The sequence below is a fragment of the Hemiscyllium ocellatum genome, chromosome 46, assembly GCF_020745735.1.
Source record: "Hemiscyllium ocellatum isolate sHemOce1 chromosome 46, sHemOce1.pat.X.cur, whole genome shotgun sequence".
NCBI lineage: Eukaryota > Metazoa > Chordata > Chondrichthyes > Orectolobiformes > Hemiscylliidae > Hemiscyllium > Hemiscyllium ocellatum.
In genome coordinates, this window is record NC_083446.1 from 5,993,064 (window position 1) to 6,137,242 (window position 144,179).

Here is a 144,179-nt window from a genome sequence, read left to right on the forward strand (position 1 = left end):
CTGTGTGTGGCACTTTCGAGCAGTCTTTAAAGATGACATGGTGCTTAGGAGGGTGGCTGGGGAACAGGTTGAGGAGTGTCTTACTGATGGCTAACGAGGCGGCCAGCTCTAGCTCAAGGGATGACGCTCACATCCAGACAGCCAAGTTCTGGAAGAGTCCTGAAGAGTTTGGCCAGCTCAAGGTGTACCCTACATCTCTTGCAATCCAACCACTGAGTGGATCGAATGGCCTCGTGCCCAAGATGTGTTGAGCCCAGCAAGGTTCGAGGTGGAACAGCCTGAGTTAGGTCAAGGTGGGCATTCTATGTTTCCTTCCTTTATTTCACCTTTTTTATTAAAGAAGAGACCTTTTAAACTGTCCCTCCCTCCCTCCCTCCCTGGGATTGTCAGTCAGTTAGCACACTCACAGCAGGCCATGGGTCCCATACAGCTGGGCTGCGGTGTGTGGCAATGTGGGGCAGTAGCTGTTTTAATGCCAGCTGTGACGGTCTAACTCGCTCTCTGGTGGTCTCCTGCACTATCTTCTTCCACCTGAAGGCTGACAGAACCTCCTCGAAGCTATAACACCGTGTGAGGTGACCGGCTGCAAGTCTCTGGGACAGTTCTTACCAACCCTTCAGACTAAGCACAATTCTATAGACACTAGCTCTCTTACTATTGCGAATCCACTTGGACCAGAAGCTTTGTAGAAAACTTGCAGGAGACCTTTATCCCTCAGACAGTGTGGAACTGGAGTCGAGGATTGGTCATTCTTTGTGCCACAGATTAAAATCTAACCAGGTCCCTTCATGTTTCCTTTCTCTCTCTAGCAGCTTGTTGGCATGGCCAAGGTGGCTGGCCTTTAATGTTAGCGGATGTGTCACCATATTGGTGCGTCCTGGTGGGGGGGTGGTCTGAGCTCCATGCAAAGGAGAGGCCAGAGTCCGCCCCATTTCTGGGGAGGGGAAAACGGTTAGTCCATGACCGATTGAAAGCTCCTTGTCAATGATTCTGGTTTGTTGGCACTGTGGAGGGTCAAACCCAGAGGTGGGGAATGGAGGTGTGGTCCCAGGGTTTTGGCCCCTATCTCTCATGCTGCGTGGGTGAATGTCTCCTGTGGTTAGTGATCTCTTGGAGTAGCAAGCACACTGTTGCTGAGTTTATAAGGGTCTGCCAGGCACTCTGTTGGCTTCTTACTTTGGTGCCAGTTTTGTTAGTGTGAGTGAATGATATATGCCTGTGCCCTCGCACATCACAATTGTGCCCATGACTACCCCTGCCTGTAACTGTAGCCTAGGTGAGGAGAGCAAGGGCACTGAATCCAAGTCCCTCCAGATGATCAAGAGTAGACCAGACTTCTCAAATATTTACCCATTTTGAATCTTAAAAAATTGTCCTGACCCCTTCCAGAAAACTAAGAAGCCTGGGGGATGGGAGTGGGGGCAGGCGGCCGGGGGAGTGGAGCAGGTGACCTGTGGTGGAGGCTAGCTGCTGGGGGAGTGAGGGGGGAGTGGAGCAGCTGACTTGTGAGTGTGGGGGTAGGCGGCCGGGCAAGTGAGGGGGTAGTGGAGTAGGTGACCTGTGAGAGTGGGGACAGGCGGCCAGGGGGGTGAGGGGGGAGTGGAGCAGGTAACCTGTGAGAGTGGGGACAGGCGGCCAGGGGGGGTGAGGGGGGAGTGGAGCAGGTGACCTGTGAGAGTGGGGGCAGGCGGCCAGGGGGGTGAGGGGGGAGTGGAGCAGGTGACCTGTGAGAGTGGGGACAGGCGGCTGGGGGGGTGAGGGGGGAGTGGAGCAGGTAACCTGTGAGAGTGGGGACAGGCGGCCGGGGGGGTGAGGGGGTAGTGGAGTAGGTGACCTGTGAGAGTGGGGACAGGCGGCCAGGGGGGTGAGGGGGGAGTGGAGCAGGTGACCTGTGAGAGTGGGGACAGGCGGCTGGGGGATGGTGACGGGAGAGTGGAGCAGGTGACCTGTGAGAGTGGGGGCAGGCGGCCGGGGTGGGGGCAGGCGGCCAGGGGTGTGAGGGGGGAGTGGAGCAGGTGACCCGTGAGAGTGGGGGAAGGCGGCCAGGGGTTGGTGAGGGGGGAGTGGAGCAGGTGACCTGTGAGAGTGGGGGAAGGCGGCCAGGGGAGTGAGGGGGGAGTGGAGCAGGTAACCTGTGAGAGTGGGGGAAGGCGGCCAGGGGAGTGAGGGGGGAGTGGAGCAGGTGACCTGTGAGAGTGGGGGAAGGCGGCCAGGGGAGTGAGGGGGGAGTGGAGCAGGTGACCTGTGAGAGTGGGGGAAGGCGGCCAGGGGAGTGAGGGGGGAGTGGAGCAGGTGACCTGTGAGAGTGGAGCAAGTGGCCGGGGGAGTGAGGGGGGAGTGGAGTGGGTGACCTGTGAGAGTGGGGGAAGGCGGCCAGGGGAGTGAGGGGGGAGTGGAGCAGGTGACCTGTGAGAGTGGAGCAAGTGGCCGGGGGAGTGAGGGGGGAGTGGAGTGGGTGACCTGTGAGAGTGGGGGAAGGCGGCCAGGGGAGTGAGGGGGGAGTGGAGTGGGTGACCTGTGAGAGTGGGGGCAGGTGGCCGGGGGGTGGTGACGGGATAGTGGAACAGGTGACCTGTGAGAGTGGGGGCAGGCAGTCTGGGTGGGTGGTCCTGAGCCCGTTGCCCCTCCGACCAAACTCTGGAAAGCCTATGAAATTAAACCTGTAACCACCTTCATCAAGCCTGGGGACCTACCTGATCGTTTGTAGATCCAACCTCTCCCTCTTGTTGGATCTGTGATGTTCTGCATCTTCTCCTATCGGTCCAATGGTGTTTAGGATACCTGGCATGACTGAAGAGGCCAGCATTGGCTGCTGGTCCCGAGGTGACGGGAATGGGTTTTGTCTAAAGGGACTTGCTGCCCAGTTGTGTCTCAGAAGTGTTGGTTCACAGCTCGTGTGCAGTGTTGAGAGGGGGGTGTGGAAGGAGCCCAGAGAGAGCCTGCTGTTTAAAGGCCACCACCTACCACTTACCAACCACATGTGACAGTCTCGCTTACTGTGAATCTTGCACCTTAGCCAACGTTTTAGTTGGGGACTTACGATGGGCATTTGATTGAGTATTTTGTTTTAAAGATTGCTTTCTTATCAAGCGCAACTTCAGCAGAAGGGGGTTTGGGTTTTTTTTTGAGTTTTACAAAAAAAAGACGTTAATTTCTGAAAGCATTTGGTTTATGATGACATTGGAATTGTCGTTGACTGTTGTTAGTGATCGGCCTTTGTGCTGGCGTCTGAGTCCAGGTCAGTGGCTCCCTTGTAGTGAAAACCTCAGTAAATTGGAGGTTTGCTCACTGTGGAAGGGTGGTGACGGGATGGGGGTTTTGGGTGTTTCATTGTTTTAAAAGATTTGACTTTGTATGTATTTTATTGGGGATCCCAGCTAAGTGTACCTTGTACAGTAGGCAGCTTTCATTCTTGAAGGTTGACAAATTGGAATCGTAAAAGGGAATGCAAGTCCCGCAGGGGAGTTCTGTACGCTTTATACCTTTTCTCTTCCACATTAACTAGCTGAATAAAAAGTTCTTGTGCAGGGCTGTGCATTCCTGTCCACACCTCCTGGGTCATTTCTTTTTTATGATTTGGAGATGTCGGTGTTGGACTGGGGTGTACAAAGTTAAAAATCACACAACACCAGGTTATAGTCCAACAGGTTTAATTGGAAGCACTAGCTTTCGGAGCGACGCTCCTTCATCAGATGGTTGTCCAGGTGTTGTCCATCTGATGAAGGAGCGGCGCTCCGAAAGCTAATGCTTCCAATTAAATCTGTTGGACTATAACCTGGTGTTGTGTGATTTTTAACGTTATCCACCCCAGTCCAACACTGGCCTCTCCAAATCATTTTTCTTGTCAGCTGTAACAGTGTAGTTCTGGGTGTTAGCCACAAAGTGGCTCTGCAGAGTAAATTTCCGAAGGCTCTCCCACAGCCCTGTATCCAGCCGGTGTGTACAGAAACATTTACTTCTGAGTGCCCCGTGACCATTTATCAGTGTTTTGAAAACACAGGCACAGTTGAAAGCAACTTCAGCATCACAATTCGAAAGATTCTCCCAAACCCTGTGTTCGTGGATGGTCTCACTGCCAAGCTCCTCAGTGATGGGATCAGTCAAAACTATCCTTGAAATCCAACTGATCCTTAAGCATTTTAGCAACCGGGAAGATGAAGAGCAGATTGCATCTGCCTCTTTTTATGTTTGATTTCTCTTTCTTCCTGTCTGCTTATCTAACAGTGACATGGAATAATGTGGTATCCATTGAGCCACTGTACTACTGCTTTTCACAAAAGCTAGAGAGTTGATCACGCTCTCTGCTATTCCTTATAGCCCTGCTAATTTCCTCCCGGAAACTGAACTCTGTGTGCAGAGCTCTCCAGAGTTAATTTCCACCCTCATGCAGAATCCCAACCAGAAGGAGCTGTCGGGGAATATGCAGTCAGGTCGTCTTCCCCTAAAGGGTGAGCAGCTGGCCAGGACTTGTCTTTCCTACATTGCAGTTGATCTGCCCCACTCATGGCCTGTTTGTCGATGGCAGTTCCATTCTGACGTAGGTCCCCCTGCAGCAACATGTCCTTCCATTTGGGAGAGATGTAGGTATTTTTCAGGGTGCGCCCCTCCCCACCACTCAGGACAAGATGCAGCATGGGAGCTTCTGGGACCTGGTCACGTACATCCATTGAGAAACCTCAAGAGGCCCTTCGAGCACTCTGCAGGCCAGAAAGGATAAATCACTTAGTAATGCCACCTCCTTATCAGCAGACAGCTGCTTTCTAGGGCAGGACTTCGTGCTGGAAATGGCAGCCATGCTTTTATCAGGCGAGTGCACAGGGCTTCTGAGGTCATCACTGGTGACCTTGCCCTTCTCTCTGACCTTCCCTGGCAACTATTTCCCAGCAAAAGCACCCACTGCTTTAAACAATACCCTCGGGGCACTGTCGCTAGATAGTAGTGGGTGTGGGGGCGTGGGTGGCACTTGGCCCCAGGTGCAACTGATCATTCACTCCTTCACTTGGAGCTGCCCAGAGAGGGGCTGTTCTTGTCATCCATCCTTGTCCTTGCAGGAGGGGAACGCTCGAGTCCGTGGGGCTGGGGAGGGAAGCCTGCTGTTAGGCGTCTCAATGTCTTGGGGCAGGTATTCCATTCAGATCCAGACAATCTTTTTTTTTCCCACAATCTATGTATACGCTATGGGGCTGGGTTTGACCCCTCTGCCTGATCTTGATGCAGAATTCTGCTTTATTTATGTTTCTATTCTGAGGTGAAGAATTTGTTCTGCCTCCTTTTCTGTTGATTTGTAGAAAATGAAGTTTGACAATTTTCTGTACATATCTTTGAAAGAAAAAAATATTGTCCTGTAAACTTTGAAATGACAACTTGTTTTATACGGTATCGTAAAGAGAGCTTGTACAATATGAAGCATTGTTCACAGTACTGTAATAAAAGTTGATTTATAAATTTTAAAAATGTTCTCCACTACTCTTGTACTTCAAGCTTTGAGGATCCATAGGCTCTTTTTCAAACTCATGAGCACTGTCCCCATCAAACACTCTCAGCACTGAGGCAGCACAGGGTTCGATACAGAGCAGATACTGACGAGGAAGCCCCTGTGTCTGAGAGACTAGAACTTGTGGGCTTTGTGGGTCAACCCACAGCACATGGACTGCAGCGGTTCAAGAAGGCAGCTCACCACCACTTTCCCAAGGGGGTTACTAGGAGAGGACAATAAATGCTGTCAGCTAGTGACACCCACTTTCCACAAGTGAATAAAAGAAAAGTCGGTTAAAAGCAAGGAATTCTCCAATTTAACACTTTTTAAAAAAATGATACAGGAGCAAATTACTGCAGATACTGGAATCTATTGAAAACAACAAAAAAAATGCTGGTGATCACAGTAGGTCAGGCAATATCCATGGAGAGAGAGCAAGCTAACACTTTGACTCTTCAGAACGGCCGTGGAGGGGGCAGCATTATGCAGTAGGTGGGGGGGAGTGGGAAACAAAAGGTGCAGATGAAGTGACTGGAATATGAGAATGGCAGAACGGCAGTGTGTCTTACTGCCAGACTGGAAAGAACAGAGAGTCCCACTGGGGTGGGGGGAGGGGAGAGTTTTTAAAAAAATGTTGGTTGTTAGTCTGTCGAATTCTCTTTGCTAAAGAGCATTAGAGACAGGATCATTAAATAAGGAGATTGTTGATTGGCATGGGGTTAAAAGGACAATTGGGGTGGATAGGAAAGTGAAATTGAAGCCACAATCCTACTGAATGAGGAGCTAAATGGCCTCCACCTGCTACTGTATTCCTACATGGAGTAAATCTCCATCAACACTACAGTAATGCTAGTCTCTGGTAATTACACCCATCCTTGCTGTCTGCATTCACCATTCTGTGGGTCGAGAGTGAACTGTCCACTCGTATTAACAGACACTTGGAGGCCATTCATGCTATGGGCCCTACTCTGACACTAGATGACGGCTGATCTGTGACTTCACTCCAGAACTTTGGCACCACGCTATACAAACCTCTTCCCAAACAAATGCTGGTTTCCAGGTAATTTTTACTCGCTGAGGCTTCAGGTCACAGAGGTCCTTATGAAGTGTCGAACCTTGGGGAGCCTATAATGGCATTTTCTATCCTACTTGGGCCTGTATTGCTGATTGTCTCCACCGCTAATCAAGTTTCTGAGCGGGTTAAGCCAAGGAATGAGGGATATTTGTAACGTGGGAAGTTGCAGGTGCACACTCGGGTAGCTGGGTGTGAGCATCTGCCCTCTCCACAATCACGTGAGCATTTTTCAATTTCTCAACCTTTTATCCTCTTCCCTTAGATTTTTGGCTGCAGTTCAGTAGGTAGCAGTCAGTCAGATGATGATAGATTAGGGCCCCAGCCAAAATGATGGATATCACCTACACTGATCTTTCCAGTTGGCAGTACAGAGATTGCACAGCACCAGCAGAGTTAGCCTTTTTGAAATGCCAAATGGAAGGCCTGACTTCCCTCTCTTGGTTGTAAATAATCCAGGGGCCATGCCTGAAAGGAGGCCAGACTTTCTCTCGCCAGTGCTTGAGGGCAAATGTTTGTCCCTGCAAACACATGATCTGGGTTTCTTATCCCACTGCGACCTGTCAACCACTTCCTTTGCACTGATCCTCTGACAGGACACTTCACAGGAATATGGACTTACAACACTGAGCCACGATTTTTTTTAAAAACTCCAGGTCAAAGAGGTACGTTTTAATCAGTATCTTAAAGGAGAAGGGTGAGGTGAAGGGAGGGAACTCTAGATACTGGGATCAAGGCAACTGGAACAGAGCTGAGAGCCAGAGCGGAGCGGGAACGCTTGTTGCTCTGGAGTCCATTGCAGGCACTCACCAGCTTGAGAGTCCAGTCAGACCACACGCGGAAGCCCCTGCACTGATCTGCAATGTACTGTCTATCCATTTATCTGGCTGTAACGTACATTCTTTTAACTAGGAGAAAGTGTGGACTGTAGATGCTGGAGATCAGATCAGTGGCGCTGGAAAAGCACAGCAGGTCAGGCAGCATCCGAGGAGCAGGAGTGTCAACATTTCGGGCAAAAGCCCTTCGGGCCCATTCCTGAAACATTGACTCTCCTGCTCCTCGGATGTTGTCTGACTTGCTGTGCTTTTCCAGCGCCACACTTTTTAATCCTTTTAACTATGTTGTATTTCTAACTTATAATATGCATCAAGATGGTAATGCAACTTTTTATTCTTTTTGTATCCAAGATTTGTACTTTGTACCTAAGTTGATGCCATGCGAGGTGACATTGAACACCTTTCACTGCCTTTCTGTACTTGAGTACATGTGACAATAAAACACAACTCTAATGTTAGAACAGTCAGAATTGGGAAGGCACAAGCAGCCAGAATTAGAACACAGAGATCTTGAAGGGCTGAGAGACTGGAGGTTAAGAGTGTGTATCTGTGGTGCTTGTCTGCATTTGGGTGGGTGCAGATTGTCTGTATATGTTTGCATGCACATGTGTGTGTGGATGCAACCAGCACTCGCTGTCCTAGGATGTGCGGCATGGTTTGAGCCGGAGTGGATTTGGACACATTTCGTAGACTCCACTGAGACCAATTCACTTCAATAAGATTAATGTTTAAAATTGCAAATTAAATGCTTTGAACGGGAGCCACAATCATTTGCAGCATCTCTGAGTCTTTTTGCTTAGGCTTGAAAATCAGTTCCTTCAAGAAACGGCTGTATATGGCTTCCTTCCCTTAGACTGGTCTCTTTCACGTAACCGATGTAGCAGCAGCTTGCAGAGAATGGTTTTCAAACAGAAGCAGCTCAGATGCCTCTCGTTTTGCTGCTGCTGCTACTGCTGCTGGTTAAATTAGCTGGGTCTGAAGACCTGACACACACTGGAGACCTGAGCACAGGAACAGCCAGGTTAGCACTTGCACAGCTGTTCTGTTGGAATGCTGCACTATCACAGGAGAGCTCGGATGGTTGAGAAAAGGAAAATAAAGGCACCTTCTACTCTTTGCGGTGGATAGGATAGAGCTGGTATTCTGAAAAGGTGCAGGGGAGACACACAAACATGACACGTCACATGCTCTGACACATACAACCAACAGCATCTGTATTTGACTTTAACTCATTTGGAACACAAATTGTTTTTTTGAATAAATTGGCACCGCCTCAATGTTCCTGATGAAGGGCTTATGCCTGAAATGTCGTCTCTCCTGCACCTCGGATGCTGCCTGACCTGCTGTGCTTTTCCAGCACCGCACTTTTTGACTCTGATCTCCAATATCTGCAGTCCTCACCTTCTCGCTGTCTCAATGTTGTACACCCTGGTAACTGACAAGTTCCAAAGTGGTAAGACCTGGTGATAAGCAGGTCTGAGGTTCTGATTCACATTGCCCCAGAAACTAGAGAGAAACTACAGTAAGATACTCCACCTACACTTCAACAGGAGATTATTGGCTGAATATCGTTTAAATGGAGAAAGATTGCAGAAAGCTGCGACACAGAGAGATTTGGGGCTCCTCGTTCACTAATTAGAAAAGGCTAGCATCCAAGTTCAGTAGTATTATGGACCAGAACTAATCTCCTCCAAATATAATATGAAGACAGTCTAGATGCTAACTTCTGCTTATGTTAAAGGTAAATGTGAGGCATTGTGTCCCAGATGCAATTTGATTGGTCAAACTATCAAGCAAAATACACTTTATTTTAAAATACAAAAAAAAATTGGCTTACATGTAATTCCATCGAAACACTTGACAAAGCAATATATATATATAAACTACTACTATATATAACATCCCATAAACACACTTGGCAAATTCAGTAAAATCGATTATCTCAGGCAATTCTAGCAGCAAGGAGAGAACTTCAGCTTTCAGCTGTAACAGAGAGAGCAATAAGAGCTTCCACATCCAGCTTCAAGATCCCAGCAACTGCTGAAAGCTAAAACTCGGTTAGAGACGAAACAAAACTGCAGATGCTGGAATCTGAAATACACAGGCAGGCGGCTGGAAGAACACAGCCAGCCAGGCAGCATCAGGAGGTGGAGATGTTAACCCTTCTTCAGGGTTGGGGATGGGTGTGGGAGGGGCTGCAGATAAAGGGGGTGGCAGGGGCAGGGTGGGGAAGTGGGGATAGGTGAGGATGGGTAGAGGGTACGACCTGGTTGGTCAATACGAGGAATGAATCTGGTTGGTGGCAGGGAGCAGTGGAAGGCACGGGGAGGGGCTGGGAAGGGAGTCGGGTGATGGGATGGGAGTTTATTTGAAATTGGAGAACTCAATGTTGAGTCCTCCAGGCTAAAGGCTGCCCAGGTGGAAAATGAGGTGCTATTCCTCCAATTTGCCCTGTGGTTCATTTTGGCATTGGAGGAGGCCAAGGATAATTTGTTGGGGCTGACTGGACCTCCCAGTCACCACCCATTTTAATTCCCCTTCCCACTCCCTTTCCGACATGACCATTCATAGCCTCCTGCATTGCCACAATGAACCACAGCACAAATTGGAGGAACAATAACTCATCTTCAGCCGAGGTAGCCTACAGCCTGGCGGACTCAACGCTGAGTTCTCCAATTTCAAATACCCTCCCTCCCCATCCCCCAACTCCCTTCCCAGACCCTCCTCATCCCTTCTACTGCTCCCTGCCACCAACCAGATTCATTCCTCCCATTGACTAACCAGGTCATACCCTCTACCTGTCTTCACCTATCCCCACTAGCCCACTCTGCAACCCTGCCATCCCCTTTATCTGCAGCTACCCCTACACCCGCCCCCAGTCCTGAAGAAGGGTTATACCTGAAACGTTGACTTCTCCACCTCCTAATGCTGCCTGGAAAGCTAAAACTAAACATCCTGGTTCTGTGGGAGCCTGGCCCCACCCATTCAGGCTGCTGCTTTTGTTTCAACATTTTAAAAAGAAACCCAAGGGCTCACAAGCTGTTTACTGGTTTTGAGCAGACTGCTCAGTACCTCTATCTCAATTTCTCTTAATTTTAAAGAAAAGGACAAAATACACCACTTCAAGTCATAGTATCATCACAAGTTGGTAACAGGGAAAGCAAATGAACTGTTGGCCTTTGTGTCAAGTGGAAACGGGATATAAAAATAGGGAGGTTTTGCTTACAAGGTGCCAGTTCCACCATGGCTGGAATACAGTGAGCTGTTTTGCTGTGCTTACTTGAGGAAAGATATATTGGCACTAGATGTGGTCCAGAAAAGTTTCCCAAGGTTAATTCTGATAAGAGATTGGACAGGTTGGACTGACACTCATTGGTGTTTAAAAGAATGAGGAGTAATCTTATTGAAAAGGTGAAAGCATTAGGGGCTTGACGGGGAAGATGCAGGAAGATTGCTCCCCCTTGTGCGAGAGTCTTGTACTGGAGAGAAATGTTTCAGTGTAAGTGAGGGGTGGGGTCACCCATTTAAGGCAGATCAGGAATTTCTTCTCTCTTGAGGTTAGTGAATCCATTGAATTCTTTTGCACTAAGATTTGTCGAACTTCGATATTCAGGACTGAGATATAGAAGTTTCTGTCTACCAGGGGTCTTGAGGGAATTAAGGGAAATAGGAAAGTGTTGAGGATTATCAGATGAGCCATAATGATCTCATTGAATAGCAGAGAGACATGATGGGCTGAATGGCCTATTTATGCTTCTATGTCTGGGAAGCACTTTGAGAGCTCTGGGTATAATTGAGGTGGCTCTATATAACTGAAGAAAGATGACACTGAGTGAAAGGAGAAGTGAAGAGCTGGGATTCCAGGAGGGTCTCAAGGCTGAGAAGGCTTGAAGCTGAACGGTTTATGTGTTTACACACACTGCATACAAATGTTTTTGTATGCTGAAGGATGTGAGAGACTGTGTACACAAGTTCGTTTGTGTGGGTGTTAATTATGTTGTACAGACTGCTGTTTATACAGAAATAATTCAACATTGTTTTATTTGCATCGATCATGTAAATACTTGACTAGATTTTCACAGCCTGTGTCACAAATAACCATCTGAAGACAATACTGTACCTCTGTGCTGGCTAATTGTTTAGGTGGGAGATATTCTGTGTCTCTTTTTAGACAATTCTGCTGAGGTGATTTTGTCTTTGAGTCGGAGGCTGCAGATGTTCTGGTTCCTGTTTCAAAAAAGTGAGAATGTATCTCTTGTCACTTGATGGACCCAAATGGATTGAACTGTTACTTAAAGCAGCTTACTTAGCTTTTTAACTCATGCTGTTTTGTCAGGGTTACTTATGCACAAACTGAGTAGATGGTTCAGTGGTAATGTCACGGGACTCATAATCCAGAGCCTCAGCTAAGGGCCTGATACATAGGTTCACATACATAGGATGCTGATTAAAATTTAGATCCTACGAACAAATTTGGAATATAAGGCTTGTTTTCACAATGGTTACCAGGACAAGTATTGTTGATTGTTGCAAATAATATGTCTGGTTCACTAATGCTCTTTAGGGATGGAAAATAGATTAGATTAGATTACTTACAGTGTGGAAACAGGCCCTTCGGTCCAACAAGTCCACACCGACCCGCCAAAGCACAACCCACCCCTACATTTACCCCTTATCTAACACTACGGGCAATTTAGCATGGCCAATTCACTTGACCTGCACATCTTTGGGCAGTGGGAGGAAACCAGAGCACCCGGAGGAAACCCACGCAGACACGGGGAAAATGTGCAAACTCCACACAGTCAGTCGCCTGAGTCGGGAATTGAACCCGGGTCTCTGGCGCTGTGAGGCAGCAGTGCTAACCACTGTGCCACCGTGCCGCCCACTAATCTGCCATTTTAACCTGATCCAGCCTACATGTGATTCCAAACCCATGGAAATGTAGTTGCAGATAGACAGGATAGTGACAAAGGTGTTTGGCACATTTGCCTTTATTGGTCAGTGCAGTGAGTTGGGAGGTCATGTTGCAGCTGTACAGGACATTGATTGGGCCACTTTTGAAATACTGCGTTCAATTCTGGTCTCCCTACTATAGGAAAGATGTTGTGAAACCTGAAAGAGTTCAGAAAAGATTTATGAGAATGTTGCCAGGGTTGGTGGGTTTGAATTATAGGGAGCGGCTGGAAAGGCTAGGGCTGTTTTCCTTGGAGCCTCAGAGGCTGAGGGGTAACCTTATAAAGATTTATAAAATCATGAGGGGCATGGATAGGGTGAATAGTCCAGGTCTTTTCACCAGGGTATGGGAGTCCAAAACTAGAGGGCATAGGTTTAAGGTGAGAAGGGAAAAACATGAAAGAACCTAAGGGACAACTTTTTCACACAGAGGGTGGTATGTGTATGGAATGAGCTGCCAGAGGAAGTGGTGGAGGCTGGTACAATTACAACATTTAAAAGGCATTTGGATTGTTCCATGAATAAGATGGGTTTGGAAGGATATGGACCAAATGCTGGCAAATGGGACCAAATTGATTTAGGATATCTGCTGGACATGGACAAGTTGGACCAAAGGGTCTGTTTCCATGCTGTATACCTGCATGACTCTGTGACTCAACTGCCATCTGATATTGCCAATTGAGGCAATTAGTTCAGGACGATTAGGGACAGGTGACAAATTGAAGGTCTTGCCAGTGATACGCACATTACCACGCAGGAAGAAAAATAAAGACTGCCCTATTTCCTGATATTTAGTCATTCAACTCCCTTCAAAACCTCAGAGATTAGAGGAACTCGATATTCTCACTGTTCATGCTGCGTCGGTGAGGTATGGCAAGGCTGCCCTGTTTAAAATAGGGTAATGTGAAAATCTAAGCCTCATACACTGAAACAAGGTTCTAAAAACCAGCTGATTTCATTTGGAAACCACTTTGCTTCCTCTTCCCAGTCTCCCCAGAGACCCATGCTGAAGGACTGCATGCCTATGTGTCCAAGGTATCCTGTGTGAGACTAGATTGCAACCTCCTGTCACCACCACTTCTGCTCCACTTGCCCATAACTGTGCTCTGTCACCAACAAAGACATCCAGTTCAGCCTTGGGTTTAAAATTCTTACCCGTGTTTTCAAATCCCTTCAGGACCTCCAATCCTCCCAATCTTTGGAACCCCATTCCTGTCCCTGTAACGTTCCTGATCTCTGCTAACTCAGCTAACCCCTGAAATCCACTTTGTCTCGGTAATATTCTTAAACCCCTACACTCTTATCATCTCCATAACTCTATTTATGTTTCGTAATGCTTTTGTGAAGGCCACTGGGATTTTAAAAATTTTTTAACTCTATGTAAATGTGAATAGCTATTGCAAGAGATACATGGCAGAATGGGGTAAATGGAATGCAACACCAGATGGCGCTGCTGAGCCCAGTACCAATGACAGTGAAGGGCAGTATTGTGATGGGTGTCTGTTATGTTTTTGTAATCTGGGATTGTTTTTTTCAAGAGATTAATGGTATTTCTTGCATTTGAGCATACTTGTGTATGTCCACCGTGGTCCAGTAGTTACAACTTTTATTTCTGAGTCAAAGGTTTATCACTGAGCCTGATTTGAACCTAAAATGCAGGCTAACACTCCCAGTAAAGTGCCATACTTGCAGCAGAACATGCTTGTAATGTGAATCTGAGGCAATCACCTACCTTCTCAGAGGTATAAAAGATTCCACAGACATGATATATTAAAGAGTAATGAATGTCACCCCAGTAATTTGAGCAGGACCTTTCCCCTGACTAAGATCACAAACATCAGGTAATGTACCCATTCAAAGTTTGCAGCTTGTGGGAACTTCCTGCCTCAAAAGTTAACTCCTGTGATTCCAACATTACAACAGCGACAACACTATAAAAAGAATTCTCTGGCTGTAATTGGCTCTGGGATGACCCGAGGTTATGAAAAATGCTGGAGAAATGGAGGCTATTTGGGTGTTTACAAACTGGAATAAAATATCACAGTGGAAAGTACTGTATTGTCCTCTAGCTGGAAGCTTTACTCTGTATCTAACCCCGTGCTGCCCCTGTCCGTGGGAGTGTTTGATGGGGACAGTGTAGAGGGAGCTTTATTCTGTATCTAACCCTGTGCTGCCCCTGTCCGTGGGAGTGTTTGATGGGGACAGTGTAGAGGGAGCTTTACTCTGTATCTAACCCTGTGCTGCCCCTGTCCGTGGGAGTGTTTGATGGGGACAGTGTAGAGAGAGCTTTACTCTATATCTAACCCCGTGCTGCCCCTGTCCGTGGGAGTGTTTGATGGGGACAGTGTAGAGAGAGTTTTACTCTGTATCTAACCCCATGCTGTCCCTGTCTGTGGGATTGTTTGATGGGGGACAGTGTAGAGAGAGCTTTACTCTGTATCTAATCCCGTGCTGCCCCTGTCCTGGGAGTGTTTGATGAAGGAACAGTGTAGAGTGAGCTTTACTCTGAATCTAACCCCATGCGGTCCCTGTCCTGAGAATGTTTGATGGGGGACAGTGTAGAGGGAGATTTATTCTGTATCAAACCCCGCGCTGTCCCTGTCCTGGGAGTGTTTGATGGAGACTGTGTTGAGGGAGAAAGTGAGGACTGCAGATGCTGGAGATCAGAGTTGAAAATGTGTTGCTGGAAAAGCGCAGCAGGTCAGGCAGCATCCAAGGAGCAGGAGAGTCGACGTTTTGGGCATGAGCCCTTCTTCAGGAATGAGGAAAGTGTGCCAAGCAGGCTAAGATAAAAGGTAGGGAGGAGGGACTTGGGGGAGGGGTGTTGGAAATGCGATAGGTGGAAGGAGGTTAAGGTGAGGGTGATAGGCTGGAGTGGAGGTGGGGGCGGAGAGGTCAGGAAGAAGATTGCAGGTTAGCTGCGGAAGATGGACTGTTCCACATATCTGAAGAGGCAGGCATAGCTGGGGCCCATGTGGATGCCCACGGCTACTCCTTTGGTTTGGAGGAAGTGGGAGGATTGGAAAGAGAAGTTGTTCAGTGTGAGGACCAGTTCAGTCAGTCAAAGGAGGGTGTCAGTGGAAGGGTACTGGTTGGTATGCTAGGAAAGGAAGAAGCGGAGGGCTCTGAGTCCTTCGTGATGGGGGATGGAGGTGTACAGGGACTGGATGTCCATGGTGAAGATAAGGCATTGGGGACCGGGGAAGCGAAAATCATGAAGGAGGTTGAGGGCGTGAGTGGTGTCCCAAACGTAGGTGGGGAGTTCTTGACTAAGGGGGACAGGACCGTGTCTGGTGTAGACTTGATGGTCGCAATGGCCTGCTTCCACACTGCAGGGATTCTATGATTCTAGGTAAAAACAAGGACTACAGATGCTGGAAACCAGAGTCTAGATTAGAGTGGTGCTGGAAAAGCACAGCAGGTCAGACAGCACCAGAGGAGCAGGAAAATCAACGTTTCGGGCAAAAGCCCTTCATCAGGAATAGAGAATTCTATGATTCTATATGATCCAAGCTGTTTGTTGGAGATTAGTGAGGACTGCAGATGCTGGAAAGTCAGACTCAATAAAGTGTGGAGCTGGACACAGCCACAGCAAGTCATGCAGCATCAGAGGAGCAGGGGAGTTAATGGGATGAAAGATCCCAACCTAAAATATTGACATCCACCCACCCCCAACCCCCCTCACTCCTGTGATGCTGCTTGATCTGCTGTGCTTTTTCCAGCTCCACACTTTATTGACTCTGGTCTGTATGTGGATTGTGCCCCTGAATGATGGTACCAGGACTACCCTCTGACAGACAGACCCCCTTCCACCTCTGACTAGACTGAGGATTAGCTCCCACTCACTTTCAGACATGGCCATTTGGTTGAATGCATGCACATTGCGTCTGAGGTGTAGCCACCTGGCACATGTTGCAGATGGTAACTGATGTCTTGGTGATGTGCCTTTCACCAAGATGATCCCCCCATGCCATTGACTGATTCCTACTGATAAACATGACAAGTAGCCCTGTCTGTTTGTATGAAAGAGCATGTTAGTATGGCATGATTCCCAGCCTTTGGATCTAACAGAAGTGCCAACGTGCTAACTGACAAGACAGGGCAGGGCTAGTGTTAGCATGCAGGAAGTGAGTGCCACCTGCAGCTTTGAGGTGCAGCTTGCTTAGGGTCACACTGCAACCTTTCAATGGTAGCTCTTAAGCCTCTCCATGCAAGTCTTTGCTTCCTAAATTTGATTTATTATTGTCGCATGGACCTAAGTCCAGTGAAAAGTTTTGTTTTGTATGCAGTACAGGCAGATCACACCATACAAAGATCACAGGGTGACAGAACAGAGCGAGGAATGCACAGTTACAGCTGCAAAGAACGTGCACGAAAAACGAGATCAGCATTAGATTTGAAGTTTCCTGGGAATGAAATATTCTGGAAGTGGATGAAAGATTGTCGGGAATAGGTAGGCAGAGATGAAGTTAAAATCAGATCAGCTGGGATCTTGTTGAATGACAGAGAAAGCTCAAACCACCTCCTATGGTCCCTTGTTTGTATGGATCAGACAGATGTCCATAACGGCTGGCAAATGCCAGACACCAATGTCCATGGGCGAGGGGCTGGTGCTGTGAGTTGTGCCCTGAGATGCTATTTGGTCGTACACAATGTGGAGGTCCTCTTCCCTGTTGTCACCAGGTACCAGCTCCAGTTCCCACGTCGACATCTCTAGCTTGTTTGGTGAACGGATTTGGGGGGGAAGGTGGAAATTCTGTTCAGTTCCTGGCTTGTCCAGTAGTTTGTATTTCCAAATCTGCTGCAGGGGATGATGAGAAAGTGCAATGGGAACAAGAAAGGTGAAGAGAGACAGAGTGGACAAGAGGAAAGGAGAGAGGCAGAAAGGATGAGGGGGGGGATAGGAAAGAGAAAATGATGGAGATAGGTGGACAGAGACAGTGAAAGAGAAGGGCACACAGAAACTGACAGGGAAGAGAGAGAGAGGCACCACTGCAGAGGTTGAGATAGATTGGAAGGTAAAAGATTTTGCTCAGACCATCACGTTGGCATGTCGTGTTGAGATCATGCAGGACATTAGTGATGCCTCTTCTGGAGTACTGTGTATTGGTCTCCATACTATAGGGAGATCTTATTAAATTGAAGAGGGTTCAGAAAAGATTTACCAGAATGTTGCCAGGAATGGAGGGTTTGAGCTATAAAAGCAGGATGGATAGGCTGGAATTTTTATCATTAGAGCATAAGAGGTTGAGGGGTTACCTGATGGAAGTTTATAAAATCATGAGGGACATGGATAAGGTGATTCCCTACAGATTCCCTACAGTGCAGAAGCAGGCCATTTGCCCAACAAGTCCACCTTGAATCTGTGAAGAGCATCCAGCCAGACCCACCCCCCACTCCCTATAACCCTAAATTTCCCATGGCTAACCCACCTCACCTGCACATTTCTGTACCCTATGGAGCATGGCCAAACCACTCTAACCTGCACATCCTTGTACACTACGGGGTAATTTAGCATGGCCAATCCACCCTAACCTGCACGTCACTGTATACTATGGGGTAATTTAGCACGACCAATCCACTCTAACCTGCACATCCCTGTACACTATGGGATAATTCAGCATGGCCAATCCACCCTAACCTGCACATGCATGTACACTATGGGGTAATTCAGCATGGCCAATCCACCTAACTGCACACCTTTGGACTGTGGGAGGAAACTCCACACAAATACAGGGAGAATGTGCAATCTCCATACAGACAGTCACCCGAGGTTGGAATCAAACTTGGGTTCCTGGGACTGTGAAGCAGCAATGTTAGCCACTGAACCACTCCAGGGTCTTTTCCCCGGTGGGGGAGTTCAGAATTAGGGAGCATAATTTTTAAGGTGAGAGGAAACAGGCATGAGAGGCTTTTTTTAAATATAGGATGTGGTTCGTGTGTGGAATTCTACCCTACTGTTGTTAGAATACTGAATGGACTCACGAACTCTGAACATTCACCTGTACCTGTACCTTTGTTTTTGCTGCTGTTTACCTCTAATTTACTATCGATGTTAATTACCTCTGTGATCTGCCTGTATTGCTCACAAGACAAAGTTTTTCACTGTGCCTCGGTACACGTGACAATAAATTCAATTCAATTTAATGAGCTGCCAGAGGAATTGTTGGGTGTGGGCACAGTTACAACATTTAAATGACATTTGAATAAGTACATGAACAGGAAAGGTTTGGAGGGATATGGGCCAAATGCAGATGAGTGCAGCATGGTGGCTCAGTGGTTAGCATTGCTGCCTCACAATGCCAGGGAACCAGGTTCAATTCCCGCCTTGGGTAACTGCCTGTGAGGAGTTTGCACGTTCTGCCCGTGTCTGCGTGGGTTTCCTCCGATTTCCTCCCACAGATCAAAGGTGTTCAGGTTAGGTCAATTGGTCCATGCTAAATTGCCCATAGTGTTAGGTATGTTAGTCAGAGGGGAATAGGTCAGCGTGGGTTGCTCCTCTTCGGAGGTCAGTGTGGACTTGTTGGGCCAAAGGGCATGTTTCCAAACTGTAGGGAATCTAAGTGTGACTAGTTTAGTTTGGAAACATGGACTAGTTGGACCAAAGGGTCTGTTTCTGTGCTGCATGATTGTATGACTCTGAACAAATAAACAAAGAGGAAGGGACACAGTTGGAGATAGGAACAGTGAGAGAGGCAGGATAAGAGAGGGGGATGGGGGACAGATGAGAATGACATATAGTTGGAGACAAAGCTAGATAGGGGACGATAGAAAGAGAGAGGGGAAGAGCCAAAGCCAGACAGTTGGAGAAAGAAACAATGAGACGGACAAGTGAGACACAGCGACTGAGAGAGAAAGACAGATGGTGGGAAGAAACAGATGGAAGAGAAAGACAGAGTAAAAGAGAAATTGAGAAGCAGGGAGGGAGACAGTCAGTAGGAGGGAGAGGGAGTGACAGAGGGTCAGATAGGAAACGAGGTGCATTCAAATAAAGAGTTAACGCTGGAAATTCTCAGCAGGTGCAGCAGCATCTGTGGAAGGAGTTTCAAGTCGGTGACCTCTCCTCGGTTAAGAGAGAGTGTGTGTATCTGAGAGGAAAGTCAAACCCCAGATCACAATGTTGGGAGCGTGGACGCAGTAGCTTTAATTGAGGCGAAGTGTCACATGGCCTGTGTATGGGCCCTGGAGCAGAAGCAGGCAGTGTGTATGAGAGAGAGAGAGAGAACATACACACAGACAGAACAGCATCTGGTAACATCTGAAACCGGGCTGCATGAAACAGTAGGTAAGGAAGAGGACTAACATGTCCCTCTGAGGAGAGGGAGAGGAGGAGGAAGACGAGACGGCGGGGAATGAAATGTAACCATGTGTTGGAAATGTATCGCTTTTAATCTGGGTCATTTTGTTTCTGGCTATGTTGTGTTGTCTGTGCGCGTTCAATGTGTCACTGCCTGACTTATCAGGACCCTCCACCCCCCCAGAATATAGCTCCTCTGTCTTCGGCAACCACCAAATATTTGCTTTTGAGACAAAGTTATTTTGGGGTTGGGATTTTCCTTGGGTGGATCGCAGGTTTTTAAATGGGGGACCGTGCAGAGGGATTTAATTCTTTTGTCACCTGGGAATTTGAGTGTGTGTGTGTGGATTTTAATCAATAATTGTGTAACGCGATCTGCCTTTTTATATATATTTTGTGAAGGGTTTCACAATATGAAACTGACATGACATCTGGGGGATGTCAGTTTCTGGGGTTTTACTGCGAGATTTCCGCTCGCTTCATGAAACAGAATTTGCCTTCGAAACCCAGAGGGTAAAATCCAGTCCAACCATCTTCTGTTGGTGCCTTGTCCCTCTCGCTCCAATCTCTCTGTCCACCCTTGTCTAATTACCGCGGAATCGGTGGCGATTTGATGGTGTTTGTTTTCCTCCACTTCCACACCCCCCCACCCCCCACAACCTCCTCACTCGCCCCGAAGCTAAAACGATACTGCAGCTCTTAAAGGCGCCGACTGCAGCCAAAGTGTAGCTGGGATTAATATTTCTTTGCCGACGAAAAATTGCAAAGTTTACAGCTGTCCTGATCTCTCAAAGTGCCAACCAGAAGCAGTCAGTCCGACTTTTTAATAACAAATGTTATAAGGATGATTTGAATCTGTTTAGAAAAGGATGTTTAAGATCCCCTGTTTGTGAGTCTCACAGGGGTTATGTCTATAAGCTGTGCAGAGTTATTACTGTGCAGAAGGGGGCTGTTTGGCATCCTGTGGGCTATTCTCTATGTATTGTCACATAGCTTGTGTTTGTGATTGGATAAGGTGCGCTCTCTCCCTCTCTCTCATTCTCTGTGATGCCGACAATGTTGTATGTTCAAGTGCTGCTCCCACTGTGGTCATGTTCCAAGCTGACCATCCCAGCTGGTACTACTGAGGGACCACTGCACTGTGAGGGAGCACCGCACTGTCGGAAGCTCAGTGCTGAGGGAGCGTCACACTATTGGAGGGTGAGTGCCGCACCGTTGGAGGGTGAACACTCAGGGAGCACCGCATTGTTGGAGAGTCAGCGCTGAGGGAGTGCCACACTGTCGGAGGTTCACTGTGCAGTGTCGGAGGGTCAGTGCTGAGGGAGCACCGCATTGTCAGAGGGCGAGTATCACACTGTCAGAGGGTGAGTGTTGAGGGAGGGCACACCATCACAGAATCAGCGCTGAGGGAGTGCCGCACCATCGAAGAGTCAGTGCTGAGGCGAGCCACACAGCCGGAGAGTCAAAGCTGAGGGAGTGTCACACTGTCGGAGGGTCACTGTGCACTGTCGGAGGGTCAGCTCTGAGGGAGCACCACACTGTTGGAGGGTCAGTGCTAAGGGAGTGCCACACCGTCAGATGGTCAGTGCTGAGGGCATGCCAAGGCAGCGCGACATTGTCGGAAGATCAATGCTGAGGAAGCGCAACACTACTGGAGGGTCAGTACTGGGGGAGTGCCACATTGTTGGAGGGTCACTGTGCACTATTGGAGGGTCAGTACTGAGGGAATGCTGCATTGTTGGAGGGTCACTGTGCACTATTGGAGGGTCAGTACTGAGGGAACGTCGTATTGTCGGAGGGTCACTGTGCACTGTTGGAGGGTCAGCGCTGAGGGACCACCGTGGGAGCGCCGCACTGTTGGAGGGTCACTGTGCACTGTCAGCAGATCAATGCTGAGTGATCGCTGTGGGAGTGCCACACTATCGGAGGGTCAGCGCTGAGGGAACATCACACTGTCGGAGGGTAACTATGCACTGTCGGAGGGTCAACGCTGAGGGAGCGTCACACTGTCAGAGGGTCACTATGCACTGTCGGAGGGTCAACGCTGAGGGAGTGTCTCACTGTCAGAGGGTCACTATGCACTGTTGAAGGGTCAGCGCTGAGGGAGCGTCACACTGTCGGAGGGTCACTATGCACTGTTGAAGGGTCAGCGCTGAGGGAGCGTCACACTGTCAGAGGGTCACTATGCACTGTTGAAGGGTCAGCGCTGAGGGAGCGTCACACTGTCAGAGGGTCACTATGCACTGTTGAAGGGTCAGCGCTGAGGGAGCGTCACACTGTCGGAGGGTCACTATGCACTGTCGGATGATCAGCGCTGAGGGAGTGCCACACTGTTGGAGGGTCAGCGCTGAGGGAGCACCGCACTGTTGGAAGGTCAGCGCTGAGAGACTGATGGATAGTCAAAGTGTCAGTGCTGGGAGAATGCAGCACTGTTGGATGGTCAGCGCTGAGAGAGTGCCACTCTGTCGGAGGGTCAGCGCTGATGGAGTGCTGCACTGTGGGAGGGTCAGCGCTGAGGGAGTGCCGCACTGTGGGAGGGTCAGCGCCGAGGGAGTGCCGCACTATCAAAGATGCGCTATTTGGGATGAGATATTAAACTGAGATCCCTATCTGTCCTCCCATGTCAAAGAAGCCAGTATTTTGAGGTAAGTTGAAGGGGCTAGAGTGGTTGTTCATGCCAGAGTCCTTGGTCTGATATTTATGCTTCAGCCAGCATCACTGGAAGATCTGTGTCATTATCACTTTGCTGTTTGTGGGAGCTTGCTATGTACAAAATGACTGCTGAGTTTCCAACATGAGGATAGGAGCAACATTTCAATAAGTGGTTCTTGGCAGCAAAGTGCTCTGGGATGTTATGAAGCTGCTTTACACAATAATGTTGAGATAAGGCATTTCACAGGGGGGCAGCTCAGAAATTTTAGTTAAGTGGGGCTTCAAGAGGACCTGGTTTTTCCCTACAAGCACTCCACGTCAGGAAAAGAAACAAATTAAAACAGTGAGTACACTGTTAAGTACATTGAAAATGAAAGATTTTTTTTCTATTTGTTCTCCCCTTACAATGGCCTGACCTTGTACAGCAAAAGACATTGCAAAATGTAGGGAGTTGGCTCTTAAAATCACAATCATCTTTTTCTATTTACATACCAGGCTGTCTTTAGACAAATGCAGGACAATCTGAAATGTCAGTATAGTCAGATAAGTTGTCCACGCTTTTGTGAGATTTTGGAACCTCTCCATGGCTTCAGCTGGGGATGCAGGCGGGTGAGCAGGGATGCATTTGTAGGATGCTCCTCAGCCTTATTTGCAGGTCCTCCAAGACTGATCATGAAGCCCAATGATGGGCTGCCCGGTCACTGGTACAATACTCTTGATGAATTCTTCTCCCATCAGTTGGCATGGTGATACAACAAGCTGATGTGGCTCTGGCCTATCCATAGTTACCAAATTGCAGATATCACAGGGATCCTTCTGTGGCATTTCGTATTCTGCCGCCAGGAATGGCCCTCAACTTCAATACCATCGGAGTTTGGGGTTTTCCAATTCTTGACATGTCACCATCTTTGTTCTCCACAACAAGGCTATCAGAACCAGACATGAACTCACCAGGTTTGACTCTTCGGCCCCTGTCATGGTCCATCAAAGCCCTTTATGGTTACTGCTTATCTCATCCGAAGTTTGGCCTTGTGACCAATCTGTGCTGGATGAGAGTCAGCCTGAAGTTTGGGCAGTTTGTTGCTGCTCCTAATGTGATACACTTCACTCAGCTCATTCCACCTTGTTTCCTAGTTCCCAGCCTGCAGCATGTCTTGCTCAGCCTCTTCCATTTGTGCCTCCTGATCTACCTTAGTTCTCATTCCAGAAACATCTTCATTGTTCCTACCTCCAGTATCAAGTACTTTGGCCCTCACCTTCTACCTACCTCCATAACCTCCTCTGATCCCTACATCCCTCCCTATCTTTGTAACCTCCTCCAGCCCCTACACCCCCTCCCAATCTCTGTCACTTCCTCCAGCCCCAAGACCTGTCCAGCCCCTACACCCCTTCAGCCTCCACAACTCACCCTACTCTGTAATGTCATCTGGCCTCTGCATTTTCTGAGATCTGTGTGCTCCTTAGCTTCCAAACTTTTGCTCATTTCTGATTCCCATCGCTCTCCCATCTGCCTCCATCCAAGCAAACCACTCTGTGTCTGTCAAACCCTGCTGCATAGAGCCTTGGGGGCAGTTTACTGAGGTGGAGATGCATGATCAGAATGCATGTTGTTGTGGTATTTGCCAATTTCCTCAAATCTGTGTCCTCTGCCTTAGTCAGCATTTATTTATTTCCTTTTATCATTTCCTCCTTATTAATTTTGGACACTTTCTTCTGGTGGATGTGTTTGTCACTGGTTGGGCCAGCAATTATTACCCATCCCTCATTGCCCTTGGGAAGGTGAGCCGCCCCCTTGAACTGCTGCAGTCCATTTGGTGTCGGTAATCCATGCTGTTAAGGAGGGAATTCCTGGATTTTGACCCAGCGGCACTGAAGCAACAGCAATATATTTCCACGTCAGGATGGTGTGGCAAGGAACTCTGCAGGGGGTGGTGTTCCCATGTATCTGTTGCCTTTGTTCTTCTAGATGGAAGTGCTTTTGGGTTTGGAAGGTGCTGTCTGAGTAGCCTTGACAAGTTGCTGGAGTGCATTTGTAGATGGCACCCACTGCTGCTGGTGGAGAGGGAAGACTTTTGTGCATGTGGTGCCAATTAAGCGGTCAGCATTAGTCTGGATGGTGTTGAGCTTCCCAAGCATTGGTGGGGCTGCACGATTTCAGGCAAGTTAGGAGTATTCCATGACACACCTGACTTGTGCCCAACTTCACCTGACGAAGGGGCTGTGCTCCAAAAGCTTGTGATTTCAAATGATCGTTTAGGACGATAGCCTGGTGTCGTGTGACTTCTGACCTTTGTAGGTGGTGGGATAGACTCTGGGGAGTAGGGAGGTGAGTTATTCACTGTAGGATTCTTAGCTTCTGGCTTTTTTTTTGTGTAGCCACAGCATCTATATGGCTAGGAGAAAATGAGGACTGCAGATGCTGGAGATCAGAGCTGAAAATGTGTTGCTGGAAAAGCGCAGCAGGTCAGGCAGCACCCAAGGAGCAGCAGAGTCGACGTTTCGGGCATTTATATGGCTAGTCTGGTTGTACTAAATCTGCTCTGAAATAAGAACAATTCTGGATTCGCTCATCTCTCTATGTAATTGTTTATAGGTTGATGTCTGAGCAGATTAATAATTTATTATCCAGCTGAATGATTGAGCAGTTTAATTTGGAAAAGAACACACACAGAAATAAAAATGAATGCTTCCGATTAACTCCTCAAGCATATAATTCCAAAAAGCACTCCGTCTCCTTCCCCCTCCTTTATTATGATTATAATTCGCGGAGGGACTTGACCATCCCATAATCCTCTGCACAATGTGGTCCCCAGGCTAATCTATGAGAACACAGCCAGTGAAATGACTTTGTCACTAGGAGGAGGGAGGGAGGGGGCAGAGGACAAGCATCTGTCCTTGAGATCTCTCAGCACTGTTTCCTGTCTGACGTAGTGTGTGAATTGGACAAATGGACAGGTTGACATAGAGAGGGAGGGATAGAGAGGGGGGTAGGGAGAGAGAAATGGGAGAGGAGCAGTCAGGAAACAAGACTGCAATCTTCTTTCATCCTCTGGTTGGCTGGACACTGAACATCTTGTACAATAGGAAAGATAAACAGACTAGGGAGCAATTTCTATGGCTCTTCTTAACTCCCATCAGTTTGCCCCTTGCTCACTCCCCTGTCAGATAGTTCTTTCACTCAATTGTGCAGTCAGTCTCTCCCTCTCTTTGTGCCTCTCACTCTTGCCCTGTCTGCCTTCCATTCTCGCTCTAACTGCTCTACTGTCTCCGTCTCCCTCATTGTTTCTCAAACCCCCTCATGCTCTGTTCCCCTCTTTCTCTGTCTCCCCATTTTCTCGCTCTCCCTTTATCTCTCTCTTTCTCCATGTGCTCCCACCTTCCCCCTTTGTGATCCCCCCATCTCTCTGTCTACCTCTCTATACTTCTCTTTTTCTCTGCATCTCTCTCTCTCTGCCCTGTCTGTCTCACATTATTTCCTGCTCTTTATATCCCTCACTCTCTCTCTTACTGCATCTCGCACTCTGTCTGTTTCATGCTTTCCATATCTCTTTTTCCTCATATGTCTTTCCATGCTTTTCCCTTTGTTTTTCTCTCTTTCTCATCTCTCTTTCTCATTTTCATCCGTCTCTCTCTGTCTCCCCCCCTTTCTCCCAACTCTCCCTCTCTCTCACCAGTGTCTCTATCTCTCTCTCTCTCCCCATCTCTCTCTCTCCCCATCTCTCTCTCTCTCTCTCTCCCTATCTCTCTCTCCCTCCCTCTTCTCACACTCTATTTCTCCCATCTCACTTTCTATCTCCCCCGTCTCACTCTCTCTCTCTCTCTCCCCCCCCGTCTCACTCTCTCTCTCCCCCGTCTCTCTCTCTCTCCCCCCGCCTCACTCTCTCTCTCTCTCCCCCCGCCTCACTCTCTCTCTCTCGCCCCCCGTCTCACTCTTTCTCTCTCGCCCCCCGTCTCACTCTCTCTCTCTCTCTCTCTCGCCCCATCTCACACTCTCACTCTCTCGCCCCGTCTCACACTCTCACTCTCTCTCTCTCGCCCCCGTCTCACACTCTCTCTCTCTCTCGCCCCGTCTCACTCTCTCTCTCTCTCTCGCCCCGTCTCACTCTTTCTCTCTCTCTCTCGCCCCGTCTCACTCTCTCTCTCTCTCTCTAGCCCCGTCTTTTACTCTCTCTCTCTAGCCCCGTCTCTTACTCTCTCTCTCTCGCCCCGTCTCTCTCTCTCTTGCCCCGTCTCTCTCTCGCCCCGTCTCTCGCCCTGTCTCTCTCTCTCTCACCCCATCTCTTACACACTCTCTCTCTCTCTCTCCCTGTCTCTTACACTCTCTCTCTCTCTCTCTCGCCCTGTCTCTCTCTCTCGCCCCGTCCCTTACTCTCTCTTACTCTCTCTCTTTCTCCCTTTCTCTCCCCGTCTCTCTCTCTTCCCTCCCTCTCTTCCTCCGTTTCTCTCTCTCTAACCCCCCCGTCTCTCTCTCTCTTCCCGTTTCTTTCTCTCTCTCTCTCTCACACCCCCGACTCTCTCTCTCTCTCTTTCTCTACCCTGTCTCTCTCTCTCTCTCTCTCTCTCGTCTCTTTCTCTCTCGTCGCCCCCCCCCCGTGTCTCTCTCTCACTCTCACACACACCCACTCTCCCCATCATGTCTCTATCTATCCCTCTCACCCCTGTCTTTCTCCCTCCCCATTTCTCTCTCTCATATCCTCATTTTTTTCTCTCTCTCCCTCTCTCCCCAGTCTCTCTCTCTCTCTCTCCCCAGTCTCTCTCTCTCTCCCCAGTCTCTCTCTCTCTCCCCAGTCTCTCTCTCTCTCCCCAGTCTCTCTCTCTCTCCCCAGTCTCTCTCTCTCTCTCTCCCCAGTCTCTCTCTCTCTCCCCAGTCTCTCTCTCTCTCCCCAGTCTCTCTCTCTCCCTAGTCTCTCTCTCTCTCCCCAGTCTCTCTCTCTCTCTCTCCCCAGTCTCTCTCTCTCTTCCCATCTCTCTCTCTCTCTTCCCCTCTCTCCCCGTCTCCCTCTCTCTCTTTCTCTTCCCCTCTCCCCATCTCTCTCTCTGTCTTGCTGTCTATCCATCTCTCTCTCGCTTTCTCCTGTCTCTCTTCCAATTTATTACACCCCCTCTCTCTCTCCCCACCACCCCTTCTTTCCCCACTGTATCTCTCTCTCTCCTCCTCCTGCCATCCCATCTCTGTCTGTTTGTCTCTCTCCTTCCCCATCTCTCCCCTCCCCTTCTCTCCCCCTCCCCACCACTCCCTCTCTCCCCCTCCCCACCACTCCCTCTTTCCCCCTCCCCGCCTCTCCCTCTTCCCTCTTCCCCCTCCCCGCGTCTCCCCCTCCCCATCTCTCCCACTCCTCCTCCCCCCCCATCCCTCATTTCCCTGTCTACCTCTTTCTTCCCCAGCTCTCTCTCTCATTGAGTTATCTCTCCTTCCTGTCTCTCTTTCTCTCTCCACCCCAACTATCTCTCTCGCTCTCTCTCCTGTCTGCCTTGATCTCGTCCCTGTCTGTATATGTCTCTCCATCTGTCTCTCTCTTATCTATCGCCAACCCAAAACTATGCCTCTGTCTGTCTGTTTCTCATTTGCTATTGCTCCCTTCTCCTTGCCTTTCTGTAACTTCTCCTTCTCTCTCGTGCAGGCTGAAAGAGGTGGGTGAACGAGGAACCTGTTGTTACTCAGTACGATAATGATATTATTTGCCAAAATAGAGGCTGCCTTAACACGACTGACTTCGACAAATTCATTGAATTGATCATCTGAAAGTTTTGGACAGGAGATCACCACATGCACATTACCTAGCCTTCATTACACATGGTCAATACAAGTTCTAGTGGGGCAGATGGGACCCAGTGAATCAAGAATGTTATTAATGCCGACTTTCATAGTCTGGTGAATAGAGATTTGTTTGGTGCAGATAGTTATTGAGCGCAATGGGCTTGGGGATTAATTGAGATGGGTGGTCACAAGGCTCGGTTTTTCATAGCTCAGTTCAACCTGGCTGTCACTGGGCGTGGTTATTCAGGGCTTGATTGAGGCAGGCTGTCGCCGGGCGGTGTGAATCAAGGCTCGATTGAGGCTGGCTGTCGCCGGGCGGTGTGAATCGAGGCTCGATTGAGGCAGGGCTGTCGCTGGGCAGTATGAATCGAGGCTCGATTGAGGCAGGCTGTCGCTGGGCGTTATGAATCGGGGCTCGATTGAGGCAGACTGTCACTGGGCGGTGTGAATCAAGGCTCGATTGAGGCTGGTTGTCGCCGGGCGGTGTGAATCGAGGCTCGATTGAGGCTGGCTGTCGCTGGGGGGGTGTGAATCGAGGTTTGATTGAGGTTGGCTGTTGCCATGCTGTGTGAATCATGGCTCGATTGAGGCAGGCTGTCACTGGGCGGTGTGAATCGAGGCTCGATTGAGGCAGGCTGTCGCTGGGCGGTGTGAATCGAGGCTCGATTGAGGCAGGCTGTCACTGGGCGGTGTGAATCGAGGCTCGATTGAGGCAGGCTGTTGCCATGCGTTGCTAATCGAGGCTGGATTGAGGCATCCTATCGCCAGGCGGTGTGAATCGAGGCTCGATTGAGGCTGGCTGTTGCCATGTGTTGCTAATCGAGGCTGGATTGAGGCAACTTGTCGCTGGGCGGTGTGAATCGAGGCTCGATTGAGGCTGGCTGTTGCCATGCGTCGCTAATCAAGGCTCGATTGAGGCAGGCTGTCGCCAGGCGGTGTGAATCGAGGCTCGATTGAGGCAGGCTGTCGCCGGGCGGTGTGAATCGAGGCTCGATTGAGGCAGGCTGTCGCTGGGGGGGTGTGAATCGAGGTTTGATTGAGGCAGGCTGTCGCTGGGCGGTGTGAATCGAGGCTCGATTGAGGCAGGCTGTCACTGGGCGGTGTGAATCGAGGCTCGATTGAGGCAGGCTGTTGCCATGCGTTGCTAATCGAGGCTGGATTGAGGCATCCTATCGCCAGGCGGTGTGAATCGAGGCTCGATTGAGGCTGGCTGTTGCCATGTGTTGCTAATCGAGGCTGGATTGAGGCATCTTGTCGCTGGGCGGTGTGAATCGAGGCTCGATTGAGGCTGGCTGTTGCCATGCGTCGCTAATCAAGGCTCGATTGAGGCAGGCTGTCACTGGGCGGTGTGAATCGAGGCTCGATTGAGGCATCTTGTCACCGGGCGGTGTGAATCGAGGCTCGATTGAGGCAGGCTGTTGCCGGGCGGTGCGAATCGAGGTTTGATTGAGGCTGGCTGTCGCCATTTGGTGCAAATCGAGGTTTGATTGAGGCAGGCTGTCGCCGGGCGGTGCGAATCGAGGCTCGATTTGAGGCAGGCTGTTGCCATGTGTTGCTAATCGAGGCTGGATTGAGGCATCTTGTCACCGGGCGGTGTGAATCGAGGCTCGATTGAGGCAGGCTGTTGCCGGGCGGTGCGAATCGAGGTTTGATTGAGGCTGGCTGTCGCCATTTGGTGCAAATCGAGGTTTGATTGAGGCAGGCTGTTGCCGGGCGGTGCGAATCGAGGTTTGATTGAGGCTGGATGTCGCCATTTGGTGTGAATCATTGTTCGATTGAGGCAGGCTGTTGCCGGGCGGTGCGAATCGAGGTTTGATTGAGGCTGGATGTCGCCATTTGGTGTGAATCATTGTTCGATTGAGGCAGGCTGTCTCTGGCTGTGCTCGATTGAGGCAGGCTGTTGCCGGGTGGTGTGAATCGAGGCTCGATTTGAGGCAGGCTGTTGCCATGTGTTGCTAATCGAGGCTCGATTGAGGCATCTTGTCACCGGGCGGTGCGAATCGAGGTTTGATTGAGGCTGGCTGTCGCCATTTGGTGCAAATCGAGGTTTGATTGAGGCAGGCTGTTGCCGGGCGGTGCGAATCGAGGTTTGATTGAGGCTGGATGTCGCCATTTGGTGTGAATCATTGTTCGATTGAGGCAGGCTGTTGCCGGGCGGTGCGAATCGAGGTTTGATTGAGGCTGGATGTCGCCATTTGGTGTGAATCATTGTTCGATTGAGGCAGGCTGTCTCTGGCTGTGCTCGATTGAGGCAGGCTGTTGCCGGGTGGTGTGAATCGAGGCTCGATTGAGGCTGGCTGTCGCCATTTGGTGCAAATCGAGGTTTGATTGAGGCAGGCTGTCGCCGGGCGGTGCGAATCGAGGCTCGATTTGAGGCAGGCTGTCGCCGGGCGGTGTGAATCGAAGCTCAATTGAGGCCGGCTATTGCTGGCTGGGCTCAATCGAGACTCGATTGAGGCAAACTGTCGATATGTGATGCAAATCAAGGCTCGATTGAGGCAGGCTGTCGCCGGGCAGTGCGAATCGAGGCCCGATTGAGGCAGGCTGTCGCCATTTGGTGTGAATTGAGGTTTGATTGAGGCAGGCTGTCGCTGGGCGGTGTGAATCGAGGCTCGATTGAGGCAGGCTGTTGCCATGCGGTGCTAATCCAGGCTGGATTGAGGCTGACTGTTGCCGGGCGGTGTGAATCGAGGCTCGATTGAGGCAGGCTGTCGCTGGGCGATGCGAATCGAGGCTCGATTGAGGCAGGCTGTTGCCGGGCGGTGTGAATCGAGGCTCGATTGAGGCAGGCTGTCGCTGGGCGGTGCGAATCGAGGCTCGATTGAGGCAGGCTGTTGCCGGGCGGTGCAAATCGAGGCTCGATTTAGGCTGACTGTTGCCGGGCGGTGCGAATCGAGGCTGGATTTAGGCTGACTGTTGCCGGGCGGTGCGAATCGAGGCTCGATTTAGGCTGACTGTTGCCGGGCGGTGCGAATCGAGGCTCGATTTAGGCTGACTGTTGCCGGGCGGTGTGATTTGAAGAAAGGCTGCCGGCAAATGCCAGGGAACTACAGACTGGTCTGCCTAACATCAGTGCTGAGTAAGGTGTGAGAGGTAATTCTGAGAGACAGGATCTACAGGCATTTGGAGAAGCAAGGACTCGTTTAGGATAGTCAGCATGGCTTTGTGAGTGGGAGATCGTGCCTCACAAATATGATTGAATGTTTTGAAGTGATGACCAAGAAGGTAGATGAAAGCAATGCGTTCGATGTTGTCTACATGGATTTTGACGAGGTACTGCATGGTGGGTTGGGGAGTCAGGTTAAATTTCACAGGATCCAGGGAGAGGCAGCTAATTGGATACAAAATTGGTTTATAGAGTCATAGAGGTACAATACAGAGGATGGTGGTGTAGGGTTGTTTTTCAAACTGGAGGTCTGTGACCAGTGATGTGTCACAGAGATCAGTGCCGGGTCCACTGTTATTCATGATTTATACAAATGATTTGGTTGAGAACTTAGGAAGTACGGTTAGTAAGTTTGCAGCTGGCATCAAGACTGGTGTGTAGTGAAGGAGATTATCTCGGAATGCAGCAAGATCTTAATCAATGAGGCCAGTGGGCTGAGGAATGCCAGCCAAATGGAGCTTGATTCAGATAAATGTGAGGTGTTCCATTTTGGTAAGGCAAATCAGGGCTATGCTTAATGGTAAGGCCCTAGACAGTGTTACAGAGCAAAGCGATCTAGTGGTACAGGTTCATTGCTCCTTGGAAGTGGAGTCACAGGTAGACAGGGCAGGGAAGAAGGCTAGGTTTCATCAGTCAGAGCATCGAGTACAGTCGGTTCTGCTATAACGCGGTAGTTTTGTTCTTGTGCGACCCTGTGTTATAAGAAAGTTGTGTAATAGAAGCACTGTTTAAACTAATGGGGCTGGAATTGTTATAACACATACACGGCTTAAAAATTTGCTTTAGAAACAGTATCCCCAATTCATCAATCACGTTACAGCAAATTCACATTATAGCAGAACGACCTGGATGGGATTTGAAATGTTTTGTTGCAGCTGTACAAGATGTTGGTGAGGTTACATTTGGAGTACTGTGAGCGGTTCTGGTCGCCCGACTATAGAAAGAATATTATTAAACTAGAAAGAGTGCAGAAAAGGTTTACGAGGAAGCTACCTGAACTGGAAGGTTGAGTTATAAGGAAAGATTGGATAGACCAGGATTTCTTTCCCTGGAGCGTAGGAGACGAGGGGTGACCTTACAGAAAAAATCAGGAAAGGCATAGATAAAGTAGATTGCCAACGGCTGTTCCCCATGGTAGGGGTGTCCTGAACCAGAGCGCATAGGTGTAAGGTGAGAGGGGAGAGATACGAAAAGGTCCAGAGATAGGGGTGGGAGTGAGTACAATTTAGCATGGCCAGCCTAACCTGCACATCTTGGATTGTGGGAGGAAATCGGAGCATCCAGAGGAAATCCACACAGACATGGGGAGAACGTGTAGAATCCACACAATATTCACCCGAGGGTGGAATTGAACCCAGATCCCTGGCGCTGTGAGGCAGTAGTGCTAACGATTGAGTTACCATGCCATCCAACTCCCATCTGCTGGGTAGAGATCTTCTACACGGGTCTTGTTAAGCCATGGTTAGTGATAGTGGTTGAGTATGGCGGCCAGGTTAGGGACTTGGTGAAGGAAAATGAGCTTTAAGCGTGATGGCTTAGGGGGCCATGTTGCTGATGGAAACTGACGATCATGAACTGAAACAATCTGCTATTCAATTGCAATGGGATTTGCAGCCAGCTTTGCCGATGTCCCTGTCAATGCCTGGCCATCTAGTAGCACCTGCCAAAGGCAACTAGAGCAACCTCTCGCTCCTCCAAATCTCTCAGCAAAGCTTTCAAGAATGACATGTTTACATTTCAAAACTGAAACTGACAGATTTATGTTGGGCAAAGACTTCAGAAGCGAGGTGGTTAGGGTAATATCTGGATCAGCCAAGATCTAATAGGAACATGCTGGAGAGCCTTCTTACATTCCTCCGTTAACAACAGTTAGCATTTATAAAGGGGTAAACCAAAGCATAAGTGAAAGAAAGGGCAAGGTTGAAGTGTATAATCCCCAGAAATTTGGAAAGGGTTTGGGGAGCCTTCAGAAAAAGTACACGAAGAAGAAAGGAAATGACAAGGATATAGGGAAAGAGTGAAACTAAATGGATTGTGCTTCGAAAGAATTGACACTGATTTGATGGGCTGAATGGCCACCTCCTGTGCTGTAGTGTCCTGTGATTGTCTGAACATTTTGCAACCATGCAGTGACAACTCACAGGTAGACCATATCTTTCCATATAAGCTTCTGGTCTGAAAGTGCAGTTATTTTTCAGGGCTCAGCACTCTAATATTGATGCTGCCTCTTGTGCTACAGCGGACAGCAGGTGTGCAGCCAATGTGAGGGCTTTCACAGTTGAATAGATATATGCATTCATCATTGTTGCTGTCTTCCAATCCCCCATCCTAACAATCTCTCTTAACCTTTCGCAATCTGCATTGCGCTTTGAATGTACTGTCTCTGCTTCAAGTAACTAATGTTGACATCAGACCTGACAGAGTGAGAGGAGTTCAGGTGGGAGGAGATTTCTGTGGTCTATAAATCCAAACGTTCACTGGTTAGGTCACACAGTCTGTTCTTTGGTTGTAAGTTCAATGTGCAAATTTAGTGTAATTTGTGGGGAAGGTACAGCATGGAATTGGGTACAGAGCAAAGCTTTCTACACTAACCCCATCAAACATACTCAGGTCAGGTACAGAATGTGGTTAGAAACAGAATAAAACTTTCTTTACTCTTTTAAACTGCAATGAAAGCTTCCTCAACACTGACCCCACCAAACACTGCCAGGACAGGTGCAGCATGGTATTGAGTAAAGCTCTCTCTACTCTTCTAAAGTGAATGTAAAGCTAGATTTCCACTATCCCCTCAAACACACTCCAGGACAGGCACAGCAGAGGGGTAGACACAGAATAAAGCTCTCTCTACTCTTTTTTTTTAAATAAACTAAAATTTGAGCTTCATTCACCCTTTGAAATGTAAAGTAAATCTTCCCTATTTTTGTCCCCATCAAACATTCCCATGACATGTACAACATGTGATTAGATACAGAGTAGAATTCTCTCTACTCATTCACTGTTATTTTAAACTAAAAATTAAGCTACCTCCACATTGCCCCATCAAATACTCTCAGGACAGGTGCAGCACAGTGTTACATACAGAGAAAAGCTCTCTCTACACTGTCTCCATTACACACTCTTGGGACAGGGACAACAACACAGAGTTATACAGTAAATCTCTCTCCACTGTATTAAACTGAACGCAAAGCTCTCTTGACACTATCCTCATTGAATGCTCCCAGGGTAGGTACAACATAGTATTAATACAGAATGAAGCTCTCTCTACATCATCCGGAACAAATGCTCCAAGGACAGGTAGAGAATGGGGTTAGATACACAGTAAAGATCCATCTTCACTGTCTCCATCAAACACTCCCAGGACAGGTAGAGCATGGGGCTACAGACTAAAACACCTCTGCCTATGTTCTAATCTGAAAGTAAACTGTAAGTGAAGCTCTCTTTACACTGTCCCATCAAATACTCCCAGGACAGGGACTGCACGGGTTAGATACAGAGTAAAGATCCTTCTCTTTTAAACTGAAAGGAAATAGCTCTTCATTTTTTAAACTGAAAGTAAAGCTCTCCCTACACTGTCTCTATCACACACTCAGGACAAGCACAGCACAGTTAGATACAAAGTAAAGATCCCTCTACACTGTTCCTATCAAACACTCTCTGGATAAAGTTAAAAATCACACAACGCCAGGTTATAGTCCAACAGGTTTAATTGGAAGCACACTAGCTTTCGGAGCGTTGCTCCTTCATCAGTTGGTAGAAGGAGCGATGCTTCGAAAGCTAGTGTGCTTCCAATTAAACCTGTTGGACTATAACCTGGCGTTGTGTGATTTTTAACTTTATCCACCTCAGTCCAATACCGGCATCTCCAAATCACTCTCTGGATAGACATAGGACAGGGTTAGATACAGTTAAATTGTACCAAGTTAAGCAGGAACCTGCCAGGAGGGAGGAAGGAGATCTGGTGGCCTGTTGACGTGGAAAGGAAGTGGTTAATGAGGAAACTCTTCTGCAACAACACAGGAGCTAAGAAAGAGGAAGCTTCTCTTCCCCTACTCACTCCCCAACCTGTTTAGAGCTCTCCAATAGTTAGTCTCATCACATAGCTTGTGGCCACATCCCTCCCTCTCCCATATTGTTATTCTAGCACAACAGACCTCTGAAATCTCTGCCTTCCTCCACATCTGGCCTCTTTTATTTCTACGGTTTTAATTACTTCACTATTGGTGGCCATGCCTCTAGCTGCCTGGAGCCTTGTGCTCTGGAGCTCCCTTCCTTAACCTCTCAACTTCTGTCTCTCCTGAGTTAAAAAATGAGGTTTTGGTCAAGCTTTTTGGATACCTAACCTACAAGCTCCTCATGATCATACACATAACAAACAAATTAGGAGCAGGAGTAGGCTATTCATCCCCTCGAACCTGCTCCTCATTTCAATAAGATCTGATCTGATTACTTCACATTCCTGCCTACCCTGATAACCTTCAACTTTTACATACCAAATATCTACCTCTGGCTTAGAAATACCCAATATTCTCTTTCCAATACTTTGACAATGAGAATTCCAAAGAGTACAACCCTCAGAGGAAGAAAAGGTTCTCCTTAACTCTGTCTCAAATGGAAAATCCTTATTTGTGAAAATGGACACTTAGTTCTAGGTTTTCCACAAGAGATAACATCCTCTCCATATACTTTAAACCTTAAGTATTTTTTTTTAGAATCTCTACAGTGTGGAAACAGGCCCTTCAGCCCGACAAGTCCACACCGACCCTCTGAAGAGATTCCCACCCAAACCCATGCCCCATTATTCTACTTTTACCCCTAACCTACACATCCCTGAACACTGGGCAATTTAGCATGGCCAATTCACCTATCCTGCACACCTTTGGATTGTGGGAGGAAACCCACGCAGACACAGGGAGAATGTGCAAACTCCACACAGACAGTTGCCCGAGGCTGGAATTGAACCTGAATCCCTGGTGCTGTGAGGCAGCAGTGCTAACCACTGAGTCACTATGCCGCCCCCTTTCAATTAATTTGCCTGTTGCTCTTCTACAAGCCGAGCCTGTTTAATTTTTCCACATAAGGCAACCTACCTTTTAGTGCTGTCATGCTTCTCTGAATTGTTTCTAACACTGTTATATCCTGCATTAAATGAGAATACCAGTACAGTACACGGTAATCTAGATGGGGGTGTCACCAACACCATGTACAACTGAAGCATGATGTGGGGATCCTGGTGTTGGACTGGGGTGGGCAAGTCACATGACACCAGGTTATAGTCCAACAGGTTTATTTAAAATCACAACGCTCCTCCTTCATCAGGTGAAGTGAAGCCTGAGCTCCTTATATTGATACTCACTTCCCATTGCAATAATTTCTCTAATTACTTGCTGTATCTGCAAACTAACCAAGGTTCCTCTGCATCTCAGCTTTATAGTTTCTCAATATTTAGATAATGTGCCTCATTTTCATTCTGTCAGTCAAAATGAAACATTTCACACTTTCCCACCTTATACCTCAATTTGCCAAGATCTTTTCCCACTCATTTAACCGATTCGAATTCCTTGGTGGCCTCCTTCCATCTTCTTCACAACTTACTTTCCTATATCTTTGTGTCATTAGCAAATTTAGCAATCACGTATTCACCTTATTCATTTGTATAAATTATGAACAGGGTTGATGTCCCAATATAGTGGGCGGCACGGTGGCACAGTGGTTAGCACTGCTGCCTCACAGCGCCTGAGACCCGGGTTCAATTCCCGACTCAGGCGACTGACTGTGTGGAGTTTGCACGTTCTCCCCGTGTCTGCGTGGGTTTCCTCCGGGTGCTCCGGTTTCCTCCCACAGTCCAAAGATGTACGGGTCAGGTGAATTGGCCGTGCTAAATTGCCCTAGTGTTAGGTAAGGGGTAAATGTAGGGGTACGGGTGGGTTGCGCTTCGGCGGGTCGGTGTGGACTTGTTGGGCCGAAGGGCCTGTTTCCACACTGTAAGTAATCTAATCTAATCTAAAAAAATAGACTGTTATGGTACAGCACTCATTTGTCAACTTGAAAACAAGCATTTTATGCCTATTTTCTGTTTTTAATTATCCACACAATCTTCCATTCATGCCAAGATTACCCTTATACCATAGGCTTTTTTTTCTCTTTGATGTGGCTTTCTGGAAATCTGCATATATGTCCACCATAGGTTCTCATTTATGTTGTTCTCTCAACAAACTCCCAATAAATGAATTAAACATGAATTCCCTTTCGAAGGGGAGGTGATGGCCTGGTGGTATTATCGCTAGACTCTTAATGTAGAAATGTAACTAATGGAGACCCAGGGAGAATTTGAATTCACTTTTTAAAAACAAACTCTGGAATTATGAATCTACTGATGACCATGAAAACGCTGTCGACAGTCGATTGTCGGACAAATCCATCTGGCTCACTAATATCCTTTCGGGAAGGAAATCTGCCATCCTCACCTGGTCTGTCCTGCATGTGACTCCAGAGCCACAGCAATGTGGGTGATTCTCAACTGCCCTCTGAAATGGCCTAGCAAGCCACACAGTTGTATCGATCATATGATTTCTCAGCAATGAAATAAAATGGGACAGACCACCTGGCGTCAACCTAGGCAACAGAAAAGACAGCGGCTGAAACAGCCCAATCAAAAGTCTTCTTTACTAACATCTGGGACGAATGCAAAAATTAGCACTCCAGACAATTTCCCAGTCACCACCATAACTATCCCTGGATATGTCCTGTCCCAAAAGTGGGAGAAACCCAGCAGAGGTGGCAACACTGTGGTATATAATCCAGAGACAGAGAATTCCCCAGGAGTCCTCAACATTGACATCAGACCTGGTGAAGTCTTTTGGCTTAAGGTCAAACACTGGCAGGGAAACCTCCTGCTGATTAGTATGTACATCCTCCCTTGGCTCATAGAATCAATACCATAATAAACAACAATTGGAGAAAGCACTGAGGGTGGTAAGGGCACAAAATATGCTCTAGGTGGGGATTTCAATGTCCACCACCAACAGCAGCTTGACAGCAGCACTACTGATCGAGCTGCTAGAATGGGTCTGTGTCACTTGGTGACGGAACCAACAAGAGATAAAAAAAACATACTTGACCTTATCTTTATCAATCTACTGACTGCAGATACATCTGCCAATGATGGTATCAGACAGAGTGACTACTACTGTCCTGTTGGAGACATTGATAATACCCGCCATTGTGTTGTGGCACTATCATGTGCTAAATGGGGCATACTTCAAACAAGTCTAGCAACCCAAGACTGGGGGCGGGGGGGGAGGGAAGTGGTGAGAAGCTATGGGCCATCAACATCAGCAGAATTGTACTCCACTACAATCTGCAACCTCATGGCTTGACATAACCCTCACTTAAACATTACCATCAAGCTAGGAGATTGACTCTAGTTTAATGGAGTGTGCAGGAGGGCATGGAAGGAGCAGCATCAGACATACCTAAAAATGAGGTGCCAACCTGACGAATCTACTAAACAGGACTACTTGCATGCCAAACAGCATTGACAAGTGATAGATGGAGCTAAGCTATTTCACAACCAACGGATCAGATCTAAACTCTCCAATTCTGCCACATTTAGTCATGAATGTGGTGGACAATTAAACAACTCACTGGAGGAGAAGGCTCCACAAATATCCTCATCTTCAATGATGGAAAAGCCCAATACATCATTAAAGATAAAGCTGAAGAATTCGCAGCAATATTCAGCCTAGGCACCAAGTGGATGATCCATCTCAGACCCTCCAGTGGCACCCAGTATCATAGATACCAGTCTTCAGCCAATTTCATTCACTCCATGGGATATCATGAAAGGTTGGAGACATTAGATACTGCAAAAGCTTTGTGTCCTCTCAACATTCCAGCAATAGTACTGAAGACTTGTGCTCCAGAACTTGCTGCTCCCCTAGTCAAGCTCTTCCAATACAGTTACAACACTGACATTTGGAAACAATATGGAAAATTGTCAGGTATGCCCTGTACACAAAAGAAAAAGATCAGGACAAATAAAAACTGGCTAATTACACCCCCATATACCTATTCCCGATCATAAATAAGGTGACGGAAGCTTGATAGTAAGGCTATCAAGCTGTGCCTGCTCAGTGACACCCAGTCCAGTTTCCCCCAGGGGCAGTCAGCTCTTGACCTTAGTATAGCCTTGGTTTAAACCTGGAAAAACAAACTGAATTCCAGAGGAGAGGTGAGAGTGACAGCCCTTAAAATCAAGATCTCACAAACAGCGCTGTAGTACTGACAAGACAAGTTGTTTGTGGTGATGATCGTTGAGGGATAAATGTTGGCCCCAAGAAACCTGGGAGAACATTCTTACCATTCATCCAATAGTGACACTGGGCCTTTTCCATGTCTACTTTAGAGGACCATAGTTTAACATCCAGTCCCAAACATGGCACCCCTACAGGGCAGTGCTCCCTCAGCATCGAAACTGTGAGGAGTATCAGCTAAGATTGTAAGGTCAAGTCTGTAAAGTGGGAACTGAAATCTGTAACCTTTCGGCGTATACGTAATCCATACCTCTGGCATGTTGTGACCATCTTTCTTTGGAGAATTGATTCTGCTTATGCTTCCCTGGGTCAGGGGGAGGGGAGAATCAGCCAGAACTCCTTGAGTTCCTAGTTTTGCAATATTTGTCTGCAAATGTGAGAGGAAGTGAGGGAGAGAGAGAAAGAACATTGTTGAGAGCAAGATCAAGCTATGTGTGATGCTCCCAGCAGTAGAATATTTACACAGGGTGACTGGATATGAAGCCTGTTGGACAGGTTGACACCACAGACTTGGCTCTTTGCTGTTTGGGTGGAAAATGGAACCTATCTTCCTGAACGGATTCTTAGAATTATAAAGAACTTAGAGTAGAAATAGAATTGTGGCGGTTTTGCTCCGTACAAGCCTCCTCCATCCCTAAAAGCATACTATTTCTTCCTTTTGTGTTCAATTGGCTTCCTCTTTAGCTTCCCTGTGCTATTAACCTCAGTCATGCCTTGTGGGGAGTGAGTTCTACACTTTTGTCATCCTTTTGTGTGAAAGAGATTTCTCCTAAATTTCCTAATTGAATTTATGGATGACTAATAACAAGTTTGATAGAATTGTTTGAAAATGTGATCAAGCGTGTAGATGAGGGAAGTTCAGCTGATGTAGTAAATATGGACTTTAGCAAAGCTCTTGACAAGGTCCCATGTGGGAGACTGAGAAGGTTAAGGCACGTGGAATTGAGGGAAACTTGGTGAGATGTATCAGAAACTGGCTTAGTAATAGGACACAAAAGGTAGCGGTAGAAGGTCATTTGTGTGACTGGAGGCTGGTGTCCAGCGGTGAACGACATGGATCAGTACTGGGACCCTGTGGGAATAGGTGAAGCAAATTTGCAGACTACACCAAGATTGATTAGATTAGATTACTTACAGTGTAAGAAACAGGCCATTCGGCCCAACAAGTCCACACCGACCCGCCAAAGCGAAACCCACCCATACCCCTACATTTGCCCCTTACCTAGCACTACGGGCAATTTAGCATGGCCAATTAACCTGACCTGCACATCTTTCGACTGGGGGAGGAAACCGGAGCACCCGGAGGAAACCCACGCAGACACGGGGAGAACATGCAAACTCCACACAGTCAGTCGCCTGAGGCAGGAGTTGAACCCGGGTCTCTGGCGCTGTGAGGCAGCAGTGCTAGCCACTGTGCCACTGTGTCACTCCCCACAAGGCATGACTGAGGTTAATAGCACAGGGAAGCTAAAGAGGAAGCCAATTGAACACAAAAGGGAGAAATAGTATGCTTTTAGGGATGGAGGAGGCTTGTACGGAGCTATTGGTATAGTGGTTAATAGCAAAGAGGATGGTTGTAGGTTACAGGAAGATATAAATGGGTTGGTCAGATCAGTGGCAGATGATATTTAACCCTGATAAGGGCAAGGTGATGCACTTTGGAAGAACAACAAGATGGGGGAGTACTTAATGAATGGCAGGATATTGGGTAGCTTAGAAGAACAGAAGGATCTTGGGATAATTATTCACAGATACCTGAAGTCAGCAGAACACGTGAATAGGAATAGTTAAGGAGGTATGTGCTTTCACCAGTTGTGGCACAGAGGAGGGACTAAATAGGCTTGGATTGTTTTCTTTAGAGTAGAAACAACTGAGGGGAGGGACATGATAGAGGTGAATAAGGTTAAGAGAGGTATGGACAGGGTGTATAGAGAACTGCTGTTCCCCTTGGTTGATGGGTCAATCATGAGGAGGCATAGTTTTAGGGTGAGGTGCAGGCAATTCCGAGGGGATTTGGGGGAAAAACCTTTTTCACCCAGTGGGTGGTGGGAATCTGGAATGCCCTATCTGGGAACTTAGTGCAGGCTGAAAACCTTACAACCTTTAAAATAGTACTTCACATATTAGAACATTCAAGGATATGGGAGAAGTGCAGGAAATTGGGATTAGCATAGTTATGTCGGTGCAGAATCGATGGGCCAAAGGCCCTTTTCTGCGCTTTGTGAACCTATGAATCTATGCTAGTTCTAAACTCCCGTACACCTATCACCATCATTTCCTACATTATCAAACCCTTTCATCACTTTAAACACAGCTCTCACCACTTCTCCTTTCTAGAATCTGATTTGTCTTTCCTGATAAATTACAACTTCTGCCTTCTGGTATTACTCTGTCAAACCCATTTTATGTTTTGCACCCCCTCCAGTCACTTGGCAGCATTTTGTTTTGTAATAGGTGGGTCAGAATTATGTGTCCAATATTTTCCAAGTATGGTCTGGCTAGTTGGTGCGTATTTGACATAACATCTCCTGGCGTATGTGTCTAAACATCCTGACAAAGAGGACCAAACCAATTGTACTTGGGCACATTAACAATCTACTCCTACCTGAGATTCAAGAATCACTACGTTTGAGATTCAACAGCCTCATCCTGCACATATGGACTTGATCTCTCTCTGAATCTTGATCTCCATTTACACTCCCAAGATCGCATCCTTTCATCTGTTTTTCTTTTCCACCATACTCTCTTTTTGTGGTGGCTAACATGGCTCAACTTGAACAGCTTCCTATGTCCATAGGTTGGCTAAATAAGCTCAACTGCAGCAGACTTAACAATTACCCGATAGCCATTTACACAATTTGGAAACATGTCCAGATATACAGATCTGAGAGTGTTGAAGTGTGAGGTATCTCAGTGTGTTACTGTGAGTGGTGAGAGGTATTTCAGAATGTTACAGTAAAGGGTATGGGGTAAGATGAGAGAGTATAACAGAGAGGTGTTTGGGGTATATCAGAGAGTGTTACAGTGAGGAATGTGGGGTATATCAGAGAGTGTTACAGTGAGGGGTGTGGGGTATATCAGAGTGTTACAGTGAGGGGTGTGGGGTATATCGGAGAGTGTTACAGTGAGGTGTTTGGGGTATATCAGAGAGTGTTACAGTGAGGAATGTGGGGTATATCAGAGAGTGTTACAGTGAGGGGTGTGGGGTGTATCAGAGCGTGTTACAGTGAGGGGTGTGGGGTATACCAGAGAGTGTTACAGTGAGGAGTGTGGGGTGTATCAGAGTGTGTTAGTGTGGGGTGCATCAGGGAGTGTTACAGTGAGGGGTGTGGGGTGTATCAGAGAGTGTTACAGTGAGGGGTGTGGGGTATACCAGAAAGTGTTACAGTGAGGAATGTAGGGTATATCTGGGAGTGTTACAGTGAGGGGTGTGGGGTATACCGGAGAGTGTTACAGTGAGGGGTGTGGGGTGTATCAGAGAGTGTTACAGTGAGCGGTGTGGGGTATACCGGAGAGTGTTACAGTGAGGGGTGTGGGGTATATCAGAGAGTGTTACAGTGAGGAATGTGGAATGTATCGCAGAGTATATAGATAAGTTGCAAAGCTGGGCAGAAAGGTGGCAAATGGAATTCAATGTAGCTAAGTGTGAAGTCATTCACTTTGGTAGGAGTAACAAGAAGATGGATTACTGGGCTAATGGTAGGCTACTTGGTAGTGTGGATGAGCAGAGGGATCTTGGTGTCCATGTACACAGATCTCTGAAAGTTGCCACCCAGGTAAATAGTGCTGTGAGGAAGGCATATGGTGTACTGGGCTTTATTGGCAGAGGAATTGAGTTCCGGAGTCCTGAGGTCATGTTGCAGTTGTATAAGACTCTGGTGCGGCCTCATCTGGAGTATTGTGTGCAGTTTTGGTCGCCATACTATAGGAAGGATGTGGAGGCATTGGAACGAGTGCAGAGGAGGTTTACCAGGATGTTGCCTGGTATGTTAGGAAAATCGTATGAGGAAAGACTGAGGCACTTGGGGCTGTTCTCATTGGAGAAAAGAAGGTTTAGGGGAGATTTGATAGAGGTGTACAAGATGATGAGGGGTTTAGATAGGGTAGACACTGAGAACCTTTTACCGCTAATGGAGTCAGCTGTCACAAGGGGACACAGCTTTAAATTAAGGGGTGGAAGGTATAGGACAGATGTTAGGGGTAGATTCTTTACACAGCGGGTTGTGAGTTCATGGAATGCCCTGCCAGTAGCAGTGGTGAACTCTCCCTCTTTATGGTCATTTAAGCGGGCATTGGATAGGCATTTGGAAGTTATTGGGCTAGTGTAGGTTAGGTAGGATTCGGTCGGCACAACATTGAGGGCCGAAGGGCCTGTACTGCGCTGTATTTTTCTATGTTCTATGTTCTATGTATATGAGTATCACTACTTTAAAACTAGTTTGAATCTGGTGTGAAATGAGAAGTGGTCAGACATAAGGTTTGGAGCTGCACTCAGTGAAGGAGAATGTGGATGGATGCCAAGATAACAGAGCGTTATGAATCCCACATTCCCTAATCCCCTGTGCCTGCTGTAAGGCATGCATGTGTGCACACATGGATATGTGTATGCTGTTCGAGGTAGCATGTACTTTTGGCGACCATTTTGTTTGAGTGCAGCATTTGTGACTTGCTGAGATTGCTGCATTATGTTGACTCCATTACCTTGGTATAGTGATCACACTCTGATAAAATACAACTGACTATAAGTCGCTGTGGGATTTCCTAAGGTCTGACGAAGCAGAAAAGCAAAGTCTGTGAGTTTGAATCCCACCAAGAACCAGTCGCAGCAATCAAAAACGTTTTTGCACAGTCTGCAGGAATCTCTCAGTCAGATATTAAAGGTCACATGAACAGCAAGACTCTGGTCTCCTCCCCAACTCACTGTGCCACAGCCCGGCAGTGATCAGTCACATCTCTATCTTTAGCGAGCTGGGAAATGTAGCCACCGGTTCCTGAGGATGTCTGACCACCACTGACCTCTGAAATGACTTGTAGGAGTTGGCAACACTTGACGGGAACAAATTCTCACTCATTCTTCCTGAAAGTCCCTGATGATTGGTCATTATGATGGTCTTTCAGAGCACAAAAACAATGTAATACAGAATATTTCTCAACAGTGCAGAAAATATCGCTTCGTATCATCTCCATGATGCACCTGTCCCGAGTCAGTTTAATGGGAGACAGGGCAGAAGGAGCTTTACTCTGTACCTAACCCCACGCTGTCCGTGTCCTGGGATTGTTGGATAGGGACAGTACAGAGGAAACTTTACTCTATATCGAACCCCAGACTGTCCCTGTCCCTGTCCCTCGGAGTGTTTGATGGGGGACAGTGTGGAGAGAGCTTTACTCTGTATCTAACCCTGTGCTGTCCCTGTCCTGGGAGTACTTGATGGGGGACCTTGTAGAGGGGGTTTCATTCTGCACCTAACCCTGTGCTGTACCTGTCCAGGTAGGGTTTGATACGGATGATGTAGAGAGAGCTTTATGCTGTATCTAACCCTGTGCTGTAGCTGTCCTGGGTGTTTTCCGTGGGGACAGAGGGAACCTTAGTTTCAGTTTAAAAGACTAGAAAGAGCTTTCCTCTGCATCTCATCCAGTCTGTACTTGTCCTGGGAGTATTTGATGTGGACAATGTAGAAGAAGCTTTATTCTGCTTTTAATCCTGTGCTAGCCTTGTCCTGACAGTGTTTGACGTGGACAATGTGGAAGGAGGTTTACTTTCAGTTTAAAAGAGTAGAGAGAGCTTTATTTTCAGCTTAAAAGAGCAATGGGAGCTTTATTGTGAATCTAACTCCATGTTGTCCCTGCTTTGAGAATGTTTGATTGAGGCAGCGTAGAGAGAGCTTTACCTTCAGTTTAAAAGAGCAGAGGAAACTTTACCTTCAGTTTAAGAAGCATTATTCTGTATATAACCCCAATGCTATACATGTCCTGTGAATGCTTGGTGGGGACACTGTAGAGATAGCTTTACTTTCAGTTTAAAATATTAGAGGGAGCTTTACTCTTAATCTAAATCGGAATTAAATCTAGCCTTTGTCCTTCCTGATTGCCATCCCTCTTCCCTTTAAACAATTCAGAGTGCTACATTCTCCCCACTCTCTTGATAAAGAAATTTCTCTTGAATTCTATTTCATTTATTATGATTGTGCATTAAATTGATTGACCCCCTAGTCTGATCTCCACAGGGTTCCCCACATGTGGCAACATCTTCTCTACCTCGAACCTATCGAGTGTCTTTGGAATGTTTAAAGTCCTCCTCCAGATCACCCCTCCACCTCAGAATTGCAGCCTGTTCAATGTCTTGATACACACATCCTCTCAGTTCTGGTATCCCGCTGGAAAATCCTTGTTTTAAATTTTACATATTGTCCAGTGCCTCTTGGAGGTTGGACCTTGCTCTGCGAGGTCCAGTCAAGTTTTGACCTAATCTCAAGAAGACTCAATGGGGCTCAGTCTGGGGCCTTGCCTAAAACTGTGGCTGTAGTACACGACAGGTGTCACATTCCCAATCTGGCTCCTGCTGAAGTTAAAGCAAGATACCCTTCCACCACAGAGTGTAAACTCTGCCTGGAAGTTCCTTTTAGACTGATGCTTCAGAGGGCGGGGATGTCGTTGCTATGGCAAAGCAGCTGTACAAGGCCTTGATGTTGTACTCTGTTGGTGCAGGCCCCTAATGTGCAAGGAAGTTATCAAGGGCATTGCACTTCCAGCTTGTTTGTTCTGTGTGAGGTGGGGAGTATTGTAGGGGAGGGCAGGGAGGAGGTAGTGGTATTGAGTTTGTTGGCTTGGGACAGGCAAGTGGCAGGATGTCCTCTCTCCGTCAGTTTACAACCTACATTACGCAGCAGCTAGCAGTTGTGTGTATGTGTGTAATGGTATTGTTCACTAGGTTTGCTGGGTCATAGGTCACCAGGTCCCTCAGGCCAGCTGCCAATAGTCTCTTCCTGCCTCTGGAGCGTCCTGCGCTCATGGACTGACTGCCAAAACATAAAGGCATTTAGATTTACAATGTGGGAGAGTCATTTCTCTTAAAGGATCCAGGCTGTATAGGCAGCAAGTGGAGGTTGTACAGTAAGGCAACAAGGCTGCAGAAACAGCAACAAGGATTTTTAAGGAGGAATGTTGACCAAGGGATCAAATTGTCAGATAATGCTCCTCTTGTGAAGTACCTTTGTTAAATACAGACTTCTGGTCATAGATCTTTCAAATCCATCTGAAAGGCCAAGAAATCTCAACTGAGGGTCAACACTTCTGACAATCCGGCATTTCCTCCATACTATATTGAGTCTGGACTGACACTGACATCCACCACCTGATTCTGAGGACATTGAGAAAATCAGGCTGGGATACAATAAAAATGAGAGAAGTGCTTATAAATTTAATTTTGAATTGTGTACTGATCCAAAACCACAAGGGTTAAGAGAAACTTCCCTTTGTTCCTCTCGCGCTCTCTGCGTAAACCCAGAGGGCCAGAGAAAAAAGGAAATAAAACATCTTCCTTCACTGGCTTTGGGGAGCAAATTGGGACATCAATCCTGAGGTTGTGAAAAGTGCTAGATAAGTCCCTCCTCCCATCCTTTGACTGCTCTCTGTTCTGCCTGTGTGTCTTGTGCCTGTCCTCCTTGATGCTTTCTTTCTCCCTCTCCCTATTCCCCATGCCCCTCAACCAACATGCTTCTTTCTGATTATTTGAAAACATCCCCCGCCCTTCTGTATTGTCCCTATCTCTTTGTTTCCTGTTGATCTTTCTCTCTCCCCCTCTGTTCCATCCCCATCTCCTTCTCTCTATTCCCCTCTTATACACACTGTATTCCCTTCCTCATTTTCTTAGCACAGTGTCTCCCTCCTCTCTCCCAATCTGCTCCATTTTAAGGAAAATTCATTAAATTTGCAAATGTCATACAATGGTCCATCCCATCTTGTGTATTTCCAAATAGAGCTCTGGTATGTTCATTTCTAAGTATGATTTTTTAAAACTTCTTTTCCCCCTCTGACTGTTGTAAATTTCTATCCCTCATTTCTTTGTAAAGAGTATTCTCCTTATAGCCCTGAGGTAATTGGTGACCTGCTTATTCATTCACCGTAGTTTCAGCTCGATCACCAGTTGTCTCAGAGTGATGTGCTTTTTATTTAATTCAATAAAAGGAAACCAAAAAGCAAATCTCATTTTTCCTTCATTTTGTTTGTTTCCTCTTTGTCACCCTCCTCAATTACTGCTCTGTTCAGACTCCAGAATCACTCTTCCTCATTCAACTAAAGCACTACATCAGCATCCTCTATATCTGCGTCAGGTGAAGGCTTTGTCTACAGTGCTGTCTGTGCTAAATGTCCTGATCAACACCCAGACTTGGAAGAGGGAGGGAATGTTGACCATTTGTTTAATAATGACCACCCTACGAAAGTACCTTGGAATGTCTCAATGTGGAAAAAGAAGTAAATGCAAGACTAACTATCTGTGCAGTGCATCTGTCTTCCTACTGCGTGGTCTTAGGATGCTGCTGTAATAATGTGAGCAGCAGACAGGGATGGTTATCCCCCTAGGCATTCAGAAGGGAGAAAGAGAAAGCGAGTGGCGATTCAGTGGAGTGTATGGAACAAGGTTCTTGACCATTCTTTAATGCTTCTGGCCCTCTCTGGCCTCCTCATTAATAATCTGGCCTGACAGCAGAGACTGCTATGTTCCAAATGGAGACTTTTTAAAAAGAAATTAAATTCTTCCTTGGCACACTGGAGGATACATAGAAGAATGCGATTAACAGAAGACTTAGACTACAGGAAAGATGCACTTTGATATGCTGAATGGCCTTGCCTTTCCCTTGACTGTCTTATGTCCTTTCAGGTCACTTTTGTTAATCTTTCCTTGGACAGAATCTGTGCTGGAATTGGGGATATTGTGCCAGTCATGTAGAACCACCTGTCTAATCTCCCTGTGTCCTAACCCACTTGCCAATTAAAAACACTGATTTAAGCAGCAAGTTGTTTAGGAGCAGGGTGACCTATTTACAGCATTTCTTTTCCCAACTCCCATGTCAACGAACTGTTAAATCTTTGGAGTCCAAGAAATGTGAGTGAGTGAGTGTGACGTTCCATTTCAATGGCATGGGGCCAGAAAGTGAGGGAGGCCATTTGACTCATGTAGCTGATCCTGCCTTCCATCAGCCCAATTGCTCAACTCTCTTGTGAGTTTCTCAAAGGTTTGCCCCTATCTCTTGGCCTTCTGCTCCCAGCTATCTGTTTGTCAGGAAATGTACCCCTCTTCTCTCCCATCTGACCATAAGGTATAGGAGCAGTATTGAGAACCATTTGGCCAATCTGCTCCATTGTTTGATCATGGCTGATGGTTTTCAACCCCATTCTCCTGCCTTCTCTCCATAACCATTGATTCCCTTATTAACCAAAGAACCCATCCATCTCTGTCTGGCCCACACTGACTGGGCAATGAGCCAGAAAAAAAGGGCATTCAATGTGTTGAATAAGAATCTGGTTGCCTGTCTTCATGTCCTGCTTGACCATGTGAAATCCTTGTCTGAAAACATTCCTGTCCAGTGGCGTGGAATGTTTCACTGCATTAATGATGCTATTTAAATGCAGGTTGTTGTTATAAAACAATGCCTTTGACAACCTCAAAATGTCCAAGAGCTATAAAAGATACTCAGGCAAGAATTCCCCTGCTCTTCAAAACAATTACCTGTGAAACCATTTTCGTCCACCTCAAAGGGCAGGTGGGGTCTTAGTTAAATGTTTCACCCGAAATATAACATCTCAGACAGTACAGCACTCCCTCAATATTGTATGAGGACTGACTGTCTAGACTTTGTGCTCAAGTCTCTGGCTTGGGATTTGTATCATAATCTTCTGTCTGAGATGCCAGTGCTGCTGCCAACTAAACCACAGCTGACGCTTTTAAATTTTAAAAAAATTGGTCATAAAAAATAAGAAGCATTTAAGATGTAAGTAAGGATTAAATCATGGGATATGTGGCTTTGGAAAAAATTTCTTCATGAACGGATAATGGGTATTTTTAATTAACCATCAAGGCATTAGAGAGGATACGGAGGAGGTTTACCAGAGTGCTTCCAGAAATGAATGATTTCAGCTACATAGACAGACTAATTCTGGGATGGATTCTCATTAGAGCAGGAAAGGCTTAAAGTGTGATTTAGAAGTGGGGTTCAAAATCATGTGATCAAGTTTAGAAGAGGCAGTGGTGCAGTGGTATTGTCACTAGACTAGTCAACTTGATCCAGGCTGAGGGTGTATGGGTTTGAATCCCAATACAGCAGATGGTGAAATCTGAAATTCAGTTAAGAAATCTGAAATTAAACCAATTGCTATAAAACCCAGTCCAGTTCACTAATGTCCTTACCTGGTCTGGCCTACATGTGACTCTAGATCTGCAGCAACGTGGTTGAAGTTTAAATGACTCAACAAGCCATTTGCTACGCTGCATACTACACTCAGTTATGTCTAACTGCTATAATGTCTGTTAAAAGGAATGAATCGGCCAGTTTCAATGATACTTTACTGATCTTGCAAAGTTAGCCATCGTTAAAAAAAAAATCTGGGGCTAGTGCCTAAATTGAAAGAGCTGTTTCACAGACTCCTCAAGCAACAGCCTGATGGAGTCATTCTCACATAATCATACTGACACACACCGTCTCATACGACACCATCAATAACATAGGGTGGCAGCACAGAATATAGACTCAGAAGAAAGTTGCTCTGGAAGTCCCCTGTATGAATTCTGGATCGATGAAGTCTCATGGCATCAGGGCAGACATAAGTAAGGAAAATACATACTGATTACCAGCTATGTCATCCCCAGCCCCGCTGATGGATTAGTTTTCCTTCAAGGTACACAACACTTGGAAGACTCACTGAAGGTGGCAAAGGATGGGGATGGGCTGGTTGCATTCTAAAGGCCATAGCTGCTGATCTGACTTGTGGCAAGTGGTGAGAGAGCCAACAAGATGAGAAAATGTACTTGACCTCATCTTGACCAACCTATTTGTAGCAGATACAACTGCCCATAGAATGGGTAGGGGTGATCATTGCACATTGCTTGTGGAGACAAAGTCCTGCCTTCATGATGAGATGCTCTCAGGACTACCCACAGTGCTGAATGGAATAGATTTCAAGCAGATCTAGCAACTCAAGACTAGGTGTGTAGAAGGCATCTTGGGCTATTCGAGGCAGCAGACATCTGTAGCCTTGTGGCTGATATGACCCTACTCCAGCATTACCACCAAGTCAGGGGATGGACCCTTGTACAATGGAGAGTGCAGAAAGACATGCCAGGCGCAGCACCAGGCGTACCTAAAAATAACATGTTAATCTGATGAAGCCATTGGACAGGATTATTTGCTTGTTAAGCAGCATGCGATAAACAGGGCTAAGTGACCTACAATCAACTGATCAGATCTAAGCTCTCCAATCCTGCCACATCAAGTCAAGAATGGTAGTGAATGACTAACTCATTCGAGGAGGAATCTCCACAAATGTCTGCATCTTTAGTGATGGGTGAGCCCAGCATCTCAGTATTTACACCCATCCATTACAAGTACCTACAGCCAGACAAGATGTGTGGGACCCAGTGTCACAGGTACCAGTCTTTAGCCAATTTGCTTCATTCTGCATGATTAAAGAAACAGCTGGAGTTACTGAACACTGCAAAGGATAGGGGTCCTGCCAATATTCTGGCGTAGTGTCAAAGACTTGTGCTCCAGAACTAGCCATGGCCCTCACCAAGCTGTTCCTGCAGAGATACAGCACTGCCATCACTGACATCTACCAAGCATGTAAAATGCACTGGTACATCCTGTACACAAAAAAGGACAAATCTGACCATCAGTCTACTCTCAATCAATTAGCAAAGTGATGGTGTTGGGCTGGTAACTAACAGGTAACATTTGTGCCGCACAAGTTCCCTGACACGATCACCAACAAGAGAGAACTCAATCATCAACCTTTCTCATTCAATGGCATTACATCACGGAATCCTCTACAATCAATATCCTAGGGGATTACCATTGACCAAAAACTGAATGGACCAGTCATATAGATACAAGAGCAGGACAGAGACTGGGAATTCTACAATGTGAAACCATTCTCCCCTCTCCCCAGAGCCTGCCCATCATCTGTCAGGCACAAGTCAGGCACGTGATGGACTACCCTCCATTTGCCCTGGATGGGTTAAGCTCCAACAATACTCAAGAAGCTCGACTCCATCAAAGATAAAGCAGCCCATTTGTCTATCACCATATATAACACCTTCAGCATTCACTTCCTCTATCATCGAACCACAGTGGCAGCAGTGTGTACCTTTTACAACTCATGAAGACTCCTGCAACAGGATTTCCAAATCCAGTACGTCTACTACTGAGAAGAACAAGGGGAAGCAGATCTATGGAAATTTCCCTGCCATGCTCCACTGTGGTGTGGACCTACGTCACTGTACTTTCACTGTCACTAGGTCAAAATCCTGGAGTTCCCTCCCTAACAGTATTGTGGGTGTCCCTACACCACACAGAATGCAACAAGTCCGGAAGGCAGTTCGCCACTATCCCCTTCTCGATGGGCAATTAGGGATGGACAATAAATGTTTGTTTAGCCAGTGATGCATACATCCTGTGAATGAATAAAAATGATGAAAATGTTGATAGACTAAATAAGCAGAAGCTGCTTCCACTGGCAGGACGGTGGTAACCATAAAAAGACAGATTTATGACAACTGATAACCAGAGGGGAAGATAAGAAGGAACAGTGTAACGTTGTGATCTGATAGGGGCTGCCTAAAAGAATGTTGAAGTTCAACAGGAAATTTGAACAGGGAATTGGATAAAAACAGAGGAACAGGAGAAGGCCCGTTTAGCTCATCAAGCCCCCCCCCCCCCCCCCCCCCCCATTAATATAATCATGGCTGATCGAATACTTCAGTATCTTTTACTCAACACATCCCCACAACTCTGTACATCACTGGTAATCAGAAAGTTATCAATCAGTACCTTAAATATGCTCAAAGACTGAGTTTACACAGCTCTCTGTGGTAGAGAATTCCAAAGGTTCACCAGCTCAGAGTAAAATAATTTACCCACATCTCAGATCTAAGTAACATTCCCCCATCCCAATCTTTCAATGGTGCCCATAGACTCTCTAAACTAGACTCTCCAAATTGACTTAGACTCTCCAACCGTGGAAGTTTATCGACCTGCATCTATCCTTTCTATCCTTTTAAATATTTTGTGAGTTTCAATGGGACCATCTGTCATTTTTCAAAGCTCTAGGGAATACAGGGCTGATTTTCCCACAGTCTCACCATCCCAGGAATAAGTCTGGTGCACCTTTGTTCCACTCCCTGTAAGGCAATAATAACTTTGCAGGTGTGATCTAACTGAACTCCTATCCAGACAGGAAAAAGTTGCAAGGCCTCAGTGAAAGAGTGAGTTGAATGGGACTGTCCGGACTGTTTATTCAAAGTGCTGTCATAGGTGCTATGGGTAAAATGGCCTTGTTCTGTGCTGTATCGCTCTTTTTGGTTCTGTGCATCAAGTTGGTTGAGAGGGAGGGAGCAAGACAGAGAAAGGAATTGGTCTGACAACGCAAGCAGCTTGCTGAGAGAGGAAGTGGTTTAATGAAAAAAAACGACAACTTCTTCAGCTACGCAAAACTGCTTTTAAAAAAAAATTTCCAGCCACCTCGGAGACTTCCGCGCAGAAGGCGCTTCGTTTCGGTCAGGCCTTTTTACCGTGGGAACTAACGTGAGTATCTGCAGAGCTCAAGGTAGGATGGAACCCGGTCATCCCGTAACTAAATCAAACTAAACTGTCTTTGCTCTCAGTTAAAATAAATTAAACTCACATCAGGATTAAAATTACGGGTCTTTCTTCATTGTGTTGCCATAGGTAATCCAGGTGATCAAGGCCTACATGCAGGTCAAAGCCAAGCATATGGGCTTTTTGAAGACCTGTGAAAGGAGGGTGCTTGCATGGGGTGGGGGAATAATGAGCGAGAAGTCCCGAAGTTTCCTTTGACCACCCGACAGAACAGATTCAGTTTGCAATCTGACACAGTGAGGATGTGGGGATGAGGAGTATGGGATGGAGAGTGCCCTTGGAGGGTGGATGAGATTAAGCATTTAACAAGGTATAGAGAGAGAGATTCAGAGCAGATGGAGGTAAATACCACAAGAGGAGAGGACTAAATTTTCTGATTGGGCAGTATTCCCCCTGAACGGGTGGATGAATATAATTAAAATCTGTACAAGGGAATGAGAGGAAGTGAAGGTAAGATAGTTAGGTATCAATTTATATTTGCGATTTGCATTAGCCGTAACCCTCCATTACCACAATTATATTTCATAGGGAACTTTAAATGTAATAAAATGTACATGGGAGCATTATCAAATAAAGTGCAATCTGAAGCCACCAAAAGAGAGCTGACAATAGGTGATCAGTAGCTTGGTCAGGGAAGCAGGGGAATTTAAGAGGCATGTGAAAAGAGAGTGAAAAAAGATTCAGGAAATGTACGATTTAATGGCTTATAAACCTTGTTTGGTGTATATATAACAACAGCAAAAATAAAACTCCCCCAGTTTCTATTGCAGGTGCAAAAATACTATTTGGTATCTGTTGTTAAATATGTCTTCCATTTCAGTTTGACTGCCTGTTTTGAATTCAGGTCAGGCTCGATTTTGTTACCCCTACACACCGTTTTATTAGAACTGTCTGGTGGCGGATTCTCTATCTCCAGGTATTCCCAACTGGTCTTCCTCTTCACTCTGCCATTTTCATTTTTGTTTTCCAGCCATCTTATCTGCTAGCTTATCATTGTCCACGCCTTATTCATCTACCCCTTTCCAACGGGTTCTAGCAAATTGGTCCCATTTTCATGCCTGAGCCCAGATAGCAAGTGTCAGTGGGATATTTGACCTTGGGCATCATTGCAACACTTTTATCCCCCATATTGCATGTTGCCACTTACTGGCATATATCTGGAAGAAGAATGGGGCACACTATAACAGACTTTTGTTTTATTTCAGTACAAAGATATGGAAAACAGTTGTAGCAAACCTCCTCCCCCTTCCCAAATTGGTTTGGACAATTCAATAATATTCACCAGTAGCAAAGATCATTGGAACAGGAGAAAGCCATTCTGTCCCTTGAGCCTGTTATATTATTCAAAGTGATAATGCCTGATCCATATCTCAACTCTGCCTGACCATCCTTGGCTCCATATCCCTGACTATACTTGGCTGGCAAAAAAAAATTATCGATCTCAGGTTTAAAATGATTAATTGGGCTGGCAACTACTGCTTGTGGAGCAGAGTTCTGCATTTCTAACTGTAGTCTGTGAGAAAGAGTGTTTTTATTTTTTAATGGGATGTGGGTATAACTGGCAAGGCTGATATCTCTAATTGCCTTAGAATTAAATGATAGGAGCAGTTGAGAGTCTGGCACATGGCTGTGGGTCTGCATAGCTGTCCCTCTGAGTTTCTTATTGGCTGTGCAGGTCTCCAAGTCCTGTATGTGGCAACGACTTCCAGGACAGGAGGTCAATGCTGCGATCAGAATGCCGGGGCCAATCACCAAGCATGGAACCTTGGAGTGGTAGCCTAGAGGGAATGTTGTTCTGGAGTTACATGTAATTGACACTGGGCAATCGCTTTCTTCCCTAAGGGCTTTCGTGACTAGATTGGTTTTTGCAATAATCAATCTTAAGTTCCTGGTCACCATTACTGAGACTACTTTTACATCTCTGATTTATTGAGTTAAATTTAAATTCCATCAGCTACCATGGTGAAATTTGAACATGTGTCCCTGGAGCACTTGCCCTGGACCTGTGCGTTATGGTTCCAGTGACATTACCATTACACCACCATCTCCCTGCTTCCCAACCTCTCTGCTGGCTCTGGTTTTAAGGTTATGTTCTCTGATCTAACCTTTTCCCAACAACTGAAATAATTTATCTCTATTCAGCCTGTTAATTTCTGTTAAAGTTTCAAAGTTATAAATTGAAATATCCCTTGAGTTTTTGTTACTCCAGGGCATATAAATTTTGTTTACATAATTGCTCCTCATAACTTGACTCTTGGAGTCCTGGTAACATACTGGTGACTCTGTCTTCATTTTTGCTACGGTCAATAACTCTCTGCTGAGGTATAGTGCCCAGAACTCTCCAGTTACTCCAGGCATATTCAACCAGGCTGTAACTCAGTAAAACCAGCAAGAAATAACTGTCTCTATTCAGCAGTTTTAATGTTTTTGTAAATTCATTGATGGGATGTGGGCAATGCTGGCTGGACCAGCATTTATTGGCTGTTTCTCAGGGTTCTTGAAAAGGTGATGGTGAGATATCCCCTTGAGTGATGCAAGGAAACTCACAATATTGTTAAGGAGGAAGTTTCAGGTTTTCAATCAGCGACACTGAAGAAAAAATGATATATTTCCAAATCAGGATGTGGAGTTGTTTGGTGGGGAACTTGCTAATGGTGGTGTTCCCATGTATTTGCTGTCCTTGTCCTTCTAGATGAATAGTGGTTATGGTTTTGGAAGGTGCTGCCTGAGGAGCCTTGGTGAATTTCTGCAGTGCCTCTTGTAGATGGTACACATTGCAACTACTGAACGTTGATGATGGAGGGTACGAATGTTTGTGGATGTGGTGCCAATCAAATGGGTTGCTTTATCTTGGGTAGTGTCAAGCTTCTTGGGTGTTGTTGGAGCTGCACTCATCCAGGCAGGTGGGGATTGTGCATTGTAGATGGTGAGTGGGCTTTGGGGAGTCAGGAGGTGAGATAATTGCTGCAGGATTTCTAGCTTTTGACCTGCTCTTGTCGCCACAGTATTTATATGGCTAGTCCAATTCAATTGCTGGTCAACATCCTTATAACTGAAGTAAAGCCTCCTCCCATTTATAATCCAGCTCTCCAGTTAGAGACCAATATTTTATTTGCATTTTGATTATTTATTGTACCTGACTTACTACATTTTTGTGAGCTGTGTATATGTACCTCAAAATATCTTTGGAGCACCACTACTCCTAGCTTTAAACCTTTTAAAAATACATGCAGTTGTCCTTTTTTGGCTTAAAAGGCAAGTGATCAGGGTTTGGATCATCTGTGTATGTTAGAGAATAACATACCACAGCAGACCCAATACACATCATAGACAATTGCAGATTCTGTGTATGCTAATTGAGACTGGTAGACCCTGTGTATATTACTGAGAATGGCAAATCCTCTGTGAGTTGTTGAGAATGCCAGTTTCTGTGTATTTTATAGAGAATGGCAAACTCTATGTATGCCACAGAGAGTGGTAGCCTGTGTACATTACAAAAAAAAACGGGCAACTCCTGTGCATATTATAGGGGATGGTGACTCCTGTGTATATTGTGAGGAACAGCAGCTTCCATGTATACTGTGGGGAATGGAGGCTCCCTTATACTGTAGGGAATAGCATCTACCATGTATATTGTGGGGAATGATAGCTCCCGTGTCTACCTTGGGGAATAGTTTTTCCTGTGTACATTATAGAGAACAGCTAATAGCGTGATTAAGCAGGCCAATATTTCAAAATATAAAGTCTAGTTGCTGTGAATCCTGAGGTCAAATTGGGGTTAATTTACTGCACGGTTGATTGGCAGGTCCTTGTGAATACCAGTGAAAAACAGCAGGAAGTAACTATCTCCTACCAGCTTCTTTTTCTAATATCCTTCTGAAGCTTTGAAGTGTGGTGATGCTTTCAGAACTCACGGATAGATAAAGCGATGATCAAAGCAGATATTTGTCAATGGATTGTCACATTAATCCAAATGTAAACTTTGCTTGCCAGGATTTACAGAGAAGGGTTCCTGTGTCTTGTGCAGAGAACAGCAATCCCTATCTATATTGCAGAGAAAAGCAGTCCATTGTATACTACAGGGTGACCCCTGTGTCCGCGGAATCATTTTCTGTGATTTCAGTTATCTGTGGTTTACCACAGCCCAAACCTGTTATAGGGAATCTTCTGGAACCAGGGACCAGGACACTGCTGGGAAGGTATTTGTCCATTTAAAGGAATGGGCTCGCTCCTATGCATGGTTTCGGGCTTCCATGGCAGGTCTTGGAACATATCCCCCGCAGGTACGGGGGGGCAACTGTATGTAGAACAGATGACTTGGTGAATATTACATAGAACAGTGATCAAAAATTATGCTCTAACATCAGGGCCATCTCCTTTCTCCCCCCCCCCGAACAATCCAATAATTCTGTATTATGCAATATTATTTTATTAGCAATTAATATTTAAAGATGAAGGGAGGACTTACATTTCTATAGTATCTTTTATGACCTGAAGGTGTTCCAAAATGCTTTACAGTCAGCAAAGTATTCTTGTTACGTTGAAAATGCAGTTCCCATTTTGCTCACAGCAAGCTCCCACAAACAGCAGTGCGATAATGAACAGATCATCTGTTTTTCAATAATGTTAATGAAGGCTAAATATTGCTCCAGGGCACTGGAGAGATTTACTCTGTGCTCCGAAACATGTCGCTCTTGTGAAGGCATATGAGTCTGTGGGTTTAAAGTCTTGTCCTAAATTTGATATGCTCCCTCAGTCCTGGGATGAACCTAGTTTGTGCTGAGGTCTCTGAGGGTCTCTCAAGCCCCTGCCTTGCTGATTTAGTTAATGGCGACCTGGCGAGAGAGACATTATCATCTACTGAGCCATGATCTCTGTGCATTTTGTCCTACCCCTTTTTAACAAGGTGCCTCATCCTATTTTTAAAAAAATGATAGCACTTCTCTTTTACACCAAGTGATTAAGATGAGAGCATGATCTTGGTTGGCTCTTATTTTATATAGGGACAATTACTATGACTGTAGGCATTACTTAATCAGAGGTTAAAACCGACTGCCTGCTCCTTGCCTGAAGTAATTAGAACGAGGTCAGTCAGGTGGACCTCCTAGATTATGAGACAAAAATAGAAATTGATGGAAAAGCTCAGCAGGTCTGGCAGCATCTGTGGAGAGAAATCAAACTTAATGTTCAGGTCGAATGACCCTTCCTCAGAACTGGACCTGAAACATTAACTCTGATTTCTTGCCACAGATGCTGTCAGACTTGCTGCACTTTTCTAGCAATTTCTGTTTTTGTCTCTGATTTACAGCATCCCCAGTTCTTTTGGCTTAATTCTCATAGTGTATGAGTTCCCTGATTGGGGTTCTTAAACTGGTCCAATCAGGGAGTCCTGTCTGATGGATGTAAACAGGAGTGTCAGGGTTCTGTGCACTCTAGAAGCTGGCTCTGAGCAAGTTGGGCCAGTGTCATGACTATGTAAATAAAGGGGGGACTTGGTGACGGGATGCCAGCCTTCATGGAGTTATTTCAGTGGTAATAAGAAAAACACACCCCAAAAGAGATTCGCTCGCAACAATCTTCTTTGCATTGGAGTAAGCGTTTCTGGCAGCATGTCACTATTTGGGAAGTTACTCAGCAGTTACAGAACCAGGGGAATCCATGTTGGGATTTTTTAATGAGGTTACGATGACTGGCAGAGGCATGTGATTTTGATTTAATCGTAAGTGAGATAAGGAGAGACTGGTATGTGGGATTAATGATGTGACCGTGCAAAAGTGCCCATTAGCTGAAGCCCAACTGGACTTGAAATAGGCACTACAACTAGCTCTGAAAGGAGAAAGTGTGGCAAGTGGAGCATATGAGTTACATAGTATTCCAACAGAAGTGGACACCCTTGACAGGCTGACTGAGCTTGGGGAACACCACTTGAGTGAAGGCAAGTGTGCAGCCTCACTCAGGACATATCTTGAATAGAGGGACCCTAGGCAACAGCAAAATGCCAAAACAAAGCCTAGCCTTGGCTGAACGGTTAAAATTTTCTTGAGGATCCAGGTTGGCAGGCCATTGCAGTTGCTGCCAGCATGAAGACTTGAGGCAGCTAAAGCGCTCCATTGGGCATGAATTGAGTGAAAGAATTCATATGCTGGTATCCAGAAGAGTGCACACCCTAAAAAGACTACCTGCAGCTGATTTGGAACAGTTAAATTGCATAGCAACGTCCTGATCATAATCAATCAACATAAACATTTGGTTAAGTGGTCAGCCAATTCTAACGGAGGTTGATACTGGTGCAGCTGTATCAGTGATTACCAAAATTCATTCTGGACTCCAATCCTTAAGTTTGTGTTAGTCCTCAGCTAGGATGAGAACCTATTCCGAGCAACCGCTACAGATTAAGGGTACAACTTCGGTTCCAGTATGATTGTAGTGAAAAGCTTGGGTCCAAGCTTGAGGGAGTGAAATTTGTTGAGAAAGATTCAACTTGATTAGCTCAATATCTTTTGACTAGAAAATGGCTGCCTAAGGGAAGTCCTAATTAAATACCCTGAAATTTTTCAGGAAGGTCTAGGGGCTATCAAAGGGGCCAAGGCCACCTTGCAAGTTGACCAAGAAGCAATTCCATGATTCTGCAAGGCCTGCCCAGTGCTATTTGCTCTATGTACAAAAGTAAATGCAGAAATCGGGAATCATCCAACAGTACAGTTTGTGGAATGGGCAGCAACGGTCGTACCAATAATGAAGCCTGACGGCTCAGTTCACCTTTGTGGGGATTTTAAGCAAATAGTAAACCACTTTTTTGCAGCTGCATAGATACCCAATCCCTACATGGAGAGTTGCATGCAAAACTGGCTGTCCTTCACGAAGCTGGACATAAGCTATGTAAAGCTACAACTGCGATTAGATGAGGATTCCCAGAAGTATGCTACAATTAATACCCATAAGAATTTGTACCAATATACAAGACTGCCTTTTGGTTATTATCAACTTGTTACAACATTCCAGCAGACCATGGAGAACAGGTCACCATTTATCTGGATGACGTGCTAATAACTGGGAAGGCTAATAAAGAGCATTTAGAGGACTTGGGCATAGTGTTTAAACATTTCTCCAAAGCGGGGCATACTTTTGAAGGGAAAAATGTGTGTTCCAAGCACCCCAAATGACTCACTTGGGCTGCAGAGTCAACAAAACTGGGTTACACCCATTGGAAGATAAAGTGAGGGCAATCAAAGGTGCCCCAGCTCCCATGTCTGGATCAAAGCATTGGTCTTTCCTTGATGAATTATGGAAAATTCATTCATAACTTGACCTCCATCCTGGCACCCTTACATCTGCTCTTGAAAAAGTCTTGGAAATGGTCTCGTAGCCAAGAAGTGAAGAAGCAGCTTTTGTTGTCTAAGGTTTTGGGCACACCACAATCCCACACAAGATGACATGCTGACACATGATGCCTCTCCATATGGTATCTGGGGTAGTGTTGGCTCACTGTTGGCCCAGTGGAGAGAAATGCCTGATGGTGTATGCTTCCCAGACTTTGGCTGAGATTGAATGGAAATAGCTAAAAATGTGTTGCTGGAAAAGCGCAGCAGGTCAGGCAGCATCCAAGGAACAGGAGATTCGACGTTTCAGGCATAATCCCTTCTTCAGGAATCCTGAAGAAGGGCTTATGCCCGAAACGTCGAATCTCCTGTTCCTTGGATGCTGCCTGACCTGCTGCGCTTTTCCAGCAACACATTTTCAGCTCTGATCTCCAGCATCTGCAGACCTCACTTTCTCCATTGAATGGAAATACACCCAGGTAGAGAAGGAAGGTTTGGCAGTCAACTTTGTTGTGAGAAAATTCCACCAATACCTTTTATGGATGTAAATTTGTGATAGTAACAGACCAGAAACCCCCAAGGCAACTTAAAGAGGACAAGGTCATGCTGCCCATGGTTTCAGGTCAAATTCAGCAGTGGGTTCTTATTCGGAGTGTGTACAATTACAAGTTGGAACACCATCTGGGAGGCCATGTGGCAAATGCAGATGCATTGAGCTGCCTCCCATTAGTGGACACCCCACCAATGGTGCCATCACCATTTTTTCAGGACACCCCTCTGGCCATTGCTGACAATATCAGACTGTTGACACAAAAAGATCCCGTCCTGGCAAATTTAAAATAGCTGCTGGTGGTGAGTTTTGAGAAGATTTGTAGCCTAGGTTGAGGTTCTGGATGTAGCTTTGTCCGCTGAGCTGGAAGGTTCATTTCCAGACCTCACCACAGGAAATGACATCATCAACACAAAGAAACCCATACATATAAATGGAAAGCAGGAATCATGTACACTGCTTCACCTGGAGGCCCACTGAAGATGTTACCTAGAAAGGTGATGAAATGTCTGGAAATGAACCTTGCAGCTCAACGAGCAAACCTACATCCATAGCTGGTGGTAATGGGAGAAACAAAAGGGCCATCACAACCAGAACTGAAACCTTTCTGTATCTGGTGAGATCAGATCACAGTAGAGGATGGTATATTATTACAGGGAGCCAGAGTGATTGTTCCGAGCAAAGATTGCTGTCAGAACTCCATCAGGGTCATCCAAGGTTTCCAATATGAACATGTTGGCGAGAAGTTATGTCTGGCAGTCAGGATTGGATGCTGACACAACTACGTTGGTGGGGCAATATCCAGAATGCCAACAAGGACAAAAATTACTGCCAGCAGCACCCCACATTTGTGGGGATGGCCGGGTAAACTCTGGACTGAGTTAAAGGCAACTATACAGGTCCTTTCATGGGCTCAATGTTCTTAGTCATTGTAGATACCCATGCAAAGTGGAGGAATGCACAGAGTTCATTTGAAAAAGCACAGGGATGATTGAAAATCTGCGAGCAAAATCTGAATTTGCAATACACGGACTCCCAGAGGTGTCAGTCACAGACAGTGGGCTAGTGTTCACCAGCAGGAAATTCGGAATTTCCTAAAGTTGAATGGCATGAAGCATGTAAGGACAGCTCCATACCATTCATCATCCAATGGTCAGGCAGAAAGAGCAGTCCAAACTTTGAAGGCAGGCTTAAAGAAACAGCCTACATTCGATAGCCAACTGTCCTGGTTCTGTGTGATTATAGAACCACCCCTTACAAAACCACAGGGACAGCTCCAGCAGAGTTCCTAATAGGGAGAAGACTGTGCACCAGGTTAAACCTGATCATCCCTGACCTGACAGGAGGGAGTGAAACTACATCAGGAACGCCAATGCTGGACGTAATGCTCCTCTAAACAAGATAGACAGTTTACTTCAGGGGATGAAGTTTGGTGTCAAAATCAGGGGAACATCCCTGCATGGGTAAGAGGCACGGTCAAAACGAGGTCACATCCCATGGTGTACAAAGTTTGAAGCGATGAGGTGGTCTTGAACAAGCACATGGATCGCATGACATCCACAATCTCACAAATGTGGCAGGACCAAAACATCGCCAGTCCCTCAGAACATCCAGCAAGGATGTCAGAACCCATGAGTTCTCCCCCTCTGCCTAGCGTCGAAGAAACCTCCCAGGACAAGATGGAAAGGGCAGATGCTGCAGTCTTGATGCCATCACCACCTGAAGAAGAAGGTGAATTTCTTCCAAGACACTCCGGGCGCAAGAGGTGGACTATGGTCCGACACACGCCAGCAGAGTCGGAGCAACTGGACCTTATTGAAAACTCCCCAGGAGAAACTACAGGAAAAAGAACAGGTCTATGACCCAGGACTTAAAGAGGGAGAGGTGTGATTGGAATGAGGTCAGCCAGCCATTGAATGAGTTCCTTGCTTGGGGCTGTTAAGCTGGTCCAATCAGGGAGCCCTGGCTGACAGATATAAACAGGACTGTGAATAAAGATTCATGCACCTTGTGTGTCTCACAAAAAAAGATAAACTGGGGATCTGGGTACCGCAAAAAAAAAATTAATAAACAGGAGTGTCAGGGAGCCAGTTCTGAGCAAGCTGAGCCAGTGTCATGTATTATGCACATGTAAATAGAGGATGACTTGGTGATGGGACACCGGCCTTTGTGAAACTGTTTCATCATCCACAGTTATGTCCATGCCTGGGTGTCCTTAGAGATGGAGTAAATCATGCCCACTAATATCCTTGATGTCTTTAGAGAGAGAGAGGTGGGCACCACAGGGGATGCAGTGCTTTATTTCCTCATCCTGGTTTAATCTATTCTCGCTCTCCCGACCTCTCCCTCACCTTCTAATGATTTGCATTGACAATAATAGGCTTTGCATGTAAACATTCAGCTGGCCAGATGATTTACTGGTGGTAATTAGTAATTAAAAACAAAAAGTAAAATCACAGCGGTTTGGTGATAGGGACAAAACTGTTTGATTGTGTGTAATTGTGTAATGTATAAAAAAACAAAAGCTAGGCCCATCTGTCTCTGTTGGGAAATGAGAGACTTCAATGATGTTATGCCTAGTTTGCAGAATGGATCTTGTCCCATGAGGGGGACTGAATGATCAATCACAGCCATTAGGCCTTTGATAGATAGTTGTGGGTGTGAGTAGGAGAATGGGGGTCACCTGGGGGTGATAGTGAAATTGCTAGGAAGCGTATGATAACTCATCTACAAAGCTTTGGAGCCAATTCCCTCATCTCGCAGGAAGGTGTGGGCTTTCAATCACTTCTGCATAAGTGGTTGCAATCAGAATTGGCAGGCTACTTCACATCATCAAACATACAGCTCGGAGGAAGGCCATTTGGCCCATTGTGCCAATTCTTTGAAAGAGCGATCAAATCAGAGCCCCCCTCTGTCCCCACTATCCTACAATTATTTTCCTTTCAAGAATCTATCCACTTTCCTCTTATTATTGAGTCCGGTCCCATTGTCCTTTCAAGAAGCACATTCTAAGTCATCATAACTTGCTTACTTTAAAAAAAGACTTTTTTTTTTGTTCTTTTGCTAATTATCTTAAATCGGTGTTGAATTGTTTCCAATAACAGGAGGTAAATAGTTTTGTCTCGTCTACACTTTTTTTAAAACCCTTCTGAATTGTGTACGCCTGAAAGACCTTGTGTACCCCGAAGTGACGTCTTTTTGGATCCCCTCTCGCTGTGCCCTTACACATGGTGCAGCCCTAAAGCTGCCTACGTTTTGGGTGAGATGCTGTTAAGCTGGGGGATGGTCGGGGGGCGGGGGGAGAAGCTGGGGAGTGATTCAGCAAGCAGGATCCATCAGTCAAGAGTTCTGATCTGATTAAATATTGAGTGCCCAGGGACCCCGGGTTACTGGAAAACGTGAGCTTAATTAATGCTAATGAATGTTTCTAATCACACTGTCGTTCTATTCAATTAATTATTTAACTCTTCAAGTGGTGCCATCTGGTGCAGAGTGAAGGGGAAAGGATTCTGCCTATTTGGTGCAGTATGGAGAGGACAAGGGCACCTTAACGATCTGGCTTCTACTCACTCTCTGTTTGCGGCTCCTTTCGGTCTTTGTGCAGAGATCTGACTGAACAGTCCATGGCAAAACAAAAGCACACTGCTGTTGTCAGTTCTGTGAAGACCATGTGCAGAGCTTTTCATCTTTTACTCATCCTCCAACTTTTCTTCTCGTTGCAATCCCCCCTGACGTTTCATTACTTTCTTTCAATTTCCACATCCAATTCCAGCCTTTAATTAGATTACTTACAATGTGGAAACAGGCCCTTCGGCCCAACAAGTCCACACCGACCCACCGAAGCGAAACCCACCCATACATTTGCCCCTTACCTAACACTACAGACAATTTAGCATAGCCAATTCACCTGACCCGCACATCTTTGGACTGTGGGAGGAAACCAGAGCACCCGGAGGAAACCCACGCAGACACGGGGAGAACGTGCAAACTCCACACAGTCAGTCGCCTGAGTCGGGAATTGAACCCGGGTCTCTGGCGCTGTGAGGCAGCAGTGCTAATCACTGTGCCACCGTGCCGCAGTAATACCGCTGACTTTAATACTGCTGACCCTATGTATTGGAACACCTTCCCTATAACTCCCTAATTCTCTCCTCCTTTATGATGGTCTTTAAAGCTGACTGTTTTGGCCAAGCTTTTGGTAACTAATATGGTTAAATGTGTGTCAAGTTGTTTCTGGGATTAAAGGACTTTAGGGACATTTTACTATGTTAAAATTGCTGTATTAAAAGCAAATTTTCCTGTATAGTTGCTTCCTCCTTATTTTCATCCACAAAGTTTTGTCCCCCTTGACCTGTGACCTGTGGGTTTCAAAATGGCCACCCTTGCTTAAGAAGCCTGTTCAGTCCTGTGGACTTTGTTAGGGATGGTGGTCGTAACCAGGTGGTTGTGGAGCGTGAGTGGGCAGACTGGGTCTCCGTTTAAATTGGGAGTTGGAAGTGGGAAGTTGAGGGACAGCAAGGGGGATTGGAGAAGCCATGGCACATTGGAAGCTAAGCATCAGTCTATTACAGTAACAACAGTTTACCTTCAGTGGAGACAGCTCCCTCCATGTGTATTAGGCCCAGCCAAACTATTGTCATGACCCTTGTACTGTTGACCATCTGTAGGTGGATCATCACTTGTGGGTAAGATCAAACATAAGACATTGGTTTAATTCCAGAAGCCTTTCAATTATTCAAAGCCTCTGATTTTATTTTTGCTCCCCATCCACTCACAAGGCCTTCTAGTGGTGTTTTTAAGCATTGTTTTCTTTTAAGAATTGCTTTATAGGATTTTGTTATGGTCCTAGTTTCTTCTGCCCCATTACCCCTTCAGCACTTCTCTAAAACATTCCACACAGCATCTCAGTCATTGGCCGCTATTGTCATGACTGAGATCCCCACCTTGCTCCGGTCTCCTATTCAACAAGCCATTTCACTGAGGTCAGAAGGCAGTTACAGCAGCCACACTCAATTTGCTGACTATTCCCATCTCATCCTGTCTCATCTAGACTTTCAATACAGTTCAGTTCAGTTCAGCTCAGCTCAGCTCATGTCAGAAAGATTGGCAATAGGACCAGTCTCCTTTCCTATCAGGCCATTCTCATCAGTAAAACTCTGGCAAAAGCAAAAGGTATATATTTGTGTAACAAAGCCTTCAATGTAACTAATTAAAGGGTGTTTTTATGGGACAGGGTTGTAGTACATGCTCTGATTCTAACCCCATGCTCCTCTGTCCCGGGAGTGTTCACTGGGGACTGTGTAAAGAGATCTTTACTCTGTATCTAACCCTGTCATATACCTATCCTGGGAATTATTCTGTATCAAACCGTCCATCGCAGGAATGTTTGATGTTGCTGATGTAGAGGAAGCCTTACTCTGCATCTAACCCTGTGTTGTAGATTTGATGGGGACAGTATCGAGGGAGCTTTACTTTTGAAAGTTTAAAAGAGTGGAGGGGAATTTGATTTTTATTTAATCCTGTACTTGCCCTATAAATTTTGTTTTGGACAGTATGGAGAGAGCTTTACCCTTTATTTAAGTCTTGCCTTTTCCTTGTTTTCTCCAGGTCATGTTGATTTTGACCATGCAAAAATTCATACTCAACAGCCAGAAATGAAGGAAACCAGCACGAGATTTGATCTGCAAGGCTGAAGATATTCGATGTAGGTCTGTGATTGAAAGCACCATTATGCTCCCTTAATTATTGAACTGTTGACCTTCACAATTGCCTCACTGTTCTATGTCACTTCTCCTGTCCCCTGTAATGGCCTCCGCCTCTTCAGTGATTCGGTGCTGTTTGGGACGAAGGGAGCAGTTGTTCTGAGGATGTAAGGTACCTATGCGGAGTCCTCCAATTGAGTTTCCATGCAAGGGGAAGAGATGTTCTTTCCCCAACCAACCAAGGCTCGTGCCCGGCAATCTCGGGCACTCTCAAGCCAGTAACTCACTCCCCCAACACGTGGGTGCCGTTGTCCTGTGCGTGAGGAACTGCAAGGGAGGGAGGATCCCACTTTAAGGGGTACAGGACATGCAGTCGGACGATTTTTTCTACAGGAAGTTCAAGAGGAACAACCACCGGCCTTTGCTGTCGGCAGTGAACTTTGAAACCAAGGCAACTAGGTCAACTCCTGAGCCTGTCGGGACGACAGTGCGGGCCAGGATTTCAGAATGGCCACCCCGGCGGGAGTCGCTGGAGGATGGGGCTGCGAGGAATCATGGCAGTGAAGATAAAGGGCCCTGTCGACCCCTTGACGAGGCTACTGGCACCAAGGGCAACATGAAGGAGGAGACGCAGGAGTGTGAGACTGTGCAGCTGGTGGCCAAGATGACAGCACAGGGACGCAACCCGGTGATCCAGCGCAGCAACAGTGAGGTGACCATCACGGATAGCAGCTGCAGCCAGGACTCAGACCAGCGGGCTGCTCACCCTTCCCCTGGGGCAGCCCTCCACCGGGACTACGGTAGTGCCTCCTCTATTGAGCGTCAGCAGTCGCGGGATGGAGAAGGTGAAGCCAATCGGTCAGGGTCAGAGGTCACCAGTGCCGCTCGATTCCAAGACCCCTACTTGCTGCTGGGCCTGACAGAGAGCCCTGGTGCCGAGGAGAAAGCAGCAAAGTGGAGGCCAAAGCTTGCGGTGGAGCCACCCGCTGAGGCCTCAGTGTTCCGAAAGCTCAAGACCCAGAAAAGTGACCCAGAGAGCCCAAGGTCACCACCCCCAGCATCAGCACTGGTGCCGAGCCAGAACGACACTTGCCAACCCTGGGCCAGTGCCAGGAACGTGGTCCACTATGACGTGCAGAGCATCCTGTTTGACCTGCACCGCGCTGTCTCCAACCGTGACAGCACTGGGCGGCGCAAGAACATCATCACCGGCGCCTCTGCCGCTTCCCAGCTGCCCGCACAGCCTACCTCGCCCAGCAACAGCGGCAGCACCGAGGAGCTCCACCAGTTGTTGGCCAAAGGGGTCGTGCCAACAGCGGCCGGTGGTAGCACCGGAGGAGACCAGGGTGATGGCAAGGACACCCAGCTGGTCCTAAGCTGCCCACATTTCCGCAATGAGGTGGGTGGCGAGGTGGAGCCACAGAATGCCAGCCAGTGCCCCAATGCTGCTGTGTCTGTGCTGGAGGAACCCCGGGAGAGCTATCTGGCTCGGCAAGGGACGGCTGCTTACTTCATCGAGCATGCAGACCTGGGCGCCAACTATTACCGAAAGTATTTCAGCGGCAAAGGTAATAGTTTAAGAATTAAAACTGCATTCAGGTTATAACTACAGCTACTCGCTAATTACAGAAGCTTTACTTCGTGTTTGCTTCCAGGTGCAGAGTAATGCTCCCTCAGCACTGACCCTATCAAACACTCCCCAGGTCAGGGACAGCATGGGGTTAGATACAGAGATAAAGTTCTGTCTACACTGTCCCCATCGAATGCTCCCAGGACAGGGACAGCTTGGGGTTAGATACAGAGATAAAGCTCCGTCTACACTGTCCCCATCGAATGCTCCCAGGACAGGGACAGCTTGGGGGTTAGATACAGAGTAAATCTACCTCCACAATATTCCCACCAAACACTCCCCAGGACAGGGACAGCACAAGGTTAGGTACAGAGTAAAGTTGCCTCTACACTGTCTCCGTCAAACACTCCCAGGACTGGGACAGCACGGAGTTAGATACAGAGTAAAGCTCGCTCTGCACTGTCCCCATCAAACACCCCCCAGGACAGGGACAGCACGGGGTTAGATACAGAGTAAAGATCCCTCTACACTGACCACCAATCAAACATTCCCAGGACAGGGACAGCACGGGGTTAGATACAGAGTAAAGCTCTCTCGACATTGTCCACCATCAAACACTCCCAGGACAGGGACAGCACGGGGTTAGATACAGAGTAAAGCTCTGACTATACTGTCCCCCCATCAAACACTCCCAGGACAGGGGCAGCACAAGCTTAGGTACAGAGTAAAGTTCCCTCTACACTGTCCTCATCAAACACTCCCTGAGTTGTTACAGCGTGTACAGAAAAAAACTCCTAAATAGAACCTGTCTGAACCTTGTTTACATCGCACTTAATAATGCAGAACACCTCTGGAAGATGCAAATACAATTGAGCAGAACTGGGAGGTTATACGTGTCAGGAATAGTTGAACAAGTTGGAGCTATTTTCCTTTCTTCTCACAATGACCTGACAAAGGTCTTTAAATGAAAGGATTTTGATAATGTGAATGTTGAGAATGTATTTCCACTTGTTGGAGAGACCAGAACTAAAGGCTAAAAACTTAAATATAAGCATGACAATAATGAATCCAAAAAGGATGTCAGGAGAACTTCTTATTCCAGATTTGTGGTTACCATAGGGTATGGTTGAAGTGATCAGTATATCTGCACTTCAGGAGGAGCCTGATAACCATATGAGGGGGAAAGGAATGAAAGAATATGTTGAACTAGTGAGATGAAGAGGATTAGGAGGAGACTCGAGTGGTACGTGAACATACCGCTCTGTTGGGTCAAATAGCTTATTTCGGTGTTGTAAGTTTTCTATGTTAACAGCAGGTATTTGCAGCACAACTGAGTCTGTTGCTGTAATCCACCCCACGCCAGCTCTCTCCAGCATGAGCAATTGATGAGGAGTATAAGACTTGGCTTTATTTCCCCATGGCTGTCACCTATTAAAAGAGTATTTTGCATTGGCCTGTGATATTGAGCTTGTCCACTCATATTGAATGAGAGGAAACCCTCAAGGTTTTGACAGGAAAAGCAAGCTGCTGAGAGAGATATGACAATCAAAACCTCGTAAGGTGTCATTGTAGACCTGGGCTTGGAAGAATCTTGCTGTTCAGCTTCAATTGTTTTATCTTTCCTGTACTCAGTCTCATTGTAGAGGGTTGCATTTTACCTCTGTTTTTAAGCTGTCAGCACCTTGGAGACCTGTGCTGTTTATTTCCCCATGTGGTTATATGTCTTGAAACATTTCCTGTCAGTGCTGCAAGCAGTTCTTTCTCTTACAACGTTTTGTTGAGGCCATCGACCAGTGTCCCCAAATTGCATGAGCTGACAAGAGGATATTGTGGTCAGGCTGTAGCAAGCGCCTAGGCAGTCAAAAGCCCCTGTTCTGGAGCCAGCCATCTTGAGTGACAAGCGAACATAAACAATTGCTAGGGAAGGAAGTGTTGGTTGCTTTGCTCCTGGCTGTCCCTTCCTGATAGTTACCCTTGCAAGTGTGCCACAGCTGTCTCGTGTCTGGCATGGCAGCCGTCTTTTGACAAGGACAAATTTGGGCTATTTGGAAAGGGAGAATGTTGGGTGTTGAAAATTGGACCTGAATGTGTCGCAATCCAAAGATGTAACAAAAAGTGTACGCTCATAGAACAAGCCGCCCACTCTGCAGTTCTTAAAATGGCCCCAGTTTCCATCCTGAAAGGAAAAACATTTACCTTGTCTTGTATACTTCAAAATGGAGCTTCTGTATAATCAACATACTCATTTCCAAATATTATTGTTTTGTTTCAACCTGTTTTATTGATAAACCTCTCCAACAATCTTGTGATACTGTCTTTCCCACTGTACATGAATATTAGCTGTGCACTCTGCTTTCTATTCTCACTGAGTTAGTAGAATTCGATCTCCATTCTGTTGGTATTTGTCACCACTGACCTCAAAAGTGATCATTCTGCTTTGATTTCTACAGAACATCAGAACTTCTTTGGAACAGACGAGACCCTTGGGCCAGTAGCAGTGAGCCTCAGGCGAGAGGACAAAGACAAGGATGCAGGGAGCAGCTCGCAGTATTACTACAGGATCATTGTCAGGACCACAGAGGTGAATGCACTTAGATGGTTAGGGAATGAGGAATGGAGGGATTGACTGGAGTGGGGAGCAAACTGTCGGTCAGATGTGATGTACTTCATCCGTAGGTTTGTGGTATTTCTCTAACCTTCTCCTGCCCTTTAATCCAGGAAGATTGTCTCCTCCAATTCCAGCTTCTTGTGCAGCCCTAATTTTCATCACTGCCCCATTCCCAGATGGAACTTTAGCTACCCAGACCTTCTGCTTTTCAATTCTCTCCCTAAATGTTTCTAGCATTCTCCCATTTTAAGATGCTTTTTAAAACTGACCAATTTGTTTTGATCACGTGTCTCAATATTATCTACAGTGTCTTGCTTTCATAATCTCAGATGTTCCAAAACACTTCCCAGCCAATTAAATACTTATTTGTTCACAGGATTCTGTTGTACCATGTCTCCCAGGTTGTAACCGAATTAATGTGTTTATTCCTGTTTTGAGGCTCTGTTCCAACTTATTTGCATATTGCCAAACACAAACTCTGCTGTGTACCATTAGAATGTAACAACAGATAGAGGATTGGCCATTTGGCCCTTCAAATTTGCCTTGCCATTTGACAAGATGATGAGCTTTTAAAATTCGATTTTAAAAAACCCCAAATCACTGAAAAATATATCTCGATACACGTAAGAATGATGACTTGCTGAAGTTTGATTAATACAGCTGAAAATGATCTTATCACAAAACCAAGTATTTCAAGTGCCACCTGATGTCAAACAACTGAAATTAATCATTTATTATAGAAACCCTACAGGTGGGAAAGAGGCCATTCAGGCCATCGAGTTACACTGACCCTCCAAACAGCATCCCACCCGAACCTAACCTCGTAACGCTGCATTCCCCATGGCTAACCTGCCTAGCCTGCACATCCCTGGACACTATGAATGATTTAGTGTGGCCACTCATCCTAATCTGCAATCTTTGGATTGTGGGAGGAAACCCACTCAGGCAGGGGAGAACATACAAACTCCACACAGACAGTCGCCCAAGACTACAATTGAACCTGGGTCCCTGGTGCTGTGAGGCAGCAATGCTAGCCACTTATAGAGTCATAGAGATGTACAGCACGGAAACAGAACCTTTGGTCCAACTCGTCCATGCCGACCAGATATCCCAACCCAATCTAGTCCCACCTGCCAGCACCCAGCCCATATCCCTCCAAACCCTTCCTATTCGTATATCCATCCAGATGCCTTTTAAATGTTGCAATTGTACTCGCCTCCACTACTTCCTCTGGCAGCTCATTCCACACGTGCATCACCCTCTGCGTGAAAAAGTTGTCCCTCAGGTCTCTTTTATATCTTTCCCCTCTCACCCTAAACCTATGCCCTCTAGTTCTGGACTCCCTAACCCAGGGAAAAGACCTTGTCTATTTATCTTATCCACGCTCTGCTTGATTTTATAAACCTCTGTAAGGTCAGCCCTCAGCCTCTGACGCTCCAGGGAAAACAGACCCAGCCTATTCAACCTTTCCCAATAGCTCAAATCCTCCAACCCTGACAACATTCTTGTAAATCTTTTCTGAACCCTTTTAAATTTCACAACATCCTTCCGATAGGAAGGAGACCAGAATTGCATGCAGTATTCTAAAAGTGGCCTAACCAAAGTCCGGTACAGCTGCAACATGACCTCCCAACTCCTGTACTTGATGCTCTGACCAATAAAGAAAAGTGTACCAAACGCTTCTTCACTATCCTATCTACCTGCAACTCGACTTTCAAGGAGCTATGACCCTGCACTCCAAGGTCTCTTTGTTCAACAACACTTCCTAGGACCTTACCATTAAGTGTATAAGTACTGCTAAGATTTGCCTTCCCAAAATGCAGCTCCTCGCAGTTATCTAAATTAAACACCATCTGTCATTGGCTCATCTGATCAAGATCCCATTGTAGTCTGAGATAACCCTCTTCGCTGTCCACTACACCTCTAATTTTGGTGTCCTCTGCAAACTTACTAACTATACTTCTTAAGTTTGCATCCAAATCATTTATATAAATGATGAAAAGTAGTGGACCCAGCACCGATCCTTTAAAAAGATACAATTCTGTAATCTAGTTAAATTGGGAAACACTAACTAGTTCCTTTGCACTGTTTTTAAAAGACTTAGGTTAAAACCCCCCCAAAACATTGGTTTTGCACCCAAACGATTGTTTAGTTTTTTGCATACCCATAAGGCCTGTGAGTGAATACAATCATAGGAAACTTACCATAGTGCCTAATTTATCCTGATTCAATGACCTGCTGGGGGTCTCATTTGCCTGGATGAGTACAGCTCCAATAACGCTCAAGAAATTCAGCTCCATCAAGGGCAAAGCAGTTCACTTGAGCAACACCTCATCCACCACCTTTAAAGTTTATTCTCTCCAGCAAAGACACACAGTGGCAGCAATGTGTACCATCTCCAATACACATTGCAGCAATTCAGCAAAATTCCTTCTGAACACACCACCTCTTACCATCTTGAGGGACAAGGGCAGCAGATGAACCATGCAAGTTCCCTTACAAGTCGCTAAGCATTCTAATTTGGAACTATATCGTTCATTCAGTGCTGCTGGGTCAGAATCCTGGAACTCCCTCTCTAACAGCACTGTAGTGCACCTATACCACGTGGCCTGCAGTCATTTAGGAAGGAGATAGGTCATTACCTTCTCAAGGGTGATTAGGACAAGCATTAAATGATACAAGCCTATGATGCCCACATCCCATGCAAGAATAAATCTTTAAAAAAATAATTGTGGTCCGAGTTGAGCCTGCAGCATGAAGTTAGATATCGAGTAATGATCCCTCTACCCTTAAAGTGAAATTAATACTTCCTCCAAACTACCACCTCAAACACTCACATGACAGGTACAAGATTGGGTTAGATACAGAGTAAGTCTCCCTCTATTAGAGTCATAGAGATGTACACTGCAACACAGAAATAAAGAGCAGAATTTGGCCATTCAAATTGATCATGGCTGAAATCTAACTCTATATCTTTAAACAGAAAGTAGATTTTCTTAAACGCTGTCCCCATCAATCACTCCCAGGACAGGGACAGCAAGGGGTTAGACACAGACTACACTGTGTGCAACAAACACTTTCAGGACATGAACATGACAGAGTTAGGTGTACAGAGTAAAGATCCCTCTACTCTTTTGAACTGAAAGGAAAACTACCTTCAGTTTGTCCCCAACCAACACTCCAGGACAGGGACAGCATGGGGTTATATACAGAGTAAAGCTCCCTCTACATTGTCCCCATTAAACACTCCCAGGGCAGGGATAGCACAGGGTTAGACATTGAGGAAAGCAAACTCTTCTCTCTTAAGCTGGAAAGTAAAGCTCCCCAGACGCTGTCTCAATCAAACATTCCCAGGAATTGTACAGTCATGGGTTCATACCAAGTAAAGCTACCTCTATATTTATCATCATCAAACATGGACAGGACTGGTGAAACACAAGATGTGATAAAGTGAAGCTCCTCTTGAACTGAAAGTTAAAAATCACACAACACCAGGTTATAGTCCAACAGATTTAATTAGAAGCACACTAGCTTTCAGAGTGTCCCTCCTTCATCAGATGGTTGTCAACCACCTGATGAAGGAGCGTCGCTCCAAAAGCTAGTGTGCTTTTAATTAAACCTGTTGGACTATAACCTGGTGTTGTGTGATTTTTAACTTTGTACACCCCAGTCCAACACTAGCATCTCCAAATCATTTGAACTGAAAGTAATGCTTCTTTCACACTATCTATCAGACACTCCCAGGACATGTACAGCACTGGGTTCAATACAGATTAAAAGCCCCTCTACACTGTCAGTATCAAATAACCCAGGGCAGGTACAGCATGAAGTTAGATATCGAGTAATGATCCCTCTACCCTTAAAGTGAAATTAATACTTCCTCCAAACTACCACCTCAAACACTCACATGACAGGTACAGGATTGGGTTAGATACAGAGTAAGTCTCCCTCTATTAGAGTCATAGAGATGTACAGCATGGAAACAGACCCTTCGGTCCAACCCGTCAATGCCGACCAGATATCCCAACCCAATCTAGTCCCACCTGCTAGCACACGGCCCATATCCATCCAAACCCTTCCTATTCGTATACCCATCCAAAAGCCTCTTAAATGTTGCAATTGTACCAGCCTCCACCACTTCCTCTGGCAGCTTATTCCATACACATACCACCCTCTGTGTGAAAATGTTGCCCCTTAGGTGTCTTTTATATCTTTCCCCTCTCACCCTAAACCTATGCTCTCTAGTTCTGGACTCCCCAGGGAAAAGACTTTGTCTGTTTACCCTATCCATGCCCCTCATAATTTTGTAAGCCTCTGTAAGGTCACCCCTCAGCCTCTGATGCTCCAGAGAAAAAAGCCCCAGCCTGTTCAGCCTCTCCCTATAGCTCAAATCCTCCAACTCTAGCAACATCCTTGTAAATCTTTTCTGAACCCTTTTCAAGTTTCACAACAACTTTCCAATAGCGTACCAAACGCCTTCTTCACTATCCTACCTACCTGCAACTCCACTTTCAAGGAGCTATGAACCTGCACTCCAAGGTCTCTTTGTTCAGCAACACTCCCTAGGACTTTATCATTAAGTGTATAAGTCCTGCTCAACAGTTTTTCCATCAGGCATCCTGAAGAGGCACAGCACATGGTGAGATACCAAGTGAAGTTCCTTCTACTCCTTCAAACCGAAAGTAAAGTTTTCTCTACTTTTTAAAACTGAAAGTAAGGCATGCTTGAAACTGTCACCAGGATAGGAACAGCACAGATGAAATACAGAGTACATCTGTCTCTACTGTTTTAAACTGAAAGTTGAGCTGTCTCGACTCTATTAAACTGAAAGTAAAGCTCCCTCCACAATGTCCCCATCAACCACTCCTAGGAAATGTACAGTAATGGGTTGGTACAGAGTATTGAAAGTGTGGTGCTGGAAAAGCACAGCAGGTCAGGCAGCATCCGAGGAGCAGAAGAATTGAGCAAGAGAATGAAAGGGTCTTGCTCAAAATGTTGACTCTCCAACTCCTCGGATGCTGCCTGCCCTGCTGCGCTTTTCCAGTATCATACTCTCAACTCTAATCTCCAGCATCTGCAGTCCTCACTTTCTCCTGGTACAGACTATTGCTCCCTCTACTCATTTAAATTGAAAGTAAAGGGTAACACGGTGGCTCAGTGCCAGAGACCCCGATTTGATTCCACCCTCGGGCGACTGTCTGTGTGGAGTTTGCACTTTCTCCCCGTGTCTGTGTGGGTTTCCTCCGGGTGCTCTGGTTTCCTCCCATAGTCCAAAAACATGCAGGTTAAGTGGATGGACCACGCTAAATTGCCTTCTAGTGTCCAAGAATGTGTAAGCTAGATGGGTTAGCTACGGGAAAAAGTCCATGCGGTGTTATGAGGATGGGATGTTGTTCAGATGGTCAGTGCAGACTCTATGGGCCAAATGGCTTCTTTCTGTGCTGTAGGGATACTGTGATTTTAAAGCTGTCTCTACACTGTCTCCAGCAAACACTCCTAGGACAGGGACATCATCCAACTCTTGCTGCATCCTCATACCCTTTGTTCCCTTTAGCCGTTTGAACTATATCTAGCTCTTTGAAAAATAAACTGGTGTAAAAAATTGCAGAAACAATAGATTGTCTAGCAGGTCATTTGTGCTAGCATCAGAGGGAATTGTGCCCCAATTGAACGGTAACTCCAGGCCCACAATGTATGGAATGGAAAAAAATGAGCTTTAAAACTCATGCTTTGTGTCCACAGCTGCGGACTCTCCGTGCGTCAATCCTGGAGGAGTCATTTCCCTCATCCGTCCGTCATGGCACGCAGAGGGGGATTTCGCCAAAGAAACTTCTGGAATATGTGGTACCAGGGCTGAACGTCCAGTGTCTCCGTTTGGCATCCAGTTCTCCCAAAGTGCCGGAAATGCTGCTGAAGTTAGACGAACAAGGGGTAGGCCTCGGGAGATTCCTTGACGCAGCTCTGCACCACTTGCTCCACGCTCACCTGTACAGGGTTGTAGACCAGTGCAAACTCCTTCAGGAGTCTGTCTTCGACCAGCTTCTGTAGGTGTGCTGCACCCAGCCGCTAAAAGCGATGAATTCTCTCATGCCATTACAATACAGAAGATGTGCCCGCTATATAAGTGGGGAAATGGTGGGTAGTTTGCAGGAGGCACTGCAGTAATTGGACAATCACCAAAGCTCAGACCAGCTGCCTTTGCACGGGGCAGGTTGCTGAACCTGTCACCTCACTCAGCTGTCTGCTTCAGTTACCGAGTGGCTAAACGTGTGGAGCCATTTCCTGGCAAGCTCTTTGGCAACACAGCCACAAAACTGGCAGACTGTCCTAAGTGCAGAGCGCCGGTGTGACCAGCCTATGTGCTGTCTGACCGTAATGACACTCAAGTGTCACCAAGATGACAGAATAAAGAAAACATCATCAAAAATTGATGGGGCATGGATGGAAACAAAACTGTTGTTCATTATTAATATGATATTTCAATGGCTGAGTGTGTGAATGTGACCGGTGGCCATGCTACTGAGGCTTGTTGACAGAGAGCGCCTTGGAGTTTCATGTCCTGCATTTGCAGGGATTGGAGGGAGGGAAGATCTATCAGAGCTCAGTAACAGTATATGAGTGTGACTGTGCATGAATTGAGAGTGATTCAATACATATAAATTGTGTGCCTTTGCCCATGTGTATATCTGTGATAGAGGGAGAATGTGAATCTACTCAAAAAAAAATTCAGCAAAATCATCAGTGCTCATTACCTGACAAATATCATAATTACGCCATCCTTCTCTTATTATGCTGACCCTTTTTTTTGCTCTCCCCCTTCTTCATTTCTTTGACTCCCTGTCTCGTTTGCGCTTTCCTTCCCTCTCTATCTTTGATCCCTTCTTGCCTCATGTCTCATTCCTGTCACTCTCTCTATCCTTTGCAATAAGGAGAGGAGGCTGAAGCATCCAGCAATTCTGCTTGTTGAATTATTTGATTGGAAAATGACTGATGAAGATTTTTAACATGCCATCTGAGTCAAATCACTAACTGAAGTATCCAATTAATTATTCAGAACAAGGATACCAACATGTCATAGTTTTAGAGAGACTCAAGTCTGGGTTGTACAGGTTCTGCTCAGAAATGAGGCTTCTTTCTTAAAACAAAACAATGGTCTATATTCCTCCTGTTTTCTGAAGGCACAGAATCTCACAGGGTGATGAATTCCACAGGCATCAATTTACTTGGGGTTCAGGTTCCCGAGGCATTGAGTCTCATTGGGATATGGATTTCTCACACACTGCATTTTACTGGCAACTGTGTTTCTCTCACACTGACTCAAATTGGAGTATGGGTTCCCACATAAACACTGACGCTCATTGGACTACAGGTCCCATATACACACTGACTCTCACTGGGGTACAGGTCCCACAAACACACTGACTGTTGTTGGGGTACGGATTTCCAGACATACACAGTGACTGTCAATGGGATATGGGGTCCAACAGACATTCACTGGGGTATGGGCTCTCATGCATGCACTGACTCTCACTGGGGTACAAACTTCCACACACACACTGATTCTGACAAGTGTGTAGGTTCCACAGGTACTGAATCTCAGTGGGGTATGGATACGACATATGTTGGTTCTCATGGACTACACTGATTGGCATCTAGCATTGTAGCCAGAAGAGAAATGATCTAGCCCAGAGGGAGGATACTCAGCCCATCCTGCTCCTGCTTGGAATTAGCAATCTAACCAGTGAGCACAGCACCAGGAAATGAGCAGGAGTTGACAGCAAATGTTTTATTTTTATCCCAACCTGTCTGACCAGGAATGGTAATCCTGGGGGCAAAGAACCGTTTTGCAAGTTTTCAAAAGGGAACCTGACTGTGACTTGATCAGTTTGAATTTCTTTCTCAAGGTGATTATCCGTCTTTCTTCTGAGGTTGAGTAAATGTTTGCTTTGAAGAAATCCCGAGGCTGTAGGATGCTCTTTATTTGGGATGCTGCTCCTGTGAAGTGAAATTTTATTGTACTAATGTACATCTCGTGTTTCTTCAACCCATAGTTATCCTTTCAGCGGAAAGTGGGGATCATGTACTGTAAAGCGGGACAGAGCACAGAGGAGGAGATGTACAACAATGAAACTGCTGGCCCGGCCTTTGACGAGTTCCTCGACCTCCTGGGCCAGAGGGTGAAACTGAAGGGCTTTGAGAAATATCGAGCTCAGCTGGATAACAAGAGTAAGTAGAGTGTGATGCCAACAGATGAAGGGCTTATGCCCAAAACATCGAATTTCCTATTCCTTGGATGCTGCCTGACCTGCTGTGCTTTAACCAGCAACACATTTTCAACTGTGATGCCAACAGATCAATGAGGGAGGGAGGAGAAGAGGGAGTGGAGTGCAGCCCTTTAGTGAGGAACTGTGTTGGATGAGAGGATGTGTAATCTAAAGGCCGAGTTCAAATCTCACTTCCCTTTAAGATAGCACATTCAGGTAATAATATTAAACAGCAAGAGACAATAACACACTGTCTCAGAAAAATAAAATCTGTGATATTAAATAATAAGAGTTAAGCAAACTGTTTGAGTATGCAGATACAGCGTGAGGTTAGATATGGACTAAAGCTCCCTGTACTTTTTAAAACTGAAAGAAACGAAAAGTGAAGTTCGCTCAAAACCATCCCATCACTCACTCATCATGGGGTTAAATACAGAGCAAAGTTCCTTCCACTCTTTGAACTAAAAGTGAACTGAAAGTAAAGTTTAGTCTCCGTTGTCCTCAAGAAAAACACTCAGGACCGGGACAGTACGGGATTAGATATAAGAGTAAAGTTTTCTTTACTCTTTTAAATTGGAAGTAAAACTCCTTCTAGACTGTCCCCATCAAGCATTCTCGGGACAGCACTGGGTCAGATACAGAGTAAAACTTCCTCTACACTGTCCCCATCAAGCACTGCCAGGACAGGGCTAGATAGAGTGTAAACTTATATCTGTGCAGGGGCAAATTGTTGAGTAGCTGCTAAGTCTTTACTTAATTCCTAAATCTAATTCTGCTTAGTCATTTTACGGGCTAATAATTAAATGCAGGTCATCCTCAGGCCCGTGGATGGCACAGTTCTTGTATCCTGGACAACCACATGTGCAGGAAATGATGTCAACTGTAGTAACTTGAGCTGCAGATTTCAGAGCAGGCATCAAGAGCCAAGTCCGCTGTACCATGCCTGACTTATAGATATATGGATAGGAAGTGGGTAAGGAGGAACAGGAGAAAAGCTAGAAAAGCAATAGCGATAAGGGATTCCGTTGATGCAGTAACAGACAAGCTGTTTTGCACTTGGAAATATGACCATAGTAGTTATGTTGCCTCCTTGGTGTTGCTGAATGCCTGAGTGAGTAGGGTGAACAGTTAGCAAGCTGTGGCTAATATTAATGACATTGATAGTGAGGGATGAGGTCCTGCAGGCACGATCGGCCCTCCCATTGCAGGGAAATCAACTAGAAAGCAGGGCCAATAAAGTGGGGGTAGTCTCTGGATTACTCTTAATGTCATGTGGTGAGTACAGAAATCAGAGGATAGAGCAGATGAATGCATAGCTGGAGAGGTGGTACTGCAGTGATGGCTTTAGATTCCTTGACATTGGGACCAGCTCTTGAAGAGATGAAACCTATACAGACCAGATGGTTTGTACCTGAACAGAGCTGGGGCCACTGCTCTTTTGGGGTAGTTTACTTATGTCTGAAAGGGTTTAAACCAATTTGGCAGGAGATGGTAACTAGTAGAAGACATTAGACAGAAAGAAAATATAGTGTGCAAGGAATTGGGGGAGATAGATGTCACCACAGTAAGAAAGTAAAGTTCTAAGCATGAAGTAGGAGGGAATGCTCCAAGTGCAAAAGAAAGGAAGTTACAATGAAACTTTATAAATTACTGCTTCCACTTCAACTGGAATAGTTTATCCAATACTGAGCACCACACTTCAGAGGGCTGTAGAGAGTCTGCAGAAAAGATTTATAAGAATGCTACCAAGGATGAAGAACTTTGTTTATGAGGGTAGATGTAAAAATCTGGGAGTTTGTTCTCCCTAAAGAAGGGAAGGTTGGAAGGAAACCATGAGTGATCTGTCTGTAGAGGATGGGGAGAAACTGTTCATGTTGTCTGAAGGTTGAGAACAAGAAGATACCAATTTAAAATGCATGGCTAATGAAGTAAAAGGGACATGAAGAAAATCCTTTCTGAATCAGCAGTTGATAGCTGGGAGGTGATGGAAGCAGACTCACTCATGGCTTTCAAAAGGGACATGGAAAATTACTGGACAGAAAAACATTGTGGGGTGACAGAGTAAAAGGGGAGTGGAACAAAGTGCCTGTTTTCTGCAGGTAAACTGACATGGGGCAAATAGCCTTTGAACTAAGTTATTTGCTGGACCATTTCAGAGGATGCTTAAAAATCTGGATTCACACATCGGCCAGACTGGGTACGGATGGCAGAAATCCTTACCTGAAGGATGTTCGTGAATCTGATGGATTTTCACAACAATCGATGATGTTATCGCGATCACCAATGCCTGAAGGTTGCCAGCTTCTGTAGAAGCTAGTGCATCCCAGGAGGTGGACACAGTACAGTGAAAAGAGAAGAGGGGTGGAGTAGGAGCAGACTGGACTGAGGGTCTAAAACCTTCCCCCTTCTCTTGCAGCGGACTCCACAGGCACTCATTCGCTCTATACCACGTATCAGGAGTACGAGATTATGTTCCACGTGTCAACTATGCTTCCCTACACTGCCAATAATAGCCAACAGGTAAGTACCACTTTTATTTCGACCCATAATCCTCTCTTTCGCAGGGTCCACATGCCACTACTTTCAGTAGTCCTAAACAGCTTGGTTTTGTTACCGAACCCATTGGGATAAAAGGTGACAACTTGCTCACATTTGGACCATCATACAACTCCTGTATTGCCAAGACCTGATGACTGAGGATTAGACAACCTCCCATTCTCACTCAATCCAACATCTGCAGCAAATTCTCCCAGAGCAACTACAACACTGGGTTAGAGATAAAGTTCCCTCTACTCTTTTAAAGAGAAAGTAAAGCTCCCTCATCACTGTCTCTATGAAGGACTCCCAGGACAAGCACAGCACAGGGTTTGAGCCAGTGTAAAGCACTTCTACTCATTTGCATTGAAAGTAAAGCTCACGCTACACTGTCCCCATCAAACTCCCAGGACAAGATGCAGAGTAAAGCATCCTCTACACTGTTCCCCATCGAACACATCCAGGATGTAGAGTAAAGCTTCTACTCTTTTTAAACTGCATGTAAAAAAACCCTTTACACTGTTCCCATCAAACACTCCCAAAACAGGGACAGCATAGGGTTAGATACAGAGTAAAGCTCCCTGTAACACTGCATCAGCAGATTCCAATACCATGAGCTCACTAACTGATAGGGGAAGAAAACTTCCAAAGTATGATATAATAAGGCCTGACGTTGAGCTTCTGTGAGAAAGCTATGTCCCGTTCAAGTATATTGCTTTAGAGTGTGTAACCATTTGCTTTTCTGTACCTGCCTTTATTTTGTGATTCTAGCTTCTAAGAAAGCGTCACATTGGCAATGATATAGTCACCATCGTCTTCCAGGAGCCCAGAGCTGGCCCGTTCACACCAAAAACAATCCGATCGCACTTCCAACATGTCTTCCTAGTAGTACAAGTTCACAATCCCTGCACCGAGGAGGTGTCATACAGGTACGTAGGTACAGGTTTCCTACAGATATATTGGTACCCCAATCTCACAGGTTCGTAGGTACACGCTTCCTGTGTGTACCTGAGCACAGGTGTCCTGTGGGTAATTTAACCGTAGGCCTCCTGCAGATACCTGAAGCCCAATCCTCTAGTCTGCTGTTGAGAACATATGAACAATACCAGACAAATGGCTTTCCGGTCTAGCTAGCCCATGCTATTATATACTTGTGCACACCAGTATATACTTTCCATTCAAAATCATAGATTCAAATTGTGTGCTGGGATCTGTAGAGATTGTAACAAGGTCAGCCTGATTAACCGCATAGAATATGAGTTCCCAGATTGGGGCTGTTAACCTGGTCCAATCGGGGAGCCCTGGCTGACATATTAAAAAAAGGTGAGTGGCAGAGATATTGACACTCTGATACCTGACTCCGAATGACACAGTACAAAAATCAAGGACTGTTTGTGTATAAATAAAGCATGACTTGGTGACTGATACCAGCCTGCATGGTGTTATTTCAGGATCTGTAACATGAAAGGACAGATAAGGTCTTAGAATAATATCTCACCCAAAAGATGGCACCACTGAAAAAGTGTATTGGAAGTGTCTTGAATCCGTCAGTGTGGTGCTCCCCACTGCATCCATCTGACAGGTTCTACTATAGAGAAAGGCAAAAGGCAACTCCGAAACAAAGGTAGAATGAGAACTGAGGTATACGTATTTATCCATATTCAGTGCTGACTGTTGGAGACTAGTACTGAGGGAGCAGCGCACTCTTGGAGATGTTATCTTTTAGGTGAGATGTCAAACCAAAGCTTCTATCTCTCCCTTCAAGAGGGCATCAAAGATCCCACAGTCACTATTTCATCAAAAGTGGTGGGCAGTTCTGGGCCAAACATATCCTTCACCCAGCAGCTGATTTAGTCATTGATCATGTTACTATCTGTGGAATCATGCTGAGTATGAACTAGCTGTTGTGTTAAGTAAATAAAACTGAAAAAGAATTAGTGATGTCCAGAGGTTGTAAAATCTGTGGAAAATACACATTCCTACTTTTTCTTTCCAGTGTTGCGGTCACCCGATCGAAGGATATTCCTGAGTTTGGGCCCTTTTTCCAGAAGGGGGTGACTTTCCCTAAATCGGCCAACTTCCGGGATTTTTTGCTTGCCAAAGTGGTCAATGCTGAGAATGCAGCAGAGAAGTCAGAAAAGTTCCATGCCATGGCCACCAGAACACGGCAGGAGTACCTCAAGGACCTAGCGGATAACTATGTTACCACAGCTACTCTGGACTCCTCCTCGTCCAAACTGGCAGCCATCATCTCGCTGCCTACCAAGAAGAAGGAGAAGCAGAAGTTAAACCGAGCCCCCGAGATGCATAGTGCCGGTGCTCTAGTGTGGAGTGTTACTGCCCGCCTGGCACATGCCCCTGAGGAAGCTGAGTGCATCCTGGGAATCTCCAATGAGTTTGTCGTGCTGCTTGATCAGAAGTTGCGAATGGTTGTGTGGAATTGCTCCTGCCGGGATGTGATTGGTTGGACCTTGTCTCCGGGGACCATTATAATTTATTATGAGCGAGGAGAATTCGCAGTGGTTAAGACTTTGGAAAGCCAGCCAGATGACATCACTGAAATTGTTCAGCGGCTGGAGGTAAGTGTGGGAAGAGATCGCGAGACGTGCACCACCACCGTTACTGCCAGTCTGCTGCCTAAAACATGAGTTGGAGTCTCAAGTCTGTGCCAAAACACTAGAGACTCATTGTATATCCCCCATGCCACATCCAACCTAATAAAATACAGCAATCAATAAATCAAGCAACCCAAACCAACCCATCCAGCCAGCTAACTGGGTCAAACCCAACAGAGTTGATAAAGTGTGGCGCTGGAAAAGGCACAGCAGGTCAGGCAGGACCAAGACAGTCTTCATTTCAGGCAGGACCCCCGATACATTAACTCTCTTGCTCCTTGGATGCTGTCTGATCTACTGTGCTTTTCCAGCTCCTTGCTTCATCAACTCTGATTTCGCCTGCATCTGCAGTCGCCTAGGCCAAACCCAGCAACCTAACCAACCCCAAACAACACACTGCATCTCATCAATTAACCAAGCAACTAGCTAACTCCAAGCCAGCCGTTCTGGTGCAGCACAACAACTGACCCAACTTAAACCCAACAACTTAACTGACCTAAACAATAGAATGCAACTCACCCACCCTATCAAACAAACAATTGACCAATCTACTCAGTCAAGTCCAGTCATCTACCCAATTCAACTCGTCCCACTGATTAATCAAGTGACCCAACTCTAGTCAATGCCCAAACACCCTTTCAACCAATCAATGCAGTCCCATTGCACATCCCACAAATCCAAGCTCCTCCTCACTGATAACTCCATACCCAATGATGCACTTATTGCAATGTCAAGAGATGTCATGTGACAGTTGCTTGGAATCTGTCAACTACATTTCTCCTGCGCAAAGATGAAAAATGATGACCCTTGCTCTCCCCATGCCAGAAGTACCAGCTGCAACCGAGAATGGTTGAATTAGTGTTCATGAGGCAGTTTTCCTGTCAGTGACTTCAGCAGATGACCAGACAATTTCAGTTGTTTTCAACCAGGGAGTGAGTCCTAATTGGCATGCCAGATAGCCAATGACTAGATCTTTGAGTCAAAATGTCGATCACTTAGTCAAATAGTATGAGTGTTAAGCATGGTTTCCAAAACAATCATTATCACAAATGAGTTCAGGTTACGTTGGTGCTTCATGCAGCAGGCGGCAAGGGAGCACGAGTCCGTCAAAATACACAAACCTGATACCTCCGGTCAAAACAAGATCTGGCCAAGGTTGTCTCCCTTTGGCACTTTGGTTGGAACCTTCACATTGACAGTTCAGGGATAAAAAAAACCTACTGGTGCGAAATTTGCAGGCACTTCATTCTGATTGGATAATCCAACAGTTTTACTTGTCGATATGTTGTTATGTGTATATTGTCTTGTGCTTCATTCTACAGCCACTAAAACTTGGAAGGTATTATTCACTTAGATCACTTGGTCCATTGCTTGGTCTATTACTGAGTCACGGGAACAGAGAACATCATCCCTGGTCTGTACTCAGGCTGGAATAACAAATGAAATGTCCTTAGCTATTCTGTGTGAAATTGGGTTGGAGAATCTGTTGGGTCTCCTGGTTCTTAGCGCTCTCCAGCACTCACTTGCCGTAAGGGTGCCAAGAGTGGATGGGCTCAGGATGGTCAGCAGCTTGGTGATGCTTGAGGAGACAACAATTGTGGATCTCTTAAACCCACTGGGGTGAAACTAGGTGGGGCTAGGGAAGTGAAGTGAAACCAGCACCATTGGCTTCTGTCCTTTTTCGGTTAATAATCCAATAATGCTGTGAGAGCTGTCTTCCATTACTTCCTGTGCCATACCAGGAAGGTCGGCAATACTTTCAATATATTACAAAAATCATTGTAATAACATTTGTGTAGGGTTAGTGGAATTTAGACATTAAGTCCATATGAATACAAACTGAAATAATGTATAGATTATATGATACCAGTCCTTCCTGTCTGTAAAGAAGGGAAGCAGAATTTCATATAAGAAGGGAAACAGGAGGTTATGTAAGAGGGAAAGAAATGTTTTTTTTTAATTCTTGATCTCAAAGCGGAACCAGAAATCTACTGATGTGAATAGCTAAGTTTTTTAAAAAATGTTCTTAAAGGAGCAGTGCATTAAAGAGGCTGTGTTATGGATTTAGTTAAGTTTATTGTACATTGGTTATGTATCTAGAGATGAAGTGGAGTGTCCCTTTTAATGTGATAGTCACAAGGTTATGAGGAATATTTATCTGCCTTTTTACCCTTAGACAACTATGCAATCCTAGCATCGCTCACATTTGTAATATCAGCATTTTTTAATTTGTCCTGTCACTTTTAAAACATCTCCTCAGACAGTTCCTCTGGGAAATCATGTTAACTGTAGTTGTAACAAATTTGAGGTCAGTTTCACCTATTGGCATTAAATTGCTGTCTTTTCTTCCAAGAACAAAATAAAGCTTATTTTTGCATCTGTCACAAAGTGTGACATCTCTGAATGTGACAGAAGTGCACTTGGCACAGACCAGATGAGTTAAATTCTGCTAATGAAATATAAAATAATTCAGAAATATATATATATTTTTAAAATATGTAAGTCACAAAGCACCATTTCTGTTTGACAGTACTGGAACTGTACTTGACCGTTAATTGTTGGAGTAGAACACTATGTAGTATGCAGAAAGCTTTAAGGAGGAGTTTACAGATATTCTGGCTTTGGTGTCCAAATCAAATGTTTGCCAGTGTTTCTTCATTCTTTCATAGAAATCAATAGTGATTGTAAAAACTGACATGTTTGTGTGAACTGAATCCTGGTGGCCTGAGGTTGTGTGAGGATTTCATAATAGCTTGAGTAAGTTTTCTAATGTCCTTTAGGGAAGGAAACTGCCATCCTTACCTGGTCTACATGTGACTCCAGACCCATGCAACATGGTTGGCTCTTAACTGCCCTCTGGGCAATTAGAGACAAGCAATAAATGCTGGGCCTAGTCAGCGACGCCCTCATCCTGTGAATGAGTGTAAAAAAGTCAGTGTTCAATTTTTCTTTCAAACGCACATGATAGTGAACGGTTGGAGAAGAGATTTCAAAGACTGACTCACTAACACTACAAGCTGGCCAGCCTGGAAAACCTTGACACACAACTGTTGAACAATAGAGGTTTGTGTTTCTGCAGTACCTTGAATGAAGTAAAAAAATCCAGGGGAGATTCACAAAGAAGAAGAGAACGTGAGAGAGTCTGGGAATAATTTCCAGAATTTGGGGTCACCAATTAAGACTGGGGTTCTTTAAAATTGAAAGGTTGGGGGAGATTATGAATATCAGGAGGGAGCCGAAACCATAGAGGGATTTGAAGACAACAATGAAAATTTAAAATGTCATTGCTGAACTGTGCTTTTAAAATTGCAGTCCAACATAAGCTTAGGACTCCTCAAAGATATGACATCCAACTATACACCGTTTGAAGTTTAGTTATGTAATTGCTGTTGCAATATAGGAAATGTAACAACCAAACTTTCTTTGTCACATTTTATTCAAAAGACAGCATTTTTGTTAGTACAGTAGTCCCTACGTGCTGTCTCTTCATATTCCTTTTCTTTCTCCATTTTTGCTTGGCTTATTTTTTTCTCCTTCTCCATCCTCATTGTGTCCCTCCATAACTCATTCTCTCTCTCTCTCTATTTTCATCCACTCTCTTTCTCTTCCCTTCTCAGTCCTGTCTTCTCCATTTTTGTTTTCACTTTGTCTACATTCCCTCTTTCTTCATGTCCTCTCTATCCTCCTTCCCTCCATTCTAATTCTCTTTCTTTCCAAACTCATTCATCTTCACCATGCTTCTTTTCCCTTTTTCATTTCTCTTGCTGTCTATCTCTCTATGTCTTAATCCTCAATCTTTCCTTTTCTTTCTGACCCTTCTTGTCTTCTCTTTCCATTCCCAGCCCCTTTTTATTTTGTGACTTACTTATTTTAAATCCCTTGCCTTGAAACATAGGATTCCATTTATGTTTTTATGGTTCTTAATCATTTGTGGTGCTGCTTCTAATATATTGAGAAATGGAAACTTAACTATGTTATAAACTCACTATGTTTTGTCAATGCGTCTATCTTACTGACTATATTTTCTAGCTTATTTTCATAGAATCATAGAATCCCTATAGTGTGGAAACAGGCCATTCAGCCCTACAAATCCACGCTGAACCTCAGAAGAGTAGCCCATCCAGACCCATTCCCCTACATTTACCCCTAACTAATGCACCTTACCTACACATCCCTGGACACTATGGGCAATTTAGCTCGGCTAGTTCACCTAACCTGCATATTTTTGGACTGTGGGAGGAAACTGGAGCACCCAGAGGAAACCCACGCAGACACGGGGAGAATGTGCAAACTCACGCAGACAGTCACTTGAGGCTGGAATTGAACCCAGGTCCCTGGCGCAGTGTGACAGCAGTGCTAACCACTAGGCCACTGTGCCTCCTCAGAGTTATTTTCCATACCTTGCATTACTTACAAATTACACCAAAACTGAAGCTATCAGATTCTCACTGGGTGAAGTTAAAATGTTATTTGTGTCAGTATTAATAAGTGGGTTTGTGGCCACGTTGATGGAACATAACACACTGTCACTGCCTCAAATCAGACTCTGCACGGTGACCAACAACCCCAGGAAGCTATGTCAAACATACGTAGGTCCTTGGTTAGACCACACATGCAGTTTTGTTAAAACAGTTCTTGTTTCCATGTTGCAAAATTGGCACAAAGGCATCTGGGAAGGTGCAAAACAAATTTACAAAGATAATACCAGAACTGAGAGCTGACAGAGTAACATGAAAATGTGAACAAACTAGGGTTCCCTTCTCTAGGAAGGGGAAGGTTGAGGGACGACCTGATGGATGTCCTTAAGGTGATGAAAGGATTTGTTGGTGGAAATCTGGCGCGTATGATTCCACCAGTGGGGGAGATTGGAAGTCAGGGTCATAAACTTAAGACAGTTATGAATGAATTTAATAAGGGAATTCAGAAGAAACACCTTTGTTTAGAGGATGGTGAGAAAGGTTGAATCTGCAACCACAGAAAATAATTGAGGTAATTAGAATAAATGCATCTAAAGTGCTGTTCAATAAACACCAGGGAGAAAGGAACATTTAATGGAAAAGCTCAGCAAGTCTGGCAGCATCTGTGGAGGGAAATCAGAATTAATGTTTCAGGTCAAATGACCCTTCGTCTGAACTGTTAACTCTGATTTTTCCCACAGATGCTGCCAGAACTGCTGAGATTTTCCAGCAATTTCTGTTTTTGTTTCTGATTTACAGCACCTGTGGTTCTTTTGATTTTTATAAGATTATGCTGACCGAGGTGAGATAAAATAATTAGGGAATCTTGTTTGGAGTATAACACCAATATGGAGCAGTCAGGCCAAATGCATTATTTCTGTGCTGTACGTTCAGATTGTGAGGAATTGTGGGATAGGGGCTAATACTCAGAGACAGTCCCCAGTTGAATGACCTGATCAGTTAACACCAATCTTACTGAGCAGATGTTGCTGTTCACAGTGAATTGCTGCATAGCAGCAAATCAAAATCTTGAAAAGTAAATATTTTACAAATGGGAATTATCCTGAACATCTTTGTTTTACAAGGTGGCAGCCTGGTTCAGTCTCCTCTTCCTCAGTAGATGCACCTTTCCTAGGCTGGAACCTGTACAGGACACAAGGTGTTGAAGGCTTGGCTAATCACCTCCCCTTTAATAGATGGGCAATTTAGAAGAGTTATCACCTCTTTAATTAGTGTTTGTGGGAGATGTTGGAAACCTCTCTATGGAGGGGTATGCAAAATAGGAAGAGACTAATTTTTTACTAACCTGGTATCTGTCTTTCCCTTTAATTGTTTTCTGTGTGCCATAACAATAATAATACTGTATGGATTACTCTATGGTTGTGCTTTACTTGTTGAATGTCCGTCCAATAGCCAGCCAGTCAAGGAGCTGAACCTGTGTTGTTTGTATGTAACGTAAAGTCACAGCAGCGTGCTGATTCTGCATATTGTCGGTCCGATGTGCATCTCTGTAACCACTGGCTGAAAAAAAGTGAATAAATTGTGACTGTTGCATCCACCTTGTAGCTTGCTGTCTTTTTTCCTTGTGTTTCTCTCAATGTTACTCTGCCTCCCCGCAGTCCTTTGCTCTTGTAATCGCGTCACTTAACACATCCTGTGGCTGAATATCTGGGACGGACACTTAATGTTCTAAACCCATGGCCTTAGCCACATCAGACCCGCTCCTCCACTGCTGGTAAGACCACAAGACATAGCAGAAATTTGGCCATTCGGCTCATCGAGTCTGCTCCGCCATTCAATCATGGCTGATAATGGGGTATGGCTACATGATGGCTCTTGGTGATACCTTTTGGATGATACATTAAAACTTACATCTGCACTCTCCAGTGGGCCGTAAAACATCCTCGGCCTCTATTTCGAGGAAGTGTAGCAGGACTTCTCTCCCCCAGCTCCCCAACCCCCTTAGCGGCTTGCATCCAATATTTATACCTAATGTAATATTAGTGAATAAAGTGCTGTGTTTTTTTTAAATCCTATATATCATTGTAGTTTCAGAAATATATGGAACAGCCTGAGATTGGCCTGTGTCTATATTCACCCACAAAAACACCCTATTTCCTCAGGACAGACCATTACTGGGGCACCCAGGTTAGACAGTCTTAAAACCAGAGGCAGGCCACTCAGTTTAGGTTGGCCTTCCCATTACAAAGGGTGATTTAAATGTGAAAATCTGTCACACAGAAACAGCAAATGCCTGCTCAATACATTTTAAATTTGAGATTGATAAAAAGTTTTATCAGCTGAGGTCAATACAAATCAGCCATAATCTCATGAATTGTGGTGGAACAGGTCCTTCTTCTGTTCCTGTCCTAAACTTTGCAGTGGACATGTGGTTTGATATCACAGGAGGCTGGACAGGGTGGGTCCACCTACACTAGAATTTTAATAGCAAGACATAAACACTCATGGGTCCATAGTTAGTGGAATTTTAACTGTACCCTGGCCTTCCTGTCACCTTCAATTTCCTACTTGCTCTGCCCATGACTTCATAAGAGGAAACTGTAATAATCTGTGAAGGTCAAAAGGAAAGGAGGGCTAGTGAGTAACTGAGCCTCCTGTATTTCAGCTTTGGAATTCTCCCATTAGGAATCCACATCTCCCCTGTAGCTACATCCTCTGTCACTTCAATAGTGAGCAGGAGAAAACAAGTGACTAGTATAGATGCAGTGCTATCCCAGAATAAACAGTGGTGATGAGAGCCATGTGTTGAGCATGGTTTACTTAACAGTTTCCAGAACACAATGAGCTAATTTAGTCTGATTTGAACATACGATCAGGCCAACAGGATATACTGTATAATATTACATTGGATTTACAGCATTGCTGTTGGGCAATATTTATGCTGCTTCTGCATCTTCTCCCATTATTTAATATTTTATGTCAATCTTATTTTCCTTTCTTCCTCATGTGCTTATCTAGACCTTCTTCAATGAATCTAAAATATTTTTTGATAAATCTGTTTGTTGTGAGTTCCGTTCTCTCTACTCTTTGAATAAAGAAGTTACTCTTTAATCTCTCACTGGATTTATTAATGGTCATCTCATGGCCCACTACCTATGCAATATTCCCCCTTAACCCAGCCATCCCACCTGATGAGTCCACATCTACCCATGATAAACTGTTTTGTCATTTTAGAGACCTTGTTCTCCTTACCACTCAATTATAAACACCTTAGAGGGTTCAAAGGATGTGTACTGAGAAGCTATTTTCCCTGACTGGTTAGTCTATTTACTTAGGCCATCTCAGTCTCGAGATCAGGCATCAGCTGTTAGAGACTGAGATAAGGAGAACTCATGTTAGTCAGAGTGGTGAATCTCTGGAATTTTCTACCCCAGAGGGTTGGTTGGACCAAGGTTGAGTGTATTGAAGACTGAGATGGCTGAATGGATGCTCAGGATATCAAAGGCACCATGTGGGGAGGTGAAATTGAGGGAGATTAAATGTGATCTGACTTAATGACAGTGTATGGCCTATTCATGTTCCTATTGCTTTTCTAGGGCACAAAATCTTTGGGCCTCTGTGGCATTTCCTGATAGTTGTCCACCATTGTATTTTCAACAGGTCGTAACCACAGGATGTGAAACGGAAGAGCTTGTCCTCCTCAGGAACAGTGTCCACCATCTGGGCTTTCAAACCAATGGAGAAGGAATTGTGACCCAGGTGGAGAAGAAAGGCTACGCTGATCTGAAGGGCCTAAAGCTTCACAGCCGGTTGGTCAGGATCTGTGAGATTCCGGTGGTGTCCCTGTCATTCAAGGAGAGGGCAGAGTGTCTGAGGAAGGCCAACAGCGTGAGGATAACCGTCATCCCACCTGACAACAAGGGCAAGCCAAGAATGTAGGCATTCTGTCACAGCAGGCAGATGATAAATGAAGTTTGTCCTTATTTTATTGGCTAGATCTACATACCATCAATGTGAGGAGACTCTTGCCTATGGAAACGGATGTGGGAGGATGAAGGTGCAGGAGGATGGAAAGGGTGAACATTTTGAGTGGATAACCTTTTGTCAGGTCCCTTATCAACTTGAAGTGTTCATTTGACCCTCTCTGATCTCCATAGCTGCATAGAGGGTACAAAAGAGAAGCCTAGGGGAGAGCTGACCACTAAGAAAGGGGAATTAGGGTGTTATTGGAGTTGGGGGAAACTGAATGTTTCCAAAATCTTCTGAATTTTTTCTATCTGTCGGCTGACAATGTATATCTTTTAAGGGGGATGGGGTCAAGAAGCTATCGATGGTAATGGAAGCTATGAACGAATAGGTAAGAGCTGTTAACAGTGGGCTAGGAGATGCTTAATGAAGAGCAGAATATGGTGTGGGAACCGCTAACAGTGAACCAGAGTTAAAAATGGGAAGCAAAATGAGGAGCCAATGGAAAGAGAAGGAGCTGTTAAGCGATAGTAGGAGATAGTTGGGGTGGGAGCTCGGGGTGTAAGTGGAGCTCGGATGAGAAGCATGAGTTGTTAATGGAGAAACTGCTTAGCTTAACTTCACAGCTGCATGAATGCAAAATGCAATTTTCTGATTAATGGAAACTTTAGGAGGAAGGGCTGTCATTAATGATGAACCTGCTCCCCTCGCAAATAAGGCCCTGATTTACTTATTTGAAGGACAAAGCTACAAATTGCTGGAAAAGCTCAGCAGGTCTAGCAGTCTGTGGAGAGAAATCAGAGTTAACGATTCGGGTCAAGTAGCCCTTCCTCAGAACTGGAACGTTAATTTTGATTTCTCTCCACAGATGCTGCCAGACCTGCTCAGCTTTTCCAGCAGTTTCTAGTTTTGTTTCTGACTAACAGCATCTGCATTTTTTTCAGTTTTTTTTTCATTTATTTGAGGGAATTGGCATGCCGGACCTGTGTTGAGATATGTATTGTCAACTAGGATAGGGCCTTTACAATAACCATCGAGGGTGATGGGGTAGAAAGGGAAGAACAAAACAGGATTCCGGGATACTGTCCAGTAATCCAGGAAGGATGTGCCTGCATGTGTGACTGTTTCATCTCTAAAGACTGCAGCCTAGAGGCCCACTCCGGGGAATTGAATACTGTACCTTGAATGAGAACAGAGACCCCATCCACCCTTTCAGATGGAAATAAATACGCCACTGTGCTATGTTGGAAGAAGAGCAGGGGCAGTTTCCCTGGTTTTGGGCAGTCCAATATTTATTCCTCAACCAACGTGACTTTAAGAAAAAATATTGATCTGGTCACTATCACATTTCTGTTTGTGAGATCTTGCTGTGTGTAAATTGACTGCCACTTTTACTCAACCTCACAGTAGTGACTGCACTTTGGTGCTTTAAGATGCCTCGAGGAGGTGAAAGGCATAGACTCAATCTGAGTTTTTTCTGTCTCTGAAGGAGTTTTTCTGAGCTGTACCGAAAGTCAATCGAAGAGACCGAGCGAAAGGGTGACAGAGTGACAGACTCAGGCCTGGGGTCTCCTTGCTTGCGATTCCTAAGGACGTCCTCACTCCAAGAAACCCGCAATATCAGTTCAGAAGGGGACCAGTGCCTGACAATGCGTAGCTGCTCTCTGGAGAAGACGTCTGTCCAAAGCCAGAGGTAATTATGAGTGAGTGAATTGAATTTTGAAAGCAAAGCACAGCAGAGGTCCCAAGAAGCATACACAAAAATAATCGAGAAAAGGCTAATGATATTTGCCTTTCTAACTCGTGGGCTCAAATGAAAAGCGGTGGATGTTTTACTGTCACCATACAATGCCCTAGTTCGACCACAGCATAGTTAGAAAGGATATACTGTTCTTGGAAGGAGTGCAGCGTAGATCACCAGTATGTTGCCAAGACTTTTCAAGATGTGGCAGTGCCAGTGATGGACTGGGGTAGACAAGGTCAAAAGTCACACAACACCAGGTTATAGTCCAACAGATTTATTTGAAATAATAAGCTTTGGGAGTGCTGCCCCTTCACCTGATGAAGAGCAGCGCTATGAAAGCTTGTGGTTTCAAATTAACCTGTTGGCCTATAGCCCAGTGGTGTGTGATTTCAAGGATTAGATAAGGAGAGATGACATAATGAGATTTGTTTTCCATTAGAATATAAAGTATTCTGGCATGATTTGAATGTAGGGTTTTGACAGTAATTGATGGCTTGGTGGTGGTGGTGAGTGAATTCTATGACAAAGGAGTGTCATGTAATAACTGGATCAAGCCAGGCCATTGTGAAGAAAAGGTAGGAAAAATGCCTTTGTACTAAAGGCCGTAGATACCAGCTGAGTTTAAATCTAGGATTAAGAGAGCTTTGCTACACTACAGTAATGATGAAGAGCTTATGCCCAAAACGTTGATTCTCCTCGGATGCTACCTGACCTGTTGTGCTTTTCCAGCACCACACGTTTTGACTCTGATCTTCAGCATCTGCTGTCCTCACTTTCTCCTAGACATAAGATACAGACCAGCCATGGGCTCACTGATTTACTGAATAGAAAGCAGGGGCTGACTGGTTCCTGTGAATAGGTGAATAATACAAAACCAAATAAGGGCTAGATTAGGGCAGGTGGTCAAAAGCTCAGGTAGGTTCAAGGGAGGTTTTGTTTTGAAACAGAAGGGAAAAGCAGGGAGCTGCATGGAAGGAATTCCAGAGTTTGGGGCCAAACAGTTAAGGGGCATGTTCATGATAAAGAGATTAAAACGGAGGATCGATAAGACATTAGAATTTAAAAATCATCATTGTAGGGGCTGGAAGAGGTTAGAGGAAAAGCAGATCCTGGAGACACATAAAAACAAAGATAAGAATTTTAAAACGACAACAGGAGAGAATCTAAGTCAGTAAGTACAGAGAAGTGAACAGGACTTGGTGTGAGTTAGAGTATAGGCAACAAGAGTTTTGGATGAGCTGTGGCTAAGTTGTTTTAGATTAGATTAGATTAGACTTAGTGTGGAAACAGGCCCTTCGGCCCAACAAGTCCACACCGACCCGCCGAAGCGCAACCCACCCATACCCCTACATTTACCCCCTACCTAACACTATGGGCAATTTAGCATGGCCAATTCACCTGACCCGCACATCTTTGTGACTGTGGGAGGAAACCGGAGCACCCGGAGGAAACCCACGCAGACACGGGGAGAACGTGCAAACTCCACACAGTCAGTCGCCTGAGTCGGGAATTGAACCCGGGTCTACAGGCGCTGTGAGGCAGCAGTGCCAACCACTGTGCCACCGTGCCACCCCTAAGCAGAAGATCAGCTGAGGTAGTGATTGGTGTATAACAAGCCTTGCATTATAGGAAGGCTTGCTGATGACAATTTTAGCATGGACTTTTATGAACCACTGTTTGACAGCTGGAGTTTCTCTGTTTCAGGACCAAGGAGGACACTGACTTCAGTTCGCTAAAGACATCACCTCCTGATCTCATCTTGGCTGCAAACTCTCAGCATCTGCTGCCTTCTGGAAACCTGCAGCCAGATCCAGGTGACACCCAGGTCAGTAACGCAGCTGAGCTGAAAGCAGAATTCTTGCCCTGTGACGTGTGTGGGGATTTTCGATCTTTGATTTCCGACGCTGCTCAAAGTAGCTAGAGTTAAGTTGGAAGTTGATGTGTTGTCTTCCATGCCCCCACCCCCCCTCCCCCACCACCACCACCCTCTCCCCTCATATCAATGAATGAATCTGAGCTAATGAACTGATTGGTTCTTTTGAAGGAAATTAGGTCATTTATACAGTAACTGCAGCTCCTGCCAATCAGGCGAAGTTATGGCTTCAATGACTTAACAAAAACCCCCCAAAAAACAAAAGGATATTCAGAGTATTAACCTGTGAGGATTGGCAGACTGTGGAATAGTCGAATTTAATTTCTATGATTGCTGATCTACAAAGGGGATTGCTTGGAAGAAGACCATACTGTAGCATCTAGACATTAATATCAAGCCTCTTCTGGTCTGGTACATACACCCATGTTATCAACATGAAAGAAATCCTATGGTACTGATCTCGGTGCAGGTTGCTCATGTTTTTGGTACTGACTGAGGATTTGAACTCTGTGGGTGCACTGAAAATTTGCCTCATACATGTACAACTTTGCTTCGTGAAGGTCGACAAGAAACTCTTTCATGTGCAAGTTGCATTATTTGTCAATCTGTAAGAAGTATGTTCTGATGAGGCTCTTTATCCTCTTTATAGATTTATTCCAGTTTTTAATGGTTTTAAGTATTGTACTCAGTATCTTGCTGTGTTTCACTACTTCTGTATATTACTCAGCCTGTAAATAAATCTGAATATTAGTTTTAGCTGTACCCATTGCTTTAATAGTGTGTTTTATTTTGTTTGGCTTTTCATCAGAAGTTGGAAAATGAGTCAGGCATCCCATATTATTTGGTGAAGTGGGTGGGTAAGGTTTATCCAGTCTACGATATACAGGGACATGGATTTCAGGTTTTAGTGGTGTATTTTCAATCAAGAATGCAAAGTAAAAATGTTCCCCCAAGCTCCAATTTAAGGTTCTACCGAGCAACCTGGCCATAATTTATTTAATAGACTGTGAAAAAACAAGGCACTCAGGCTCATGACTGGGACAAAATGTACAATCTGAGGATCCACCCTGAATTTGATGGAGCTGTAACCTTGATATAAAATCAGGACTGTACAGCATAAAATATCAGAGCAGAATTTGGCCATTCAGCCCATCAAGTTAGCTCTGCCATTCGTCCACAGTTGATAAATATCACAATCCCATTCTCCTGCCATCTCTCCACCGATCCCCTTAGTAATCAAAATCCGATCTATTGTTGTCTTAATTATACTCAACGACTTGACCACCACAGCCTCCTGCAACAATGCTTTCCACAGATTAACCACTCTCCAGCTGAAGAAATTCCTCCTCATCTCACTTTGGCCCATTGTGCTTGTGCTGCACTGTATTCCAAAAACATGCTGCCTTTACTTGGGCCACAGATGGCAGTAAAGCTGACTGTGGCCTGGTAAAACAAATGTTAAAAGACATTTAATGGTGGAATTCTTGAAGGGTTCTCTCAGTACTTTGTACAATCCCGGTATAAATAAATTTGAACTCCCAGTCGAGGTAAACAACCAGGCCGTTGTGACTATTGGCTGGGTGGTGGGAAATTTGCACAATTCGTCTCTAATCCCCCACTACCCTGCCTCAGACTGAATGAACTGATCCAGGAAGTGACATTTTTACTAGATCCCTGTTAAAGTGGGAGGTGAATCAGCATTCACTGCACATGGCAGAAACTTATTCAGTGGGCTGACTGTTCTCGTATGCAATAGGAACTGCTTAATGTTACCTTTACCCTTATTAAACTTATGAATACATTCCAACATGTCTCAGAGAATCACTGAATAATACAATGGAGATGTAGGCCATCATCCCGATGCTGGCACTCTAAAAGAGCTGTTACGATTAGTTCTACCATCTCCCATCCCCCTGATCCTTCTCCTTGGCCCTTTTCTCTCAAATTTCTATCCAATTCCTTTTTGAAAGCTAGTTTTGAATTTCCTACAGTTTGGGCAACTTACTTCAAATGAAAGCCCTCGAATTGAGATCATTTGTTTTGTGGACACAATCCTTGACCTTTGTTATTTTATACAACTTTAAACAAACTGAGTCAAGTTGCTCTAATGTTATCAGACCTAACTGAAACAAACTGATCCTGGCGAGTAAGGTGTTTTGAATGAGGAATCAACCCAGTCACCCTTTTCTTAACCTTCTTCAAAACCTCAATATGATGTCAGGAGACCAGAACGGAAGATTGTATTTTTCATGAAACCTGAACCAAGCTCCGGTAACATCTATTTTAACTCCTCATCCTCCTCTATTTTGAATCTTTTCCCTGGTGTTCTCACCCCCTCAATAACTCTGTAAACTCCTCCAGCCCTCTAAGACCCTGGCAGTTCTTCAATTCCAGCCTTTTGTGCATCCTCCTCCTTGCTTCTTTGTGCTATACCATTGGTGGCTGTGCCTTCAGCTGCCTGACCTTCACATTCTGGAATTCCCTCGGCAAGCTGTTTGACTCTCTTCTTTTAAGAAGCAGCTTTAAAGCAAGCTTTTGGCTACTTGTCCTTATGGAGCTTGGTGTCAAACTTTTTGTCCGATTTATGTTGCTGTGAAGAGCTTTTGCACGTTTTACTATGTTACAGACATTGTATAAAAGCAGGCTGTTGTGGTTGTCTGTTTCAAGGATAAAATGATAGGATCTGTTTACAACCTGTTATATGTACAACAATCAGAATTTGAAATTATGTCCAATTTCAAAGTGGATTGCTCGTGTTATAGATTACACCCTGAGTATCTCAAACAGGCAGCTCTTTTCCTTTGTGTTTCTGCTGAGGACTCAAAAACTGTTCATGCGAAAGGATGAAAACGTCTGGAGGGGATTGCACCATCCTTCACTTTTGGAGGGATGCTCAGAACAATTGTCCTCCTTAAGTATTTTATCAGGAAAAAAATTGCATTGATATGCTCATTTGTTAAGAGATGAAAGATGCATGTAAGAAAAGACCAAATTAAAATTTTAAGCATGTTTTTTACTTTTACTGTAAAAGTCACACTCAAGAAAGATGAAGGGTAAAGTGTTGTCCTTTTATAGTGCGGGTAGGGATGACTTTATCTAACTGCAGTATTACTTTTCATTTTCCACCAGCAAGGGAAATATTATCTGCTTATTTTCCAGGAATCAATAAGGAAAAAAAAAACCTTCTGTCTCTGGTAATATCTTTGACAAATTTATTTCCATATTCCTTCATGGATGAAATGCAGCCTTTTCGCTTAAAGACCCAAGAATCTCAAATCACAGAATATCTGACAACAATGTACTAGTACTATCCATGAACACAGCATGTGTTTGAGTACTGTGCACAGTTCTAGTTTTCATGTGACAAAATGAACATGCGGCACTGGAGAAGATGCAAACAGGATTTGCGATAATGATGCTAGAACTGAGAGGTTATAACCACCAGAATAGTTTGAATAGGCTGGAGTTTTGTTCCCCCAGAGGAAAGAGAAGGCCGAGGGGAGACTTTAGGAGATTGCTAGATGTGGAGAAGGTCTTCCTACTTGAGGTGGGGGAGAGGATGAGGGAAACAAGGGCCCAAAAAATGGGTTGTCATCAAACAAATGCAATAGGAGATTCGGGAGAAACTTCAGTGAATGGTGAGCATGTAGAATTTGCGTGGAAAGGTTTCGGTAAAGAGCACATGGAAAAATTTAAGGGGAAACTGGATAAATACTTGAGGAAGGAATATTGATAAACTGAAGGGTGAAGGAGACTTCTTTGGAGCAGAAATGTGGGCTGAAAGGCCTGTGACTGTGCTGTACATGCTGTGTAATTCTGGAACAGCGCCATATGTTTTGGATAGCAAATGTCTGTTTTTAAATTAAAATGTACTATTGGGGTGAAATGATATTGTGTATGTGTATATGTTTAACTTCACCTTCCCACCTTCTTGCCCTCCCCCTTAATCCCTTTCAGAAACCATCACTGGATCCCATATTGTCTGTATCCATATCCTCCCCTGATACAGAAATCCTATTTTAGATTTGATCACTTTTTCTCACACAAACTGACCCTTTTAGGCCCAACCTCTTCACTCTGTTTCTCCTTGTGTCCACAACATGCTCTAGGTCTCACTCTTCTCTCACTCACCCAGAAAATGATGGGTCCAATTTCTGCTCCATGACTTGAGCCTGTAGCCAGACTGACACTCCTCAGGGAGAGTATCACTGAAGGAACACTGCACTTGTTGGAGAAGTGCCACCTTACAGGCAAGACACGAAAACAAACCCTGCTTCCTTTGCCCCACCCCACTCCACCATCTATCTATATGGGCAGATGTCAACAATCCCAAGCCCAATGCTGGAAGAAGAGTTGTGGGGTGGGAAGGGGTGTTTGGTGGTTCTCCTAATGTCCTGGAACCAATATTCTTCTCTCAGCTACTTCCACAAAAAAGACAGATTAACTGCCCATCAGTCCTATCATGCAAAATGACTGATGCATTTGGCTACATACCATTCTAAAGTAATGTGCTATGTATGACAACGTGTTAAGGTAGTGTATGAATGTAAGTATAACATTATTACAAGTCCAAGAACAATTTCAGTAATGCTACCAGAAGCCCCCATGGTCATGCAACTAATAGCTGTTTCTGATTCCAATCTAGGCTGCTATTCTCCAACACACTCTCTCTGGGACCAACTCTGCAGAGATTTTCTCCAGTTGTTCCAGCGGCTCTGATCCTGACCTTCAGAACCCCCAACAGGCCCTTCGGACAGAATCCATATTGAGCGATTCACCTGCTGGTTCCAACCAAAACTTGCCACCTGGCCTCAAATTAGATGGTAAAGTAACCTCATTGGGGTGAGGAGGGATAATTGGAAAATGCTTGGGTTCCACAGTCATCATGGGAAATTTTATTTTTAGCTCATCCTTCCCCCAGGGATAAAGACTCTGAGCTGTGTTTCTACTCTTGCTTGCTGCTGGGTTTGGCTTGGTGTAAGGTTCCCAACAGTTGAGTAGTCTACTGGTATTCACAGTCTAAACACACATAAGGGGCAATTAGATAAGGTACATCCAATAGCTAGCCCCACACAAAGTGTCATGATGGAGGAGGAAGGGTAAGGAATGATTCAGGATAACACTGGGAAGACATCTCATTCTGTGAGAGTTACGTTATTTCATCTTTCTCTTTTAGATACTGTGACCTCTGATAACTCCAACACTGAGTGGCAGTCACTGGCAGACATAGCTTCATACTGTGATAGCCTGGTACAGTCTCTTTCCTTGGAAGGTGAGTAGGTTGCTGAATGGAACACTTGGTCCATGAAGTGTTTTCATTTGGTTTTGTTCTTAGATGGGAGAGTGAACTACTTGTTTGAAGTATATCACAAGGCGACTGGATTGGTATAAGTCACTGGTTCTGGCAAGCGGGTTGAGTAACACTTCCCCCTTCCAAGGCCACTGACCTCTCGCCTGTTGCCCAGGACTATTGACCCCATCAATATGGCCCAGAACAGCTGACCTTTCCCCTTTGCCCACAGCGTGTTGACCCTTCCCTGTGACCTTGGGCCAGTGCCCCCGTTAAAAAAATTGCAAACTAACAACAGGCAAAATGGTCCGATAACATCACAGTACTTGCCCCTTTGCCCAACCACTGGAGAGGGGCATTGCTCATCACTGGGCATGATTATTTACTTTCTGTAGTTAGCCCTGTGCCCAACACTTGAATAGTGGCATCACAACCTCTTGCAGGTGTCACTTGCTCCAATTAATCTTTTTCTTTTGTCAGATGAGAGCACAGTGGAGCCATCCAGAGCAGATGACAAGGTTGATTTAATGGAAACGGGCAGACCAAGGTAGGTTGATCTTGACTCCAGAGGGGTTACGTTAGATGGTCTAAGAATTCTGCTAGTGTGCCAGAGTTTTTAAGGACTCAGAACTCATCGATTTGACTATAAGACCATAAAACTTAGGAGCAGAAATTAGGCCATTCCACCCATCAACTGCTGCAAATGTGTTGCTGGTCAAAGCACAGCAGGCCAGGCAGCATCTCAGGAATAGAGAATTCGACGTTTCGAGCATAAGCCCTTCATCAGGAATATTAGGGCTTATGCTCGAAACGTCGAATTCTCTATTCCTGAGATGCTGCCTGGCCTGCTGTGTGACCAGCAACACATTTGCAGCTGTGATCTCCAGCATCTGCAGACCTCATTTTTTACATTCCACCCATCAAGTCTGTCTGCCATTTAATTATGGCTGATAAGTTTCTCAACCCCATTCTCCCACTTTCTCCCAGTAACCCTTGATACCTTTTACAATCAATAACCTATCTATCTCTGTCTTAAATATACTCAATGAAGTTTGGATACAGATTGACTCAGTTAGTGGTGCACATTTCAACAGTAGTCTCTGGAGGCCTGGGAGGAGGAACGTAGGGAGGTGATGTATAAGATAGATAAGTGTTTGATGATAGGGTCCCAGGCATTGATCGCAGTGCTTGCACCAGTACTGAGGGAGCGAGCACAGTAAGATATGCCATTTTTTGGTTGAGATCTTAAACCTGAGTAGTTCCAATCTGTCCTTTCAGGTAAACACTGCTTTGAAAAGCAAAACACAGGCATTCTCTTCAGCATCCTGGGTCAATACTTATTGATCATTCAGCATCACTGAAAGCAGATGATGTGGGTCGTTATCACATTGTTATTTTTGGGAGCTTGCTCTACACAAATTGGCAATCCTGCATTTCCTGTGTTTACAGCAGCAAGTGCACTCCAAAAAAAATACCACAGTGGCATTTGAGACATCCAGAGTGATGTGATAAGGCAAATAAAAAATGCTGCAATTTCTTTTCACCAGCCACTAAAAGGTCAAACTCTCAGACATTGCCAGGTCAGGGAGAGGATGGGTGGTGAGCAGGGCTGTAGTACCTCAAGCTGTCTGTCAGTGACAGTGTTGAGGCCGGCCAGTGCTGTTCAACAGCATGATGGTGCCATCTGTAGGCTCCTGAGAGTTAATGATTGCAAGTTGAAGGGAGGGAGGACTGAGTTTTGTAGTTTCCAATGACCTCATCCAGCTCCCCCCAAACCGGGTAACACCACTTTCTTACATCCCTCATCCAAACAAGGGAGATATGGGAAAGGGTCAGAAAGTTTCTCGCTGGGCCAGAACACTGGAACATAAGAAATAAGAGTAAGTAATTTGGTCTCTTGGTTTGTTTCATCATTCGACCAAATCATGATTGATCTTTTGCCTCAATACCATTTTCCCACAGTATCTCCATATTCTTGAAAGTTGCCACCAAGTTTGACAGGGTTGTTAGGAAGGCATACGGTGTGTTAGCTTTAATTAATAGAGGGATCAAATTCCGGAACCATGAGGTTAAGCTGCAGCTGTACAAAACTCTGGTGCGGCCGCACTTGGGGTATTGTGTACAGTTCTGGTCACTGCATTATAAGAAGGATGTGGAGGCTTTGGAAAGGGTGCAGAGGAGATTTACTAGGATGTTGCCTGGTACTGTCTTACGAAGAAAGGCTGGATAACTTGAGGCTGTTTTCGTTGGAGAGAAGAAGGTTGAGAGGTGACTTAATAGAGACATATAAGATAATCAGAGGGTTAGATCGGGTGGACAGGGAGAGCCTTTTTCCAAGTATGGTGACGGCGAGGGGGCATAGCTTTAAATTGAGGGGTGATTGATATCGGACAGATGTCAGAGGTAGTTTCTTTAGTCAGAGAGTAGTAAGGGTATGGAATACTTTGCCTGCAACGTTAGTAGATTTGCCAACTTTAAGTACATTTAAGTCGTCATTGGACAAGCATGGAGTAGTGTAGGTTAGATGGGCTTCAGATTGGTATGACAGGTCGGCGCAACATAGAGGGCCGAAGGGCCTGTACTGCGCTGTAATGTTCTATGTTCTATCCATTGATAAATTTAGTATCTATTGATCTATGATTTGAATATACTCATTGACTGAGGCCTCACTGCCCTCTGAGGAAGCAAATTCCAAAGATTCAGCCCACTCTGAGTGAATAATTTCTTCTGAATCTCAGTCCTAAATGGTCTGTTCTTTGATTTGAGACTGTGTCCCCTGATTCTAGATCTCTTAGCCAGACAGAAGAAACATTCTTTCTGCATCTGACCTATCAAGCCCTTGTATGCTTCAATGAGATCTCCTCTCATTCTTCTAAACTCTACACAATAGTAAGGCCACTCTCTTCAATTTCTCCTCATAAATCCTCCCAGAAATCAAGTGAGTCTTCATTGCATTCCATCTGGTAACGATATCCAGTCATAGGTAAGGGAACCAAAAATGTACACGATATTCCAACTGTGGTCTCATTGCAGCAAGACTAATTTACTCATGAGCTCAAATCATCTGGTCATTAAGATCAGCATATATTTGCTGTCCAAATTGTTTGCTCCACTAGCAATTTCAGTGATTTATACGTGGGAATACCCAGGTCTTTTCCCAAATCTCTCACCATTTAAGAAATACTCTACATTTTTGTTTTAACTGCCAAAGTGGATAGCTTCACATGTTTTCCACAGTATATTCCATCTGCTATGTATATGCTCACTCATGACCTGTTTAAATCACCTTAAAATCTCTTCGCAACCTCCTCATAGCTCACATTCTTGCCTAGTTTAGTGTCAGGATATGCTGAGTTAGCAGGACTCAGACATGACTAAGACTACACTAAGCTTCCATGGGTTAAATAGTGGTGAAATCAGAATGGAGAAGTCTGGATTCTAGCCCTTGGAACTAACTATCAACTTGTTGCTCATTCCCTTCTCCCCACCTTGTCGGCAATATCTGAGTGTTGAAGGAAGGAAGACATGGACCGTATCACGACAGCTTCAAGGTTTGTTTGCCTGCTGGCCCTCACTTCCTGCACTCACCAATCAGTGCACAGCCAAAGCCATACCTCAGTAAAATTCAGTGCCCAAAGCCGAGCTTAAAGAGAAAACTTTCAGAAGTGAGCAGACAATTGAATTTCTGTGATATGGTCTGAATTGGGATTTAGAGTAATAGAGCTGTACAGCATGGAAACAGACTCTTCGGTCTAACTTATCCATGCTGACTAGATATCCTAAATTCATCTAGTCCCACCTGCCAGCATTTGACCCATATCTCTCTATTCATGTATCCATCCAGGTGCCTTTTAAATGTTGTAATTGTAGCAGCCTCCATGATTTCCTTTAGCAGCTCATCTTTTAATCAACTTATTTATTTAATTTTCTTGTTTTTCCTCAGTCAATCCTCAGGCCTCAATGAGAAAGTGGTTCATTTGGAAGCTATTGTCAAGCAACTGCGTGAGAAGTTGATCAAGGTGAGGCAGCAGGATCAAATGGGCCGTGCTGTGAGGTCAGTGATCTGTGTGAAATCAGGGAGGAGGAAACAGGCTCACGGGGAACTGAGGGGAGAAAGCCCCTCACGTACATCATGCAAGCCCCTAAAACTAGTGCAAAAGGGTTAGGGTTAGAAATCAGATGTATCTAACCCTGTAATTTACCTACTCTAGAAGTGTTTGATGGGAACAGAGTAGTGGGAATTTCATTCCGTATCTTGCCCTGTATTGTACCTACAGCAGACTATGGAATGAAAACCTGACAAAGTTTTTTGAAATACAACAGTGGATTTATTTTTGTTTTTGAACATCAGGAGCAAGAGGACAAGGCTTTGCTGGAGACTGAGGTGGAGCAGCTGCGGCAGAACAACCAGCGTCTTCATCTGGAGTCACAGACCACGGTGTGCCACCTCTTAAAAGTAACTGAATTACTGTGCCGTACTGCCCCAAAGCCTTCATAGTGTGCATTAAGTAGGAGGGAGTGAGAATTCGCTGGTTCTCTGTACCTGGGTGGGACCTGCCTCTCAGTGGCGAGAAAGGCCAGCAAGTTGTATCTGGCACTGACTCGTTTTTCTCTGGAATCTTTCGGCACTGGGCTGCTGCTCTGTCAGAGTTCCTTTTTTTTGTGTTGTGTTATTCTTTCTACTGTGGTTTAGTGCTTCTAGCATCATAACACTGACAGCACGTTGTGTACATACATATTTCAGGGAGTACACTTTTTGCCTCCTTTGGTGCTCTGCTAACTTTGGGAACATTTTCGCCATCACTGTATGGGAACAGGAGTTGACCGTTTGGTCTAGCTGGTCTATGCTCTTCATGAGCCTCCTCCCATCTGTCTCCCCCATTTCCACCTCACCCTGTCAGCGTGACCTTGGCAGCTTTTTTAACTGACGTTTCCCTTAATAATTACAAAATATGACTTTTTTTTAAGCTTTATGGAGTCCAACCAGAGAACATGGGGCTTGTAAATGTTAAAGCTCACAGAGGCCAATGGTGTCAATTTCACCTACACCCTCACCTGGACTTTGCTGCATGCTGTGGGTTGGGTTGTGGTGGGGTTGGTGTGATAGCACATGGAATCAATGTGTGGTTAGCATGTGCACCATCTACTGTTTGGCAGTGTGAAGAAAGTGTGCAATTCAATATGGCAGAAGGGATGCAGAGATGCTGGTTTGACCTTGTCGATGAATCCATGCCTTCCAGCCTCTCAGCCCTCCAGTGGCCAGGAGATGAAAGACAGCAAGTGTCACCATTCACAAGGTGATCAGCCTGGGTAGACCCTTCGAAAAGGACCTGGGTTTTCCTTAGCACTTGTGCTGCATCACGTCATATCAAATTAATGTGGAAAATTACGCTGAGTTTTCCCATAGCTTATGTAATACATTCCAAAGCCAAACAGAAAAAATCTTTAAATAAATGATAATCTTTTTAATGTCTTCTGTTTTTTTGTGTGCATCAGTGAAAGGATTGTCCTACTTTGGTCCTGACAAATGTACCCAAATGAAGTTTAGCTACAGTAAGACTGTCTCTACACTGTCACCATCAAAAACTCTCAGGACAGGGGGACAGCACAGGGTTAGATACAGAGTAAAGCTGTGTACCCATCACACACTCCCAGGACAGGTACAGCTCAGGGTTAGATACAGAATACAAAGCTCCCTATATGCTGTTGTCATCATATATTCCCACGGCAGGTACAGCATCAGGTCAGATACAGAGTAAAGTTTCTGTTACATTGTCCTCCTCAAATACACCCAAGTCAGGTATAGCATAGAGTTTGAGAGCAAAGCTTTGTCTACACCGTCCTGATCAAGTACTCCCAGATACAGCATGAAGTTAGATACAGAGTAAAGCTTCCTCTATATTGTCCCCATAAAATACTCTTCGGATGGGTACAGCGCAGGGTTACATACAGAGTAAAGCTCCGTCTGTACTGTTCCCCATCAAAAATTCCAAAGGAAGATCCAACAGGTCCATCTACACTGTCCACATCAAATACTCTCAGGGAAAGTTTTACGCTGCTTAGATACTTCTCCCCATCTGAGGAAATCTTCTCAGTGAAGTGAGGACAGAACAGCATTGACAGGGTCCAAAAAGAAGACCTTGTCGCCCATGTTATCAGTCCTGTTTCACAGAAATGGAATAAATGAGGAAACATTAAAAGAGAAAGGAAGTTAAAGTGCTTTTAAAAAATACAGTACATTGAAATGAAATTCCAGTCAACAAAAATAACTTGTGTGTATGGTTCCTTTAATCTCATTCAATTGTAATAAGACACTTTGCAGATATTTGCGGGCACAAATTGATATTCTCAAAAGCTTGGTTAAAGGAGCAGATTTTAACTGGAGTTTTAAAGGTACGAAGAAAAGTAGAGATTTTTAAACATTTGAATTTCAGAGCTTAGGTTCAAGACAGTTGAAAGCACAGACAATTGTGGAATGGTTAAGATTGGATTTATATAAGAGACCGGAAAGTTTTATACGGGCGGCACGGTGGCTGAGTGGTTAGCACAACTGCCTCACAGCACCAGGGTCCCAGGTTTGATTCCAGCCTCGGGTGACTGTCTGAGTGGAGTTTGCACATTCTCCCTGTGTCTGCATGGGTTTCCTCCAGGTGCTCTGGTTTCCTCCCACAGTGGAGAAAATGAGGACTGAAGATGCTGGAGATCAGAGGCATCCTGAAGAAGGGCTTATGCCCGAAACGTCAAATCTCCTGTTCCTTGGATGCTGCCTGACCTGCTGCGCTTTTCCAGCAACACATTTTCAGCTCTTTCCTCCCACAGTTCGAAGATGTGCAGGTCAGGTAAACTGGCCATGCTAAATTGTCCATAGTGTTAGGTGATTAGTTAGAGGGAAATGGGTGTGGGTGGGTTGCTCTTTAGAGGGCCGAAAGGCCTGTTTCCACGCTGTAGGGAATCTTATCTAATCTAAACATGGAGATTTGAAATACTGGAGGAGGTTTTGCACACACTAAGAATTGAGATCAGACATCATTTCACAGAAGCTGTGTTATCCCTTGATAACTTGTATCTGCAGTAATTGTCAGGAAAATCCTAGTTTGCTTCTGTTTTTGGGAAAATCCTAGAACCTCTTCAGCCATCTTGAAAATCTTAAATCTCTTCAGCCATCAGGAAAATTCTAGGCCACGACTGATATCAAGAAAATCCCAGGTCTCATCAGCAATGATGAAAAGCACAGATCTCTCCTGCCATCTCGAAAATCCTAAATCTCTACTGTTGTCAAGATCATCCCAGGTTTCATCAGCAATCAGAAAATTCCAGATCTTTCAACCAACAGCAAAGTCCTCTAGCTCTCTGGAAAATACTAGGCCTCTTCAGCCGTCAGGAACATCTCAAGCCTCTTTGGATAGGAACTGAAGTTCAGACTATACTTGCTAAAACGTAACTTTGTATGATCACTCTCTGTTGCATTGTCTTTCTATGTCATGTATATTCTTCCTTACCATAGATCCTACAATCCATTGAATTTTCTCCCATTATCAAATCCTCTCTACTCTCACTGACTTTACTGACCATTTAATCTCCTTCCACAGCTATTCCTGTGCATTATTGTTCACATCTGGGCAGTTGCCCTTCATCTATTTGTGTCAAAGGTTCACAAGGCCAGGTTCCCAATATTCCAGAAGATATTTGACTATCTCAATCTATCCTTGTGTTTTAAGCCTCAAGTCATTTTTTGTTCTGCTCTCTATCAATAGGAGGGGCAAGCCAATATATTTTTCCACTTTTATGAATATGCAGCCTCCAAACTCAACATCCTTGACATCTGAAAGGGGACATCAACATTCCAAATCTTGGATGGATTCGATTCAAGGTCCTGAATATCGGCTGTTATATTCTGTTTAACTTTCTCCCCCACTCTACAACAGAGCTTCGTTTGTGGCAACTTTGAATTAGTAATACAGCTATTGGAAAAACACAAATATAATTAAAAAGGCTAATGAAATCTTTACACTCATTCTTTAACATGATGTGAGTGTCACTGCTGAGGCCCAACATTCATCACCCATAATTTCCCTGGAGAATGTGGCAGAAAAGCACCGCAGTACTTGGCATATAGGGACATCTACAATGCAGTTAGGGGGAAGTTTGCAGGATTTTGACCCAGTTATAGTGAAGGAACAGCGATATAGTTCCAAGTCAGGATGGTATGCTGCCTAGAGTGGAACTTGCAAGGATGGCGTTCCCAGGCATAAGCTGTCCTTGTCCATTTAGATGGCAAAGCCCTCCGGTTTGAAAGGTGCATTTAAAGTAGAATTGGTGAATTAATGTTGTGCTTCCTTGAGGTAGTACACACTGCTATCACTGTACGTCAACAAAGGATCGAGTGAATATTTAAGATTGTGGATGGGATGGCAACAAAGCAAGCTGCCATGTCCTGCGTTGTATCAAGCTCTTCGAGTTTGTTGGAGATGCACCCATCCAGTAAAGTAGAGAATGTTCCATCACAAAACTAACTTATGCCTTATAGATGGCAGATAGGCTTCAGGGAGTTAGGAGTCAAATTATTTGCCACAGAATCCCCAGTCACTCACCTGGTCTTATAGCCACAGTTTTACTTGTTGGGTCCAGTTCAGCTTCTAGTCAATAGCAATCTCCAGGATATTGACAGTCAGGGATTCAGCAATGGTGAAAGTGAGGACTGCAGATGCTGGAGATTAGATCGAGAGTGTGGTGCTAGAAAAGCACAGCAGGCCAGGCAGCATCCAAGCAGCAGGAAAATTGACGTTTCGGGCAAAAGCCCTGCATCAGGAATGAGGCTGGGAGTCTTGGGTGGAGAGATTTTAAAAAAGCAATTCAGCAGTGGTAATGCTTTCTTGTTGGAAATGGTCATCGCTTGGCATTTGGTGCAATTGTTACTTGCCAATCGTCAGCCTAAGCCTGGATATTGTCCTGCTCTTGCTCCATTGTCAGAGGAGTCTCAAATGGTGCTGAATACTGTGCAAACATTAACAAAAATGCCCAGTTATGACCTTGTGATAGAGGGAAAGACATTAGTGAAGCTGCTGTCAATGTTTGGGTCTAGGACACCACCCTGAGGAACTGTACAGCGATGTCCTTGGACTGATGTGATTGAGCTCAGAAAACCAAACGAGGCATGACTTCAACTAGTGGAGAGTTCCCCTCTAATTCTCATTGATTTCAGTTCTGCTTGAGCTCTTTAATTGGTAACAATCTACACTGAGTAAAATAATGCCTTGATGTCAAAGGCAGTCACTCTCACTTCACCTCTTGACTTCAACTTTTCTGCCCATATTTGGACCAAAATAAGGACTGAGTGGCCCTGTTGGAACCCAAGTTAAGTGTTAGTGAGCAAGTATAAGTGCTGCTTGATAACACTGGTGCTGACAATTTCCATTGTCTTGAAGATTGGAGTAGACTGATGAGGCAGAAATTGTCCTAATTGGATTTTTTTACTGATTCATCTCAAAAGGACTGGGATACAAAGGATGGAGTATTTATATTGCAGCTTAAAGCTTTGACCACATTTGAGCAACACATCTTGGAAGTGGCACAACACAAGTTCATCAGAATGAAAACTCAGTCATAGAATCATACAGCACCGTGACAGACCCTTCGGTTCAACCAATCCATGCTAAACATAATCCTAAACTAACCTAAACTAGTCCCACCTGCCTCCTCCTGGCTCATATCCCTCCAAATCTTTCCTATTGATGTACTTATCCAAATGCCTCTTAAACATTGTAATTTCCCCATCCACCACTTACTCAGGAAGTTCATTCCTCGTGCAAACCACCCTCTGTGGGGGAAAAAAAGCCTCTCATGTCTTTTTTCAGCCTCTCTCCTCTCACTTTAAAAATGTGCCCCCTAGTCTTGAAATCTCCCATCCCAGGGAAAAAAACACTACCATTAAATCCATTTATACCCCTCATAATTTAGTCAAATGAGTAAAATGATGAGGCTATTATAGAATTGGCTTCCAATTCTTTGAACATAGAAGATTTGAGTGTTTTAAATGACGAAAAGATTTTGAAGGGTCAAACAAGAGAAACAATTGCCTCAAGTAAGATGGTGTAGTTTAAAATTAGAGTTAGTCTGTTCAGGATTGATGTCAGGAAGCACTTAGTCAATCAAAAGATGGTGGAAATCTGTTTTCTCAAAACGATGTTGTGTGTAGCACTCATATAAAAATTTCATAACTGAGAAAGATAGATTTTATTTTGGTTAAAGTATTAATGGTTACAGAACCGAAGCAGGGAATGGAGTCAAGGTATGGATCAGCATGGATTGTATTGTAACAGAGGCTGAAAGACCACCTGTCACCCCATTTTGCTTTTGATGGGATGGTAGAGTATGGATTCTCAATGCCATGTGAACTCAAATTTCTGATCTTCTGGGGACATGTCTATGTCTTTCTCTGGTGATTGTCATGTGAAAAGCTGCACATGGTAAGATTAGGGCAGGCAGCTTCATCCTGCTGAGAGGAAACTGATGGCAATGCCTCCTGAGCCATGGAGGGAACAAACTCTGTCAGGATGGACCTTGCTGATTACGAGTCTGCATCCTCCATCTCCTTCCATGCTGAAAAAGTACATGCATGTGGATTGCAATTGAGCTGTGATGCACCCCGTGTTAGAATAACACATCAGAAGTTTCACACTTCTCTTAAGATTAAATTATTCTATTTATTAGTAGACAAAGGTTCTGAATATGGGTGGGATGTGCTAGGCTTCTAGGGAGAAACTAATGATGGGATAATATCACTGGTGGGGGAGGAACTTTGAGAGGGTCAGGGATTGTGCATGAGGGGGGATAATGTGCCATTATGTATCTGTTAGTTCCTGTTTGATCTTGTCATTTCTCTTTACTTTGCAGATGACAATCCAGGAGGGGGATTCACCATCGTGACAATTAACCCTGATCTCTCTGACTGCAGAGATTAACTGTGATCTGTCTCACCATTGAGGAGTAACTGTGGCCTCATTAACTGATTGGACATTCTCTATACCAATTACTGTGCAATAAACACACTATTCACTCGCTGCACTACACCTCAGTTTCATTCAGTCTCTTGAACACAATGATTGCTGGTAACTTTTCACCCACTGGATGCATCCCAGCTGGGAAGAAAGGATTAATCTGGAAGTGGTGGTGAGTTTGGAGATGCAACAATAAACCTTGGGCATCATTGTGAGTTTGAAGCTACCAGGATTAATCTTGGGGTGGGAGTGAGTTTGGAGGTGCATATCAGGCATAAACCATAAGACCACATAATAAAGGAGCAGAATTAGACCAGGCTGCTCTGCCACTCAATCATTGCCAATATGTTTCTCAACCCTATTCTTCTGCCTTCTCCCCATGCCCTTTGATTCCCTTACTAATCAAGAAATTAAACATATGACTAGCAAATGAATTGGCTGCAGGAGTAGGACATTTGACCACTCAAGTCCGCTCAATCTCTCAAGAGGAGCGAGGGAGACCTGATTACACTGGATTCCTGACCAGCTCTGACAACCTTCTACCTCTTGGTTTGTCAAGGATTTGTCATTCTTTGCCATTAAGATATGATTCCAAGCCACCTCTCAGTCAGGTGGTCATGTAGTCCCGAGAACTAAGCAAAAAACCCAGTCCAATACTTCCAGTGCAGTACTGAGTGTGTGCCCAACTCATGGAAGATCAGAACTGTTGGAATGTCAGTACGGAGTGAGTGCCTCATTGTTGGAAAGTCAGTATGGAGGGAGCGCCTCACCTTAGGAATGTCAGTACGGAGGGAGTGCCTCATCTTTGGAATGTCAGTACGGAGGGAGTGCCTCATTGTTGGAAGGTCAGTACGGAGGGAGTGCCTCATTGTTGGAAGGTCAGTACAAAGAGAGTGCCTCATTGTTGGAAGGTCAGTACAAAGAGAGTGCCTCATTGTTGGTGGGTCAGTACGGAGGGAGTGCCTCACTGTTGGAAGGTCAGTACGGAGGGAGTGCCTCAATGTTTAAAGGCCATTATGGAGGGAGCGCCTCACCTTTGGAATGTCAGTAGAGGGAGTGCCTCACTTTTGAAAGGTCAGTACTGAGGGAGTCACTCACTGTTGGAAGGTCAGTACAGAGGGAGTGCCTCACCTTTCGAATGTCAGTACGGAGGGAGTGCCTCACTGTTGGAAGGTCAGTACGGAGGGAGTGCCTCACTGTTGGAAGGTCAGTACGGAGGGAGTGCCTCACTATTGGAAGATCAGTACAGAGAATCCCTCACTGTTGGAATGAGAGTACAGAGGGAGTGCCTCACTGTGGGAAGGTCAGTACGGAGGGAGTGCCTCATTGTTGGAAGGTCAGTATGGAGGGAGTCCCTCTTTGTTAGAAGGTCAGTACTGAGGGAGTGCCTCACCTTTCAAATGTCAGTATGGAGGGAGTGCCTCACTGTTGGAAGATCAGTACGGAGGGAGAGCCTCACTGTGGGAAGGACAATACGGAGGGAGTGCCTCACTGTGGGAAGGTCAGTATGGAGGGAGTCCCTCTTTGTTAGAAGTTCAGTACTGAGGGAGTGCCTCACTGTTGGAAGGTCAGTACTGAGGGAGTGCCTCACTACTGGAAGGTCAGTACTGAGGGAGTGCCTCACTACTGGAAGGTCAGTACTGAGGGAGTGCCTCACTGTCAGAAGGTCAGTACTGAGGGAGTGCCTCACCTTTGGAATGTCAGTAGAGGGAGAGCCTCACATTTGGAAGGTCAGGATGGAGGGAGTGCCTCAGTGTTGGGTGGTCAGTATGGATGGAGTGCCTCACTGTCGGTAGGACAATACAGAGGGAGTGCCTCACTGTCGGCAGGTCAGTACAGAGGGAGTGCCTCACCTTTGGAATGTCAGTACAGAGGGAGTGCCTCACTGTTGGAAGGTCAGTAATGAGTGAGTGCCTCATTGTTCGAAGGTCAGTACGGAGAGAATGCCTCACTATTGGAAGGTCAGTACGGAGAATCCCTCACTGTTGGAATGAGAGTACAGAGGGAGTGCCTCACTGTCGGAAGGTCAGTACGGAGGGTGTGCCTCATTGTTGGAAGGTCAGTACTGAATGAGTGCCTCACTGTTGAAATGTCAGTACGGAGGGAGTGCCTCACCTTCCAAATGTCAGTACGGAGGGAGTGCCTCATTGTCGGAAGGTCAGTACGGAGTGAGTGCCTCATTGTCAGAAGGTCAGTATGGAGGGAGTGCCTCACTGTTGGAAGGTCTGTACAGCGGGAGTACCTCACCTTTGGAATGTGAGTACAGAGGGAGTGCCTCACTGTCGGCAGCTCAGTATGGAGGTAGTGTCTCATTGTTGGAATGTCAGTACGGAGGGAGTGCCTCACTGTGGGAAGGTCAGCACGGAAGGAGTGCCTCACTGTGGGAACGTCAGTACTGAGGGAGTGCCTCATTGTTGGAAGGTCAGTACGGAGGGAGTGCCTCATTGTTGGAAGGTCAGTACGGAGGGAGTGCCTCACTCTTGGAAGGTCTGTACAATGGGAGTACCTCATCTTTGGAATGTCAGTACAGAGGGAGTGCCTCACTGTCGGCAGCTCAGTATGGAGGGAGTTCCTCATTGTTGGAATGTCAGTACGGAGAGAATGCCTCACTGTGGGGAGGTCAGTACGGGGGGAGTGCCCCACTGTGGAGAGGTCAGTACGGAGGGAGTGCCCCACTGTGGAGAGGTCAGTACGGAGGGAGTGCCCCACTGTGGGGAGGTCAGTACGGAGGGAGTGCCTCACTGTGGGGAGGTCAGTACGGAGGGAGTGCCTCACTGTGGGGAGGTCAGTACGGAGGGAGTGCCTCACTGTGGGGAGGTCAGTACGGAGGGAGTGCCTCACTGTTGGAAGGTCAGTGCTGAGGGAGTGCCTCACTGATGCAAGGTCAGTACTGAGGGAGTGCCTCACTGTTGGAAGGTCAGTACGGAGATTGTGCTACACTGTTGGAAGCTAACTAAGGAGGGAGTGCCTCACTGTCAGATGGTCAGTATGGAGGGAGTGCCTCACTGTCGGAAGGTCAGTAGGGAGGCAGTGCCTCACTGTCGGAAGGTCAGTACGGAGGGAGTGCCTCACTGTCGGAAGGTCAGTACGGAGGGAGTGCCTCACTGTTGGAAGGTCAGTAGGGAGGAATTGCCTCACTGTTGAAAGGCCAGTACGGAAGGTGTGTCTCATTGTGAGAAGGTCATTATGGAGGGAGTGCCTCACTGTCGGAAGATCAGTACGGAGGGAGTGCCTCACTATTGGAAAGTCAATATGTTGGGAGAGCCTCACTGTTGGAAAGTCAGTACGGAGGGTGTGCCTCACTGTTGGAAGGTTTGCACTGAGGGAGTTCCTCACTGATGGAAGGTCAGTTTGGAGGGAGTGACTCACCTTTGGAATGTCAATATGGAGGGAGTTCCTCACTATTGGAAGGTCAGTACGGAGGGAGTGCCTCATTGTCGGAAGGTCAGTCCTGAGGGAGTGCCTCACTGTTGGAAGGTCAGTATGGTGGGAGTGCCTCATTGTGGGAAGGTCAGTACAGAGGGAGTGCCTCACGTTTGGAAGGTCAGTACAGAGGGAGTGCCTCACTGTCGGCAGCTCAGTATGGAGGGAGTTCCTCATTGTTGGAATGTCAGTACGGAGAGAATGCCTCACTGTGGGGAGGTCAGTACGGGGGGAGTGCCCCACTGTGGAGAGGTCAGTACGGAGGGAGTGCCCCACTGTGGAGAGGTCAGTACGGAGGGAGTGCCCCACTGTGGGGAGGTCAGTACGGAGGGAGTGCCTCACTGTGGGGAGGTCAGTACGGAGGGAGTGCCTCACTGTGGGGAGGTCAGTACGGAGGGAGTGCCTCACTGTGGGGAGGTCAGTACGGAGGGAGTGCCTCACTGTTGGAAGGTCAGTGCTGAGGGAGTGCCTCACTGATGCAAGGTCAGTACTGAGGGAGTGCCTCACTGTTGGAAGGTCAGTACGGAGATTGTGCTACACTGTTGGAAGCTAACTAAGGAGGGAGTGCCTCACTGTCAGATGGTCAGTATGGAGGGAGTGCCTCACTGTCGGAAGGTCAGTAGGGAGGCAGTGCCTCACTGTCGGAAGGTCAGTACGGAGGGAGTGCCTCACTGTCGGAAGGTCAGTACGGAGGGAGTGCCTCACTGTTGGAAGGTCAGTAGGGAGGAATTGCCTCACTGTTGAAAGGCCAGTACGGAAGGTGTGTCTCATTGTGAGAAGGTCATTATGGAGGGAGTGCCTCACTGTCGGAAGATCAGTACGGAGGGAGTGCCTCACTATTGGAAAGTCAATATGTTGGGAGAGCCTCACTGTTGGAAAGTCAGTACGGAGGGTGTGCCTCACTGTTGGAAGGTTTGCACTGAGGGAGTTCCTCACTGATGGAAGGTCAGTTTGGAGGGAGTGACTCACCTTTGGAATGTCAATATGGAGGGAGTTCCTCACTATTGGAAGGTCAGTACGGAGGGAGTGCCTCATTGTCGGAAGGTCAGTCCTGAGGGAGTGCCTCACTGTTGGAAGGTCAGTATGGTGGGAGTGCCTCATTGTGGGAAGGTCAGTACAGAGGGAGTGCCTCACGTTTGGAAGGTCAGTACAGAGGGAGTGCCTCACTGGTGGCAGGCCGTATGGAGGGAGTACCTCACTGTTGGAAGGTCTGTACTGAGGGAGTTCCTCACTGTTGGAAGGTCAGTACGGAGGGAGTGCCTCATTGTCGGAAGATCAGTACGGAGGGAGTGCCTCACTGTTGAAATGTCAGTCCTGAGGGAGTTCTTCACTGTTGGAAGGTCCGTACTGAGGAGTTCCTCACTGTTGGAAGATCACTACAGAGGGTGTGTCTCACTGCTGGAAGGTCAGTAGGGAGGGAATGTCTCTCTGTTGGTAGGTCAGTATGGAGGAATGCCTCCCTGTTAGAAGGTCATTACAGAGGGAGTGCCTCACTGTTGGAAGGTCAGTACGGAAGCTGTGCCTCACTGTTGGAAGGCCAGTACGGAAGGTGTGCCTCATTGTGAGAAGGTCATTATGGAGGGAGTGCCTCACTGTCGGAAGATCAGTACGGAGGGAGTGCCTCACTATTGGAAAGTCAGTACGGAGGGTGTGCCTCACTGTTGGAAGGTTTGTATTGAGGGAGTTCCTCACTGATGGAAGGTCAGTTTGGAGGGAATGACTCACCTTTGGAATGTCAATATGGAGGGAGTTCCTCACTATTGGAAGGTCAGTACGGAGGGAGTGCCTCATTGTCGGAGGGTCAGTCCTGAGGGAGTGCCTCACTGTTGGAAGGTCAGTACGGAGGGAGTGCCTCACTGTTGGAAGGTCCGTACTGAGGAGTTCCTCACTGTTGGAAGGTCAGTACAGAGGGTGTGTCTCACTGTTGGAAGGTCAGTATGGTGGGAGTGCCTCATTGTGGGAAGTTAGTACGGAGAGAGTGCCTCACGTTTGGAAGGTCAGTCCAGAGGGAGTGCCTCACTGTTGGCAGGCTGTATGGAGGGAGAGCCTCACTGTTGGAAGCTCAGTATGGAGAGTGTGCTTCACTGTTGGAAGGTAAGTACGGAGGGAGTGCCTCACTGTCAGAAGGTCAGTACGGAAGAATGCCTCCTTGTTGGAAGGTCATTACAGAGGCAGTACCTCACTGTTGGAAGGTCAGTACGGAGAGAGTTCCTCACCTTTGGAATGTCATTACGGAGGAAGTGCCTCACTGTTGGAAGGTCAGTACGGAGGGAGTGCCTCACTGTTGGAAGGTCAGTACGGAGGGAGCGCCTCATTGTTGGAAGGTCAGTATGGAAGGTGTACCTCATTGTTGGAAGGTCAGTACAGAGGGAGTGCCTCATTGTGGGAAGGTTAGTATGGAGGATGTGCCTCACTGTCAGAAGGTCAGTACGGAAGAATGCCTCCTTGTTGGAAGGTCATTACAGAGGCAGTACCTCACTGTTGGAAGGTCAGTACGGAGAGAGTTCCTCACCTTTGGAATGTCATTACGGAGGAAGTGCCTCACTGTTGGAAGGTCAGTACGGAGGGAGTGCCTCACTGTTGGAAGGTCAGTACGGAGGGTGTGCCTCACTGTTGGAAGGTTTGTACTGAGGGAGTTCCTCACTGTTGGAAGGTCAGTATGGAGGGAGTGACTCACCTTTGGAATGTCAATACGGAGGGAGTTCCTCACTATTGGAAGGTCAGTACGGAGGGAGTGCCTCATTGTCGGAAGATCAGTACGGAGGGAATGGCTCAATGTTGGAAGGTCAGTACATTGGGACAGACAGTGCTAAGAAAGTGCTGCACTGTCAGAGAATCAGTGCTGAGGGATTGCTGCATTATGGTGCAATTAATAGTATTGGCGGAAGCGGCTATTGGTTTGCTCAGTTGACTGGACAGCTGGTTTACAATGATGCCAACAGGATGATTTCAGTTTCCATACTGGCTGAGGTTACCATGAACGATTCTGCTTCTCAACCTCTCCCTTTGTCTGAGATGAGGTTATCCACACGATAAAGCAATCACCCATTCTCCCTCTCCCTCTCCCTCTCCCTCTAATAAGAGAGCAGCCCCAGGGTCTGGTAAGATTATGGTGACTTTACTTTTGTTACCGAGGAAGTGCTGCACAGTTGGAGGCGCAGAATTGCAGACACTATATTGTAAAGGGCAACAGTATTGAGGGAATGCTGAAAGATTGGAGGGACAGTAAGTAAGCACCGTTTGAGAGCTCTGTACTGTGGGAACACTACACTATCAGAGGGACAATACTGATGGAGCACTGTACCATCAGAGGAACAATATTGAGAAACCTTTGCCTTGTCAGAGGGAAAGTACTGAAGGAGCACCACACTCTCGGGAGCAGCTATACTGCATGTCAGAACCCAGTACTGAGGGAGTACTGCACTGTCAAAGGGTCAGTACTAAAGGAACATTGCAATGTAATGAGAGGTTGTACTGAGGGAGTGTTGCACTAACAAAAAGGGCAGTACTGAAGGAATGCAATACTGTCAGAATGCCATCTTTTAGATGAGATGTTAACTGAACCTCTGCCTGTCTCCTCAAAGTGAGTATTAAATATGTCATTGTATGATTTGGAAGAAGAGAAAGATAGTTCTCTTTCGTTTCCTGAGTTCATATTTATCCAAATATGAACTCAGGAAGAAACTCCCTTTTATTCTTCCTGGAATCTTGCTGTCGACATAGTACCTGACATTTTGATGTGAAGCATGTTGAATGTTTTCTGCAAAAGGTCGATTTTGTTTTAGAAATTGCATATCCTGCTAAGTGCAATTCCCTGTTCACCCCAGAAGGTGGCACTTGCAGCCAACCTCAGGAAAATCTAATGACAGTGCTTTCACCTGTTTTAAAAAGACAAACTGGATTGTTTTGTAAAATAAAGTGACATAGATCTTTCTTTTGCAGCCTTCTGACCCCCAGAACAAACTAAAGCACTTCACAGCCAATGCAGTACACTTAAAGCGTAGTCTCTATTGTAATGTAGGAAGAGAAAAATTATCATGTTCTTCTTCCTGTGTGTGTCATGAGATCCTTTAAATTAGCTGCAATTAAACAGCCTCAATCTAATAGCTCAATCTGAAACAAAGGATCCTCCAACAATGGAGCAGTGCCTCAGCACTGCACTACAGTTTGGATCACTTGAATCTCAGTCTGCACTTCTAAAACTGACAACACAGGATTCAACATGAGACATGATTCTTCAATTGGACATGTTTAATGATAACCCTGAGTGTGTGAAGAATTAAACTAACAAACAGATCAGAATTGTCAGTTGGGCTCACAGTGTGATGCACTTACGTGGATTGGAAGCTACATAAATGAATATGCAGGGCACTGTTTTAGTAGATTAGATTACTTACAGTGTGGAAACAGGCCCTTCGGCCCAACAAGTCCACACCGACCTGCCAAAGTGCAACCCACCCAGACCCATTCCCTTACATTTACCCCTTCACCTAACACTACGAGCAATTTAGCATGGCCAATTCACCTAACCTGCACATTTTTGGATTGTGGGAGGAAACCGGAGTACCCAGAGGAAACCCATGCAGACACGGGGAGAATGTGCAAACTCCATACAGAGAGTCGCCTGAGGCGGGAATTGAACTCAGGTCTCTGGCGCTGTGAGGTAGCAGTGCTAACTGTTCTTTGAAGACAGAAAGAACATGTCTATTGACTGTACCCACACAGTTTCAACTCAATAAAATCAGTGACAACCATTTGCTGGTTCATTTCTCAGGGCAGTGCCTTGAGCAATCTGCAGGTTTAAAATTAAATAAAAGCCTGGCAGTCATCTGTCAATCATCATTGATTGTTGCACTCTCCATAATATTTCCACCAATCAGAGTTCACATAGAAACCAATTGGCACTCTCCTCTCATGCAGAATAAATGTTGTTTCCCCTTGAATTGGTATTCTTGCTAATTGTCCTGATGTGTACAAAATGAAGAGCTTTAACAAAATGTATATTATTTTCTGCAATACTCAAGTTCTGTACTACCAAATGATTATTTGTATTTGCCATTCTATATATAAATCCCACCCTTGAACCCCTTGATTAGCTGTCAGCCCCATAATTCACATTTGGGTAGCTATTATTCCATAAACAAATCACACAAATTGTCTCAATTAGATTCCAGCCTGTAACTCATTTTCCATTAACTCTTTTCTATGTATAAACTACCCAGAGTGTCTATCTTACTGTCTGTGCTTATTTAACTGAGCACTGCAAAGACAACTATAGTGACAATTTGCCTAAGGACCCTGTGTTAAGGAAGTTTAGAACTTGGAGATTTCTGTCACTGATAAGTTTCTAGCAAGCTTCCTTACTGGTTATTGGGAGGTGTCTGTGTCTGGCAGTGAGTGCAACGTTCTTGACTTTTGACATATTCTTGAGCTGGTTGCAGCTCACTGTCGTGGGCTCACACAGGTGAGGTGGGGAAAGCATCTATCAAATCTGTGCCTCACTGAGAGATACCAAACTCCTAGCTTATTGTCTGCAGCAGCAGCCAACAAAGCAGCCTACCAAATCAGTGACAACCTACACAATTGGACTTACAGCAGTTGATGTACTGATGCCAGGAAATTATGGAGCCCTTCTGCCACAACTGTGGTTGAGAGAAACCTCTAATGTTATCTCTATTGTCCTGAGTTAGAAAAGCCAGTTCCTGTTGGTCTGCCTACCCATTGGGATTCCTCAGGTAGGAATTGGGACTTAAGAAAATGGTCTTGGCCCCCAGCTTGGTCACTGGCAGGGTCTAAATTCTGTTTCTCTCACTAGGACATTGTGGAAATAGGCTAAGGCCCTAATTCTGAGTTTCTTAAAACACTTTTTCAAATTTTGAACTATTATTTATATGGCAAGCTTGAGGTACAAATGTCCCAAGATGCATCATAGGAGACATTACCAAAGAAAAGTTGACATTGTGTCACAGAAGGGGTGATTAGGACAGATGACCAAACACCTAGTCAAAACAGTAGGTTTAAAGACATGTCATCAAGAAAGGAAACAGACAGAGAAGGTTAGGAAGGAAATTCCGGAGTTTAAGGCCGAGAAAGCTAAAGGTACAACCACCAAAGAGAAGTGGCAGAAGTCAGGAACATGCAAGAGGCTGCAATTGGAGGTATGTTGAGATTTCAGAAATCCAGATGACTGGGATAGAGAGGGCAAGACCATGGTGGGATTTGAGGAGGAGGGTGAGGAATTAAACTTCAGATATTGGCAGAGCAGGAACCAAGCAAGGTAGGTCAATGGTCAAAAGGATCTGCTTTTATTATAAAACTAACTACACACAATTTAAATAAGCAATGGGCCAACTGAGAAAGAAAAGAATTCTGACTGTTCGTCAACTGAGTGGGGGAAAGAGATGAGACCATTAGAAGTTTTTTTTAGCAGAGGATGAGGCCTAAGGGGCCAGGCATGCTGGTTTTGGTTAAATAATAGTCTTGAGTGATAGAATGTGAGTCTCCTCAGGTTTGCTGTTCAACATGCCTCCAATAAGGAAGACTTCCTCAGTTTTCTGGTGATTCTTGTTGGGATATCATTCCTGACAGTCCTGACCTTCGGAGTATGTGTGAACTTTTCAACGAAGGTAAACATCACAACCGAGCTCCAGCATCTTGTCAAATAGACTTCCACAATAGGGGCTAGTGATATGGATTGAAATCGGATTGTCGTTGATTCCACCGCATCTTCCCACATTTGCCTCACCACAACTCATCCAAGGGCACTGAATCTTATTCTAGCCTGCCCTTAGCAGCATTGGGATGAGAAGGAGGCCACTCAACACCTCAAACCTGTTCTACCAATAATTCTGATCACCGCTGAACAGTAACACTCAATTGCATTTTCTTGTCTTTGCACACAATTTCCTTCAAGTTTTTGCCCAACAAGAAAAATCTACCAAAATTAAACATTTCAACTGACCACAGGAGATATGGTTCCAAGTTTCCTGCCCCATGTATGTTTAAAAAAACTGAATGACCTGGCTATAATTTTAAATTGCTTCCCTTTGGTTCAGATTCCTCTGACCAGAAGAAATCTGCTATCTTGAATATTTGTAATGGTTTTAAATACCTTGAAAGATCCCTCCACCTAGCAAACCCGCCCCCCCGCCCCCAACACGCCATGCCCCCACTCCAAAAAAAATCTGCAGGACTCACTGGGAGGGAATAACAGCTTGACTTAAAATTGGCACGAACATTCAAACAAGTACATTGCCTCAGCGAGATGATGCTATGTGTTTTTATCCATTTGTCTGAAGATAAAACTCTAAATGTTCCTTGTCGTGAGTCTGTAGCCGTCAGTTACTTGGCATGGTTACTGTCTCTGTCACTGAACTTCCTCACAGACAATTAAGTGAAACTGCTATCAGTACAAATTATAAAGTTTAACTCCATCTCCTGCCACAATTTCCCTCCCAGCCCCCACTTTAATTTTTTGTAGCTTTGCAAGCCAGGGTGAAAAGCATTTTGAATACTGCTCCCACCCTCCAACTTCCCAGCTGTATCAATGTACAGTCAGGTTCCTGATTAACTGTACTCAGCAGGCCATTCCATGTCTCCAAACTTGCCCTGAGCTATGCAAAACGCTTGCAGCTGTATGTTAATGAGAACAGACAGGACGCTACATGCACTGGGCAACTCGCAGGCAATCTAACATCACGCATACCCTCTCTCTTTCACTATCTTGTTTTTCACTGTTTCTTCCTTTCTTTATTCTACTCTTTTTCACTCTGCTGCTGTTCACTTTCTTATTCATTTTTACAGTTTCTACATTGCTTCTACTTCCACTTTACCTTACTCTCTAACTTTTCTTTCACTCTTTCCATTATTTCAACACCATCTCTCCTTCGCCTGGCTCTCTTTTTAAGATGGAGATGAGGAGACTTTTTTTTTCTCTCTCTGAGGGTTGTCAGTCTGTGGAACTCTGTTCCCTGGCAAACAGCAGAGGCTGAGTCATTGAATTTATTCAAGACAGAGTCAGATAGATTTTTTGATGGACAAGGAAGTCAAAGGTTATGGATGACAGACCAAAAAGGAGTTAAGACCACAACCAGATCATGCTGAATGATGCAGCAGGTTCAAAGGAACAAATGGCCTACTCCTGATTTTAAGTTCTGTATTCACATGTTCACTCACTGTCTATCTCTCCCTCAGCTCTCTTCAATCCCTCTCTCCGCAGCCCATTATGAATTCACATGATTGCATCAAAAGCAGAGGCTGAAATTAGTACAGATCCACCCTTAGGTTGTAGACTGATCAACATCCGACCACTCCTTACCCTAAGCAGTGAAATCTTTAATAAATCCCTTTAATAATTGTCACCCAATGTTGGTAATTAATGTCATTAGGTGGAGCGGGGAGGTGGTTAGGGGTCTCAGACGATTGCTTTGTAGAAGAGTCATGTAAAAAGGGGAGGGGGAATTGATTAAAAATCTCCTTCATCAATAAAAGGATTTCAAACTCCTTCTCCTCCTCTCCCTCCACCCCCCCCAGCTCCCCACTCCCCTTTCTTCCTCCCATCACGCCTCCTCTTCCCTCTGTTCCCCATTCTCCTATTACCTCTTTTCTCCCCTTTCTCTCCTCCTCTACATTCCATTCTTCTTTCACCTCTATCCTCTCCCCTCCATTTGCCTCCACTCTCCCCTCATGTCATTTATCACCTCACCCCCTTTTCCCCTCACCACTCAACCCTCAAATTGTCCCTCTACTTTACCTCTCCACTTTTTCCTTACCTATCCTTCTTTCCCCTAACCATTCTCCATCACCCTTTCCCTCATCTCTCCACTTCCCTCAATTCTCACATCTTTATCCCACTCTCCCTTTGTCTCGTCTCTTTTTTTCCAACTCTCTCTACATTCCCAGGCCACTCCTACTGCCCTCTCCCTCTACCAATCTTTCCTTTCCTCACCTACCTATCAGACTGAAAGACATAGGCCAATGGCCTACTTTTGTTCCTATCAAATCAGCTCAGCTATTTATTAAGATCATGGCTGGTCTGATCATTTTCAACATCATTTTCCTGCCTGTTCCCCATAACCCTTGACTCCCTTACTGATTAACAATTTAGCTCAACTATGAACATTCAAACAAACCACATCCTTCTAGAGTAAATAGTATTGGCCTGACCTACACAACTTCTCATAAGAAAATCCTTCAATACCTGAGATCAACTACTGAACCTTCTGTGGACTCCCTCCAATGACAGTATATCTTTCCCTAGGTAAGGGGACCAAAACTGTTCACAGTATCCCAGGTGTGGTCTAACTCATGCTTTGTCTACATTTAGCAAACTTTCCCTTCATATACAGCAGGTCTGGCAGCATCTGTGGAGACAAAGCTGAATATAAGTTTCAGGTCCAGTGACCCCTCTTCTTTAGTTCTGAAATATTGATTCTGCTTTCTGTCCATAAATGCTGCCAGACCTGCTGAGTTTTATCCAGCAATTTCTATTTTTGGTTCTGATGTCCAGCATCTGCAGTTCTTTGTACTTTCCCATACCTTTTGAAATAAAGTTCAGCATTACAGTAGCCTTCAATATTACCTGCTCACTTGTACTGTATGCGAGCTTCTTTGTGATTCCTGAATGAAGACCCCCAAATTCCTCTGTTCCGCAACTCTTTGCGGCCTTTCTCCACTTAAATAATATTCAACTCCTTTATTCTTCCTGCATAACCTCACATTTTTCCACACTATATTCCAGCTGCCAAATATTGCACACTAACTTAATTCATCTATATCCCTCTGTTCACTTTGTGGCATCCTCACAAATTGCCCGCTCACCTATTTTGTTCATCCAAAAATGTGGCTATAGTACATTCACTTCTATCATCCAAGTCATTAATATATATTGTAAATGTGGCCCCAACACTGATTCCTATGGTATTCCACTGGATAAAGTTTGCCATCTTTCTTTAAAAGACATTTTCTTCTTTTTACCTGGAGGTGCTATTGCATTCAACTCAGCAACTTTCCCACCAGCAAATCACTGTGACTTATTTTGTTGTTTTAACTACTAACTACCAACAATAATCACCCATATAGCCAATTAAATATTCACAAGCAAAGCCTATTATGGGCAAAGTGAACCATCAAAAGTGAGGGCTGGGTAGGGAAAAAAGGAAAGGAATAAATAAAAATGGATTTGGAGGGGTAAATAATGTAGTGTGTCTCCTGCAGTGCCCACACCTTTCTAAAGGCATCAAGAGCATTGATCGACACCACGTGCCCCCTCTCCAAAGACACCCAAACAGGAACATACCCATTGGAGGTTGCTATCTTGAAAACTTCCCCTCTCTTTATCCCAATTCTCTTGTTTTCTATTAGTTAGCTAATCCTTATCCATGCTAATCTCCCATCTCCAACAACATGGTTCCTAATTTATTAAATAATCTTATAAACTGTACCATATCAAAGGCATTTATCAAGGATTTTATAATACAGCATTTTGAAAGCAGTGGCAGAATCAGACAGAGTCAGCATAGATTTGTGAAGGGGAAATCATGCTTGACAAATCTGTTGGAATTCTATGAAGATGTAACCAGTGGAGCTGACAAGGGGGAGCCAGTTGAAGTGGTATGCTTGGATTTTCATAAAGCATTTGACAAAGCCATGCATAAGAGATTATTGTCAAGATTACAATGCATGGAATTGGGGGATGTATATTGAGATGGATAGAAAACTGGGTGGCAGAGAGGAAACAAAGAGTAGGAATTAATGGGCTCTTTCAGTTTGGTAGGCAGTAATGAGTGGGGTACCACAGGGATCAGCGCTAGGATCCCAGCTGTTGACAATATATATTAATGATTTGGATGAGGGAACAAAATGTAACATCTCAAAGTTTGCAAATGATACCAGGTTGGGTGGGAGGGTGAACTATGACAAGGGTGCAGAGATGCTTCAGCATGATCTGGACAGATTGAGTGAGTGGGCTAATCAATGGCAGATACAGTATAATTTGGATAAATGTGAGATTATTCACTATGGAAGCAAAAACAAGAAGGCAGATTACTACCTGAAGGGCTGTAAATTGAGAGAGCAGACTGTGCAGCAGGACTTGGGTGACCTTGTGGACCAGTTGCTGAAGGTAGGGATGCAGGTGCAGCAAGTGGTAAAGGAGGCAATGGTATGTGAGCCGTCATTGCAAGAGGTTTCGAGTAAAGATTAGATTACTTACAGTGTGGAAACAGGCCCTTTGGCCCAACAAGTCCACACCGATCCGCCGAAGCGCAACCCACCCATACCCCTACATTTACTCCTTACCTAACACTACAGGCAATTTAGCATGGCCAATTCACCTGGCCCGCACATCTTTGGACTGTGGGAGGAAACCGGAGCATCCCCACGCAGATACGGGGAGAACAAGCAAACTCCACACAGTCGCCTGAGTCGGGAATTGAACCCGGGTCTCAGGCGCTGTGAGGTAGCAGTGCTAACCACTGTGCCACCATGCCGCCCACTAAAGGAGCAGGGATGTGTTGTTGCAGTGCTGCACCTAGAATATTGTGTGCAGTTTTGGTCTCAATTACAGAGGAAGGATGCTATTGCTCTTGAGGGAGTGCAGCGAATGTTTACCAGGCTAATTCCAGGGAGGGCAGGACTGATGTATGAGGAAAGATTAACAAGGTTAGGACTGTTTCTGCTAGAGCTCAAATGAGTGAGGGGGGGCTCTCATAGAGACTTATAAAATTTTAACAGGCCCAGACAGGATAGATTCAGGGAGGATGATCCCAATGATGGGTGCATCCAGAACCAGGGGTCCCACTCTGAGATTCCATTTAGGACAGAGATGAGGAGATATTTCTTCACTCAAAGAGTGGTGGGCCTGTGGAATTCATTGCCACAGGAAGTAGTTGATGCCAAAACAATGAATGTATTCAAGGGGTGGCTAGATATAGCAGTTGGGGCGAATGGGACCAAAGGTTATGAGGAGAAAGCAGGATCAGGCTGTTGAGTCGGACAATCATCCATGATCGTGATGAATGGCGGAGCAGGCTCAAAGGTCCAAATGGCCTCCTCCTGTTCCTATCTTTAATGCCTATGTCTTTGTCATTTGGAAATCCAAATATGTTAGATCTAATATTCCTCTTTATCTATCATGTTTGTAACCTCCTCTAAGAATTCTAATAAATTTGTCAGGCATAAAATCCCCTCTTCGTGAAGCCCTGCTGATTCTGTTTTGATTCCATTATGTATTTTCAAATGCTCTGCTATTACATCCTTTAGAAAAGATTCTTAAAATTTTCCAATGATGGATATCAAATTAGGTGGCTTATAGTCATCTGACTTCAGTTTCATTCCTTTTTTGAATAAGGGTGTTATATTGTCAGTATTTCAGTCCTTTGGGACATTGTTAAGCATTTTTGGATGATTGCTGTCAGTGCATCCAATATTGCTGTAGCTACTTTCTCTTATTATCTTAGGATGCAACCCACTAGGTCCCCGTGACTTATCAGAGCTGAAAATGTGTTACTGGAAAAGCGCAGCAGGTCAGGCAGCATCCAAGGAGCAGGAGAATCGACGTTTCGGGCATGAGCCCTTCTTAGGAATCATGTAAGAAGGGCTCATGCCCGAAATGTCGATTCTCCTGCTCCTTGGATGCTGCCTGACCTCCTGCGCTTTTCCAGCAACACATTTTCAGCTCTGCTCTCCAGCATCTGCAGTCCTCACTTTCTCCAACACCTCTGCCATTCCCTGATTTCCCCACTATTATATTACCAGCCCCGTTCTCTAAGGGGCCTAATTTCAATTGGCCTCTCCTTTTCCTGTTATGTATTTAACAATGTTCTTATTGTCCATTTTTATATTACTCGCCAGTTTACCCTAAAAAAATTATTTTCTCCCTTTTTATTATTAGTAGTCATCTTTTGATTAGATTAGAATAGACTAGATTCCCTACAGTGTGCAAACAGGCCCTTCAGCCCAACAAGTACATACTGACCCTCCGAAGAATAACCCACCCAGACCCATTTCCCTCTGACTAATGCACCTAACACTATGGGCAATTTAGAATGGCCAATTCACCTGACCTGCACATCTTTGGACTGTGGGAGGAAACCAGAGCACCCAGAGGAAACCCACGCAAAAGTTTTTTAAAACTTGCCCAATCCTCTGGTTTACCACCAATCTTTGCCACATTGTATTTTTTTAATCTTTCAATTTGTTATTATCCTTAACTTCCTTGGCTAACCATGGTTGGTTTATTATCTTCCTCAAATCCTTCTTCCTCACTGGAATGTATCTTTGTTATGAATCATGAGTTATTTCTTAAAAGTCTGCCACTGTTTTTCATCCATCTTTTCAGCTAAACTCTTTTCCCAGCTCCACTCCAGACAGCTCAGCTCTCATTTCTTTGTAATGACACTGAGTTAGGATTGTACAACTGATCCAAGTTTCTCACAGTGGTAGTGTCTCTACCCCTGCACCAAAAGGCCTGGGTTCAAATCCCACCTGCTCCAGAAGTGTGTAATAATATCTCTGAACAGATTGGTTAAGAAAATAGGACAAATTGAAAACTTACACAAAGGTCTATACTGGTGGTGTGAGCTAGTTTAAAAAAAAAGCAAAATACAGTCACAGTGATTTTGGCAGTGGGAACATGCTCAGTTTTAGCACTTTTGGATAGAGAGGAAAAAAATAAGACATATTGAAAATTAGAGTAAATAAAAAACAAATGCTGTGCGGATGCTGTAAATCAGAAGCAAAAATAAAAATTGCTGGAAAAGCTCAGCAGGTCCAGCAGCATCTGGGGAGAGAAATCAGACTTAATGTTTCGGGTCTAATGACCCTCAGAATTCAATTCATTAGAAGTCACTGGACCCAAACATTAACTCTGATTTCTCTCCACAAATGCTGCCAGACCTGCTGAAATTTTCCAGCAATTTGTGGTTTTGTTTTTGAAAGTTGCATGTGGCACAGTGGTGGCATCCCTATCCTGGGAGCCAAGAAGCCTGGATTCAAGCCCCACCTCCTCCAGGGGTGTATAGTAACATCTCCAAAAGCATTGATTAGAAGATGTCATAGATGAACACTGAGGTATACTATTAAAAGAATGACAAATTGAAAGCTAGGGTGCTTGTGACACAGTGGAGTTTCACTACCTTGTAGCCAAGGAGGGCTGGGGTAAGTCCCACCTGTTTTAGATGTTTGTCATAACATCTTTGATCAGGTTGATTAAAATATCAACAAATTGAAAGCTAAATTCTACCATGTTATGGTCGCTGTTTCCTTGGGAGTTTGTTTTACTCTAAGACCATCTATTAATCCTGCCTCATTACATGTTACCAGATCCAAAGTAGCCTGAAATATCTTTTCCATGCACTCCTTTCCTTTCTCTTCTTCCCATTCTTCTTCTACATTCCTCTCCTCTGTTCTCCCACCTATTCCCTTCCCCTGTGCTTCTCTAACCCCACTACACTACACCACACTCCAGAAATCCCCCTTCTCTCAGCCACCAGTCCTGACATTATTAATAACAATCCATGGAGCTGAATTCAATCCTCACTAGCCAATCTAATCCCCAGATCAGAAATTGAGGCCAATCAGTTTTCTGGAAGCTTTTAGTTCATTGTTTCGCTTATAAGCTACAGGGAGAGACTGAATAGGCAGGGACTATTCTCCCTGGAGCACCAAAGACTGAAAAGGGTGACCATATAGAAGTTTATAAAATCATGAGGGCATGGATAGGGTGAATAGCCTAGGTCTCCTCCCTGGGGTGGGCAAGTCCAAAACTAGAGGGCATAGGTTTAAGGTGAAAGGGGAAAGATTTAAAAGGAGCCTAAGATGTAACTTTTTCACATAGAGGGTGGTTCATGTATGGAATGAGCTGCCAGAGGAAGTGGTGGAGGCTGGTACAATGACAACATTTGAAAAGGTATCTGGATGGGCACATGAATAGGAAGAGTTTAGAGGGATATGGGCAAAATGCTGGTAAATGGGAGTAATTAGTTTAGGACATCAGATCGACATGGACAAGTTGGATGGAAGGGTCTGTTTCCATGCTGAACAGCTCTATGGCTCTAAATGGCCAATCAGAGACCAGAATCTTTCAGGTCTGGTTCCTTATTGAGTGTACAAAAAAAAGGAGCCAAAGCTCAGATCCTCGATGCTAAACTGACAATCATACATACTAGTGGAATCGGGCCCTGTTGTGATACTCACTCTGGTAAAACAACTTGTGCCCACACCATTGTGACTTGACAGTGACCACTGGATAGCATATGTCAATAAAACCCCACACCCGAGCAAGAGTTGGCAAAATCAAGCCAGTGAGGGAGAAAACAGCAAAGTTTATTTTTTTGTTCAGCTAACATGGACTCCATTTCGACACAGACTCTGTATACACACAAGAACAGCGTGGTGGCATCCTGCACTTTGCATAATCCAGACTGACCTGTGTCAGGGTATGCTGTCACTCAGAGTATGCAGTGTTCTCTCTGCATCAGAAATTCATGGGTTCATGTTCTTGAGCCCCATAACCTGGGTTGACATTCCCTAGTGCCATTATGAAGAGAGTCCCGAATTTTGGAGGGGGTCACTTTTGGAAAGGATATTAAATCTCTCTCGAGTTCCCACAGCACCTCTTTCAGTATGGAGCCAGGGAGTTTTCAGCTGTGCACTGGTCCAATACTTATCCTTTATTACTAAAATAGATTGCAGTCTGTAGAATCTTGGTGTACAGAGTTGGCTGCCATATTTCTGAAATTATAACAGTCACAATACCTCAAGTAAAGTACTTCATTAGCTGTTAAGTGCATTGAAACAATCTGAGGTTGTGAAAGGCACTAGAACACAAATCCACTCTTTGAAAGACACCACAAAACTTGCTGCATTCAATTAACTAATTATATTTTTCCTGCTAAATACAGGAAGGGGGATATAGAAGGGGAATGCAGGAGACAGGCAGTTGAGAATAGGGAGAAAAAGAAGACAGGATAGAGAGGTTGGGAATGTACATTCATTACTGATTGATCAGGACTGTTCTTTCAATACTGCAGCAGGGGTTAATAAGATGTGCAGCTTTATGGTAATACAAGAGAGCTTGGAATGGATGTGTGTCTGTTGGGCCCTTGTCCACATGAGCCAGTCCCTGGGGTTGGGGGACGGAGGAGTTGCAGGGGAGGGTGGTTGAACAGACTGTCGTACAGCCTCTAGCCAGATGCAAATCAGCCAAAACACACAGGAGGGATGAAAGAGGTCGTGTGCCATGCAGACTTTTTATTGTGTGTATGTGTATGTGTGCGCATCAAAGCAGCACTCCATTTAATCGTCTCTCCTTAAGCCATGGCGAAGTGAGGGTCTTGTCAACACTTCTAATCGACCAGACTCTTATGTTTGAGGTTGTTGAGCTGTTTCATAGGTTATAACGTTCCCTCCACCCCCAACCAACCCCATCCACTGCCTTGCGTCCCACTGTATTTACTGACAAATTAAATCCACATAAATAAAATTTATTTTACTGCCAGGCTTATTCAAATTCACAATCCATGCCCTGTGTCTAATGGAGTGACAGGATATATTTACACTTCACGGGGTGAGGATGGAGGTGGAGGGCACTTGTAGAATCTTGATATGCACACAACAAAAGAAAGTCTTTTATTTAGATAGTGCATTTCATAACCTCAGGATGTCCCAAAGCGCTTTACAACCAATGAAGCAGCTTTGTTTCTGGATGCGTGGCTGCTCTTGCAGTGTAGGAACTGTGACAGTCAATCTGCATACCACAAACTCCCACAGTGATGTGATAATAAGCAGATAATCTGTTCTTGGTTGAAGGATAAATATTGGCCCCAGGACACTGGGGAGGACTCCCTGCTTCTCTTCCAGTAGCGGCATGGGATCTTTTACGTGCATGTGTTGAGGGCAGGTCTTGGTTTAACATCACATCCGAAAGATGGCACCTCCAACAGTGCAGCATTCCCCGAGCACTGTCACTGCTTGGATTGCTTCTGAATTGAGGCTTGAGCCCATGATCTCAGAGTGGGAGACAGAGAAATCAACAAATTCATTCATAAACAGTACATCTCGATACTTATCTTATTTTACTTTGTGAGTTCAAGTTGACTCTTTTGCAATCTCTATTAAGATTTTTTTTGTCACCTTATGGAATGTCTGGTACTTGTTTCATAACAGAATTGTACATGAACGGTGCAGGAATGAATTGAATACAGCACTGGGGAGAGATTTCCGTACAGACTTTATGGGCTGCTGTCAAGCTCATTTGAGACACACAAGTCTTCCAGAATTCAAAAGTAAATCAGAATGCAGTCTTGGGTTGGGCTAGACTTGTATAGGATCCAGTTGCCCTGCTAAAGTATTCTGAGCTTACTCTCTCTTGCTGCTCAGATTTAGGAGGTCCTGGGTTTGAGTTCCACTTCAGAGGTTTGAGGACGCAGGGTGTGCTGCATCGTAGGAGATGCAATCTCCTAAATAAGGCATTGAACCCAGATCTCCTCTACCTTCTCAGACAGATGTAAAAGATATCCATCACACTGAGAAGAGCAGGAATTCTTCCAGGTGTGCCGGGATAAAGCACTTTTCCCTCATCCAACTTCATGGAAAGAAAAAAATACATAGAAATTGCTGAATAAGCTCAGTAGGTCTGGCAGCATCTGTGAAATCACAGTTAACATTTTGGGTCAAGTGATGTTTCCTCAGAGCAAGCTGGGGGGTGTTGCTGTGCACAATATGGTTAACATGTTTCCTGCACTTCTACAGTGAACATGATGCAAAAGGACTTAATTGGCTATAAAACACTTGCGAGCCATCCTGAGGTGGTGAAAGGTGCAGCATAAATGCATATTTCCTCCAATCCCACGATAAAATGTTTTGTTTTTGTGCCTAGAATGTTCTGGAAGCCTAACTTTATCATGTCCAGAGTTTTTTTTTAATCCTTCCACAGGAGATACACCACATTGGCCTAATGCTCGTCCATTCCCCAGTTGCCCGTAAGTTAATGCTGAGCAACCTTCTTGAACTGTTGCAGTCTATGTGATGTAGGTGCACTCAGTGCTGCTAGGAAAGAAGTCTTACAATTTTTACTGACTGAACTCAGGATGGAGTGTTGCCTCTCATTAATCAACTCTCACATTTTGGATAAAAACAAAAAAAACTGCAGGTGCTGGAAGTCTGACACAGGCTAATCAGGGATGGGTGGATTACAAAATGGTGGTGAACAACCACAGGAAAGGATCTGAAAGGGATCTTGGCTTGAAGGTTAGGAGGGAGGTGGAGATGTGAAGTGAATTTGATGTAATTTGTTTTCACATATATTTAAGTACAGTGAAAAGTTTTGTTATGCATGTAGTATAGGGAGATCATCATATACAAGGTCTTACAGATCATAGGGCGTTTAAACAGAGCGAGGCATACAAGCTTACAGTGCACAGGAGGTGCACAAAAGCAAGATCAACATTAGATGTGAAATCAGACAGGTGACAAAGGTTGCTGAAGATTTGAGTGAGGGGTGAGGCAACCAGTTGCCTGAAGTTTGAGCATTCGCTGGAACAGAGTGGGTCTCTTCTTGATCTTTGCCCTCAGATTCTTAAAAAGGGCCAGCACAGAAAGCAAATTAGGTAACCAACTATTAGTTATTTGACAGTTCAGTGTAAATTATATACATTAATGGGATATAAATATAGATTCTTAACATTTGTCTATCAGCCAAAACATTTTCTGATTTTTTTCTCAAATGTTCTCAATATTTATCTCACTCTTTCTCCAACTATTTATTCTCTTTCTTTGCATTTGTCAGTCTCTTGCTTGTTTCTTACTGTCCTGTCTTTCTCTTCCTCGCGTGTACTCTCTCCCCCCTCTGTTATTCATTTTCTATCTCCCTTTCTCCACTCCTTAGAAATAAGTCACTCTCTCCTCTCCTTACTCTATCGCATGTGCTTCCTCTCTCCATCTCTGTAGTTTTGTATCTCTCTGTTTCTGGTTGCCTGCCTGCCTTTTCTTGCCCTCTCTGTCAGTCTCTGTCAGTCTCTTTTTCTCGTTTCTCTTTCCTTTCTTTCAGAATGTGCTATCTCAATTTCTCTATTTCCTCTCTCGAATTCAATCAGCCCCTTTCTCTCTCTCTCTCTTCTTTCAGACTGTTTTACCGCCATCTCTGTATTTCACTCTAATTCTGTCATTCCCTTTTTCCTTTCTTTCAGCGTGTGTTATCTCTTTCGCTCTATTTCCTCTTTAATTCTGTCAGTCCCTTTCTTTCGTGTGTGTAATCTCCATCTTTATTTCCTCTCTAAATCAGTCAGTCCCTTTATCTCTCTCTCTTCTCTTTCGGTGTGTTATCTCCATCTTTCTATTTCCTCTCTCTAATTCTGTCAGTCCCTTTCTTTCTTTTTCTCCTTTCTATCGACGTGTGTTAACTACATCTCTCTATTTCCTCTCTAATTCTGTCAGTCCCTTTCTCTCTCACTCTCTCTGTCAGTTTCTCTCTCTCTCGCTCGCTCTCGGCTTTGTGTGAATCAGACAGCCTGGGGTCTCAAGTCTGATCTGTTGCAAACAAAAGAGCCACAGAGTTGGCTCGGGCGCATTTGGAGACGCGAAGGGACCCCTCTCCATCTCCCCCTCCCCCAGAAGGAGGCCTCTTCTCTCTCTCTATCTTTCTTTCCCTGCCTCTATTGAATTAGGACAAAGCCCCGGCACGTGTGCTATGAATAGGAGCAGGACAAAAAAGAGCAGGCCGGACGTGTGGCTCCCTTATCGTCATTTACATAATGGGGAGCAAACACGCGTCAGAACAGGTACATCTGGCGCCTCCTGGGAGACTCGACAGTCCCTCTTGGATCAGATTACCCTCTTTGTCTGATTGGTTCTTCATCTCAAGCCATCTGCTTGAGATGGACCAGACAATGGGATCTTGCAGCCTTTAAATAGCCCGAACAGTGCGGCGATTGAACACTTCCAAAGTGGGAAAGATTGCTGCTTTTGCCCACGCTCCTGTTCTCCCTGGCAGCACAGAGTACAGTGCTCACTTGCAGGCTGCTGGGGTTTTTTTTGTTGTTGTTGGTTTGACAAGACACGAACTTCCTGAGCCAAGATGCCCCGAGGCTTTCTGGTGAAGAGAACCAAGAGAGCTGCCCCTGTCTCATACAGGGTACGCAGCGTCGAAGAGGAATGGGGCGTTCCAGAGGCAGTGCCGTCCCTATGGGGGCAGGGGAGGGCCTCTCTACATCCCACCTCCTCCACTGACATTAGGCCGGGATACTGTGGAATGCCAAGCTCCCCCTGCGCCCCGGACCGCAGCCCGAACCGGCCAGTCAGCAGTTGCCCTGGCTCCCCAGGTCGGCCAGGCAACTCCAGCTCGCCTATCCTGGCGGAATCCTTCCCCAGCCCCTTGGCTCTGGCTTCATCGCTGGGGCGAGCGGTCTTCGTGGCTTCGGTGTCAGATGAGGAGGTGAAGATGGGCTCCAATTGTACCAGCATCCACGCGGTCAAGAGGCAACTGCCTCCGGCCAAAGCCAAGGTGCAGAGCAAGAAGCCCCGGGCGGACAGGAAGCCTTACCGGGACGAGGTGACCACTTCGCCGGTCTTGGGGCTGAGGATCACCAAAGAGCTGACGGACTATCAGCAGCACAAGAGCTCAGGCCAGCCCCTGGGTGAGTTCATCTGCCAGCTGTGTAAGGAGGAATACGCCGATGCCCTGTCCCTCGCCCAGCACCGGTGCTCCAGAATCGTCCGGGTGGAGTATCGCTGCTCCGAATGTGACAAGGTGTTCAGCTGTCCGGCCAACCTGGCTTCTCACTGCCGCTGGCACAAGCCCAGGAACCCCAGCGGCCTGCAAGGGCAAGAGGGGGCCAAGGAGAGCAACAAGAGCAAAGCCAGGAGTGAGGAGCAGCCGGCCAGCCCCTCCGGCCGGCCTTGCGAGTCGCCTAGCCTGGAAGAAGAGCTGTTCGACTGCCCGCTCTGCGGTAAGAAGTTCCGCCGCCAAGCCTACCTCAGGAAGCACATGGCCACTCACCGAGGCTCCATGCTGCTGTCAGGCGGCCAGGTCTACCTCCAGCGGCCCCAGAGGAAGCCTGAGGTCAGCTCGCACTCAGGACTCGCCTGCTCAGGTCCTGAGGCATCCTTCTCTTCCTGCCAGGTCCTCAGCAATGGCAAGTGTCAGCCCTTGGAGAACAGGCAAGTGATGCTGCTGCAGCTGTCCACGGCGCCGGCGGTGATGTGAAACGAGAGCGGAATCGAAACATAAACTCCGAAACCCCATCACCCGGTCTTGGTCTTATTTATTGTGTGTGTGTGTGAATGAAGAGTAAAGGAACTTCCAAAATAACGCGAATAAAACAGTCTCGAAACCAGGAGAGAGAAGCAAGGGCAAAGTTCACTAGCCTGGTACTTGTAACAGTAAAAATGGTTTAAATACAAAGTATAAATTATATAAGTTATTTATATATTGCTTTTTTTGTTAATCTTATATGTATATAGAATGCTTTTTTGTACAAGATCTTCCTATGACTGTTTAGAAACTTTTTTTGTCCGGTTGGGGTGGGTTAACAAAAGAGTAATTTTTTGTACAGCTGAATTTTGTATTTTTCTCAATGATTGAAAGTGACATTTGCGCCTCAACAGAAACGGAAAGTTTATATTCTCTTACGGTTTGCGAAGGGACAGCTATCACCTGTCACAGCTTTCAATGTTGTTTATTCCTGAGGTGTTTCAAATAAAATGTCAACACATCCGTTTGCGTGCGGTCGATGCTTCTTTGGCAGCGGAGGGTATCTGTGCGGGGCGCGCTGAACATGATGGACAGGAGGAGGCCATTCGGCCCCTCTCGCCTGGTCTAACTTTGACCTGCCTTTGCTGCACACCGCTCGTTACGTTTCCCTCACAGTGATCGATCCCCTTCAGTTCTGAAAGCTCAGACTGCAACCCGACGTCGATCTCCCCAGGCCTTTTACAACTGGGAATAGCGTGGCTGTAGGTTTAAGATGGTGATACCTCTTTCCTTCCGGTAGAGGAGATAATTACTCCGTATTCCGTTGGAATCCTTTTTTTAGCCCTTTAACTATCTCGAACCGATCAGCTGCTGATCTCTTAAACCGAAGGGAGTGCGAGGCAAGTTTAGACAGCCCGTCCTTATAAATTAACTCTTTTGGTTCTGATATCCTGACAAAGTTGTAATCAAGATGCTTAACCACACGTCCCAACAGCTTCAAGACAGCTTCTTCCCTGCTGTTATTAACGGACTTCTTTAATTTCAGATCTAATATTGATCTAGCTTTTGTGCGCTTCCTGTGTAGCGGTAACCCTGTATGTCTGGCTCTGTCTAAACACTCTATGATCTGCATGTCCTTCTTTGTTATGATCTACCTGTACTGCTGGCAAAACAAAACTTTTCATTGAATTTAGGTACGCGTGACAACAATAAATCAAAACTAAGGCCACTATATATTTTCTGAGAGACCTAGGCACTGAGTTCTAGTGTCTTGAACTGATGGCAGCTACTCTAAATGGAGTCTGAGAAGACACTATCTGAAATATAATTTCCTTCCCTTACAGATTTCACAATTCCAAGAGCCTTTCTGACTTTTTTTTAACCTGTTCACCAACTTCAGATGGCACTTGCAATTCTCTTTCCTAATTGGAGTACTAACATATCTTTTACATTCTAATCATTCCAGACTTTCTGAGTTTTTCTCTTTGTTAGATTGCTGGTAAGTCAACTTAAATCTCAAGACTCTTCCTTTCCATTGCTAAAAAGAAAGAAATTTCCATGCACCACACTCCAAGATCCATATCTAATACACAGATACATCATTCCAATTTGGACAATATATCACCAGGATATATTCCCTAACAGCCCATCTGTATCCTCATCACAGACTGCAGTTGACCTCTTAAGAGGAAACTTGGGATGGGTAATAAATATGAGTCTTGTCAGGAAAGGCTTCATCCATGAATGAAACACCCTAGGAATGATTTTCTGAAATGGAGTGGGGAGGAAGCGTGAGAAAGGAGGAATTGGGACGAATTATTGAGTTTGAGGGTGGAGGGGAAGGGGAACAACTGCCAAACTCTGTAATTCCAATAGCAAGTTCTGGTCAGCCTACAGTTAGGCCACTACTTTATGAAATCAGCTGATAGCTTAAAATATTTTCTTATCTTTAATGATAATTGTATTAACAGGTGACCCCTTTAACAGAAAGATGTTTGATCATACATAACTTGAGTATTACTGAAAAATATTTGATTGAAGTTTTTTGTGTGGTGCTGATCAGGACAATTTGCAAGAATACAAGTTAACAGGGAAAACCAATACTTGAACTCTACGACTGGAGAGTCCTCATGGTTGGCAAGTCAATTCTGGTTGATAGAGGTGTTCACATGGAGGTTACATGCTTTCCCCTTAAATTGGTATTCTTACAAGTTATCCTGATGCATGAAAGATGATAAACTCTGACAAATGAGTCGTTTACCAGCAAGACTCAGTATCAATGGGATAATGCTTTAAAAATTAGTGGCAAACACTCCCAGCTCCACTGATCATGTGACCTGCATCAGGCTCAGCTGAAATACTGCCCTTACAGTTGAATAAGTCTAGCAGTATTCATTAGAGGCTCTTGTCTTCTTGTACTGGAGGAGTGAAGGGTAGCTATGGAAACTCAAAGATAAAAAGGGGATGGAAATTTGATGGTGAGGAGATGTTTAAGGACCCTCCTACAATCCATCCAATGGGCCACACAGATTATTTAAGTAAATAGTCTGGGTTATTTTCTCTGGAAAAGGGAAGGTTGAACAACCTAAAAGAGGATTTTAAAGTCATGAAAGCATTAGTGAAGTTGGATGTGGCACTGTTGTATCTGTTTGTACAGAAGTCCAAAACTAAGAGTAATGAATGTAAAATAGTCACCACTAATCCCAATTTGAATTTAACAGAATTTGATTTGGTGTCCATCAACCTTCCATTGCCTCATATTCCTTAATACCTTCAATTAACAAAAAATGGTCACCTTCCGATTTAAACATTAAGCATCAATTACCACCGGCAGTAATGTGTTCCAAACATTTACCATGCTTTGTGTGAATAAATGTTTCCTGATTTCACTCCTGAAAGATTAAACTCTGATTTTTACACCATGCCTCCTAGTCCAAGATTCTCTAACTAATAGAAATAGTCTCTCTGCATTGACCCATCTCTTCCCAATATTATGTTGAAACTTTCCATCTTACATTCTGAATTTTCAGGAATAGACTGTAGTTTGTGGATTTTTTTTCCCCTCTTGCCAATGAAGGGTGAGCGGAATCTCATATGGAGCATAATCACCAGCATGCATCAGTTGGGCTGAATGGCCTGTTTCTTTGCTGTAGATTGTATCCATCCAAAAATGAGTTAACACAATTCTTGCTCCAAGCCTTCTCATTAAAGTCCAGGATTTCCAGCAGGTGAACTGATTTTCCAACAAGTGTGACAGGCTGTGAGGCTCTCCCTGTAATGAGCAACTAGCAGTTTCATACTTAGGCTGCAAAATTGGCAGGAGGGACATATGAAGCCTGTACCACAGGGTGGCAGTGCCAATGAGGCAGTTTCTAGGCACTGTGTTGGCATCACCGTTATTGTGAAACATGCAAAGACATTAAAGATGTCACCTGCTAACTGCCAGTGCCAAGTCTGTGTAAATCCCTCAGGCAAAGAACACAGTGGGCAAAAGTTACTGCTGACTGGTATTGCATAGCCTGTGTGCATCCCAGTGTTAGCTCCTGCACATGTAAAGTACATATAACAGAGAAACATAACAAATAAAAGTGAACAATTCACTCCTGCCCTGTATAGTATAGCTTATATGCATCTCTATGACAGGTCCTGTGCATGTACAGTACAGGTCCTGTGCAGGTAAAAGGAAATGATTCACTCCCATCTGGCTCAAAATTGTCCTTGAGCATCTCAGTATCAGCTCCAATATATGTACAGTACACTCTAGAAAAAAGCGAACAATGCACTCAGACTTGTACGGTGTGTGTCTCAGTGTTAGCTCCTGTACATGTACAATATACACAGCAGCTAAATGGGAATGATTCACTCTGCCTAGTACTGCACAACACCTGTGTGTGCCACATACGTTAGAACAGGTGTCATGCACACAGCAGGTAAACGGGAATGATTCACTCTATTTATTACTGTACAGCATCTGAGTGTGCCAGATATATTAGATCGGGGTTAACACACATATAGAAGATAAATGGATTGATTCACTCCAGCTAGTACTGTACAACACCTGAGTGTGCCAGCTACGTTATTACAGGCGTAGTAAACACAGCGAACGAAAAGAAAAAAAATGCTCCTAATTGGTACTATATAGTCCATCTTTCATTACTCTATCCATTAATGATAAGGACTGGAATGTTAAACGCGATGAGGTGGGGTGGTGTTGGGAGAGGTTAGTAGTACCATGAAACAGGAACTCTGATTGATAGTTTCACTGGTTCATCGTTAACAGGGCACGCAGAACATTTCACCGCAGCAGTGCTGAGATCTGCTTCAGGAGATTTGCTAGTGGGACTGAAACAGAGAGATCAGAAAACCCCGAGGCTCAAACTTCCCACTTCCTTTGCTCACATCACCGACTCCTGGAGCAACCTCAAACGTGATGCCTTACTTAGTTGAATTTCCACGTGTCACTGATTTACAATCAGAGGCAAACAAACAATCTGGTTACTTGGACTAGGAGAAAAGAGACAGTGGTAAAAGAACTGGGAACAAAAACATGTATTGAATGAAAAGAAGGAACTTGCGTTTATGTAATGCCTCTCACAATTTCAGGCTGCTCCGAAGCGCCTTACAGTCAATGAAGCATTTTTTTTGGAAAATAAGTCGTTATAATTTAAGAATTGAAGTAGACAGATTTTGCACACACAGATGGAACAAATAGACAAATAACCTGGTTTGAAAATTTGAGGGATAAAAATTGGCCAGGATATCAGAGAGAACTCCCCTATTCAATCTTCAAAATTATTGCCACAGCATATTTTATACAACATGGTGAGACTTGGCGGATGGTGCTTAATTCGCCTTTCACTTCACCTGTGAGCACATCTCTGACTTCCCTTCCGCCTTCCCAGTGTGAAAGCTATCACAGGAATCTATCGCAACGTGAATTAAATTAACATTGTAAAATCACAACATTAATTCGTTACTTTTGCTCATCTCCACCCTCCTTCCCTTCCCATTCCTTCTGCTCATTGCACTCGCCACTACCTCCACCCTCAGCTTCCCCTTCCTATTCCCTCCAGTCCATTGCCCCCTGCGAGTTGTCACTCCAGAAACTCGGCCCATAATTAATTCGTAATTCTCGGAGCGAGAGAGAAAGCAGCCGAACAATATGAGATGTCTAGGCACTTTTAATTTCTCGGCATTATCGAGGAGCTACTGAGCAACTGGTTGCTGTGTAACGGACACACATTCTCGGATCGTCAGTCTTTGTTGTTGGTTGTACAGGGCCATCTGTCAGCTCGTCCTTACACCAGCCCCTCTCCCGCCTCCCATCCCCTTCCCCAAGCCTCTCCCTGTTCCTGGCTGCACGGGGCTTCTTGCATCTTGCAGCTCCGCAGACACAAAAGCCACATGTTCCGAATTTTTGACATCAGCATAGATTAATTCTGAATTTTGAAAGCATAAATCCCCAGACAACGGCCTTTCTAATCCTGCCGCCGGTTGGAGCGTTTCACTTCTGCTGCTGACCCTCAGCGTTTGTATTCTGTTCCAAGTACTCACACACACACACAACGCTTAAACATTTTCACACATGCACCTCTAACACTCCGAAATGCAGACACACTTTCATCTCACACACATAGACACAAAATCAGACACATTCACTGCCACACACCCTCCCACTTAATCTTAAACAATCTTGCTCATCCCGAAACACACTCCCAAACGCGCACTCTCACATTTTATCAGCATACTCTATTTCACACTTGCACACACATTGTTCCGTGCACTCTCATTCACTTTATTTCACATTATCCCACACAGTATTTTCACACACACATACACGCGCTCCCAATCTCTCACTCAAAATTAATAAAGAAATGGTGGATGAAATATATTGCTTCGGTCTTATAGACAATAAAAGTCATGGCTGTAAACCAGAAGACAGAGGGGAGACAACAACTTAACAAAATTACAATAATGAGGGAAGCGGTACTAAGCAAACTGATGGAACTGCAAGCTGACAAGTCCCTGGATCCAAGGTCTTAAAAGAGGTTGCCAACAGTATAGAAAATGTACTGTTGTTAATTTTGCATAATTCTCTTAGATTCAGTAAAGGTTTCATTGGATTGGAAAGTAACAAATATGATCCCTCTATTCAAGAAGGGATGGAAACAAAAAGCAGGAAACTACAAATTGGTTAGCTTGATGTCTGCCTGGGGAAAGGTATTAGAATCAGTCATTAAAAAGATTATAGCTGCACACTTAGAAAACTCAAGGCCATCAGGAAGAGTCAACACAGTTTTGTCAATGAGAAATTATGTTTAACCAATTTGTTGGAATTCTTTGAAGGAGTAATATGTGCTGTGGATAAGGAAGGGGGAAGGGGTAGATGTAGGTCATTTGATTTCCAGAAGACATTTGATTAGATGCTACATCAAAGGTAATTGTGGAAAATAAAAGCTCACTTTGTAAGGGATATTATATTGACCTGATTAGGTCAGTGGCAGAAAACAGAGTGTGTCCATAATTGAGTCCTAGCCTGATTGGAAGGATTCTGGGATTTGCATGATTCAGGGTGGCACAGTAGCTCAGTGGTTAGCACTGCCGCCTCACAGCACCAGTGACCTGCATACATTTCCACCCTTGAATGACTGGCTGTGTAGTTTGCCTCCCTGTGTCCATGTGGGTTTCCTCTAGGTGCTCCAGTTTCATCCTACAGGCAAGGT

The 144,179-nt window shown here is 45.2% G+C and overlaps 3 protein-coding genes across 12 annotated transcripts in view; all 3 read left to right on the top strand.

The window, feature by feature from the left end:
- LOC132836354 (pecanex-like protein 3) overlaps positions 1 to 1,457 on the top strand; it is a 66,932-nt gene extending 65,475 nt beyond the window's left edge. For all 4 annotated transcript variants that reach the window (XM_060855822.1, XM_060855823.1, XM_060855824.1 and 1 more), the window contains exon 35: positions 1 to 1,457. This exon is cut by the window's left edge and continues 285 nt beyond it. The gene's annotated coding sequence lies outside the window, so the exon portion shown is untranslated.
- Positions 1,458 to 19,545: 18,088 nt separating this feature from the next.
- zmp:0000001168 (signal-induced proliferation-associated 1-like protein 2) lies at positions 19,546 to 112,903 on the top strand. Of its 7 annotated transcripts, XM_060855817.1 has the most exons (18): positions 19,546 to 19,622; positions 66,870 to 68,532; positions 70,985 to 71,115; positions 76,885 to 77,073; positions 79,194 to 79,368; positions 81,823 to 81,926; positions 82,713 to 82,870; positions 83,938 to 84,520; positions 92,635 to 92,909; positions 94,430 to 94,633; positions 96,389 to 96,509; positions 101,203 to 101,380; positions 101,734 to 101,829; positions 102,328 to 102,394; positions 105,791 to 105,866; positions 106,199 to 106,285; positions 109,602 to 109,717; positions 112,741 to 112,758. In XM_060855817.1, exons 2-17 carry the CDS (start codon positions 67,332 to 67,334, stop codon positions 109,671 to 109,673), a joined length of 3,717 nt encoding a protein of 1,238 aa, XP_060711800.1. In that variant the 5' UTR covers positions 19,546 to 19,622; positions 66,870 to 67,331; the 3' UTR covers positions 109,674 to 109,717; positions 112,741 to 112,758. The 7 variants fall into 7 exon arrangements, with proteins under 7 accessions (XP_060711800.1, XP_060711797.1, XP_060711803.1 ...); XM_060855814.1 differs by lacking the exon at positions 106,199 to 106,285 and having other exon boundaries at positions 105,791 to 105,901; positions 112,741 to 112,903; XM_060855820.1 differs by lacking the exon at positions 109,602 to 109,717 and having other exon boundaries at positions 106,199 to 106,303; positions 112,741 to 112,867.
- Positions 112,904 to 136,151: 23,248 nt separating this feature from the next.
- On the top strand, positions 136,152 to 137,999 carry LOC132836302 (insulinoma-associated protein 1a-like). The gene has a single exon (XM_060855708.1). It carries the CDS (start codon positions 136,342 to 136,344, stop codon positions 137,467 to 137,469), a length of 1,128 nt encoding a protein of 375 aa, XP_060711691.1. The 5' UTR covers positions 136,152 to 136,341; the 3' UTR covers positions 137,470 to 137,999.
- Positions 138,000 to 144,179: the final 6,180 nt, after the last annotated feature.

What these genes read in the sequence shown, in the direction of transcription:
- zmp:0000001168 (XM_060855814.1), top strand. Translation starts at nt 67,332, where the DNA reads ATGCAGTCGGACGATTTTTTCTACAGGAAGTTCAAGAGGAACAACCAC. An exon ending in CTGCCAATAATAGCCAACAG is followed by an intron (nt 81,927 to 82,712) that starts GTAAGTACCACT and finishes TTGTGATTCTAG; the next exon opens with CTTCTAAGAAAGCGTCACAT. An exon ending in ACCTGGCCTCAAATTAGATG is followed by an intron (nt 101,381 to 101,733) that starts GTAAAGTAACCT and finishes TTTCTCTTTTAG; the next exon opens with ATACTGTGACCTCTGATAAC.
- LOC132836302 (XM_060855708.1), top strand. Translation starts at nt 136,342, where the DNA reads ATGCCCCGAGGCTTTCTGGTGAAGAGAACCAAGAGAGCTGCCCCTGTC.